The sequence below is a fragment of the Alosa pseudoharengus genome, unplaced genomic scaffold (assembly GCF_046254945.1).
Source record: "Alosa pseudoharengus isolate Yale_2024_CS ecotype anadromous, Long Island Sound unplaced genomic scaffold, YU_APseudo_1.1 YU_APseudo_1.1_scf_1, whole genome shotgun sequence".
Classification (NCBI taxonomy): Eukaryota; Metazoa; Chordata; class Actinopteri; order Clupeiformes; family Clupeidae; genus Alosa; species Alosa pseudoharengus.
In genome coordinates this window covers 47838388-47981299 of record NW_027468564.1, presented here as the reverse complement: position 1 = coordinate 47981299, position 142912 = coordinate 47838388, and the positions used below count along the sequence as shown (strand labels likewise).

At 40.7% G+C, this 142912-nt stretch overlaps 18 protein-coding genes, 3 long non-coding RNA genes and 1 pseudogene across 23 annotated transcripts in view; 13 read left to right on the top strand and 9 right to left on the bottom strand.

Annotated features, from left to right (window-relative positions):
* Positions 1-2961: 2961 nt before the first annotated feature.
* LOC143131186 (uncharacterized) lies at positions 2962-4012 on the top strand. Its single transcript, XR_012988051.1, has 3 exons — positions 2962-3038; positions 3548-3640; positions 3774-4012. It is a non-coding gene; the product is annotated as an uncharacterized LOC143131186 (long non-coding RNA).
* Positions 4013-20113: 16101 nt separating this feature from the next.
* Positions 20114-25397, top strand: LOC143130951 (uncharacterized). Of its 2 annotated transcripts, XR_012988017.1 has the most exons (8): positions 20114-21841; positions 22343-22493; positions 22643-22788; positions 22911-22988; positions 23092-23121; positions 23607-23709; positions 23864-24386; positions 25250-25397. XR_012988017.1 is itself a non-coding variant. In XM_076290277.1 (6 exons), exons 1-6 carry the CDS (start codon positions 22346-22348, stop codon positions 23992-23994), a joined length of 636 nt encoding a protein of 211 aa, XP_076146392.1. In that variant the 5' UTR covers positions 22041-22345; the 3' UTR covers positions 23995-25241. The 2 variants fall into 2 exon arrangements, 1 of the variants encoding a protein (XP_076146392.1); XM_076290277.1 differs by lacking the exons at positions 20114-21841; positions 25250-25397 and having other exon boundaries at positions 22041-22493; positions 23864-25241.
* Positions 25398-44993: 19596 nt separating this feature from the next.
* Positions 44994-48597, top strand: LOC143119294 (B-cell receptor CD22-like). Its single transcript, XM_076280690.1, has 6 exons — positions 44994-45060; positions 45878-45928; positions 46374-46670; positions 46768-46992; positions 47820-48077; positions 48482-48597. The coding sequence occupies exons 2-6, from the start codon at positions 45889-45891 to the stop codon at positions 48595-48597; spliced, it is 936 nt and encodes a 311-aa protein (XP_076136805.1). The 5' UTR covers positions 44994-45060; positions 45878-45888.
* Positions 48598-49367: 770 nt separating this feature from the next.
* LOC143131180 (uncharacterized) lies at positions 49368-50004 on the top strand. The gene is made up of 3 exons (XR_012988050.1): positions 49368-49448; positions 49684-49729; positions 49917-50004. It is a non-coding gene; the product is annotated as an uncharacterized LOC143131180 (long non-coding RNA).
* Positions 50005-52188: 2184 nt separating this feature from the next.
* On the top strand, positions 52189-53107 carry LOC143131175 (uncharacterized). The gene is made up of 3 exons (XR_012988049.1): positions 52189-52269; positions 52505-52550; positions 52742-53107. It is a non-coding gene; the product is annotated as an uncharacterized LOC143131175 (long non-coding RNA).
* A 13708-nt stretch (positions 53108-66815) lies between these two features.
* On the bottom strand, positions 66816-67250 carry LOC143131057 (histone H3). The gene has a single exon (XM_076290437.1). It carries the CDS (start codon positions 67241-67243, stop codon positions 66833-66835), a length of 411 nt encoding a protein of 136 aa, XP_076146552.1. The 5' UTR covers positions 67244-67250; the 3' UTR covers positions 66816-66832.
* A 959-nt stretch (positions 67251-68209) lies between these two features.
* LOC143131071 (histone H2A) lies at positions 68210-68609 on the bottom strand. Its single transcript, XM_076290462.1, has one exon. It carries the CDS (start codon positions 68605-68607, stop codon positions 68230-68232), a length of 378 nt encoding a protein of 125 aa, XP_076146577.1. The 5' UTR covers positions 68608-68609; the 3' UTR covers positions 68210-68229.
* A 1787-nt stretch (positions 68610-70396) lies between these two features.
* Positions 70397-71002, bottom strand: LOC143130967 (histone H1-like). The gene has a single exon (XM_076290302.1). The coding sequence runs from the start codon at positions 71000-71002 to the stop codon at positions 70397-70399; it is 606 nt and encodes a 201-aa protein (XP_076146417.1).
* Positions 71003-79611: 8609 nt separating this feature from the next.
* Positions 79612-79923, top strand: LOC143119287 (histone H4). The gene has a single exon (XM_076280678.1). The coding sequence runs from the start codon at positions 79612-79614 to the stop codon at positions 79921-79923; it is 312 nt and encodes a 103-aa protein (XP_076136793.1).
* Positions 79924-81033: 1110 nt separating this feature from the next.
* Positions 81034-81466, top strand: LOC143131082 (histone H2B-like). The gene has a single exon (XM_076290475.1). The coding sequence runs from the start codon at positions 81034-81036 to the stop codon at positions 81406-81408; it is 375 nt and encodes a 124-aa protein (XP_076146590.1). The 3' UTR covers positions 81409-81466.
* Positions 81467-82186: 720 nt separating this feature from the next.
* LOC143131036 (histone H3-like) lies at positions 82187-82622 on the bottom strand (annotated as a pseudogene).
* A 794-nt stretch (positions 82623-83416) lies between these two features.
* LOC143119279 (histone H2A) lies at positions 83417-83794 on the bottom strand. The gene has a single exon (XM_076280666.1). It carries the CDS (start codon positions 83792-83794, stop codon positions 83417-83419), a length of 378 nt encoding a protein of 125 aa, XP_076136781.1.
* A 1173-nt stretch (positions 83795-84967) lies between these two features.
* Positions 84968-85602, bottom strand: LOC143130958 (histone H1-like). Its single transcript, XM_076290292.1, has one exon. The coding sequence runs from the start codon at positions 85600-85602 to the stop codon at positions 84988-84990; it is 615 nt and encodes a 204-aa protein (XP_076146407.1). The 3' UTR covers positions 84968-84987.
* A 10468-nt stretch (positions 85603-96070) lies between these two features.
* LOC143131095 (histone H2B-like) lies at positions 96071-96471 on the top strand. The gene has a single exon (XM_076290496.1). The coding sequence runs from the start codon at positions 96074-96076 to the stop codon at positions 96446-96448; it is 375 nt and encodes a 124-aa protein (XP_076146611.1). The 5' UTR covers positions 96071-96073; the 3' UTR covers positions 96449-96471.
* Positions 96472-97702: 1231 nt separating this feature from the next.
* LOC143119269 (histone H2AX-like) lies at positions 97703-109369 on the top strand. The gene is made up of 2 exons (XM_076280653.1): positions 97703-98194; positions 108947-109369. The coding sequence occupies exons 1-2, from the start codon at positions 97821-97823 to the stop codon at positions 109326-109328; spliced, it is 756 nt and encodes a 251-aa protein (XP_076136768.1). The 5' UTR covers positions 97703-97820; the 3' UTR covers positions 109329-109369.
* LOC143131042 (histone H3) lies at positions 98897-99321 on the top strand. The gene has a single exon (XM_076290413.1). It carries the CDS (start codon positions 98897-98899, stop codon positions 99305-99307), a length of 411 nt encoding a protein of 136 aa, XP_076146528.1. The 3' UTR covers positions 99308-99321.
* LOC143131114 (histone H2B-like) lies at positions 99933-100323 on the bottom strand. Its single transcript, XM_076290515.1, has one exon. It carries the CDS (start codon positions 100321-100323, stop codon positions 99949-99951), a length of 375 nt encoding a protein of 124 aa, XP_076146630.1. The 3' UTR covers positions 99933-99948.
* LOC143130995 (histone H1-like) lies at positions 107494-108103 on the top strand. The gene has a single exon (XM_076290334.1). It carries the CDS (start codon positions 107498-107500, stop codon positions 108101-108103), a length of 606 nt encoding a protein of 201 aa, XP_076146449.1. The 5' UTR covers positions 107494-107497.
* An 856-nt stretch (positions 109370-110225) lies between the features above and the next one.
* On the top strand, positions 110226-110650 carry LOC143131064 (histone H3). Its single transcript, XM_076290450.1, has one exon. The coding sequence runs from the start codon at positions 110226-110228 to the stop codon at positions 110634-110636; it is 411 nt and encodes a 136-aa protein (XP_076146565.1). The 3' UTR covers positions 110637-110650.
* Positions 110651-111254: 604 nt separating this feature from the next.
* LOC143131104 (histone H2B-like) lies at positions 111255-111651 on the bottom strand. The gene has a single exon (XM_076290504.1). It carries the CDS (start codon positions 111643-111645, stop codon positions 111271-111273), a length of 375 nt encoding a protein of 124 aa, XP_076146619.1. The 5' UTR covers positions 111646-111651; the 3' UTR covers positions 111255-111270.
* A 1044-nt stretch (positions 111652-112695) lies between these two features.
* On the bottom strand, positions 112696-113007 carry LOC143119262 (histone H4). Its single transcript, XM_076280641.1, has one exon. It carries the CDS (start codon positions 113005-113007, stop codon positions 112696-112698), a length of 312 nt encoding a protein of 103 aa, XP_076136756.1.
* Positions 113008-141267: 28260 nt separating this feature from the next.
* Positions 141268-142912, top strand: part of LOC143130830 (Fc receptor-like protein 5) — a 9104-nt gene continuing 7459 nt past the window's right edge. For both annotated transcript variants that reach the window (XM_076290064.1, XM_076290056.1), the window contains exons 1-2: positions 141268-141277; positions 142608-142912. The exon at positions 142608-142912 is cut by the window's right edge and continues 34 nt beyond it. In XM_076290064.1, the coding sequence (XP_076146179.1) occupies positions 142760-142912 (153 nt within the window). In that variant the 5' untranslated portion in view covers positions 141268-141277; positions 142608-142759. The remainder of the gene's footprint in view (positions 141278-142607) is intronic.

Here is a 142912-nt window from a genome sequence, read left to right as displayed (position 1 = left end):
GCAGTACTCAAACAAATGGTTTTGCAGCACAATTATTGCCATACCGTACATCTCAGTTCAAATATGGTCTATTAATTATCATACAGATTTATACATATACAAATATGCATATTATGTAATTTCTCTATGCATTATAATGTAGCAAGAGTTACATTGATGGCCATCTACAAAGATAACTTTGTGCACCTATTAAGTACATTTTCAAACACTGTTATAGGTGTTCCAAGGAAACAGTGTTGGAGTGTGAGCTACTCCTCTACACGAGTCTGTGGTCTTAAAGGGGCATCAGTGGTCCTGCCCTGCACATATCAGTATCCATGGAAGGACACGTATCAGAGAGGAGAGTGGTATGAAGAGCAGAGAGGGAGAGTCAGAGAACACAGCAGCTATAAATATCCTGACTGCAGCCTGAACATAGACAACCTTTCAGATGAAGACTCTGGTGATTACCAGTTTCACTTTCAGACAAACCTACACAGCAGCTGGATAACTGGCAATTCTGCTGCTATACTCTCAGTCACAGGTACAGTAGTTATTAACATTTTTTTGGGGGGGAATGATATTCAAAGTTGAGTCATAAATGATCTCTAACCTTCCTCTCAGGTCTGCAGGTGAAAGTGGATCCTGTTACAGGGAATCAGAATCAGACTAAAGTGACCTGCAGGACCTCCTGCAGTTTGGGCCCTCAACGCCAGTATGTCTGGTACAAGAATGGACAGACTCTACAAGACAAAACCACAGCCTCCATACTACTGGACTCAACCAGACTTTCTGATGTGGCCCATTACTCCTGTGGTGTGAAAGGTCATGAGGGTCACCAATCCCCTGCAGTGTGTAAGTACAGATGAAATTCTAGTCCATTAAATTATGAAAGATTAAATGTCTTTTCATTTAACTGTCGTTTGTGAATATAAATATATGATTATTATATCTGACGAACACAATTAGGAATCAACAGAAGACTTTTTTACTTAGACTACTTGGATGTCATATACTACTTGGCTGTATCTCTCACAGCCATAATATGCATATATACATTGATACATATGGTGTTCTGATCCTCAAATTTCAAACCTGCAGGTGTTCCAGCTGAACAGTGTTGGGGTGTGACCTACTCATCTAACAGCCTCTGTGTATTGAAGGGTTCATCTGTGGATATTTCCTGCACTTACAAATATCCCAGAGATCAAAGTATCAACACAACATTTTGGTTTAACAATAGATTCTATAGCTATCAACTTGTAGACCTACGCTTGGATAAAGACTATCAAAACCACACAGAGTATCTTGAGATTGAAAGGAATAGTTGCACTCTGAGACTGAAAGACATCAGAGAGAGTCACTCTGGAGAATACGTCTTCAGGTGTTTAACAGAACGGGGAGACGATTACTCTGGGTTACCTGGAGTCAACATCACTGTTACAGGTAAGCAGGTGTACCATTTTGGCATTAGATTGTGAATCTCAAACATATCATTGTCTCTCAATTTAAAACATATATCCTCCAGTCAACTGTTGCAGGTAATGGTACTGAAATGTGTCTACACTGTACATTTAGAACTGTCTGTTTAATACTGTATATATTCCAGCTCTGCAGGTGTTCATACCTCCTGAAGCAGTGACAGAGGGAGAGAGAGTGACCCTCACATGTGATACCACCTGCATTCTAACCAACCTGACCTTCATCTGGTACATGAATGGACAGCCTGTGACCTATAAACGCACGACCAGAGACAACAAGCTGCATCTAAACCCAGTCAGCAGTGAGGATGCAGGCAATTACTCCTGTGCTGTTAGAGGACATGAGAGTTTCTCCTCAACTGCTGTCTTTCTCAATGTGAGATGTAAGTTAATACAGGTGACTATAAATGTGTACAGAACAACATTAACTGTAGTTCAAAACTCATTACAAATAAATATGTTCTATAAAAAACTGCTATGAACATTCTTACATATGACTGAAATGTCATTATTTGTCATGTTTGCATATGTTTTAACAGACTCACCACGGATCACCATCTCACTGTGGATCAGTCCAGGTGAAACAGAAGACGGCAGTTCAGTGACTCTGACCTGCAGCAGTGATGCCAACCCACCAGTGCACAACTACACCTGGTATATGAAGAATGGAACTGAAGCTCTTGTTAGGGGCACAGGGGAGAGTATCAGCTTCAATGTGACCTCTGATACCAGTGGACTTTACTACTGTGAGGCACAGAATGAAGTAGGCTCTCAGACCTCTAGTGAAGTTGCTGTTCCCCCTAAAGGTCAGAGTGGTTTAAAAGATATACAAACCAACTTTTTCAATCCAAAAGTAACACCATTTGGATGTTTCTGTTCGGACACAGTCCATTATTTTCCATGTCATTATTGTTTTATTGAAAAACCTTCCCTTTTCCCCAGACCCAGAAGCTGTTTCTATGACGCTGCTGGCTAGTATCACCATATTCATTCTTTCTCTGTTGCTGATACTTGGAATTGTGTGCTTGAGGTGAGAAATTGCCTTCCTCTACTTTTGTGCAAAAACAAAAGAAAAGAAAAAAAAAACTGCTCTTTTCTGAGTGAAAGGTTTTAGTATCTTTAGAAATCTGCGCTCAAACTTGACCTTTGACCCTTATTTGGAAATTACTGTACTCTGCCTTTGTATTATCTGCCAACAAATAAAGAGCCGTGCGCATGGCTAAACAAAGGCAGACTACCTTAACTGACCTTAACTAAACTTCAGCGCCCTAAACCAAAAGGAAAGATGAAGTTACTTCCTTTTGCCTTTGCACGGCATGGCAGTATGTTATCCATTTGTAGGTCTAAATTTTTTTATTTTTTTATTTGCTGCTTTTTTAATGAGATAGAACCTGCACACGTTTTAAAGATAAACACTAATTAAATTTTGTTTTATGAATTAAGTGAACATTTATTAAATTAAACTATCACAGACAATTAACAATATTATTCATGTACAGGAGAACTGGTCATTTCCATGGCTGTGTCGTCAGGAATCATCATAGCCGTGATTGTGGCTCTCCTGCTGGTGTCTCTCAGGTGAATGACTAACATTTGTTTAACTTTGAGGCACAGTTTTGTAGTGATGGAGGCATATGTCTAACAGGGCATAGAAGACCTTTATGTGTTTTGTACAGTCTTCCTTGTGCTGTATATTATATCTTTATAATTTAAGGTAACACAAAGTTACCTTAAAATAACTACACTACACTAACGCCCGACATTACTGTATGTAACTTAGTCGTAGGTTGGAGCATGACCCTTTTTGTTGACTCTAGACAGATTTGATTTCCCTGTAGCACTACATTAGTATACCAAAAAACTGGGTATACCTAGTGCTTTGAAAATTCACTTTGTGTTGCATTCTAGTATGATTAGTGCTGAGTTCAGTGTGGATTGGTCAGGCTGGTTGATTAAAATTAAAATTGTTGTTTTGTTGTTTTTCTCACTTCCAGGATGTATACAATGTTTGTATACAAATGAAGGTCATATGTTATCCTACTGATATCTATAATCATGCAGAATCTCCCTCTCTTAATCCTTTACAGGGGGTCCATTCTGATGTCCATGATGACACGTACACAGCTCCCAACCCCGGGACCACATCCTCTGAGTATGACATGCTGCAGGTACATGTACACGTAAGTGAAAAGCCTAGACAAACACAACCAAACAGTGTGTGTGTGTGTGTGTGTGTGTGTGTGTGTGTGTGTGTGTGTGTGCGCGTGTGTTTCTACCTAAATATTTAAGGCTTTATGTCTTCTGTGTTAACAGAATGTGAGGAGTGTGAGTGACACATGTGCGCCTCTTAAGGCAACAGCTCAGGACTCAGTGTATGAGAGTTTTTAAAGAAGAGAGACACCCCCTACAGAGATGGAGCTCAAAGATCTCAGGATGAAATGAGAACACCAGCCATGATTATCCATCTCTTACTTGCTGGTATTACAACCTGACTTTGTGAAGGGATGTCGTTATCAAAATGTCCCTTTTCCCCACCCTCCACAAATTTAACATGTACGGATTCTGTGAAGATAGTCGTAGCTAATTTACTGATATAGTCATCTACACAGTTTCTGTTTTCCTATGCTGTAACATGGTAGATTTACTTAAAGTATCAGGATAATGCTATAAGCTTGTGCAATGTTTATCTGTGACTTGTGATGAATAAGTGTGAATGAGATCAGGACGGTGAAGGCATGCTATACATCAACATCAAACAGCCATGTGGTAGAACTGAACTCAACCTACTCTAGTATGCTATGATCTCTATAATATTGTATTCAAACTGTAGATGTGATTTCAGTGAATATCTTATTTAAGTGAATATTGTATTAGGAGTGGCCATGGCTATAGTTGCAGCTTCACTATGCTTCGCAGTATAGGTGTGTAAATTGCTCTGTTTTTAAGGACACATTTAGATGCAGTCCCATGATACAGGGGTTGTGATGCGACCTGCTCACTCCCTGTGTTTTGGTGTTTCTCTTTTTTACTGAACTGATTGCCCTATACATCCTCTTCTACTTGGCATTCTAAAGCAGATAGTTCCAGTCTTTGATTGGCTGAATTCTGATTGAAGCCATTGTAAAACACTCCACATACACCTTCATACAACACGTTACAAAGTAGCAACTGAATTGCTGCATCTTTCTGCTAGAAGAATTAGTTCTAACTGTTCTAAAATCATTGTAATCTACAGTCTCTTGGGGTATATTGGACAAGTAACTAAGCCAACTGTGTGACTTTGTGATAAAGGCCTGCATTGTGCTGATATTTTCATATTCAGGTTTATTTGTGTTTCTTGCCTGAAGTTTGAAGTGTAACTGTGTGATAATGAGCTCTGATCTTACAGCATCTTATTTTATTTGTTGACTTGACTATATTCCTTATTCCATTTATTCATACTATTTTTATCTTCTGCTGTAGTTTGTAATTTGCAATGACTCATTTAGTCATAGTTAAAATGACTCATTTAGTCATGTAGTTAAAATGACTGATTTAGTTGTTCTAAGGTGCTCCACAATTATTCACGTTGACTCCATTACATTCTATATTACTGTTCCACGAGTTGATACAAAACCGTGCAGTACATATCCCAAAGGTCTGTGTGCTACTGAGCAGCAGAAGCCATTGTGGAATAGACACTGAGCATGTAGTGTGTGAATGATGGTACATGTATGCTACAAAACACCTGAATGAGTACGAGTATTAGTATTATAGCCTATAATGAAAGGGCATAGGACAAAGTTGTATTCTCTGCAGAGAAGGTTCGTCTGATCACAGCAAGTGTTAGCGGTCAGATAAATGTTTGTCTATCCGTCAGCTTTTTACTTTCCATAACTCACGTATTTCTGTTAGTTTCGCTGACTATTAATAACTGCTGTCTGCCGTCTGAAAAATATGTCAGTATAGACAGTTACTGGGGTTGACCACGACGTCATGGGTACATTTGGTTAAGAAGACAGAGCAAAACAAGAGGCCATTAGGTTACAAAAATACAGTATTTTATTTTGAACATAATATGGCTACTGCTTTTTTGTAGTTTATTTTGATACATTTAAAATGAGGAAATTAGGTATTCTATTTTAAAATTCACTCTGGTGTATTTTTGCCCATCCCTACAGTAGCTGCATCTCTCAGCTGTTCTAAAATCACTGGAACCTACAGCCTCTTGGGGTGTATTGGTTAAGTACAGCCCCTCTGCTCCTGAGTCCAGTAATGACAGATTCCAACTCTATGGCTCAGTGATAAAGGCCTGTATTATACTCATATTGTCATATTCAGATTTATTTGTGTTTCTTGCCTGTTTGAAGTGTAACTGTGTGATGATTAGGTCTTATTTTATAGCATCTTATTATATTTGTGTACTTCACTGTATTTGTCATTTAATTTCCTCATTCTACTTCTATTGTATTTTATTTTTCTAAAAATAATTGTCATAGTTACATCATGTTCATATTTGTTTTGTTTATGTTGAGAAATTCTATATCTTAATAAAATGAATGCTGTGTGCATGATTTGTATCAACAATTTGTCCTTTACTGAGTATGTGTACAGGACCTGATTTGAGTTCACACAAAGTTCACAGCAGACAGAACCTCGTCTGTGAGTGTATTTAGTCTTCCTATAATACAATGATTTCCCTGTAATCAGTAGTACTATCATCTACTAGTAATGGACATTATACATGTAAATATTCCTCAGAACAGCTGGAATTGGGAAAGTAGGAGAAATGTTTGTGGTGTTTTGTAGCTCCAACAGCATTTCTTAGTTAAAACAACACATGAACCTAATACTGATCAGCGGTTCATATTCTTGCCTCAAAATGGGCAACTGATTTCTTTGTGGACTAACATCTTCTGTGTGTATTTGGCTACATGCTACATGCTAACACATGATTTTGTCTTTTTCAAAACAGAAACAACAGCCATGACAGAAGTTCCAGTTACTTGAAAGGTTAAACTTATCTTATGGTCTCAAATGTGACAGACTAATTTAAGAGATTTTTACAATATTACCCACAATACTAATATGGACTCTGCCCAGGGAGGAAGTCTGCTGCTACCATCTTTCATGTGTACTTGTATAAATATGAACATACATGGCAGAAGATTCACATTCATAGTCATAGTCAAGAGAAACAAGAACAAAATAGTAAGGTTGAAAAGGTGTACAGCACGTGTGAAATCAGACATATTAAGACCTTAGGTAGGAATCAATTTCATTCAATAGAAAGGAGATAGGTAACACATGACTGCAGTCTGCATTTATATTCATATAACAAAGTTACTTTTCAGTTTGTTTTCTGTTGGTGTCATGTCTTCTGCACCACTAGTCAGCCTCACCACATGGGTAGAGTTCATCCTCCCAGTCCTCTTTAGGCCGCCTAGAGAACACTCTGTCCTTACAGAGAACAACTAGAGGTGTGACATGGATCTTAAGTTGGCTAAGCTCCATGTAGAGTAACTGCTACACTGCAAACAATACAAATCTCTTAATAGTTTAATTGTTTTGAATTCAGAATATGAATCATTTTATATAAATGTTAGGATTGATTTAGTTATTGAGGCTGGCCTGTGTGAGATTATTTGTCTTATTTCAAGATATTCCATCTTGTGTCATCCTACTCAGACAATACAACTATATTTGAGCGGATTTGATAGTAATACGAGCTAAATCATTTATAGAAAAGTAGGGGAGACAGGGGCTGGTTGGAACACTTTTCACTCTCGGCTATATTTCTCCATCTTACAATGCGTTGAAAATGTCAAATTGTGATTAACTGAAAGCTTGGGATCTCAGCTACAAAATGTATACATTCAATGTCAACAAATTATCCCTTGTTTTGAGTTATATATGATTAAAGTGGTGTTGTGCACGTGTGCCAACCTGCCCCATGCACGGGGTTGGTTGGCACATGTAGTCGGGGTTGGTTGGAACACCTATGTTATAGTCCTTTGCAGTACCCCTTTTGCTTTTGTTTGAAGTGCTCATCTATATCACTGCCTGTAGGGCTTTGCTGATGTCTTTCCTGTGCGTTTTTCTTCAGTAGGGCCCACCGTCAAGACCAATTTGGTCCCTACCGATTTTTTTTTACTTCAAATGTTTAAAAATGTCTGAAATGCTTCCAAATGTAAAACTATGTTCAGTAATTACAATAACAATGATAAAATAAAGATTGATGATGTTTTTATGTGTAAAATACAAAGTTTATAGATTTGTCACAAAATAGCCATAGGGAATGTATGTGCCAACCAACCCCAAAATCAGTGTGCCAACCTGCCCCGTCCACATTAGGTCAAACTTTTTTGCACAAATGCTGTTAGCCTGCTAATATCAGTCACCTCAGGTTTTCAAACTTCATTTTAAGATATAGATGGGTCCCCTAGCAATCAATTATAATTAATATTTTTTATATATCCCTATTACCCTTCTAGGATGTATTTAGTGGGAGGTGCATATTCTAAGTTTTGACACTACAAAATTAAAATGTTGTTCTCACCTAAAGGGTTAATGACCTGGAGACCAATTACATACTCAATAAGGCCGTCAGTTTAGTGTTGGAATTTTGTTGCAGCTCCCTCTAGTGGATATTAACAGTGTTTCAACCTGCCCCTGTTCCAACCAGCCCCGGTCTCCCCTATAGAACACACTGGCATGAGAAAGCTTTGGAAGAGTGAAACGTCAGCAACAACCACCTTCATGTCTGTAAAAACCCACAGCACAAAAAGGGAAGGACATAATCAGCATCGTTTTTCCATGTTCAAACCATCTGTTCAGTCTTTTTGTCAAAGTTGCCGTTATTGACGGACAACACCGTCACCTTTCCGTCAGAGGGTAGGTGCAGATCTGTTCATGTACAGTATGTTCATAACTATGATGGTTATGCTTTAGTTATTTTTAGATTGATTCTGATGTTTCACTCATTTTGTCATGAATTCCTGTTAGTGTGTTTCTTTCTGCACCAATATGAAGCTGTTCATTTTTGCAAAGACCTTCTCTGAACTTTGTATCCAATCTATATATGCAGGGCTCTACACTAACATTTTTTTTCAGGAGCACTTGTGCGCCCAAGTTAAAAAATTTAGGAGCACAGACAAAAATTTGGGCGCACAGTCAGTTCTGTACTTAACTTACACAAAATCTAACATTATACTGCAGCTAACAGTTAAACATGCCAGTGCACCAATTGCGAATATTAAGAATGTCTAAAATCCTTCCTGTAGCCTAAATGTTGTCAAAGATCAGTGCCTACTTTATTTTCAGTCTGTTCTATTTTCCTACATTTTGTTAATGTAAAATAATATAATACATTGCCATATTTGCATTTAGCCTGTATATCAAGTATCCTGCCAAATGTAGGCTTATTTATTTATTTGTGAATCCATCTGTAGCTAATCCAAATATGCCCATGGTGACCTATCTGACTGCATACTGCCTAATACTACTACTAAAACAGTCCATTTTCTCTTCCACAAAACCCAACATAGGCTAATCAAGGATATATGTTTTATACTTTTAGTTTTTATTTGAAATATCTGCATTGATGGGGGCAGTAGGCAAACGTTAGGCCTACTTTCGTTTTGCACTTCAGCTTGTATTCGGAGTAAACAAACAAGCATGCGTGGAAGCCTGGAGTTGTCAGTAGCGTTCTACCTTTGAATAAAATGGGAGTATTACGGGAGGCTACTTTTGTGCCGGTTCGCTACAGCTATATTTTGCATATTGCAGCCAATACGTCAACCGGGCTAAAAGGCAGGTTAGGTTACCTTTCCTGCTCTCACTGCATTCTCAGAATCTCATCCTGTTCCTCCTATATCCAATGAATTCGGTGGATAGAAGAACTAATTTCTTCAATCTTTGCATCTTGGCTGGCTAGTCTAACTTTCCGCTTTTTCTGAGCGCTCTTGGATTTGATAGAAGCGACTACTAGCGAGTCACAACGCGAAACTGCTAACGTTGATGGGAGGTGTCGTTTTTATGCTGCATTCGCGACGTGATTCTATGGTTTGCACCAGTAATGTTTCTCGATGTTGCGGTGTATTTTATTATATTGAATATTGAAGTCATTCGCACCAGTGCGCCTAAATATTTTTTTGCACTCGCACGCCATCATTTTTATCATTGAAATGGGCGCACTGTAGAGCCCTGTATATATGGATCCATTTATATTTTGAAGGACAACAAAAGAAGTATGTCCATTATTGGACTGTTGCAGAGCATGTTGCTTAATTCGAAAGAAAGGGAAAATATCAACTATTATGTAAACAATATGTTTCCTCTTATTCCTTGTATTTCATTGATAGCATGTTTCTGATACAGTAAATGGGTCCTGTTTTCAAGTCTTCTTTAAAGAAACTTTTTTCTCTTTCATTCATATTATTTTATTCTGTTTTATTGGTGACATCATAGCATGTGTCCTTTATGCTCCTATATGCAAGTAAGCTTTTCTGTATTGTTACTTAAGTCCAGTATGTAATTGCTTTCACTGTTTCTGATGTGAGTGCAAACATTACAGTGAACACTATAATTACTTCAGACAGAGAATGTCAAGGATAAGCTACTCTATAAGACCCTTTTAAATCTATTATCTTCACATTCTACTTTATTATCCTCAAATTCAACCTGAGAGTCTGAATAATGTGAGGGTGTTTTATTACAGAGGAAAGTATATGTATTTTAAAAGCATGCACCTGGTGACTGCAATACTTCTCCTGAGGCTGCCAGGTAAAGTGGACATAATCTAATACTCTCATGAAATGCTTGGGGGTGATATGTATTATTTTTGGAAGAATGTAGTGTTATTGTATCATGTCTGCTTGGTATTTAGAAAACACCACACACTGAGCATGTCCAATTGATACCTGATAAAAACATTGTTAAAAAAAAAACATTTCAAAACAATTTGCAATTGAATCTTTTGTTGACTCTTAAATCATCTTGACTGTGTTTCAGGTGTGCTGTGTGGACCCAGTGTGGCCTACTCCTCTACACGGGTCTGTGGTCTTAAAGGGGCATCAGTGGTCCTGCCCTGCACATATTACTATCCTTGGGGTCATATTTATCAGGGAGGAGAGTGGCAGAAGGAGAAGAGAGGGAGAGTCAGAGAACACAGCAACTCTAAATATCCTGACTGCAGCCTGAACATAGACAACCTTTCAGATGGTCACTTAGGTGTTTACAAGTTTCGGTTTTGGACAACCTTACACACGAGTTGGATAACAGGCAATTCTGCTGTTACACTCTCAGTCACAGGTAGTGATAACAAATACTCCCCCTCCCCCATTTCATAAGGGATTGATATTCAAAGTTGAGTCAATAATTGTTTCTAACCCTCTAACTCTCCTCTCAGACCTGCAGGTGAAGGAGGAGGCTGTTGTAGGGAATCAGAATCAGATTAAAGTGACCTGCAGCACCTCCTGCGACTTGGACTCTCACCTTCAGTATGTCTGGTACAAGAATGGACAGCCTCTACAAGACAAAACCACTCCCTCCATTCTACTGAACTCATTCAGACCATCTAAAGTAACCCGGTACTCCTGTGCTGTGAAAGGTCATGAGGGTCACCGCTCCCCTGCAGTGTGTGAGTGCAGATGATTCAAATCCATCACATTAGCAAGGAATCCATGTCTTTACATCTAATTCTGTTCTGAAACGTTACTGTAGTGTGTCAGTGATAATATCTTATATCATCTTAACCCATTCCATGTGCACACATGTGCATAAACAGATACACACGCACACACATACATTCACAGTAATCATACGTATGACACATACTCACACAGTAGACATATGTATGCATGCATGCACATGCACAAACACAGGCACATACGCAGGCACACACACAAGCACGCACACACACACACACACATACACACACACACACCCACACACATAAACATAAACATGTACACATGCACACAAGAATTTCTCAGAATTATGAACAGGAAAGATGGGGGTGGGGTTGTATAAAATTAATTTTACATGTAAAATCTATGAACTAATCATGTTTTGGTACTTGTTGTCTAGCAGATACCAGTGAGAATTGAGTGAGGATAATGCAATTTAGTGAGACAGTTAGAATCTTATAGGCCTTTCAGTGTGATTTATTTTTGTGGAAAAAATGTGCTGGACTGGGCAGCGGTCATATTTTGTACCGCTTTGCGGTACATCTAGTTTTATAACACCTTTAATCAAAGAGAACTTTTTTTACTTAGTTCACTTGATTAACAGATACTTTTGTCCAAAACAACGTACATTATATTTAACAAAGGACCAAACCAAACACACCAGAGAGGTCGTTCACCACTATACCTTCAGCAGCGATTACCAGAGAAACTGTATATATGTGCCCTGCTGTATATAATATGATATGCATGTATACACTGATACATACTGTACGGTGTTCTGATGCTCAAATTTCAAACCTGACTGCAGGTGCTCCAGCTGAACAGTGTTGGGGTGTGACCTACTCATCTAACAGCATCTGTGTATTGAAGGGTTCATCTGTGGATATTTCCTGCACTTACAAATATCCTAGAGATCAAAGTATCAACACAACATTCTGGTTTAACAACCAAACAAACAACCATCACCCTGAAGACCTACGTTTGCATAAAGACTATGAAAACCACACAGAGTATCTGGGGATTGAAAGGAACAGTTGTACCCTGAGACTGAAAGACATCAGAGAGAGTCACTCTGGAGAATACGGCTTCAGGTGTTCAACAGAACAGGGAGAGAGTTACTCTGGATTACCTGGAGTCAACATCACTGTTACAGGTAACTGCTGTTACTATTTCAGTACTGAAATGTGTCTACACTCAGTGTGTATAATACTGTACATCCTCCAGCTCTGCAGGTGTTCATACCTCCTGATGCAGTGACAGAGGGAGAGAGAGTGACCCTCACCTGTGATACCACCTGTAGACTGAGTAAAGACCCCACCTTCATCTGGTACAAGAATGGGCAGCCTGTGACCTATAAACACACCAGAGACAACAAGCTGCATCTAAACCCAGTCAGCAGTGAGGATGCAGGCAATTACTCCTGTGCTGTTAGAGGACATGAGAGTCTCTCCTCAACTGCAGTCTTTCTCAATGTGAGATGTAAGTCACTACAGCAACGTTAAAGAAACCATCGGTATTTTGACAGTCAACGGCGCATTTGAAGGAGTCTGCTTGCGAGACCGTATGGAACAGTCATTTCACTAAACCATGCTTTACTAAAACCTAGCATAGCCTTTACACATTTGCACTCGTCTATTATTTGAACTCATTGGCAAAGTGAAACTAACTTCACCATGGTGTCAGTCAACAACAAGACAGTTATACGCAGTAAGTTACTTGAAAACATAGGCTGAAAAAAGCAACACTTACCCTAATATTTTTCGAATGACTGAATAAAACAACGTTTATCCTGCAGAGTTGCTTATATTTCGTGATAGTGTATCTTCAGCTGTGCGCTCTCGCCTAATTACTAATAACCGTCATTACCAATTTGCAAATGCATTGTGAGATGTATTTCGTAATTTTTTAATTCTAATTATGTTTCCCATTGTAGCCTAATCGTGTAATTTAAAATGTTTTGCATGGATGTGCGCTGGTGCGTGTTCATGGAGGATAGAAGGATGTTGCGTTGTGCACCCACCAATATGACTGTTTAGCCTGGGTGTTCCCATGCTGCCTTGCGCGCGATTTGATTCACGCTGCTAAGGCAGCCTGGAGACCATGGAGCAAATTTTCGCCTGAGATAGGGAACGATCACAGAACAAGGGGGAAAGCAAGACGATGATGAGCTATGCACAAACGCATTTGATAGATATCCGTGGCACCCAATAAACGGATCTGGGCATTTTTTTCAAATACGAGAAAATTAACGTTTGGTTCCCAGACCACGTCTCATTGAGAAGTGGTGGCGCTAGCCAGGCTATTTAGAGTGGCGTAATGCGTTTTAGGTGGTGTACAATAACGATTTTTAGACAATACGCTAGGCCACTCCCTAAGTTGTTAATTAACATACACCTGGAACTTTGCGCCGGGTGGAAAACAAGTTTTACGCCATGCACCAGGGTGCAAAATAGGGACCTTAGTGTGGTTCAAAACTCATTGCAATATGTTCTAAAAAACTCCTACACATGACTGAAATGTCATTATTTGTCATTTTTGCTTTTGTTATTTATCCAAAGGAAACTAACACATGTGTTTTAACAGACTTACCAAGAATCACCATCTCACTGTCGATCAGTCCTGGTGAAACAGAAGAGGGCAGTTCAGTGACTCTGACCTGCAGCAGTGATGCCAACCCACCAGTGCACAACTACACCTGGTATATGAAGAATGGAACTGAATCTCTTGTTAGGGGCACAGGGGAGAGCATCAGCTTCAATGTGACCTCTGATACCAGAGGACTTTACTACTGTGAGGCACAGAATGAAGTAGGCTCTCAGACCTCTAGTGAAGTTGCTATTCCCCCTAAAGGTCAGTGTGATTTAAAACCAGTTATAACATGGTCTAGGTTGAAAAGGGTGTCGTTTAAAAAGTGATATACTACACCTATGAAGTAGATCTGGTAAAAAAAAAGTTTATTGCCGTTCCATATCAATGTTTATGAATGGTAACTATAACAACGATAGTAGGACGACGGTTGAGCCTGGAGGCAGGCTTTGCAACAATGGAATCAACTGTAAACAGCTAAAAAAACTAACAATTTTAGCTCTAAAACTCATTTAGTATTAGTAATTGATTTCATATTTATTTATTTCGTAAGTGACCATGGTATAAACGGGATAATGCCCTTCGATGCGCCCATTATCAGAAATAAATGGACATCGCGGAAGCAACCGTCCTCCGCTTCGAGTCGGACGGTTCACGCCTCCGCGTCGTCCATTTATTTCTGATAATGGACACCTTGTCGGGCATTATCCCTTACAGTGTCCCGCCGGCGGGATGGTTACCAACATGCAACATATTGGGTACTGAAATATTCACAAGAATCCATACAAATTGAATCTTCATATTGTACAGATGTATAGTCTATCTTATACATACTCATTGAACCAACAAAGTAAATGGAAAAATAGAGACTTTTTTGTAATTAGTACATATTTTGTGTAGTCAGTCTATATATCAGAACACATACAATCATACTGACATACAATCTAAATAGTCCACAAGAAACATCAAAGTGTTTTCATTTGAGACCAGGATTACGTTTCTACATAAAGGGGTTCATGTGCAGTTAGCATTTGATTGTCAGTATGCATTTTGGATAATAAAGTCCTATGGGGAGTTTCCATAGGCATTTTACAAAACGCATGAGCATACCGTGGCAAATAATGGTCTAAAGCACTCATATATTCATTCTATATTGATCTACTTTTGCACACAGCTTCACAAGACCTGGTGCTAGGGCTCAGTTGTGTTTCTAAGTCATATCAAGTAACCTAGAGGGCTGAAATGTGGTCAGTTCAGAGATGCTTGTAAAGAAAAAAATATATTCTAGACTATATTGTCAGTACATCCCACAGTTATTTTGACTGTTTCCTACGGAAACTACAGGTTCTCAGCTTTCTATAGAGGTCCAACATTTGATTGTAGGCCCCAAAAGAGGTTGGAACAATGCCCTCATAAATAGGCACAGTGCAATTTTAGGCAAAAACTTGAAATTTGTATTGGAATGTGGTTTTAAGACATTCAAACCAACTGTCTCAGTCTGCCAAAATGCATCCTAGGGTGTTGTGAATGTACCCGAGTCAAACTGTCGTTTAAAATACATGATCGTGTTAAAATCGCTATTTTTAAAACAGTAAGAAGGCTCGACACAACATGGAACTTTGATCGAAGTATCACCAATGTCTCTACACTTGAACTGGAGCATTGAGAACATTGTTTGTGTACACAGAGTTTACTAAAAGAAAGGTTTTGAACAACTCACTTGGTTTTTCTGCTCGTCGCCATCTTGCCAGTCAAGAAGTGAGTTGTCCAAAATCTTTCCATTTAATAAACTATGTGTACACAAACAATGTTCTCAAAGTTTCATGTTGTGTCAAGCTTTCTTAGTGTTTTAAAAATAGCGATTTTGACGCAATCACGTATCAAAAATAGTAGTGCCCCTAGGATTCCCATTCAAAAGGCCATTACACCCGAAAACGACAACGCGGACAAGCTTAAAAGTGCCACTTTGGACGTAATTATGCTTTTAAACAAAAGTTTGACTCATTCACAAAAACACCTAAAAACACCAACTAGGATGCATTTTGGTGAGAGTGCTTTAATTATTTTCCATGTAATTATTGTTTCATTTAAATCTTTTCCGTTTTTCCTCTATGAAGGCTCAGACGCTGTTAAGCTGCTGGTGGCTAGTATCACCATATTCATCATTCTTGCTCTGCTGCTGATACTTGGAATTGTAAACTTAAGGTAAATAATGTGAAATTGTCTTCCTCTGTTTTGTGCAAAAACAGACGTGTCATATATAGTACTGGGTATTTAAATATGTGTTGACTAAGTAAATGCATTCACTAAGGAAAAAAAAAAACATTTGTACTCTGAATTAATGACTTCATTATCTCTGAAATTGAACTTTGAAATTAACATAACTTGACGTCTAGTCTGTACCATCAACTTAAAATGCATATGGATATCTTATCAATGAAACAGGCAGAAGATCACAGCAGACAGAAGGTCCACAGATGCTAACATGCAGGTGAGGAACTCTGCACTCAAAGTTGTTTAGTCTGTCGTGCATATGAAGCATAAATGAGACATCTGAGTCTTTAATGTCCGCAGGAGTTACTTCTACATGTCACCATTGAGTCTTACTGCACCTTCACTTCTGCATCACTCATAATAACATGATGCTTTCTCTTCCCTGATCAGAGTGACGCTGGTCTCGTGTACAGCAACGTCACAGAAAGAGCCACGACCTCTGACCCCACACAGAGAGTGACCACACATGATCAAGACGACGTTCAGTACATAGATATATATAGAACACTAGATGTCTTACGGCGGCGTCCAGAACGTCCGCAGAGGTCGGCCATCTTACTACAGTCAAGCTTTCTGTCAGAATCTGTGGAACCTGAGGCAAACTGAGGTAAGGTCCGTGATCTGCACAAACATAAATACTCTTATCTCGCTGACATTTTGATGGATTTACAAACAGTTTGGTTTCTTAAAAACGTTATTAGCGTGGTTATAATCCTGGATGCCTGAAGATGTTAAAATCGCAGTTTTTCTCTTCTAAAAACGACTTAATCGTGCAGCTTAGTTGTGTATCGTGGCTAGGCTAGCTAGCACACAATCATTTTACATTGATGGGAGAGGCAGAATTGGTCTTTATTTTCAATATAACTGAAGCTGCTCATGGTTTTTATTTTCGGGTTGGTTTGTTAAAAACATCTTACATCATGATTTCTACAGGAAATTGCTGACATAAGATGCCAGACTTTTGTGCAGCCTATGGATGCGCTAATCGACGTTGTCTGGAAGTGAGAACCCGTGGGATTACCTTTCACCGGTAAGATATTAGCACATTATTATGATTTATTTTTAGGATAATCGTTAGTTACTTAACGTTAGTGGAAGTATGTTCTATACAGGTTATGTTACACAGGAACAGCGGGGTTATGACAATAGTATTAATATATTGTTGTTTTACTTCACACAAAAAGATGACCCAAATGAGCTCGACTGAGGAGATATTGGAAGTTGGGCGGATTTAGCTAACATATCTAGCAGCTCGCCCACTGTTTAATTACTGTCTTAATTTTTCCCGCATGTGAGCGATGGAGAATATGATCGCTATATTATTACGGACAGTAGAATAAAGGCTATAAGACTAACGTTAGTGTCACTGACATCGGAGTCGGAAAACTGGGTTGCGATTCAGTGTAAAGCCCGTCTCCTCCAAACTAAACATTAAGTGGCGTCTCTTCGGAGACGTCATTTTCTTGATCTGGCTGCCTGCCTGAGGTAATCGAATGATAGAGGAAGAGGCTGAAAGTTGCAACAAAGTACTGCGGCGGGAAACATTGGAAGTATGTAACTACTGTAATGAAAGCCTAGAACAACCATATATATGCCGCATTGGCTACTGGAAACAAGAAATGCGGCCACCATCTTGGACCGGTCATACTCCTCCTTGCAAAATAGCAGAAGACACCAGATGGCAGAGCACTCCCTTATCAAAAAATCCTTTAGGATTTTAATTTTTTCCAATAGGATTCTACAGGATTGTAAGAATCCTTTAGGATTTCTTGATATTCCAATAGGATTTGTATGTTCGTTGTTACAGTCCTATAGGATTACAAACTTGTCCAATAGGATTGTAAAATTCCAATAGGATTTTTAAATAAGATCAACATTTCTTATAGGATTTTTACCCTGTTAAGTCCTGTAAACTTCAGGTTGTCCTAAAGCTAATTCAATGCAATTAAAAAAAAACTTATGCAAAAGGGGTCCTCTTTATTTATTTATTTTTCTTTCTTTCTTTTTTTTCTCTATTCTACACTGCTAGTTCTGTTCTACGTTTTATGTCATATGCCCATTTTCCTAAATTAATAATATCTTGGAAAGTTCAGAAAGGATTTTAATTTTCAGACGGCCAACCCAGGCCAAACAGATTTTTGTGGTGATCTGAACACCTGGAATTTATTGCATCAGTGACCCTTGGGCAGAGCTAAGTCTGCACGCTCTGAGTGCTTTTCTAGTTTATTTATTATTAAAACAGTAGACTATTTCAAAGAATATCATGTTAAAACCTTATGCCTTTGGTTATAATGATTAAATGCTGCACGTGATTAGACCTAAGACAGTGGTTGAATTGAGATTAATTGTTCTCTGAATACAAACAGGCAGGTAAGTCATTTATATAGGACTACAGTAAAAAAATTAGAATATCCTTAAACTTTATAGAGGTGGGGGTCTGAGGGTAGCAGCATGTGGCTCGGGGAGGGGGAGCAGGAACAGGTGGTCCCTGATTTATTTATTTATTTATTTATTTATTTATTGGACTTTATTTATTGGATTTAAAGGGCTCCTTGGTCTGAAAAAGTTTGAGAAACACTGAGCTAGAACACAGACATAAAGACATAAAGACTTACACATGGTATGTCAAATGTATTCTATTTTTAAAAAGTTTCAATTATTGTATTTTACATTACAGTTTTTTGTATTTTACAGTTGTGAGGAAAGAGATATGGCACTGCATCAAATGCAGTTAGATCATACAATTTAGTTGAAGTGATACCTTTAACAAACAATCACACATATCCAAACATATCTATAAAGACTTATACACGTACAGCCTACATTTACTTAGACATACATACATACATACATACATACATAGGTCATATTATATTATGTGTAAAACAATAATCTATCTTAATCTATCTCTGTACCATTCGGTTGAAGTGATACATATACCTTTTTCTCAATTTTCATGAATACCACCTTACGGATTATGTCACTGTACTTTACAGCTACTCTCACTTGGGTTGGGCAGACTAATTTAAGATGGTTCACTCTTTCTGATACAAAATGGGCTGTTTCTGATCTAAAAAGCTGTATGAGAAAGACAGGTATGTTTTTATGTATGTTAATGATTGAAGTTATCACTCCAAGGTCTCCATTTCTCAACTCGACAGTACAGCTATTATGTTTATGCCCTTTTCCATATTCCTCTGTTGTAAATATTTTTCCCCTCAAAACTGCGCGATGGTAGTAATCACCAATTAGGTCGACATCTTGGGGTCCCCATATTGGAACTAACAAAGAGTGTTCTACTTCACCTATTTTTTTGTGTTGTGGACAACCCAACAAAACTATATCCTGCAACCTTACTGCTTTGGACCTCAAAGGATAGCCATCTATCCAATCATTGACTGTCTTATGTACTATATGGGTGATGTCGTCTGAACTGTTTGACTGCTCAAGTAAACTTGGCAAAGACTGAAGTAGGTTGAAGCGATACGCTATTTGATTTGGTATCGACTGTGTTCCATGGCATAACCTAGTTAGCTTTTGATTATGTCCTTCAAACACAAATGCTGAAGATGACCATAGTGGTCCATGTAACTCCACAGAACAAATAAGATGAGTTAATTGATGGACATTGTAGGACATATGGCACATTCCATAAGTTTCTGGGATCTGGTGAACAAATTTTTTAATATAACTTGAAGCACTGGCCAAATCTATTTCTGTGACTTTGTCTTTCAGAAGGAGAAATATTGTGTTAACTAACATTGACCAGTGTTTTAGATATTTGTTTGGCAAAATCATATGTAGAACTGGTAGGCTGTAAAAAAGCAACCAACTCCTGCATTCAGCGGCTTTCCATTTGTGTGCTACATGCACAGTGCGTGGCACTCTGGGCACATCAGAGGGTGGTGTAATGGGCAACAGTCTTTGATCAATCCTGTTTTTTGTTGTACCGATGTACCATGGTTCACTATGATATTTGCTGTTAAACCAAAGATCTAAAAACTGTTTTGTGACTCCAAGTAGCACACAGTGCATGTAATCGACTGTGAAGCTTTTGATCATATCAAAGCCGGTAGAAGTATGCAATAAGATTAAAGGTGACACAGACTTGACCCCAGGACATGGTTCACACCTTCATTAACTGCCTTCGCCCCACATTCAACAATATGCTTGTGACTTCTCATGTCAGCCTCAACATCAGGATATACCCTTGTATAACCCCTCCCTTTGGCCACAACCATTCCCTCATTCAGACAGTACCCACATCCATATGAGCCATTAAACTGATGGATACCTTGAACTGCACATTTTGCCACTGCATCGCAGGAACAAGTAATAGGGAAAACCTTGGAAATTTGAGAGATGCCAGTTTCAGGATGGACCCATTTAATGCCGTTTGCATTGGTGTCTTTTATGTCCTGGACAAACTGGTGCAAAAAGGTGGCCATATCAGGTTTGCCCTGTCCAAACCAGACTCCTGCCAGCAAAACATTCTTATAACGCACCTCAGGGGGCAGTTCATTGATAATACACCGAATGGGCCAGAGAGAATTGGATGAGGAGTTAAAAAGTGGAACACCGTCACAGTTCCACAATAAGGACACATCTCCTGGTTTGTAATCAGTTTTGCCCAGTATAGCATTTGTACAGTCACTAAGACCTTCTCTCTGTATGATGTCACGAATCTGATTGGCTAGTGAAAGACTTATAAAAAAGTTACCCTCTTTGAGATTGCCATTATTTGTTTCCTCACCACAGGTCAAGCAATTTGTGTTCTGTGTTGATAAATGTGCCCCACAACCTTGGCAAAAGAAATGTAATTTGATGGTGTCAGATGGGTCTTTAAGGAGCTGTTTGAATACATGCAGAGAATGTGGCAATATGTTATTTGCTGGTAAAAGGATGCTTAATAATTTCAGATGATCTTCAATTGCTGTTGCAGATAAACTGTGTCTTAGGGAAAAGGCTAGGATTAAGACAATAAATTGTGCCAATGTCACATCCGACCCTGGGTATAAAGGGGAATCCATAGACTTGTCTGTGTTGGAAAATCTGGGCAAATCACTTGCTAATTGATGATTTTCAAAAGTAGGAATGTCCAAAAGTATCTCTGAATTGTCTCTCTCTCCATTGTCCTCCGAATTGTCTATTTCTCCATTGTCCTCATCTGCATGCTCTGAACCCTCAACACACTCCTGGTTACAATGTCTCCATTTGGATGTCCTTGGAACCTCATCAAGCAAATCAGGGTCTAAAAATCTAAATATATGAATGGCACATGATACCATTTGATAACTGTAACTTTTATTTTGGAATGAGGAAACGTAAACAACAATGCCACCAGCTTTTCATAATTACCTTTTATATCTGCCTTTTTTTCGTGTAGGCATATTCATTTCTGTCTCCATTGGAAAACTACCAGGAGAAGAAATATTGTTGATTGTTTTTATGGTACAATATTTAGCTTGGTTACTGTCATTGCTCAGTGAGTCTATAGGCTAACATATAACTCCATACAGAACATAAGAGTAGGCCTAAATGTCATCTATAAAATGGTTGTTTATTTAAGGGCCTCTATAGGCTACAAAGTATAACTTTCTTTACGTTTGCAATGTTAATATTTGTAATAATACAAACTACTACTTGCTTTTAAAAACAATTTTAGTAGTAGGTCTATGCTCAGCTATAGCCACTTGGCACACCATTCATGGAATCCACTGAGCTACATAAAAAAGGGCTCACCCGCGTGAGGGCTGAGTGGAACACAGCGCAGGTATCGAGCTGGACTACGTCAAAAAGTAGCAGTTGGATTCCGCTTATCCGTCAAGAAGGGAGACAGGATAACAGTTGACAGTGAGTAACGTTAATGTCATCTATTTTAGATAATGTATCCTTATAGTGAAATTGGGACAGAAATACAGTCCTATAAAGGCTATTAAAAGTGATTCTCTGTTCATTTTTTTGTATTATGTTGTCGATGACGACGACGTTATTACTAGCTAGCACAGTTAGCCATCGCTAGCTAGTTACCAGTTACTGTCCCTATGTAAACAGTTGTACAGCTATCGTAAAAAAAAATACCATCAGCATCACTGTTGGTTAACAATCTAAACATTGTAAGTAGTTTAAGCCTAATACTGTCATATCTACCTGCGTGATGTGTTTGTTTCTTGTAGTTATTTGCAACAGTAACAATTGGCCTACTATGAAGCCATATCTATAAGTGTAACGTTAGATAACTACCGACAGCAACAATGTTGCAGTTGTGGAATGCACGCGTACCAAGTGAAACTGTTTCATTTGTAAGTATCATACAACGGCTCTTTATCCCTCTTCTACCCCTTCCATTTGCAGAAAATGTACATGTTAATTCAGTGGATCGAGGACCCCCCTACATGGGATGTACTACCACAAAATAAAGTTGTTAACGGCTTATGTGAAGTGGGCTACATATGTGACGTACAGTATCGGGATGAGACCAGCCCCGCTAAGATTATCCAGAAAGGTGTGTGAATTTCATCGATATGCCAGTGTTTTTTTCTTGTTTATGAAAGTGAAATTAACTGTACATGAATTAGTTCTCCATTGAAATGGTGGATTATGAAAGCAAATTTATTTTGTTGGTGAATGAAAAGTTTTAGTTTTTTCCATTAGGGAGCAGAACTAAATTAATGAAGGCCTTGGAAGCACTGGAGAGGGGGTGCAGAAATGCAGCTACTGGCACAGAAGAACGTGGCCGTGGTCTCAGAGAGAAACGCCCCCCAGCTCAGTTTTCACCTGCCAGCAGTGAGGAAGATGAGGTAAGTTATGAGGCCAATAGCCTCATAAATATGACCTTAATTGATGGATCTTCTGATCTAACTTCTGAGGGCAATGTTAAGTCTTTTTTTTTTTAAATGTTCAATCTTTTCTTATGCTGTAGGAGGACACAAATCCAAAACTAAAGGGGAAAAAGAATTTAACAAAGGCTCTGTCTCTGCAGTTTTTAAATGAATATGAAGTAAGTGAAGAGTTAACATTTGCTATTGTCTGTGCTCAGCTCAGAGTGTTGATAATGTCACATTTGGTTTGGTTTGGACTTATCTCTCTCCCTTGCTCCATAGGAGAGTGAGCCGGGATACTCCAGAGATGTGGTACGTTAATAACCTCATTTATCAGTACAGTTTATATATAAGAATACCTCTGTAAGTAAAGGTTGGAATTTACTTGCTGTTAGACCAAGCGTAAGCGTTTGCACCCTCCTGCGACCCGCGGTGTTCTGTGTATAGACTTGTTGCAGCATTACACAGTCAAATCGCACAATAGTGGAGGTCTCCACTTGGGGCAGATTTGGAAAATTCCTAGGGTTGTTGTCAATATTGCATCTTGCCGTCACTGTTTTTTTCATGCAATCACCCCCCACTTTCTTGTCAGTATCGCATCTTGCGGACATGTCATGCTTGCTTGCGACGACATGCGCAACCGAAACTCAAAACAACCACAGAATACCCATGGCAGCCATGCTGCGTACACAAATGCATTGTCTACAACAAGTAAATTCCAGCCTTTTATATGCTTCTGTGCACTGATGGAGATTTGCAACCTCTGGGATTTCTGAAAATTCTCTCTCTCTCCCCAGAACCCAGCAGCCGATAGCAGCATAGCTAACCAGCTTAATGAGATGCGATGTCTGCTTTTAGAGATGCGGGAGAAAATAATCAACCTGGAGCGTACTGTGAGAGGTATGTGTTTCTGTATTCTGAACATAGATAAACATAATGTCAATGCTGTTGTTTCTATTCTGTTCCTGTCTCGAAGTCAGGATTTTTTAGCCCAAAAGTATTACATAGCTCCTGAATTGTTACTGTTTGTTTTGTTTGTTTGTTTTTTATACAGATCAAATTACTCAGCCAGCGTCATCCACATTATCAAGATCACCCTTATTACCATCATCATCATCCCCATCACCACCCTCAAGAACAACATCATCAACATCACCACCCTCAAGAACAACATCATCAACATAACCACCCTCAAGAACAACATCATCAACATCACCACCCTCACCCTCACCAGTCCAGGTGAAAGTCACTTATGTTCCCAGAAGCCATTCAAAGAAAAGAAAAAGCATCATGCTTTTTGCAGCTTGATCATTTACACATAGTGCTTACTGACATTATTCTCTTTCTGTATTTTGGTAATTTTTAGATTCACATAGGCCCTACAGTGAAGATCACGGCCACCCAGTATGCCCACATCAAGTGGAGTGACCCTAGAAAGGCCACCAAGGACTTATTGATGGCAGTGTTTGGGAGGCAGGTCCTGGCCACACATTCTTATACGGGGAAGCTGTCTAATGCCTTTCTGGGAAGACAGCCCAAGCCCCAGCTCAATTCTGCAAAGACGTCGGACATACTAAGTGAGTATCTTGTTTGTGTTCCCATAGTTTCCAGTACAATGCAGTGCTCACACTAACCATTTCACTCCTTATAAGGCCTATTTTAGACTGCTATCAGTGCATAGCAGTTAATGTGTATTCACAGTGCGTGTGTGTGGTGTTCACACCAGAAACTGTGACCTGCATGAACCAGCTGCCAGCAGCATTATATTAGCAACAACATGTCAGATTTCATATCGTTTGTGTTATTGAATCGCAATCTTACACTCAATGGCGTTCTTGAATGTCATTATTGGTACTTAAAGTACAGCACTACGGAACTCTGTGCAAGTTCCTTGTTCCTGTGGCTGTACTTTGCGTACCAATAATCAGGGATGGATTACTGCACAGGCCTACCGGGCCCAGGCCCAGGGGCCCAAGGGGTCAGGGGGCCCTGAAGCCCAAGCCATTGCATGGAATAATTGATCATCAATATCAACACATCGGGATGTAGACTATGAATCTGATTGAATTAAAGTATTGGCCATCCCCAAAATGCACCAGAATACAGGAAATCACATCAAACAAATAAAAAAAAAAAAACACACACATATGCGAGAATTAGTGGGGGGCTCTTAATACATCTGGGCCCAGGGGCCCGAAAGTTCATAATCCGTCCATGCCAATAATGACATTCAAGAACGGCATCTCATGTAAGATTGCTTAATTGAAGAGCTCAATTTCAAAGAAATAACTGGGCTAAACGACAAATCACAAGGGGAAACAAGCTATAGTATCCATGTTTGCCTTGTGTCTGCTCCAGCCAGTGTATCACTGTATCTTCTAAAGATTTACAGTGTATTAATCTGTTCATGTGTTGCTCTTCTCTCCTATATGTTTTTCAGACTATATCACCAACAAATTTGGGGTGGACCCTGCCCTGGTCAAGCAAGCCATTTCACAGAAATGCGCTGATGAAGCAAAGTTGGCCAGAAGGCGCTCCAAGTGAACGCGTACACACACACACACACACACATGCTCACTCACACACACTCACATCTGATTTTTTTTAAAATGTATTGATATAATAAATGTTATTTACTTATGACCATCCATTTCATTTGTACTGTGCTTCGTTTCTTTTGCATAATGTCTATGGAGACCATGTGCATAAATCCATTAGGGAACTAGAAGTAAAAATCCAATAGGAATAAGTCCTATAGGAATAGAAATCCTATAGGAATAAAAATCCAATAGGAATAAATCCTATTGGAATAAGTCCTATAGGAATAGAAATCCTATAGGAATAAAAATCCAATAGGATATATCAAGTTCTGTGCTTTTAAAAAATCCAATAGGATTCCTGTAGGATTTGTTTGTTCCAAAATATGATAGAAATCCTTTAGGATTAGTCCTATCAGAATCCTATAGGATTTTTTGGTAAGGGCTGTGCAGCATATTCCTGCTCAAATCGGCGGACCATCGCAAACAGGGCTCGGGCGATTACTTTTCACAAGTAAGATTTAACATTACCATACTATTGGTTGTATTTTGGCAATAGAATATTACCAGAGTTGAGAAGGAGCAATCTTTGATATTACTGTATGAAAATCATAGCCAGCTAGCTAGGCTATGTTTTCTCAGTGTTCACCCGGCTAAACTAAGACTTGATAAGTCATATTCCATAACACTGACTTAGATTACAACTGACACAAGAATGCTATTGTAGATATAAATCAAATATTACTAGTGTAACATTGGCCAGCGAATTTTATACAAGTGGTATTCAGTGTTTTCCCTACAATGTATTCATCAGCGGCGCAGCGCCGCTCCTGGAAATCAAGCACCACTGCAAAAAAAAGTTGCCTAATTAAAAAAAAAAAAGACGCAAGTGAACACTCAGGAACAGCTGCCGTTCGTTCAGGTTTGATGTCAACAAATAATAGTAGGCTAACGTTGAAGGCGCAGTCAGGATTCCACAGGAGATCACGCCTGTTTGTGTTTATGTTTAAGTTTATTAGCAAAAAAAACCTAGCCTATATTATGTTAACCAAGGAACCAAATGAAACACGCCAGCGTGATAGCTCGCCCCTACCTTCAGTAGCCTATTCCCAGATAAATTCCACGCATTGTTTCGTTTTTGTTTGTGATACAGGTAATGCTTTCAAGCCGTGTTGCTAACATACCTAGGCTGTGAAACTATATTGGTGGGTTTAATTGAATTTGAGTAATAGGATATGCAACCATTTACATCTGAGAGTTTGTAATTCCTGTAGAGCTCACCAAAATTATAGATATGATACAAGACACTTATCTGCTATAATCCAAGATAGATTTTCTTCGAGTTTTTGAGCATTTATTTTACCAAATGACATGGGAAACATAATTAATTTCATCCACATATTCTTATGCACCATGCACAACAACGCTACTAAGTTAGCTTAAAACCGTGAGAATCAAGCAAGCCGTCACGGCATTAAAGTGACAGGAACTCAATTCGACTTGCACAGCACCAACACAGGAATACAAAACATATTTTGCCTTTTGTCTTAATTTAAAAAATAGGACAAATGTTATTATATAAATAAATGTCTTAACTTATGCACAGCACTGTATATTCTATGTAGTGAACTAGCCTACTGCTGTGTTTGTGTTACTAATACATTTGACTGGGTGGTAGTTTTGTGTAGTGTTTTATTCATGGCAGAGTAACTGATAGTTTAGCTCACTACAATTTCAAAGTAGCTTGCCCAACACTGTATTAGGCTATTCACATGTAATTTTTCCTCCTAACAAGAATACGATACCTCTCAAATCCCTTTTCATTTATTTATTTATTTATTTATTTTATATCTCCCCAGAACAACTACCTTGCTCAAGGACAACCACAAATGAACTAAACGGTCTCTCGTCCTCACACCCCTGGAACTGAGGAAGGTGCAGCTCTTCATTGCAGTACTGCAGGTCATCTGCTACACTGTGACTGAATATTTGATTTGATTTATGAGCTCCACCTTCATCACTGCATTTGCCACTCTGTGTCCCATTTTCCCATTGTCTGGATGACTCAGTCCTCTTTTATGGAGTCTACCCAGTTTCACTATGTACTGCCATCTTATTTGCCCACCTGCTGTCTGTAGCACTTTTTTCTCAGCCAAAGTGTGCCCAACCAATTTCAGTAAGATGGGAACATCCAAAAATGAAACACCAGTTGCGAAGGATCAGCTGGATGAGGGAAGTAAGGCCTCATGGCCTTTATGTCCAGACTGGCACCTAGAGCTTGAAGCATGTCCAAATCATAGAGCCAACTGCATGACAGGGCAGTCACAGTAATCTGTCTCACTGAGCCTGTGAAGACACTCTGATTATATTTGCTATTTACTGACTGGCTAAATGATTGATCAAGAAGTAGGCAACCGGAATCGCCCAGCTCTGGTTTAGAGACACCACCATGAGCACCATAGCAGCCCTGGCTTCATGTTCATCACACACCACATCATCGCCTAGATCCACATCCCCATGAAATTTTCCCTCTACATACATGTATTCGTCAAGATAAGATATGTCCATCTCATCTATCATCAGAGCACATATTGTAGGATTGCCTTCTTTTTTTGATCTTGGACATAAGATTTAAGAGCGGAAAATGTAGGTTTGGTGAAACCTGGACTAGAGGGGTTGCTATAAGACATTCTCATTGTGTCAGGGGTAGGTAATGGTAGACTGAAGCTTTCATGGACATAATCATATGTTTTGGCTGAATAAAAGTGTAATGAGAATGCAAAACATTGAAGATCCTCTGCTGTTTTGAATTTCTCTTCCACTAAAGTAGAACTCCAGTATGTATGCAATGCTTTCAGAAATTAGCCTTATGCTTCTGTATCTCTACACATGAACTCAAGCATTGAGAACATTGTTTGTGTAGACAGAGTATTGTAACAATTGATGTGACTTTTGTTCTCAGCCAAAGTGTACTCAAGCAATTTTAGCAAGGTGGGAACATACAAAATGACATGCACCAGTTGTCGAAATCATAGAACCAACTGCATGACGGTAACTTCTGTCTCACTGAGCCTGTGAAGACACTCCCTGATTCTTTACTGATTGCAATGAACGGGGCTGATCTTAGCAGTTTCTAAAATGTTTCTTAATTACTCTTTATTTAATCTCTTCATTGGGGCTGGAACCTTTCTGTGAACTGTAAATAACAGATGCTGTTGATGAACCCATTGACACTGTACTGTACAAGTGACAAGTCACCTTTTTGTGTTGAATTGATGAACTGTTACACTTACTATGCCAAACCAATGCCTGTTTTTCTATGGATCAGAAACAAACCTACACACTTGCACTTTACAATGTTTATGGAATTTTTCTAACCGATGCTGTTGTTATTGAACCCAGTTACACCATTTCCTTTACTTATGTCACACCGATGTCTGTTCATCAAACTTTATTTTTGATGGTACTGAACTGAAAATGTTAATGGAATTTTTCTGTCAACTGAACTACATTTAACTTATTAAAACTTGTATCAAACCCATTTTTGTCTATGCTGTCAAACATTATGGATTAGTTATGTTCCCAGATTTGATATTGGATGTCATCACTTAATGTCATGTATCAGAATATTCTATTACTGTTAAGCCAACTATGAATATTAAAATACACACAACCATGTTCCCTGTATCCAGCTCTTCTACTGGGAGAAACAACTTATTCAGAGTCAATTTACCCAAGTTTGTCATTAAAAGACATAGGCCTAGGAATAGCCTACCCCACTGCGGGTCCATGTCACTTTTGCGTCTGCCAAATACCTGTCTTTCACCTTGAACATACAATTACCCCGAAAATGTTGACAATAACTTATATATCTGGGTCAGGGGTGGAAACTTTTCAAAATATGCACTTTTTCCAGCCGCTTGATTAAATCCACCAGCCACTCAATAGTAAACCAATGGTATTTTTTTGTGTCTTATTTGAAATCTATCAGTCACTATTATTTTTAACCAGCATTTGGCTGGTGGCTAGTGCTAATTTCAATCCCTCCCTGATCTGGGTACATTTCTCACTTTTTTAAGGTTTCCCACAAACGGAGAAAGGAAAAGGAAGTGGGAAGTTGCCCTACGGAGGGATGGTTTTGTCGCTACTGACAGAACACTGCTCTGCAGTGACCACTTTCGGACTGACGACTTCGACAGGACGGGGCAGACTGTCCGACTTAAAAATGGTGTTGTGCCAACTATTTTTAACTTCCCTGCTCATCTACAAAGGGTATGTGTATATTTGACCAACAATAATTTAAGGTGTATAAGATTGATATATCAATAAAAAATATGTGATAAAATGTTACACTTTAGTTTTTTGTTTCTGCAAGTTGTAATGTGTTGTTTATTTCAGCACATTTTAGACACTCCAAAACGTCTTTACTTATGTTTATTCTAGTCGGAATCATCTAGAAGCACAGCCACTTCTAGAAGAGCGAATCCGATGGACCTAATGCCTGATGTTGTGAGTATTTGCATGTCGAACGTCACAAACTAATGAGAGCATCATAAGGCTTGTTATATTAAATCCTTTATCTTGTTGAAACCCAGAAAGGTCTATGACTGTGTTAGTAGTCTAAAAGCCAAATATTACTTGAGAAGTGAAGATTGAATTGTTGAAAAAGTAAGTTATTAATTTCGGTGGTGCTATTATTTATATATTTGTATATTTTGCCAAAACAGGGAGCCTCTGAAGAGAGGACATTGAGGTTCAAGGGGCAGCGCAAGCGGCAAGCCACTGACCACACATATTCATTGCCTGCTTCCCCAAAGGCTATAAAGGCCAAACTTGCAGAAGCCTCAGCAAGAGTGAGGGTACTGCAGCGGGAGAAGAGCAATGCCTTGAGGAGAGAAAAGAGGGCCAAGAACAACATGCAGGCTCTCCTGGAGGAACTGAAGGAGAGAAATCTTATTAACGAAGAGCTGAAGGACAAGCTTGAATGCTACTCAGGTAAAATATAAATATCACATTGAATTTTTTGTGTATTTTATATTCTTTGTTGCTTTCCTAGTTACTATTAAAAGGAGACCTACTGAATCATTTTTGCTAATTGAATTTCAGATCTTCCGGTTCATCTCCTGTCGAGGCAGGGCGTAGAGTACACTAAGGCCCAGAGAGATTTTGCCCTTACGCTCCATCTGCATGGTCCGAAGGCTTATCACTATCTGCGAGAGACTCTGCATATTCACCTGCCACATCCCAGTTCATTGCAAAGGTATTCTTCATGATGTCTGATTTAACACTGAATTACATTGAACACTACAGATAATATTATCATGAATGGCTTGGGTTAGTGGTTTAAATGGCTACGTGGTTAAATGTGTACTTTTTAATTATACAAGGTGGCTGAGTTCTCTTGATGCCAGAGCTGGTCTCAACAAAATGATGTTGGACATGCTGGAAAGACGGCGTCAGGAAGATGAGGACAAATACGGCTGTGTCACTCTGATGCTGGATGCCATGTCCATCAAGAGTCACGTTCAGCATGATCCTCAGACCCAAACAATGTTAGGATATGTGGACATGGGGGATCGGTTAAATGAGACAGACATAGCTTCCGAGGCGCTTGTGTTTATGGTAGTTGGGCTTCAGGGTTATTGGAAAGCTCCAATCGCTTATTATTTGACCAGGTCCCTCACACCAGAAACACAGAGAGTCTTAGTTGAACATGCAATAGAAGAGCTGCATCATCGGCAGATAAGGGTGGTATGCATGACGATGGATGGTCATGCATCAAATGTAAGTATGTGCACGCAACTTGGGTGCAATCTAAAAGCAGACCCCTGTGAGCCCCTGAAGACCCATTTCCCACATCCAGTAACCCATGACAAGGTTTTTGTCATGATGGATGCCTGCCACATGTTGAAGCTGACGCGCAATATGTTGCAGGTACATGCTCATTATTACTCATCTGCTGTGCTTGACTGTTCTGCTTTTTATACATGTTGATTGTGTTTACATAATTGTGTAGAACATGGTGCTTTACAGTTGATGTATGGAGTGAGAAAAAAATGTGATTCTGCAGGCATACAGCCCAATCAGAAGTGTAACTGGCAGTATCAATTGGAATTACATAGTTCAGCTGAACAATGTCCAAAAGAAAAGTGGACTACATGCTGCCAACCGAGTCACTGATAAGCATGTGAACTTTTCTAATCAGAAGATGAAGGTATGTTTGCATGAGGATTGATGTATAGAGGGTCACAATAGAAATGGACTCCAGGGCTTTATTGTGTTTTTATATTTTTTTGATGGTGTTTGTAGGTAGCACTACGGTGCCCTTAATTTCTCCTTATAAACTTAAGGTCTCCCTGGCTGCTCAGACTCTGAGTAATTCTGTAGCAGTGGCGCTCCGCACCTTGCAGGACGTGGGCTATGCAGAGTTCAAAGATTCTGAGGCTACTTCAGAATTTATCAAGGTAATGCAGCTTGGGATTTGCATCATTGACCTAACCCTATAACACACACCCTCCCTTTGTAGTTCATCTGTTGGTTGGCTACCACAAAACAGGTGTGGTTGTTAAATGTGAATTTCTCCAGGATTATCCTGTTTTCTTTTTCCTTTCTTTTTTTCATTTTTTTGGCATGGGGAATGATTAAATAATTATGACCCTCCTCAAATTCAACACTATGCAAGAACTTGATTAAAACGGTTTATACCTACCTCATACTTTACTCAAAAGCACCCTTATTGTCACCTCCTAGATTTACAGTTTTAAAGCACTGCAACAATTTAATTTTAAAACGCATCGCCACAGAGGAAATGGGATGGAAATGGAAACTTTGCCTCATACTTGGGTGTTTACTATCTGATACCTGTTGACACTAAGTTATAGTGATGATTTACATGCTATCAGTTAATTAAGATATTTGTTTATAGATAACAGACAGGCTGTTTGACATCCTGAACAGTCGCAATCCCAGAGCCAAAGGGTTCAAAGCCCCCCTTGGTTCTAGGAATTGGGCAAGCACCAGGGAGTTCTTGGTAAAAGCCAGGGAGTTTTTGCTCTCTTTGAAGATGGAGGATGGCAAACCCCTTCATCGAACAAAGAGGTCTTTTAAAATAGTGACTGTTCAATTAGTGATGCACTGACACCATTTGTAGTCACCAATACCCAGTATTCCTAATTCCTAATTAAATTAATTAATTACAAGTAGTGAATTCACAAATCATTAAATTATCTAAGAGATTATTAAATTAGAGTATTACCTTAGATAATTAAATTATCTAAGGTAATACTCTACCGGTTTCAGTGCATCCCTCAAGTCCATGAAATAAGTTCTGTTCTCTTGTTTATCTACTATCTTCTGCATCAAGTTCAGATGCTCTGTCCTCATGTCTGCATTGAGTTCATAAGATGCTCTTTCCTGTGAGATGTTCTGTCCTTTCTGCATCGAGTTCATTAGATGCTCTTTTCAGTCTGCGTCAAGTTCATAAAGTGGTACGTATTATATATTATTCATATGATACTATCTTGCTCCAATGTGTTTGCTGTCTGCAGCTTTGTCTGTGTTCCAATTCTTGTATTCAGTTTTTTTTCTCCCCAGATGCCTGTGTCAAAATGGTATGTATTGCATGGTCTGCATGTTATGTTATGAATTAATTCAAGAAGGTTTAAAATTGTTTTAAAGGTGAATTTGTGTCTGCCCTGAGAAGTGAGTGCTGCTCTGGGAGCATTCACTATTTTCATCCTATACTGTTAGTTTGCATCCCTGCTTTCTTGTGTCCTGTTTTGGCAGAATCATCATAGTAATACAATATTTGCTTTTGAAGGTTCCTCTCTGTCCTGGGCTTCGTCATCAACATTGACACGTTGATGTCGATGGTCCCTGTGTTACTTGAAGGCCAGCGTTATGTCCTGACCTACAGATTCAGCCAGGATCACTTGGAGCTTCTCTTTAACTCCATCAGAGCATCTGGTAGGGTTCATAATTTATATTTACCAAATGCTTTTATGGTTGTCGGCCCATTTATATGTGTATGGGTGTGTGTGTGTGTGTATATATATATGTATGTCTGTGTATATATATATATATATCCCCTATACTGTATATACTGTGTATGTATGTATATATATATATTTGTTTGTGTTTTCTGAAGACATACACATTTCATGCAAGTGTCACAAACTGACAAACTGAGTATCTAAAAAAAATGTCTCTATTTGACCTGTTTGCAGAATTCATCACCACTGATACAGTCTGAATTGTTTGATAATCTTGTGTTTTTTTAAGGCGGCTGGAATAACAACCCCAATGCCAGACAGTTTAAGTATATATTTAGGAAGCTGATGGCCCGGTGTGGAGTTGTGAGTAGCAGAGGCAATGTTACAGCACAGGATGACACAGAGTCAGCCACCATCGACATCTCTACAAGCCTGTCAGCTGTAGATGTGTCCTCTGCAGCAGGAGGAGAAGATCTTCCCTCTCCGTTTGCAGACATTCCGGCCCTAGTCCATGATCACAGTTATCTTCCCGTCCGCTTCAATGGTCTTGTGGACAATGCTCTTGTGTACATTTCAGGTAAAGGCTGACTGAAAGTTGATTTTGCCTGTAACCAATAGTGCCAATAGTCAAATCCGTGGGAAAACAACGATGACGATAGTCATAAAAAGAGAAATGTCTTCATTTATATTCATGCTTATTCATTTATAGATTATTGATGATTATTATTATTATAAGATTATTGATGATTATTATTATTTTAGGATTTGTTGTGCGACGGGCTCTGAAGAAGCTGTCATGTGATGTCTGCCGTGCCAGCCTGGTGACCGACGCTGCATCTGCCATCAAGGACCAGAGCTATCACCTGCTGTGTCTAAGAAACAATGGAGGCCTGGTGATTCCATCAGGGGGAATAGTTAGGGTCGTCAGGGCAGCAGAGTGGGTAATTCGCCAGGCCTCAGACAGTTGCAGACGATCACGGCCTATCCAACTGCTGGAGATCACGTACATTGTACGGAAGAGGATTGGGTCGGAGGATGTGTTTGAGCTCGGGGAGCACATTAGGGACACTCAGTATGGCATAGACAGCCACCACCATAGGCTGTTGACATTAGTTGTGTCCTTGTTTTTTAAGCTAAGGCTGCACCACATCGCTAAGATGACTACACTTAGCTTACAGAGCAACAACATGCGACAGAAACTCAACAAAACAGTCCTTTTCAAAGGGCATTAGCCCAATGTGAGTTTCTGTTGGGTCTTCCCGTGAGGCTGGACACTGGGTTTCAGCGCCCCTCACCCCCACCCATGTTGTATGGAATGGTTTGTATGCATCTTGGATAGTTTTATTAGACTTTGTTCTGTAATTAGTTATTGTGAATTTAGTGTGATCCTCTACAGTGTTTTGGAGAAATCGTCAGCAAGGTATGGTATGTATGTAATAAGGTTATTAGTTGTGTAATGGTGATGCCGTGGATGGTGGTAGTATAGTTGTTGTTTTGGAATGAATATGTAGATAGTTTTATTAGACTTTGTTCTGTAATATGTGATCCTCTATAGTGTTCGTGTTGTTTGGGAGTAATCTACTGTATGTTTCTATGTGCTCTTAATAACTAATGTTTTGTGTGCATGTACCCGTGGAGTTTGTACGTTTTTTGTCAGCTTCATGTCTGTGATATTTGTGTCTTTGTCTGCTTCGTGTTTAACAAAACTTTGCCAAAAACACACAAAAAAAAATGTTACTAAGAGGAATGTTTGACTATGATAATCTTGTAGTTGTTCATTGTGCTTTGGCCTTTACAAAGCTATTGTGAATTAGTATCTTAAGTGTAAGTATGTGTTCTTAATTATTAATGTTTTTGTGTGCATGTCTTTGTGATGTTTGTCTTTGTCAGTTCCATGTTTACCTAAATGTTTGCAAAAGAAATAAGCTAATAATATTGTCTCTTGTCTTGTCTCGTCTTCTCGCTCAAAGATCTGTACCTTGCCGTGGTGAGCGAGCTTCTCAACTAAACAGGTCCTGTCTTGTGTTTGTGTAGTGTACTTATTAATACTAACCATCATGACTTATAGTAATACTAATCCACTCTATTTCTCTTTCTTCCCCTCTTACCTCACTTGTGAGGTCAACCTTTACCAGTCCTCAGCCATCCTTGTATTTGATGTCCCACTGACTCTCATCGCACCTGAAATCCCATCCCTACAACTACCCTACCATCTCTTGTTGCTGTCCCCTTGCCCGGACTTCCTGGCCCGCACAGCCTAGCGACCCACAACCTGGCTCTACTTGACAATTCCTAATCCCTATGGACAATTTATCTCCTACACTGGACTCAGACATGAGAATCTCGCCATGGCAAAAATATTTTTTTTCTTCATGTGTGGCCCTAATACTCCGTCGTACATGTGTAATGTTTTGGCGCCCTCTGAGTAAAATTTAATTGAAATCTATGTTTGTGAATTGATGTGTATGGTTGAGAGTTTTTGTTGAAAATTAGCTTGTCATTTGAAGGGTGTGCTTCTGTGTGCGCCTATGTCTCTATCTGTGTCTAACACTCTCGCAAACATACACTCACTCTGGCATAAAAAGAAGAATTGTTTAATTTCCACTGAGCTTGTGGAGATGATGCGTCACCTGAACTCCGATGGCTGCTGAGGCTGAACTGGCTGTGGGCCCAGCTGGATGAGAACCATATTTTTTAAAGGATCATCATGCTTCTGTAACACCTTTGTTCAAACATTCTGATTTTAGGAAATCTTCAAAAATATTTGAAAAGTACCTTTATAATATCTAATGAAGTAAATATTTGTAAACAATGTGTTTCAGACTGGTTTACTACCATTTCATGTAAATAGGGGTCTAGTGGTAAAATAAGAGGTGGGTAAACTATTAATTCTGTGATCGCAGTAAGGTTGACTGTGTAATGCGCTTGTTTAAAAAAGACATTCAGAACAGAGTTGATGCTGAAGGTTACTGTTTAATGTTTACACCAATACTAATACTAGTGGTACTTCATACAGTGCATTTTGTGATTATGCTATATTACGAGGTGCATTAGATTTATTGAGAGGTGGGTAAACTATTTCTGAAATTTCAGAGGTGGGTAAAACTTCACTTATGTTTAGCCTCCACTAAAAATATATTCATTCAAAATTGGAAATATGGACATGTATGGTTATTTGTCTCAAGGCCTCAATTATTCATAAGTATGCAGTGTTATAAATGCATGGTGTACAGGGTGGGGATTTCAACATGCAGCCTTATTTTGTGAATATTGTAATCTACATATTTTAGAACATTATTCTATTTTTTTTAGGACATAACATGATTATTCATAAGTATACAGTGTCATAACTACATCTCTGACATTTATAACGAACCAATCCGTTTAAAAAATGGTTGAAAATTGAGCAAGTTACGGTTATTTAAAAAGTACACTTACCCCTACCAACACAATGTTATGGGGAGTGAGCTGCCTGTAGCAAGATGGCCGCCGTGTGCGGACGTTCGACTCCGTTGGCCAGCGACGCGGACGAGACATCTAGTGTTCTATATATATCTATGGTTCAGTATGCCAGCGTTCAGATCAATCGCTCCAAAAGACAGGAAGTGCCTCTATACTCTGATGTCCAGATGCCTCAAACTTCTGTACAGGATGGCGACGTTGCCTACGCTTCAGTCCAGTTCCAGAGTGCTGCAACCAGGTGGGACTTTTCTCAGCTTCTCACAGACATTCACAGACATTTCAAACACTAACCTGTATCCAGCATTCAGTCATTCCAAACACCAACCTGTACGCATCCGAGCACATTTACCGATACCATACACCGGTTGCTCAGCACTGACAGATAGTGATGATGTGTAAGCATTCTTAACACTCTATAAATGCTCACTGAACAGCCACCGCTCACATGTCATGCAGAAGATGTGTTGCTGCTTTCAGTCTGAATCCAAAATCATTTCTTTGATTGAAGTTGTAAAGGACGTGTTGTGTGCTGTTGTGTGTTTGCAGAGCTGAGGATGACAGTGTGATCTACAGTACAGCCCACAAACCCTGACCGGCCTGGAAACAGCAGACCAGAAATACCCTCAGGTTATCAGAGCTGTCCATTGGAGCAGAGACGTCAAATACTTAGACCAAAGACACACTTAATCAGTATTTCTGATGTGGTAAAAATGGAAATATTTACAAACATTTATCTTTTCTATATTGTTATAATGCCTATACTAATATTGGGATATGTTGTCAATGAATGAGTATACTGTATGTGATGATTGATGTAGTATCTTTGTTGACCATAGATGGCCTCTTAACTCATTGAATGCCAAGCTGTTTTCGGAAGCTTTGTCCTAGAGTGCCAGCAATCTAGACCATTGTTGATGATTTTGTACAGCCACAGCATATTCTCTGTTATAGCTATGAACACATACAATGGCTCGTTTAAAAGGTGAGACTTTAAGCTCTCAGTGGGTGCAAACCATGTATTCCTACACGCCTCTGTTCCTGAGAAATCCCAAGCTAAACAGTGGCTAGTTTTCATCAAAATCGCTGTTTTTTTCTAGAAATGGAGATATAACGTCTTTCATGAAATATGAAGTGTTGCCTGTAAACTTTCCGGGAAGTGATCAGCGAGACCTGGCGAGACTGCCACCTAGTGATAGACCCACGAAAATGGCCTGGTTTTGAGTTGACGTGCATGCGTCACTGATTCGACCCAAAGCGGCAACCGAGTTATGATAAAATGTCCAGATAAAATGTCCAGATTGTGCGTTTTCATGAGTTTTCGATCGTCATATATTTAATTTCCATTCATCACAGAGTTCCCAAAATCACATATAAGGTGTGTTAGAGTGTCTAGTTTCGTAATTTAAAAAAAAAAGCTAAAAACGTAATATTATGTTTTTGGCACTCAACGCATGGCACTCAATGAGTTAAACATTTAGCACTCTCAGGTACACACAGGCCTGGACTAGGGGCCATCCACCTCCTCTGCACTGGTCATGTCATCAACCACAGGGAAGGTTTAGTTCTGCATGTGATGTTTTGTATTTAAATTATGTATCACATCTTTTGGGTTTTGTTTTATTTGATAATGTGTGACATTTGCAGTAGCCTAGAAATCTATACGCGCCCCTAGCGGAAATTACATTTGCTGCCAGGGCTAGCCTAGCAACTCTCCGTTGGCTTGTGAGCTCCAGAAATCGAAACTTAATCAGGCCATTGAAATCGAGTATAGAGTCGTTAGGTGGGCTTAACATAATGATTGATGGCAGTTGCAACGGTTTGGCTTGAATTCCCTGCTACTTGAAATCAAATAAGATGGATGTTGCTGCTGGCGAACAGTGACACGAGTTAAGCTTTTATTATGTTGGCAAACGTTTGAACTAGCCAACTAGCTCCGCTGGTGGGAAACGCATGGGACTCATAGCGCTGCCGCTGCCGCTGTCCTATTGCGTGCAGAGGGAATTTGAAAGACAACTGATTATCCCGCCCCTCGGACTGAGCACTGCGAACGGTGAGTGCCCAGACCCTACATTTTAATGTGGGTCTGGCTCGCCAGGCTACATTTGCAGTGCTGTAGTATAAAAATGGGGTTTTCTATTAAATGTTAAAGTGGTAGTCTTCAAGCTGATATTTGTTTCATTTTTTGATCATATCTATATGTTAATAAAAATGGATGTTGTGTGAAACTAACATTGACTTTTTCGTCCTTTATTATTGTAAACGGTTTGGGCCTTTGTTTACACTGTCTGATGTCACCCAGGGTGCCTGGCAGAGAGAAAATACTTTGTGTGTGTTACAGGGAAGGTTGAGGATGTGTGTGTGTGTGTGTGTGTTTGTGTGTTTGTGTGTTTGTTTGTGTGTGCATGTGCGCGTGTGTTTGTGTGTGTGTGAGTTTTTGGGCACAAAGTGCGCACCTTTTTTATCGGTGTTGAGCAGTGATTTAGACGGTGGTGTGGAGCCACCTGGAAATATGTGTTTGGCTTTCGCCGAAGATTGTTTTTGGCTTGGAAATTAGCTAATGAAAATCTATGTGAAGCGCAAACAAAAATGAAGCAACGGTACGATCTTAAGGCAGAGGTAAGAGTGTTCAGCCCTGGTGACCAAGTGGTTACGCTGCTGCCAATTCCGGGTTCTGCATTAGGGGCAAAATACACTGGCGAGACAACTATGTTGTGAGAGCAACTATGTGGTGCCCACTCCTGAGCGGAGGAGGAAAACACAACGTTGTCATGTCAACCTACTCAAACCGTATTATTCCTCACCATTGCAGGTGGTGGGTGATGAGACTACTGATAGACCTGTGGGACTGGCTATTGGGGAGGGCGTACCCGATGCTTCTCAGATGGCAGTGTCGCTACCTGATGTGAGTCGTTACTGGATGTGAGTCGCACATGCTCAGATAAACGGTTTACGGCATAACGCCAAGGGATCCGGCTGCAAGCATGGTGGGCCCGTCTGTTTCATGCTGACATTTGTGAAATCCATAAAATAATAAACTTTTTTGTTTCAAAAACGTATTGGCTACCTATGATTGTTTGATTGCTAATGTTAGCTCAAAACGCCATTCAAGTGTTTGATTGCTAACTTGTAACGTGAATGATCTTCGTTATGGTCCATTTTTATTGTATTGACATTACAGAAGTTTCTCGTTAGCAAGCCCTTGTAGGCTACTTCAGCCTCTAATCTAGAACTGACATGAAATTGTGATGCCTTACGCTAAATAATAAATTACTGCTATGTAATGTGCCTATGTCATTATTGGCTAACTCGGAAGCAGAGGCAGGAGCAGAATGACAATTTAGATGTTCTTTTAACATATACGTCGCAAAGTGACGCATGCGCGGCTCACATCGGGTAGCGAGAGGCAGCTGGGGATGGGGTGTGGGGTCCAGGCGATGCGGTTTTGCAGGCTCGGCTAAATCATTCGGACACTTTAGCCAGCTAAGCTTGGACAGCCTTTCGGGGCATTTGAATGGGGTGCGACATGATCAGTTAAAGTCTTTACTTGGAGTTTTCGTCTTTATTTTCTGACACACCAACCTTATCAAGCGTACCAATCTTATCAACACGACATTGACATGGGGGACGCCAAATCCATTCGACAGAGATTTTATCGTGTTGCTCTAGACAAATGAAAAAGCTTGGATGCCAGTGTGCAATATCTTCTTGATAATGGCCTAGCAAGACCATGGCACTCGAGCTGGGCATTGCCATGCTTACTTGTTAAAAAAACGGACAACACATCTAGGTTTTGTACGGATTATAGAAAGGTGAATGTGGTGACAAAGGCTGACTCCTTTCCATTACCACGCATCGAGGATTGTGTGGATCAGGTTGGTAGTGCTCGGTATGTTAGTAAGTTTGATTTATTAAAAGGGTATTATCAGGTACCACTGGTTTGTATTCTTACAAACATGAGTTTTGGGCTGCGTAATGCCCCCTGTACATTCCAACGCCTCATGAACCGTGTTGTTGCAGGGTTGGATGGGTGTGCAGTCTACATAGACGATGTGGTTTGTTATGCAGACACCTGGGAAATAGGGAAGGCCCTTTTATGATCCACACTACCTCTTACAAAATAGGCCTACTCCAACGTCCATCTAGCTCTTGTGAAGTATGAACTTCTACAACACTGCCTACAATTGTCAGCAGTCAGTAACAGCATAATGTGACTTAACCCATTTACTCCTAAAATGCCTGCTAAAAACGCCTATAGAATCCTATGGCATTCTAGACTAAATAACCTTATTTCCTGAGGGGTTTCTGAAAACATACTAAAAATTGTCAACGTCTTACAAAATGTAATATCTAAGCCTCTGTAGCACCTAGAAACATGAAATAAAAAGCATGCTGCGCTACGCAGCATCCAGCGGGAGGGTCAATGTTGCGCTACGCAGCATCCAGCGGGAGGGTTAATGTTGCGTCATGCAGCATCCAGCGCGAATGGGTTAATGGCCTGTGTGATTGATACCATATAGGCTATGGTATGGTATTCTCTCCGATATAATAAATACAACACATTGGGTTTGGCAAGAAATTTGGAAATACTACTTTCACACAAGTGATGGCACCCCTGCATGGAGACAGAAGATTGTCCGTTTTGCTTTTAAGGATTTCATCTGCAATGGGAAAAAATGGAACGACATGTAGGCTATGCTTACTTTAGTGCTGGACTTGGACTCGACTTGATCAATAGGGACTCGACTTGGACTCGACGTGGATCAATAGTGACTCGACTCGGACTTGACTCGGATGAGTAGGACTCAACTCGGACTTGACTTGGAATTTTTTTTTAATGACTTGAACACTGGGGACTCGAACCTGGACTCGGACTCGAGGCATAGTGACTGGACTACAACACTGATATGTTCACTGTTCGAGAAGTTGGTGGCAATGACTATTGGTCATTGACAAGTTTCCTTCGCCAACTACTAAAAAGGAAGTGATGCGTTTCCTAGGTATGATTGGGTTTTATTAAAATGTTGGTTGTAATTTTTCAACCGTTGTTGCCCCACTTACCAATCTATTAAAAGGGTCAGTGAAGTTTGTGTGGTCCGCTGATTGTCAGTGTACCTTTGAAAATGCAAAGCTTTTATTGAGTTCTGCACCTGTCCTGGCTGCACCCAATTTAGACCAGCCTTTTCAGCTTCAAGTGGATGTGAGTCAGGTGGGGGCTGGCGCCGTTCTCATACAAAAACACGAACAAGAAATTGAGCGACCAGTAGCCTATGTTATTTCTAAATACAGTATATACTAAAATATATACTAAAATGTAATCGTCATCAGTTAAATTATTCGACGATCGAAAAGAAGGCTTCAGCTTTGATCTGCTCAAACATTTCCAGGTATACAGTATGTGGGGGTGGCTTACATCCCGTTGTGGTTTATTCAGACCACAATCCCCTCACATTCCTCCAATCATTACAAAACTGGGTTGTAACAGTTTTGTGTCCACACGGATGAATGAGTGCACGAGTGAGTGAATGTGTGTATGGGTATTCCAGTGTGATTGGGTTTAGTTTAATATTTGCTTTGTATTCATTTGTTATACTTTGGTGATTGGGAGTGTTTAGCATTATGGATCCAGAGTCCAGCTATCATGGGCCTCTGTCTTTTGGGGGGGGAGTGATTTCACGCCTGGGTCTGCCGTGCTGAGTGTGCCTCTCCCTTGCTTGGCCCTGCGTTGGTAATCTGGCCTGCATTGTCTACTGCTACTGAACTGTGTCACCTTTCGTGGAGCTGTTGCAGTGGGCCGTGCCGGGCTAATTGGTGGGCTGATGAGAGGGTGTTTCAAATCATCACCTTCCAGTCCACTCTCTCTCTCTTTCTGCTGCTCCGGCCTGACGAGAGTCTGGCTGCGGTCCTCGCTCCTTGCCTTTGCTTCACACTTACACATGCTGATATGCACGACACTTTTGGTTGGTTTCCCACTTACTGACTTCTACAAATCCTTCGTTAATAAACCAGCATCTTCTTTAAACATTCAGTGTGGTCTCCCCTATGTCAGCTCTACTTTGAGCCAAGTGGTCCTGACACTGTACACTACCATGCACACACACGCGCTCATGAACACACGCAAACACACACACACACACACACATAAACAAACACACACACACACACAGGTATGCACACACTCACACACACACACATAAACACACACATACACACACACACACACACACACGCACACACATGCACAGACAGACACACACACATACACACACACACACACACATAAACACTCACAAACACACACATGCACACACACACACACACAAAAAACACACCATAAACACACACACAGTAGACATGTACTGTAGGCATACGTACGCACGCACACACATGCACACACACAAGCACGCATGCACACTCACGCGCATACACCCACACAGGCACGTACACACAGATAAACACAAACACGTACATGCACGCATGCACAAACACACCCACGTGCACACACACGCACGCACACCCCATTACCCCCCCCCCACACACACACACACACACTCACAAGCGAAAACACACACACAGAGAAGCACACATTAAGCAAACGCACAGTCGCACACATGGACACACTTATTTACATACAGAAAAGTTGCAAGAGTAGGGGATGGAGTAGATGGAGACAAAGTGTGATTTATTTCTGCAGAGAGAGAGAATGTGCAGGACTGAGCAGTGGTCATGTTTTCTAGTTATAATAAATTATTCATTAAAAGAGTATTAGTATTACAGCCTATAATGAATGTACAGTACACAAAAGGCAAAGTTGTATTCTCTGCAGAGATGGTTCGTCTGAACACAAGAAGTGTTTCCTTTGCGTTTGTTTCCTGAAAAAAAAACTCTGTTTTTCTGTTAGTTTTGCTGACTATGAATAACTGTTGTTTGCCGTCTGAAAAATATGGCAGTATAGACAGTTACTGTCGGTTGACCACAACTTCATGGCTACATTTGGTTTACAAGAAGACTAAGCAAACCAAGAGGTCATTAGGCCAAGAGGACATTAGGAAATGTTCCATTATAAACCCCAAGAACACTTGACTCATGTCCAAGGCCACTGCTAACCCCCCCCCCCCCAAAAAAAATAAAAAAAATAATAATAAATAAAATAAAATAAATAAAAATGTTAAATGGTCCGGTGGCATTTGATACATTGATACTTATAATATATCATATTCACTGATCATAGCATTACAATACAGTCTATAAAAACCTACACTGGTATTCAACAATTTTAATCAAGTCTATTGGGAGTTTGATCTCTTCACATAGACAACATCAATAGAGTAGCTCCTGAGCAACTATAGCCTAGCAGCTTTGAATAATGTAAAGGTGACACCTGTTAAACTCACCTCAGCTTAACATTCACTGAGGGTAAATAAATGAAAGCTGAAAACCCATGACAGGAGGGGACATGAAACTAGCTGTCAGAGCTACGTGACTACACAGACTATGTGACAGTATGCACAAAATGAAAGCAGTCATAGGACCACAGCCTTCCTCTGTGTGTGTGTGTGTGTGTGTGTGTGTGTGTGTGTGTGTGTGTGTGTGTGTACATGCAGATACTATGTGACCGCATGCACACATTTAAATTACAGTAGACATAGAACCACAGCCTTCCTATTTGTGTGGATATAGGCTGGACTAGTACACTGAAATCTTTTCACACAGATTTACAGAGTTCAATATATAATCCTCACCACATTAACATTAACATTAATCCTAGTTGACTTGCAAGGGCCATTCTCATCAGAGCAACTCAGTACACGCAAATCGACAAAACACAAAAAACTTGAGAAAATATCTTCCTCAATTTCACAACAAAAAAGTTCATAACCTACCTACTGTATAAGCCTGCAGGCAGACTAAACCATTTTGCAATTTAGCAAGGGGTGAGTGTGATCTAAGACAGTCTTCACTATTTTGTTATATACAAAATTCAGTCAATCAACCAAGTTATTCAGAAAATACACTTTACAAATTAACTTTACACTTTGTCTTACATTCATTATGACATTTAATTTGGAAATGAAACAATTCAGGAAAAAATAAAATATATTCCAGACTTTGCAAAGGCCCTCTTCCCCCTTGAGGCCCTAGTAATCAGTTCCATGTTATGGTGTTGTGTTTAAAGCTCTACAATCAACGGCTACTCTTGTCTCAGCGTGTCTCCTTGGATCAAGATTTTTTCCAGAGTGCTAATTGGTCTTGTACTGAACGGTGTGAGTTTTTTTCCCCACCACAACCATTACAAAGTTTCAACTATGTCTATTTTCAGCTGTATGTCTAATTTCAGCTATGTCTAATTTCAGCTATGTCTAATTTGCTGTATGTCTCTGCTAGAATAATTCACTGTTCTAAAATCACTGGAACCTACAGCCTTTTGGGGTGTATTGGTTAAGAACAGCCACTCTGCTCCTGAGCCCAGTAATGACAGATTCCAACTCTATGGCTCAGTGATAAACGCCTGTATTATACTCATATTGTCATATTCAGTATTATTTGTGTTTCTTGCCTATTTGAAGTGTAACTGTGATAATGAGGTCCTTTTTATAGCATCTTATGCTATTTGTGTACTTGACTGTTGGTTTATCTGTATTTGTCATTTTATTTCTTCAATATCGTTTTCTGTATTCTGTTATGTTTCTCTGACCCCTTGCATGAGAGTTCTCAGTGGCCCTCTCCCATTCTCATCAAGCCATCGCTCAGTTTGCTTCTTGATAGGTATCTGACCAATGGCAGTGTGTGGAAATGAATTTTGATTTAAATTACAATTGGGAAATATCGATTACAATTTGGAAAATTATAGGGGCCGTATGTTTTGGTGGTTTCTTTACAGTTATTTTATCTTGTTTCTAATGTTCTGTGGACTGGACACGTCCTAGTCTCCACTGCACTCTCAATGTACCAATATCTGGGTTTCTTTTCTCATCTTAAAATGTGATATATTTACTAAAAAGCATCAACAACAATTTTTCAAGTTTTCTACTTGCCATGAATTCCACATGTCATATTCACCAGCGTGTGTTATTGTTGCAGGGAAGGTGATAATGTGCATGTTGGTGGTATTATTTCTCCTAAGTCTGCCAGGTAAAGTAAAAAACAACCCCACTCACTATGCAAGGGATGATGTATTGTCTGCCGGTCATTATTAAGTTCCGACTAGGTGAAGAGTTTTTCCCCCCGATAATGTCTGCTGGTCATTATTGGAAAACAGGTCCCGACAGGGCGAAGATTTATTTGGTATTTTTTCGATAATGACTGGTGGACAACACATTATGCTACTTAATACAAGGCTTATTACAAACTGTAAGGATTCTGAAGAGCTGTATAAGAAGACATTTTAAATATTACACAGTCGTATAACAGAAACACAGCACAGCATAGGAACTCAACATTGACAAAGAGCAACTTCATATCATGAAAGCAACATTTTCCTAATTTTAGAAAAATCTTCATTTAGTTTCATGCCATCCTTATCAGTGTAATGTGTTGGACTGAATGATGTTTTTTGTTGGTTTTGACTGTGATTCAGCTGTGCAGGGCGGAGGGAGTGTGACATACTCCACCACTAGAGTCTGTGGTCTTAAAGGAGCATCAGTGGTCCTGCCCTGCAAATATGACTATTCTTTGGTTGGTCACTATATCGAAGGAGAGTGGTATGAACAGAGAAGTGGGAGAGTCAGAAGACACAACCCTCCTGATTATGACTGCAGTCTGAAAATAGACAAACTGTCAGATGATCACTCTGGTGTTTATCAGTTTCGGTTTTACACAACCCTAGACAGGAGCTGGATAACAGGCAGATCTGGTGTTGCACTTTCAATCACAGGTAATGTACAACTGATTAAATATCATGAGGCAGTTGTGACTCATTCGTTTATTTTGTAACAGTATAAATCTTAATGACCTCCATCCTCTCCTCTCAGACCTGCAGGTGAAGGAGGAGGCTGTTGTAGGGAATCAGAATCAGACTAAAGTGACCTGCAGCACCTCCTGCAGTTTGGGCTCTCAATATGTCTGGTACAAGAATGGACAGCCTCTACAAGATGAAACCACAGCCTCCATACTACTGGACTCAACCAGACCCTCTGAGGAGGGAAGTTACTCCTGTGCTGTGAGAGGTTATGAGGGTCACCGCTCCCCCACAGTGTGTGAGTGCAGATGATTCAAATCCATCACATTACCAAGGAATCCATGCCTTTACATCTAATTCTGTTCTGAAACGCATCACTGTAGTTTGTGAGTGTTAATATACTTCAAGAACATTCCATGAATATTTCATGTTCTGAAAAACACATATAGGAATCAAAGACCACTTTCTTTTTACTTAGTTCTCTTTCAGCCGAGTTCACTTGATTAACAGATACTTTTGTCCAAAACAACGTACGTTATATGTCAACAAAGGACCAAACCAAAAACACCAGAGGTTGTTCACCCCTATACCTTCAGCAGCCATTCCCAGAGAAACTGTATATATGTGCCCTGCAGTATATAATATGATATGCATGTATACACTGATACATGGTTCTGATGCTCAAATTCCAAACCTGACTGCAGGTGCTCCAGCTGAACAGTGTTGGGGTGTGACCTACTCATCTAACAGCATCTGTGTACTGAAGGGTTCATCTGTGGATATTTCCTGCACTTACAAATATCCCAGAGATCAAAACATCACCACAACATTCTGGTTTAACAATCAAAAAACAAGCAATCACCCTATAGACCTACATTTGGATAAAGAATACCAAAACCACACAGAGCATATTAGGATTGAAAGGAATAGTTGCACTCTGAGACTGAAAGACATCAGAGAGAGTCACTTTGGAGAATATGCCTTCAGGTTCTTAACAAAACAGGGAGAAAGTTACTCTGGGTTACCTGGAGTCAACATCACTGTTACAGGTAACTGCTTTTACTATTTTGGTACTGAAATGTGTCTACACTCAGAACTGTCTGTATAATACTGTACATCCTCCAGCTCTGCAGGTGTTCATACCTCCTGAAGCAGTGACAGAGGGAGAGAGAGTGACCCTCACCTGTGATACTACCTGTAGACTGAGTAAAGACCCCATCTTCATCTGGTACAAGAATGGACAGCCTGTGACCTATGAACACACAACCCGAGACAACAAGCTGCATCTAAACTCAGTCAGCATTGAGGATGCAGGCAGTTACTCCTGTTCTGTCAGAGGACATGAGAGTCTCTCTTCAAATAATGTCTTTCTCAATGTGAGATGTAAGTGAACATGTCTGCATTTCTATTTAACTTCCTTATAATGTTATTGTTCTAAAGAAAATTATCTAGCATAAACGACTGTGAGTGATGGATATTGTAAACTGTTGTGGCACAAAATCTCACCAAACTGATCTAACAGACCTTCTAATCTAAACATTATTGTTTCCCATGCCTTCTTTTGTTAAAACTGTAAACAATTCAATTTTATTCATCAAAAGGGAACTATAACCTGGCTCCACTTTTAGCAGACAAGCCAACACATGTCTCAGTTTCCATCAGTCCCTCTGATGGAATAAAGGAGGGGACTTCAGTGACTCTGACCTGCAGCAGTGATGCCAAACCACCAACACACACCTACACCTGGTACATGAAGAGTGGAGCTGAATCTCTTGTTAGGGGCACAGGGGAGAGCATCAGCTTCAATGTGACCTCTGATACCAGTGGACTTTACCACTGTGAGGCACAGAATGAAGTAGGCTCTCGGAACTCTACTGGAGTTGCTGTTCCTTCTAAAGGTTAGACACATTGAAGAGCCATTGTTGCTTGATTGACTTAAGTATCAGTCTTTTGTTAAATATGATGAGTCATCTCAGGTTACATCTACACTGTTTTGTGTTTCGTTTTATAAATACGTTCTCCATCCACTCAGCGTGTTTTCAATCCTTGAATCTTGTCTGCACGTGACACCAGGAGTATGTGTGTGTGTTTATGTGTGTGTGTGTGTTTGTGTGTGTGTGTGTGTGTGGGGGGGGGGGGGCTCCTGAAGCCCAGTTAACGTGACCATTTGCACAAATCACATGACCATTTGTGCAATTATCAGCAATATACTATGTGTAATATAACTGCAGGTACTACCAAAGACAACAAGGCTACTAAGCTTGTATTTTCCTCTGCATAGTGCAGTCACAGCTGTCAGGTTAGTAGTGGAAGTCAAAGTGAGTCTTGGAGACTCAAGAAACATTGGAATGTCAAGGTCCAATCAGTAAGGGCACATTGGGTTTCCCCGTCGTCATTTTCAATTGTTTGCAGATTCACTGTCCCCATGAAAACGCAAAGCCTGTGTTTTCAAATGAATTTGGGGCAGACAGCATTTTCAAATGGATCTGTTTCAGGAGCTCAGAAATGTGGATGATAGGTAAAAATGAACCGTTTCAGACTCAAAACAAAACGGCTGTGTGAAAGTAGTCTCACATATTGAAGAACCATTGTTGCTTGATTGACTTTTGTTAAGTACCAGTATGATGAATGTTATCATGATTATGATCATTAAAAACAGCATGTTTCTGTGCCAGGGGGACTTGTCATTTCCATGGCTGTCACATCAGGAATCATCATAGCTGTGATTCTTGCTCTCATGCTGGTGTTTGTCAGGTAAAAGGCTGAAGTTTGTCTACATCTCGGGCATACAGTTTTGTAGTAGCGGAAGTACAAAATACCAGGACATAACAGTTATTTATGTGTAGAATATGTGCTTCTTTATACTGTATAAACCTTTTCTATTAAATATCAAAGATACTAAAGTGTGGTTAGTAGTAAATTCTGTGGAGATTATTCGTTATAGGCCTACTTGTGAAATTAAAATTATAGTTCCTTATTTTCAATTCAGGAGGTATACGATGGCAAGGAAAAGGGAAAATACCACAATAAAACAGGTATTCAGAATCTATTGCATTCTTAAAGGGAACTTTTATATGTGGAATCTTTGAAGTAGACAAATGAAGAATTGATTTATTACTGTAATACTATTTGACTGCTCAGTGATAGCACTGCTATATACAAAATGATTTTCTGTGTGTGTGTGTGTGTGTGTGTGTGTGTGTGTGTGTGTTGTGTTATCAGAGTTTGAGGAGTGTGAGTGACACATACATGCCTCTCCAGAGTAGAGCTCAGGCCTCAGTGTATGAGACTCTGCAGAAAGAGACACCCCCTACAGAGATGGAGCTCAAGAGATACTTTTGTCCAAAACAACGTACGTTATATGTCAACAAAGGACCAAACCAAAAACACCAGAGGTTGTTCACCCCTATACCTTCAGCAGCCATTCCCAGAGAAACTGTATATATGTGCCCTGCAGTATATAATATGATATGCATGTATACACTGATACATGGTTCTGATGCTCAAATTCCAAACCTGACTGCAGGTGCTCCAGCTGAACAGTGTTGGGGTGTGACCTACTCATCTAACAGCATCTGTGTACTGAAGGGTTCATCTGTGGATATTTCCTGCACTTACAAATATCCCAGAGATCAAAACATCACCACAACATTCTGGTTTAACAATCAAAAAACAAGCAATCACCCTATAGACCTACATTTGGATAAAGAATACCAAAACCACACAGAGCATATTAGGATTGAAAGGAATAGTTGCACTCTGAGACTGAAAGACATCAGAGAGAGTCACTTTGGAGAATATGCCTTCAGGTTCTTAACAAAACAGGGAGAAAGTTACTCTGGGTTACCTGGAGTCAACATCACTGTTACAGGTAACTGCTTTTACTATTTTGGTACTGAAATGTGTCTACACTCAGAACTGTCTGTATAATACTGTACATCCTCCAGCTCTGCAGGTGTTCATACCTCCTGAAGCAGTGACAGAGGGAGAGAGAGTGACCCTCACCTGTGATACTACCTGTAGACTGAGTAAAGACCCCATCTTCATCTGGTACAAGAATGGACAGCCTGTGACCTATGAACACACAACCCGAGACAACAAGCTGCATCTAAACCCAGTCAGCATTGAGGATGCAGGCAGTTACTCCTGTTCTGTTAGAGGACATGAGAGTCTCTCTTCAAATAATGTCTTTCTCAATGTGAGATGTAAGTGAACATGTCTGCATTTCTATTTAACTTCCTTATAATGTTATTGTTCTAAAGAAAATTATCTAGCATAAACGACTGTGAGTGATGGATATTGTAAACTGTTGTGGCACAAAATCTCACCAAACTGATCTAACAGACCTTCTAATCTAAACATTATTGTTTCCCATGCCTTCTTTTGTTAAAACTGTAAACAATTCAATTTTATTCATCAAAAGGGAACTATAACCTGGCTCCACTTTTAGCAGACAAGCCAACACATGTCTCACTCTGATGGAATAAAGGAGGGGACTTCAGTGACTCTGACCTGCAGCAGTGATGCCAACCCACCAACACACACCTACACCTGGTACATGAAGAGTGGAGCTGAATCTCTTGTTAGGGGCACAGGGGAGAGCATCAGCTTCAATGTGACCTCTGATACCAGTGGACTTTACCACTGTGAGGCACAGAATGAAGTAGGCTCTCGGAACTCTACTGGAGTTGCTGTTCCTTCTAAAGGTTAGACACATTGAAGAGCCATTGTTGCTTGATTGACTTAAGTATCAGTCTTTTGTTAAATATGATGAGTCATCTCAGGTTACATCTACACTGTTTTGTGTTTCGTTTTATAAATACGTTCTCCATCCACTCAGCGTGTTTTCAATCCTTGAATCTTGTCTGCACGTGACACCAGGAGTATGTGTGTGTGTTTATGTGTGTGTGTGTGTGTGTGTGTGTGTGTTTGTGTGTGTGTGTGTGGGGGGGGGGGGGGGGCTCCTGAAACCCAGTTAACGTGACCATTTGCACAAATCACATGACCATTTGTGCAATTATCAGCAATATACTATGTGTAATATAACTGCAGGTACTACCAAAGACAACAAGGCTACTAAGCTTGTATTTTCCTCTGCATAGTGCAGTCACAGCAGTCAGGTTAGTAGTGGAAGTCAAAGTGAGTCTTGGAGACTCAAGAAACATTGGAATGTCAAGGTCCAATCAGTAAGGGCACATTGGGTTTCCCCGTCGTCATTTTCAATTGTTTGCAGATTCACTGTCCCCATGAAAACGCAAAGCCTGTGTTTTCAAATGAATTTGGGGCAGACAGCATTTTCAAATGGATCTGTTTCAGGAGCTCAGAAATGTGGATGATAGGTAAAAATGAACCGTTTCAGACTCAAAACAAAACGGCTGTGTGAAAGTAGTCTCACATATTGAAGAACCATTGTTGCTTGATTGACTTTTGTTAAGTACCAGTATGATGAATGTTATCATGATTATGATCATTAAAAACAGCATGTTTCTGTGCCAGGGGGACTTGTCATTTCCATGGCTGTCACATCAGGAATCATCATAGCTGTGATTCTTGCTCTCATGCTGGTGTTTGTCAGGTAAAAGGCTGAAGTTTGTCTACATCTCGGGCATACAGTTTTGTAGTAGCGGAAGTACAAAATACCAGGACATAACAGTTATTTATGTGTAGAATATGTGCTTCTTTATACTGTATAAACCTTTTCTATTAAATATCAAAGATACTAAAGTGTGGTTAGTAGTAAATTCTGTGGAGATTATTCGTTATAGGCCTACTTGTGAAATTAAAATTATAGTTCCTTATTTTCAATTCAGGAGGTATACGATGGCAAGGAAAAGGGAAAATACCACAATAAAACAGGTATTCAGAATCTATTGCATTCTTAAAGGGAACTTTTATATGTGGAATCTTTGAAGTAGACAAATGAAGAATTGATTTATTACTGTAATACTATTTGACTGCTCAGTGATAGCACTGCTATATACAAAATGATTTTCTGTGTGTGTGTGTGTGTGTGTGTGTGTGTGTGTGTGTGTGTGTTGTGTTATCAGAGTTTGAGGAGTGTGAGTGACACATACATGCCTCTCCAGAGTAGAGCTCAGGCCTCAGTGTATGAGACTCTGCAGAAAGAGACACCCCCTACAGAGATGGAGCTCAAGGATCTCAGGATAAAATGACAACACCATCCATGAGTCTCCATGACTCTCTGACTTGTTGGTCTGACGTGTCCCTTCTTCCCAACCTTTAACTTTCTCTCAGAGTGAATGTTTCTTAAGTAACCACGGTCATTTATTTAATAATTTAGTAATTTACACAATCGTTGATTTCTTATTCTTTAGCATGGTAGACTTACGGTTATAATAAATTATTAATTAAAAGAGTAGCATGGAAGACTTACGGTATAGGGATAATGCTAGTTAGCCAGTGCAATCTTTGACTTCTGATGCAATCAGTGCCGGCGCTCCGCACACGCACATCACGCACTGCGCGTAGGGCACCAAGTGCCTGGGGGGGGGCACCAAAAAATCTGGGTCGTGAAAAATCACCACAATAGGCTACTAGTATTAGTAACAAATAAAGTTGTCAATGCGGTCATTTCCAAGAGGTTCATACTAAGCCAAGGGCGACATCTGTTGGTGAAACTGCATTCAGATAAAAAAACTAAGAAATTCTGAATGGTTTTTATTCCTTTGGTGGTGGTGGTTGGTTGGGGTGTGTGTGTGGGGGGGGGGGGGGGGGGGGGGCACCACCAAGCATTTGTGCTTAGGGCACCCAAATGGCTAGCGCCGGCCCTGATTAGTGATATCTAAGTGTGAATGTGTCAGGACTGTGAAGGCATGATGGCTTCAGGACCAGAAGCCCACATGAGAGAACTGAACTCAACACACTCTATTATGCTGTGATCTGTGTACTACTGTATTGCTATCACTAGTGATGACTGAGACTGGAGTAGCAGCCTCACTGTACTTCTGTTCTGCAATTGTGGAAGTTCCCTTACAAACAATAACTGTTATGGGACAGTTGTATTGCAGTGCAATGCAGTTTTGTGTCCAAAATATTATGTTTCCTGCATATGAATCCCACATTTGATACTCTTGAAGTAATGCAATTGTTTTTTGCATGGGTTGTGCCATTTTGAAATGATATCTTTAGATGCAGTGCCATGACGCACCAGCTGTGATGTGAATGGTTCACTCTCTGCTTTATGCTGCTTTCTCACTTTCTCACTGTTCTGAACGCCCTCTTCTGCATCCTATACTTATCTGTATACTCTGGTCTTGTGACCAGTAATAGGAAATATCAACATACTGTAGGCTTACTGAAAAAGTGTGTTTTGTGCTGATATTTGTAAAACTGTAAGTTTTATTTGTGTTTCTTGGCTGATGTTTGAAGTATACCAGTGTGATAACCAGGTTTTCTTCTTTTTATTTATTTGGGTAAATAAATCTATTTACTTTAACAAAAGAAATATATATTTCAAAGTGAAAGGTATGTTGGTATTTATTTATCTTATATTGATCATTTCCATGTCTAAATAAACTGAACGCTGTGCTGTGCATAATTTGCATCAGATATTTGTCTCCTATTGAGGGGTCATGGGCCTTTTTGTTTAAAGACCTGATTGCTGAGAAGGCAGAACCTCTGCTGTGAGTGGGTGTCCTTCTTGCTCCTTCCCCACAGAGCCGTATATAGAGAGAAGCCGTTTCCCAAAGTCAAGGAAGCATACTCAACGGCCGCCTTTTCAAGGGCGCCACGTCATCAAACTCCACCGAGCACTGTTCCATGTCAACAATACTCCGAAATTCGCACCCTTCATTCTGAGAATTTTCAAGGATGCATCTGTGGATCCTCGGGTGAACAAAAATACCCATAATCCTCTGCAATGACATGCATTGGAGCAGCGCCTACTGAAGCGTGCAGTTAAAAATGGAAGCACACTGGCGGAACTGCGGTGACTTGCACGTCCGCACTAGTGAGTCTGTTCCAAAGTAGAGTCCAAGAACGCTAGGGAGGCCTCTAGCCTCAACTTCGTAGAACCAGAGACTTTCTAATGTGGAGACACAGCACTCAAAAAATCCTTCATAGAAATGCATGACTTTTCGTTTGTAACGCCAATATGGCAGTTTCTACACATTTCCCACCCCTTCCTCGGCAAAACGTCGACATGTGAATACATTGAGCCAAAAATGTGGTGTGTTGTGCAGACATCGTGCCAATCGTGTGTTGTCAACTCGCCGCTGGAGCAAGGTTGGTGTCGTGAAGCCTTGTGCACGCGCATTTCTGCCGAATAGGATGCCCGATGAGTGCCCAAAAATCATTGCAATATGGCCGCCGAGTGGAGGGACTTGCCTAAAAGGACTTTGGTAGAACCCAACTCCCAAGGAAGCATTTTATCAATGAAGCATGCTCGCCTTTGGGAAACAGCCAGAGTTTTATGGCGCCATTTAGCCACCTTAATTATGAAAGCGCATAATGAATGAAAACGAGTGCAGATACAGAAATCGAGAGCGTAATACAGAAACTGAGGAGTGAAACCTAATCTCGTGGTAAATAAAACCGTTATCACATGTGTAACAATTATGCTTGAGAGCACAAAAATTACGTTCACATTGGACAGCTCTTCAAATCTGTGTTCTGCTCGATCTCACCAGATAATTTTTTGCTCTCGCTTTGGAACTTTCTATGCTCCACGTAGAGTTTGCATAATTAGGTCAGCTAAATCAGGGGTTCCCAAACTTTTCCACGACAAGGCCCCCCAAATACCAATAGGTTCTGGCCAAGGACCCCCTTGATGTGTTATTAAACCCATCGACAATACTACTGCAAATGTAAAAATACATTAAGCTAATTCTAATAATTATTTGAGCCACAAGCACTTCGTGATGGAACATACATTGTGTAAAAATTGCATTTGGGGCTTTCTGCTATATGAGAGTTATCACTCTACTATTATTCCCAGTCATTATCATGGAAAATATAATGTTCAGATATGCAGCAAATTATTATAATAGCACTGTATAACAACCCTCATAGTAATAGGTATATTTTAGATTTTTCAAATGTATTTGTTGCTTTTATTTTTCCTTCCAACTTGCTGAGGCCCCCCTGGCACCCCCTCGCGGCCCCCACTTTGAAAACCACTGAGCTAAATGACGCCATAGAGTTTGGCCAACTCAAATCATGGGTCAGATGACTCTACATATATGCTATGTTTAACCCTCTTGTTGTGTTTGCGGTCAAATGTGAGACAATTCTTTTCTCTCAAAAATATTGGTTTAGGATTTTGGACATAGGGCCTTTTTTCCAAGTTAGATATTTATCAGTAGAGACCGTTTTCAACACGTTTCATCCATTCCTTCTAGTTGCAGAGTTTGCCGTTGCTAGGCTAGCGCATGACTCTGACTTACAAAATGCAGCTTAACTAGCGTTGCTGTCTGTGATAGCATCTGTAGGACAGTTAAACTCTGCATTTTGAAATGCTGACAATTGCTAAATGCTGAATGATCATGTGATATGTTTGAATGGTCAAAGTGATTCATGCTTCTGGTGTCCTCCACTGACCATGGGTGTCCCGTAATAAAGACGAGTTTCCGTAATTTGCAAACGTGCGTGTGGACAAAGATCAAAATGAAAATGGAATAGGATGTGGGCTAAACCAAGACACGTCTCCATCACAGCAGGGTTCCACTGAGACTTTGGTCACTTCCTCCTTCAATACAATGTGTTTTACCCCGGGGATCAGGATTTGGAGGGCTAGGTCCAGGCTGTTAGCGACAGGAGTTCGTAATAATCGTAATATCATTTTGCATTTGCATAATCGTAATATCATATTGCATTTGTAAGATGTTACAAAATGGCCTGATGTGGTCAAATTTTCTGTCCATACTAAACTTTTGCTGAGTTGTGGAAGTGGTTTAGATTTAAAATGAAACACGCAATTTGTGGATAAACATTAGCCTACGTTTCTCTTCGTCATATGATGATTCACACAGCATGCTGAGCTTTTTCAGCCCTGGTTGTAAATCATACATCCCATCTAAACTGTCAGGTTCCTGTTTCTACTGAACCAATATGCGTTTTTATCTCTCTTCTTTTTTTTTCACACTTCAGGCCGTAAGATAAGCATATCCTTTCAAACTAAAAGATAAAATGTTAACATTGTGGGTGTTGTAAGTAAAGGTAAAAATTCCGTCTATCAGAAGTTCAACATTATATAAGCAACAACCTGACGTGACATGGTGTAGAACAACCTCCCAACATGCCCAGAACCATGACGTGACATGGTTTAAAACCCAAACAATGACATTTTAGATTTTTTGACCCTTTTGAAACAAAGCGCACATTGTGAAATTACCGCTTATGTAACTGTGACAGCTATAGGCCTTCGTGTGAGACAGGTCTGTGGCATGTATAGGCCTTGTGGACAAAAAGCTTTATTCAGCTTTATTCACTGGGAGGGTGTTACTTACATGCAGTCAAGTCTCACACAATGGGTGTGAGAAACACACATTTCAACCAGTTCATACGCTCACATGCCACACACAGAAAAATTATGAGAAATCAAGGTATCCCATATCTAATTAATGGACGAGGTGCAGGTGTACAAGTAGATTTTTCAAAGGGTTCATAAGTATCTAACCACTCAGCAGTCAATCAAAAAATAGCATTTTTTGTAAAATTCCAAAATAGGTGATTACACTCCCTACAACCACGTTATGCCTATATCAATGTGCACACAAAGGGTGCTGACAAGTGCTGAGCGCACTATTTAGTAAATTGAGAGCACAATCTAGTAAAATGAGAGCACAATTTAATAAAATGAGCACATCATTTAGTAAATTGAATGCATGTTTTATGCACACACAAAAACATATCTTGCAGTGACACCTTGGGGGTTCTGTACTTGCCTGTGATCAAAATGATAATGAGAACAGACTGTGAGGAAATATAGATAGATTTGTGGTAAAATATTATTGTTAGATTTAGTCTAACTAATCTGATCTTTCTGTGCAATTATGCAAAAGTATAGATGTGAGAAATGCAACTCTTTCTGTTCACATTCTACGCTATAGGTTATTCCCATATGACTTTTTTTGTGAACATGACATAAAATATCCTATTATCAAATAACGCCAATTAACTAATTTTGTTTATACTTTTGAAAATTCAACAGCCAAAACTAGAGAGAAAATTAACTTTGAATCTACATGGAATTTGATACAGTCCTCCGTCTCCACACTTATTCTTCTCGATGGAATATCTCACAAACTCTTTACTGAACATATGACAAACCATATATCAAAATAATGAACTGCCGTTCATCAAAATGATTCTGGAAACGTTATGTTAAGGTCAAAAACTGTTAAGGGTGCCTTTCTTCTACTTTATATACAGTATGTAGTACTTCACCTTTTTAATGCTGACCACAATCTTTTCAATGACTATTTCTGCAATCAACCGCAAGCGTCAAACAGAAACAAAGTCGCCCCCACAGAGACGTGGTTGCAGCGCTGTTCGAGTCCTGCATATGACGTGGACAGTGTGGCTGCCGAAGTGAACATGGACACGCAACGCTGTTCTGCAGACGTTAAGAAGGCAAATATGCCATTATTCAGACGTTGGCAGACATGTCTTCATGAGAAGGTAGGGGCATATATGTCTTTAAGAGGACTTCATTTTAAATGTGTATATATTCTTATTTTATGTTCACTTTTGATGTTTCAGATTTTTTTGTTTGTAACCTGTGTTAGCATGTTTGCCTATTCTGTACAGTTTGAGTTACCTAGTGTTGTTATGGAACATGTCTTCTCCAAACCTAATCATCATTTATCAGTGAAACATACCATTAACAGAGTAGAATTCCAGTCAGCCACAGGTTTAGATCAAGCAAAAAAACAACTGCAGTTATTAGACAACAAATGCAGTGAAATTTATCTGAAGTAGTATAATGCAGTTTCATGTCCAAATTACTGTTCTGCAGTAATATGCAGTGCAATGTAGTTGCAGTGCAAATTTGTCATGTCCACACTGTAACAAGATTCCTTGATTTTCACAGCATCACTGCTGTTTTTGGGGAAAATGTGTACTGTATTTGTGAATACAGTATGTTGCTGTGGTTTCGCTATGAATTATGGTCAAAAATGGTCAAACTACAGTAATAAAAATTTGCTGCGAATCATAACACAGTAATAAATCTGACTCCTCCCTCACTTGTCAGCTTTTTGAAAATTTTGAAAAAACATGGCGGAAAATCAGTTGGGGTTTTCTGTTTTCTTTTTGCACATAAATACAAAGTTAAGCTCCCAGATAGCAAGGTGACATTGATATTATGTTGATTTTCCATCCAAATCATAATTTTGAAAAGATATTGAAAAGTCATGGATTTATGGTTTACTGGGAAATTTTGACGTGGTGATGATTGAAACGTGCACCGCGCGACGACGTTTGAACTGTCCGGTGGGAGATCATTTTTGAGCAACAGTTCAGTCAGTCAGACCAACGGTGTTCAGCACTCTGACAAGTTCGCAGCTCCACCTTAATGGTAAGCAAGCATTTATTTATGTAACGTTAATGTTTCATTGTGAAAGTGTACTACATTAAATTCGGGCATGTGTACAGTCTATGTACGTTGTACTGTCTAACTTACAACTCATCCATGCTTGTTGGATCAACTAAGTAAGTAGCAGCTAACGTTAGGCTAGCTATCATAGTTGCTGTTGCTGTGACGGTGGCATTAACGTATGTTACTGTCACAAATGTTAGGCTGAAGATGATGTGCTGCTGGTTAACGTTAACGTGGAGGTTTAGCTGACTTATGTAACGTTAACTCCCCGTAATCATGTACGGTTTTGTGAGTTTAATAGGCGAACTTTAGCAATATTGATATACAGTGTTGGGAGTAATGCGTTACAAAAGTAATGTAATTACTGTAATATATTGCTGTTTGCGGTAACGCGGTAATGTAAGGCATTACAAAAAAAGAATTTGGTAATATTTACTCGGTACAAACTTCAGTAACGCGCGTTACAATGCAGTTTAACCCAAAATTAAGCGCTTGTTTTGTTTTGATACATATTCGCAAACACCACGCGAGAACAACAGAGTAGAAAAAATCCGCGCAAAATAGTAGCCTAGAACGTTATCTCCTGATACTGGTTGAATATGACTGTGGCTGCAGCAGACTCGCAGGCGGACTCTATTTGCGGGATGGACATAAGCCTACGCTCATTATTTTCAGCTTGTCAGAGACAAGGCTATGAAGAACATAATAGTTAGTGCACTTTGTGTGCGAAACCGACAGATTTCTCAGCTCGCGAAATAGCACAAGTAAATTAATGAAACATCTAAAGTAGTGCCACGCTAATCTTTTTGATTCTTGATAAAACACAAACTATGCTGTTGTGCATGTCAGCTTTGTGCTGTGAACTTAAATTAAGGGATAGAAATGCAGAAAAAGATTGTGTAGCCTGGCAGTGCCACCGCTCCCACCACGCGCATCACGCACTTTGCGTTGGGCACCAAAGGACAGAGGGGGCACCCAAATGTAACCAATGAATAGTAGCTTTACTGCAAACTGCGTTTCACTCTTCATCAATAACGTTTACAATGTCAAAATGCACTAACACGATGTTACATGCAAGTTTGTGTTCTCTCAATCACCACGTAGTACTAGAATTGGTGGGTCTTCAATTATTCGTTTTCCAAGCATTTAGGCTACATTCGCAAAACGAAATGTGAAGCAACATGTCATTGCATACTTCCATTTCCAAAGCAATGAAGGTTGCTTAAAACAACTTAACATTGTGCATATTATTGTTAATATTGTGCTATCAATGTAACTCAAACAAATAAGGCTTGTAAACAAGAGCTGGCAAAAGGGCATTATGACAACGTAAAGATCGATCAATGCTCTTAAAGTGACAGTGCACCATTTATAAGTAAAACAGCATTTCTTCAGAAATTAATGTTTAAAAATACACAGTAATGGTCTGTAAATAATAGGCCTTTTATTTTACTTTAGGTGTTTGAGTTATCATTTAAATGTCACTCACTCAAAGCCACTCACTTAGGCGCACCGAAATGGCCAGCAGGCCACCATCTTGACATGTCTTTATTAAAGGAACCATATGTAAAAATTGTATTTCAATTAATCATAAAATTGCCCTGATATGTCACTAGACATTAAGAAATCATGTTCATTTCAAATACTTATATCACTGACAACAGTAATCTGGCCAGGATATTGTCATTTAAAAAGTGAAGTTGCAGCCCTCAAATGATGTTGATGTTGTCATGTTGTGTTTTGGCCTAATGCGCCACCCTCCACCTATCTACTAATCACAAAGTCAGTAGTGTTTCGTCATCCGGTTGCCAACTCTGCCAGTCAGAGGGGAGGGGAAGGGGATACACCGCTCTACAGTAATTTGAAAGTGATTGTAGTACCCGTTTTGGCCACAATCTTATATGGTTCCTTTAAGCGTTGATTTACAATATAGTAGGCTCTCTATTGATTTTAATGAGTAGGCCTTGGCCTTAAAGTTACAGTATTTCTATCACAATTTACCAGACTTTGACCTTTTGTCGGTTTTTAACCAAATTCTGACTATGATTGTTCCTTGTATTGCATTATGAGCACTGCGCCTATTGCATACTGTTGCCTTAAGCCTAGCTCAGTCATTATGCTATACCAGATCTCCCTCCATTGGAAGAGCAAGCTGCATTGAGCATAATAAACTGCATTTAGAATGGCAAATCCATATTTCTAGATATTTTGGTGAAAGTAACTTAAAAGTAATGCAATAGTAGTGTAATGCCTTACAATTCAGAGACAGTAATATTATAATGTAACAAATTACTTTGAAATGACAGTAATAAGTAATGCATAGTACATTACGATTTTGAAGTAACTTGCCCAACACTGTTGATATAAGTTAACTTTAAGTCACATCTGACTATCATTAACCGTTGTTCGGACGAACAGCGCGAATGGCTGTTGCTGCAAGCAAACATCATCAATGAGCTCACCCAGCTGGCTAACGTTAAATATACCTTGCGAAACTGAGTTATGCTAACACCATCTTCAGCCTGGCATTTTGACAGTAAACACAAAAAACATACAGTATATATATATAAATGATTATTCTAAAGTTTCACTTGTAAGTAGCCTTCAGTTTCAGTTGAACATTGTTATCTAACACTATTTATCTTTTCTTCTATTTCTGCTAGGTGCTGCTTCACTCTGCTACTGGTGGTGGATCAGGCTGACTGCAACCGTTGGTCTAACGTTAGGATGCAGCACACGAGAATTTCTAAACGGAAAAAAGTGAATAAATGTACTTGCTTTTCAAACTGATAACAAGTTGTCAATGGTTATTTATGCAAGTTTGTGTAGCCTAAACCATACCTAGGCCTAGCCAAATTTATCCTGGCTGTAGATAAAGCAGGATATGAATTTCCCAAAATTACTGTATATAATATTACAGCACTGGTATTACTACTGTACTTAGTTACAGTATGATCGATCCATAAGTACTGTGATTAAAAATACGGTAGACAATTCAATGCTGTATACATTACAGCACTGGTAGTACTACTGTAGTTTGCATTTACAGTATCAGGCATAGGTACTGTGATTTCATATACAGTAGGTGTACTGTAGAGTGAAATACAGCAACTTGCTGGTTATTTGCTGCCAGCAAGTTGCTGTAAATTTTACGTTAAACTTTTTACAGTGCAAATTACTGCTTTCCTGCCAGGAATTCCTCAAAAACAGCAGTTTTGAAATGATACAACTTTCATGCGATGGTGTAATTCACACCACACTACTAATTTCACTATTGCCAGGCATTACTGTTCAGTTTCCTAGTAAGGAAAGAAAGGAAGCTCTCTGTTGGGTTGGTACTCTCTTGTGAGAGATACTGTTACTTTCCTGTGTGGAAAAGAAAACCTTATCTGTGTTCACACGAGTTGTATAAGTTCAGGCAGAAGCTGAAGGAGCCCTATGACAGCTGGCCAGGTCACCATAGGCTGGAGGGAATATAAAAGTATAAAAGCATATAAAAGTCACAAACAAGTGTTATTTCAATATTGTGGAGGGGGAGCCTATGCATGTTTTGTTGTCAGCTCCTCAGGGATGGATTACTGCACGGGCCTACCGGGCCCAGGCCCAGGGGCCCAAGGGGTCAGGGGGCCCTGAAGCCCAAGCCTTTGCATGGAATCATTCCTCAATATCAACAAATCAGGATGTAGGCTATGAGTCTGATTGAGTTTAGTATTGGCCATCCCCAAAATGCACCAGAATACAGGAAATCACAGCAAAGAAATTAATTTTTTTCTGGGGGAGGACCCCCAAATCCCCCCTCCCACATATTTGACAATTAGTGGGGGGCCCTTAATACATCTGGGCCCAGGGGCCCGAAAGTTCATAATCCGCCCATGCAGCTCCTAAGAGTGTCAGTAAACTAAATGAATGTAAATATTAAAATTATGCAAATCTTTTGAAGCCTCACTGCTGAAATTTGAGCCAAATTGATTATCAAAGTGCCAACTGAGGGGTCTCTGGGGCCAAAGGGTAAATTTCAAGGCCCCTGCTGTTTTTAGGGAAGATTATCCACTCTACTCCTCCTACTACTAATACTACAGTTTTTATTTACAACTGTTTACACATATTTTCAAAACTCTGTGTCTATTTTTCAAAACTCCACACACAAAACCCACAATTGCTCACACAAAATGCAAAATGCCTCAAATCTCCAGCAAAATGACACACAACATTCAAAATGTCATAAACACATCTTTAAAGCAAACATTTGCCTCACATTACAAACACATTTTTGCCATAATATGACATTTTGTATACATCAACACTGTTGCTCAAAACGTAACGCTCTTCTGTCTTTCATCGGCTTTATGTATTTCCATACAAGAGTGAAAGTTACGGTATCTGTATAGAGAGAAGTTGAAATACACAGTAAAAATAGTGATTTTTACCAAATAATTTGCTGTTGCGAATACAGTATGTTAAAGCCAACAAAAACAAAGCAAAGCAAAATACAATGTTCTGAAAAAGCTGATTTTCGATAGACTATCAAATTACTTTTTTTTTTTTTTTTTTTTTTGGGGGGGGGGGGGGGTGTGTGTGTATACATAGGTCTATAGAAAAATGTAGGCTATTGAGCTAATGGTAACTTGGGGAGACACAGAAATATAGTAATATCTATTCATAGGCCTAAGGCAATGATTGGATGGTGTTCCTTAAAGTAATGAGTGTTTACACATGAAGAGAGAGAGTGAAGTACTGGTAATGTAGTGTGGCATTTTGATGGGTTGTGTTTGAAAAACTAAATCAAGTTACTTCATGTTAGATGTTTGTGTGTTAATGTAAGTAGAAAACTGTGTGTGGTGTTTTGCAAAATGAGATTACTGTATGGTTTTGCAGATTTGGTGTGGGGTTATAATGTTTGGAAAACATGTTTAGAAAAATGTGTGACAAGCATAGATTTAGTGTGTAAGCAGTTGAAAAAAACTGTTATAACAGGGACAAAAACAATATTCCGGTATCTTATCTGCGTGGGCCCCTCAAAACATACTGTTTGCAGTTGCAGTTAGTAAATGTGACTGTCCTTTGAAACATAAGTGTGAAGTGTGATAAAAATTTAAATAAATAAAAAAAACAGTCGTGTAAAGTATCAATGCCGGTCCTTCTTTGTTTCGTTGTGAAGTTGGGTGGGTGGAGTTCAATGTGGGCGTTTTTGGTGACGTTTATTCACTTAAATGCCCAATAGTATCTCCGTTCAGAAAAAGGAGGGAGAGTTGGAGGAGGGACCGTAAAGGGGCAGTGCGTCATAGTTCTCACCAACGTCCTCTCTGTTTAAACTAGTACAAGTTATGAGAGACAAGTCTTTCACATTCGTCTTTGAGTCAGACGCAAGAAGTTAAAAATATGTCAGGCAGAGGCAAAGGAGGCAAAGGTCTTGGAAAAGGAGGCGCAAAGCGTCACCGCAAAGTTCTTCGTGATAACATCCAGGGTATCACCAAACCTGCAATTAGACGTCTGGCTCGCCGTGGAGGTGTGAAGCGTATCTCTGGTCTCATCTACGAGGAAACCCGAGGTGTCTTGAAGGTTTTCCTGGAGAACGTAATTCGTGACGCCGTCACTTACACTGAGCATGCCAAGAGAAAGACCGTGACCGCTATGGACGTGGTTTATGCTCTTAAACGTCAGGGTCGTACTCTGTACGGTTTTGGTGGGTAAAGATACGATGTCTCCTTCGACTAAATATAAAGGCTCTTTTAAGAGCCACCCAATTCCTTGTGAAAGATAATATTCCTGTTTGTATAGGTTGATGTTAATTATAAACGCACTCCTGGAATTCAGTTTCGATGGCAATTTTTATGTGAGACTAGGCCTTTGCAATCTAATGGAAAGCTTAAAATGCGTGGCCTACGTGTGAACTACGTATTCACATGCTATTTTGTAGGCCTATGTGACAATTTCTTAATGACTTCTCAAACAGCATCCGACGCCATGAGCGTAAAATTAGGGTTAATACTCTACCAAATATTAAACAAACAAACAAAACACATGTATGCTGGTTCTAAGCCGAATAGTCCTACCCCATAAATCAATTAGACCTTTTATTGTTTAAGTTATTACATGCACATGTGTTGCCATAACATTTTTTTATGATCATTCAAGCAAATATACATTTGGCCTCACAGACAGGGACGTCAGAATGTAGCAATGTAAATCGAAGGAGTGTTTCCTATATTTTACTCCTCTATATTGTTTTGCACAGTGCTGTAAAAGCGTGTTTTCTTCATACTGTGAAAACGTGTCAACATTTTGCAATGCCAACAGTTCATTAAAGAACCATTTTACAGTTATATCGCACACACGTTAATGGTGATTCGAGAAGTGCACCAAAGTGATTGAGAAAAACTGCAATCATGAATTACAACGCTAAATGTAAAAACTATTTGCCATACATTTATTCACAAGAAAAGTGCGGGAAAAGAACAGCAGGTCGTAAACCTTCTCTCACTGACTCCCCCCTTCGATACAAAATGACCAACCGTGTCTACGTATTTGGTTTCGGAGGGAAATTACAAGCCATTCTGGTCGTGGGTGTTTGAGGTGTCGTAGTCCTCTAGTTGCATAGAGCCTGGCATATATACCAGGTAACTTCAATCTAAGTGCAGACATTTGGTTTTCTTATAGTCGAGGAATCAAGATGCCAGACCCAGCTAAACCTGCCCCAAAGAAAGGCTCCAAGGAAGCCGTGATAAAAGCAGCCGGCAAAGGAGGCAAAAAACTCCAGTCCAGGAAAGAGAGCTACGCTATGTACGTATACAAAGTCTTGAAGCAGGTCCACCCTGACACCGGTATCTCTTCCAAGGCCATGGGCATTATGAACTCCTTCGTAAACGACATCTTCGAACGCATCGCTGGAGAAGCCTCCCGCTTGGCTCACTACAACAAGCGCTCCACTATCTCTCCCAGGGAGATCCAGACTGTAGTGCGTCTGCTTCTGCCCGGTGAGCTGGCCAAGCAAGCTGTGTCCGAGGGAACGAAGGCCGTCACCAAGTAAAACCGAATTTGAAACACGGTCTCCAATCTCAAAGGCTCTTTTAAGAGCAACCCACATGTTCTTTAAAAAAAATGTAATCCCAATATAATTATATTTATCTGCAGATAAACGGCTGAAGGCAAATACCAATTAATGTATTGCTATTTTGAGGATCTAGTCTACTGATCAGGATATATGGGACTTCGGGATATAAAGTCTATTTAATAATTGCAAGCCAAGACACGGTATTCATTTAATGGTTGCGTTACAACCCAAAAAGCCTGGCAAGGGACATTTTGTCAGGAAATGGATGAGAAACCCTGACGTCGATATATGCCTGCAAAAAAACGAAACTTTTACAGGCGTCAATGAAACAGGGCTGTGTTGGTGTTGTGGTATCTGATCTAATCAGAACTGTCTGAAACATGACACCAGTGTTACGACACCACGCGACTACACTTGAATCTGTGATTGTGTAATGTTTCTGCAGGCAGTTTGGAAAATAGCTTTTCTGAATGTTTAGGTGGCTCTTAAAAGAGCCTTTTGAGTTATCGGGTCCTGATTCGGGTTAATTTAAGCACGCTCCCCACGGATACGACGAGCCAGCTGGATGTCTTTGGGCATGATGGTGACCCTCTTAGCGTGGATGGCGCACAGGTTAGTGTCCTCGAACAGACCGACCAGATAAGCCTCGCTAGCCTCCTGAAGAGCCATGACAGCAGAGCTCTGGAAGCGCAGATCAGTCTTGAAGTCCTGAGCAATTTCTCTCACCAGACGCTGGAAAGGCAGCTTGCGGATCAGCAGCTCAGTGGACTTCTGGTAACGACGGATCTCTCTCAAAGCCACGGTACCAGGCCTGTATCGGTGAGGCTTCTTCACTCCACCGGTTGCTGGTGCGCTTTTACGCGCAGCCTTGGTGGCGAGCTGCTTCCTCGGAGCCTTACCTCCGGTAGATTTGCGGGCTGTCTGCTTGGTTCTTGCCATTACTACTTATTCTTCGGGTTTGAAGAGTATGAACACGTTTGCCGAACGTGGATATATAAGGCCTACGACCGCAGCCCGCCCCCTGTTTACGTCAGGTTTTTTAGTCTCTGCTGATTGGTCTTCCAAGTTCCCTCCGAGTGGCGCCTGAAATTCAAAATACAAAGCCCACTCCCTAAAGGCCTCTATCATTGCTTTGATTCACTATTCACAGAACATTTTCAATACAAATTCGAATGAAAAGAAATTCACTTAAACAATCCATCAGTCAGTGCATATACCCTGTTGTAGAAACAAACACAACAAACAATAACTTGTTAGCTAGCATGTATAAGCATACATTATTACCTAAGCTTGTCTGTATTTGCTAAATGTAGGCCTTCAAATACGCCAAAACTACCATGAATATGTAATATAATTGGAAAAAAAAATGCGTCTGAAAGACTGCATCATGTTGGTTAACTACGAGGTCCCAAGATCATCCCGCAGCCCTGCATTAACTAAGAACTTGCATTTATCATCTCACTACTTCCTTCTTTCATGCTTGTGTATGTGCGTACACCTATGGAAGATGGGTGACAATGTATGTGTGGGTTGGATATATTATTGTTTTTACATTTATTTAAAGTTATTTATTGAATGCACCGTTAAGACTGCTAACCAATTTCGTTTTACCCTCCGCAATGACAACGGAATTCTGATTCTGGTCTTGAATGATTAATTGCAGTTGATTAATTAAAAGGAAGGAAAAATAAAAACTAAGTAAACTGGACTAGGAGTTACCTTAGTAGCTGGCATTTAGGAGAGCGAAGGCCAAATATTGATCGAATAAAATGGGTTAGATTTCCTAATTACTTTTCACATGTGTACATGAAGAAATGTTATGATCGTACAGATATCATGTCAAAGACAACTTGGAAATCACTTTTTACGGTATTTGGGTGGCTCTTAAAAGAGCCTTTGTTTCAGGGGCTTTAGAGCTAGCAGATTTATTTGGACTTCTCTGTTTTCTTGGGCAACAGCACAGCCTGGATGTTAGGCAGGACACCACCCTGAGCGATGGTCACACCGCCGAGCAGCTTGTTTAACTCCTCGTCGTTACGCACAGCCAGCTGCAGATGGCGGGGAATGATACGGGTCTTTTTGTTGTCACGGGCAGCGTTGCCGGCCAACTCCAGGATCTCAGCAGTCAAGTACTCGAGCACGGCAGCCAAGTACACTGGTGCACCAGCGCCGACACGCTGAGCGTAGTTGCCTTTGCGCAGCAGCCTGTGCACACGGCCGACGGGGAACTGCAGTCCAGCTCTGGATGAACGAGTCTTGGCCTTTGCTCTGGCCTTGCCGCCGGTTTTACCTCTGCCGCTCATTTTTGTAGGTGTTTAGATTTCGTCTAATGACTCAAATGCTCGATTACGGCCAGTCATATCTTAATATCACATAGCAGCTCGGGGCTACTCAGTGCCCCAGTGGCTGAGAACAGAATGCTGAGAGCCAATCAACGTGTAGCTCGCTGCAGGACATCGACTTGAGTTCTATTTGGCGCGTATTCCCATTCGCATTCCTACCTCCCTTTCAGTGTATCAGCTCAAAACACGTAATGCATAACACAGTAGAGAAGTAATATCCCAGTTGGTTTAAGTCACAGCAAAGTTTTCAGAGGTTCACTTTAATGGTCATAGTATATCAACAAAGCTTCGCGTGGTAACTTATAATGTAGCAAACTGTTTCAGCTTTTGGATACTTTGTGATACACTGTACATTGTTACAATGTAACAAATTGAAGTGGTTGTGTGTTGCAACATTTTGGATACTTTGTATTGTTTGGGAGCAACTGCTTTATGAGCAAGAGGGCATTATGAGTTATAAGTTACAGTTTTTTCTGAATGCTTAAACACATTTTTTGTAACTATGGCTTTTTTTGCAAAACTCTACACACAAATGGCAAAACCACTCACTGAGTTCGCAAAACTAAATGCACAAACACTGCTTTGCACTCAGTTTGCCATTTTGTAACACACACTTTGCACAACTGTAGGCACAATGGCTTTTATTTACACTATTTTGCCAACTCTCTGGCACACTTTCTCATGTGAAAACTGTTTTAGATAATTAGTTCACCTTGCAATCAGCCTAAGCACTATAAATAAGCCACAGGTAATGTACAATGGGTACAATGGAGTGAGCAGGAAGAGTGAGAAGAGAAAGAAATAGCCCTTTTACAGACAAAAAAACAGTCTACATGTGGGGATATTGTCATGTCAGGCCTGGATACGTCATTCCAGAATATATTTTTCCCGGTGCCTAGGACAAGGACATTGCATGTGATGTAGACAGAATTTTGAGAGAGACGACCCGATGTAGACTGATTTGTTTTGTCTCAGTGAAATGCTATTTTGTGTTTTGACTTGGAAAAACACACTTGTGTTTGTTTTGATGTGTGCAAATAAACTCTACAGTAATACTTGAAGTTTGGATCCCTGTATGTTTACAGAACTATGTGAAAAGTATGACCTCAAACTGACATAGTCTACCTTGTGCACAGAGAAAGCAAAAGCCAGATGTGTTTTTTATTCATACCATCAGTGTGTTGTTGGCACATTGTGTGCTTACTATTGTGATGGCTTGTGTTTACTGTTAGATACGAAAACACAATTTTTACGAAGGTGTGAAGAGTTAAGCAAGGTGTGTTAGCTTTTGCAAGAGAACTACAATGTTTTGCTGATTGGGTGAGAGGTTTTGCCATTTGTGTGTAGAGTTTAGCAAAAAAAGCCATAGTTACAAAAAATATGCTTAAGCAATCAGAAAAAACTGTAATCGATTAGAAGCAACTGATGCATGAGCAAAGGGGCATGTTTTATGATAACGCAATTATCATGAAATTCATGATCCATTAGTTCATTACCCATACTGTTAATTGCCACTCTCTGTTTAAATTTCCCTCTGGGACAGTGGATATTGGACTAATTCATTTGGTCAATCAAATCACGCAGTGGGAGATTTGTAAAATTTATAGAAAGCTAATCGGTCGTTGTGAACGTACACACTCAAAGCGAGTATGTTTATATACGAGCAAGCACTGCTGGAATAAACGCATTCAAAGAACTTTTGGGTGGCTCTTAAAAGAGCCTTTTTGTAAACGTGTTGAAAACGCAACATTTACTTCTTCTTGGGTGCAGCCTTTTTGGGTTTAGCAGCTTTAGGCTTGGCCGCCTTGGGTTTTGCTGCCTTGGCTTTCTTGGGGCTCTTTGCTGCCTTCTTGGGTGCAGCGGGCTTCTTAGTCTTCTTCGGGGTCTTCGTTGCCTTTTTCGGCGTGGCGGGCTTCTTGGCTGCTTTCTTCGGAGACTTTTTGGCGGCCGCCGGCTTCTTGGCTGCTGCCTTCTTGGGCTTCTTAGCCGCAGCAGGCTTCTTCGGTGCTGGCTTCTTGGCTTTAGGAGCTGCCTTCTTTGCAGGCTTCTTTTCCACCGCCTTGTTCAGCTTGAAGGAGCCGGAGGCACCAGTTCCCTTGGTCTGGACCAGAGTTCCCTTGGTGACCAAACTCTTGATGGCCACCTTGACACGAGCATTGTTCTTTTCCACATCGTACCCACCAGCCGCCAAAGCCTTCTTCAGCGCAGCCAGAGAAACTCCCTTCTTCTCTTTGGAGGCAGAGATAGCCTTGACGACGAGCTCGCCTACACTTGGTCCAGTTTTCTTGGGTCGGGGCGTCTTCTTCTTGGGGGCCTTTGCTGGGGCCGCAGCGGAGGCTGGAGCAGCTTCTGCCATTATATGTTTTCCGCTCAATCAACTTCTGAGACCTGACAGAATGTATAACGATGGGAGCCGGTGGGCTGGTTTTAAAATAAGCATGACAACCATTAAGACTCAGCATATTGAGAGCTCTTCCGGGTTGTCTGTGACGATATCACTTGTGTTTTCTACAAGCACTTTTTGTAACAAATATGAGTAGCGATACGACATTTATCAACAAGACGATGTCTGTGCCCAGCCTACACTTTAAAGTGAATATATGGGGTCATATGTGTATAAGTATTTGCAACGAACTGGGAACTTTGACGTCTAGATGGAGAGGTTGAAGTCAGTCTTGTTTTTGTGAGGAAAACGTGTACATAATGATAGTAAAACCGTGCAATGCATCAACAAAAAAGTGGCACAGACCAAGAGATGAGCCTCAGTAACACACAAAAGCAGTGACAATGTCGTTTTTGCCAATGTGTACTTTACAAACGGGAGCTTTTTGGACAAAGCGAAACACAGTTGACAACAGCGAAGCACAGTTGACACAGTGACTGAGGCGATTCTTTGAACCATCTGCTGTTAGTGATAGCAGGGGCATTGCACAATTGCATTTTCCTTGTGGATTATAAGTAGGCCTAGGTAATCTATTTAGATTTTAGGTAACATCTTGTACTAACTTGTTGAAATATCATTGTTCCTCCTCTCTATGAGAAAGCAACTTTGGGTTGGATGACCTGAATGTTTTTTTCTCCATATTTATAGTTGCCATTAAAATAACAGCCTTTAGATAAAGCCTTTGATTTTTATGTAATTGCACAACTTGTTACAGTTTTTTTCTGATTGCTTAAGCACATTTTTTGTAACTAGGGCTTTTTTTTTGCAAAACTCTACACACAAATAGGAAAACCTTTCAACCAATCAGCAAAACATTGTAGTTCTCTTGCAAAAGCTAACACACCTTGCTTAACTCTTCACATCTTCGGAAAAATTGTGTTTTTGTATCAAACAGTAAACACAAGCCATCACAAAAATAAGCACATAATGTGCCAACTACACACTGATGGTATGAATAAAAAACACATCTGGCTTTTGCTTTCTCTGTGCACAAGGTAGACTATGTCAGTTTGAGGTCATACTTTTGTCATAGTTCTGTAAACATACAGGGATCCAAGCTTCAAGTATTGGTGTTTATTTACACACATCAAAACAAACACAAGTATGTTTTTCCAAGTCAAAACACAAAATAGCAATTTCACTGAGACAAAACAAATCAGTCTACATCGGGTCGTCTCTCTCAAAGTTCCGTCTACATCACATGCAATGTCCTAGTCCAAGGCACCAGGAAAAATATATTCTGGAATGACGTATCCAGGCCTGACACGACAATGTCCCCACATGTAGACTGTTTTTTTGTCTGTAAAAGGGCTATTTCTTTCTCTTCTCACTCTTCCTGCTCACTCCATTGTACCCATTGTACATTACCTGTGGCTCATTTATAGTGCTTAGGCTGATTGCAAAGTGAACTAATTATCTAAAACAGTTTTCACATAAGAAAGTGTGCCAGAGAGTTGGCAAAATAGTGTAAATAATAGCCATTGTGCCTACAGTTGTGCAAAGTGTGTGTTACAAAACTGCAAACTGAGTGCAAAGCAGTGTTTGTGCTTTTAGTTTTGCGAACTCAGTGAGTGGTTATGCTATAAGTATTAATAGTTTTAGAAATTGTGCTATAAGAATCACAGTTGTGTTTAAGCATTCAGAAAAAACTGTAAGCATTCAGAAAAAAAAAAAATAATAAAGGGGAAATCCGGCTATACATTTCCGTTTCTCGATGTCACCGAATACTGACGGTACGGAAAAAAACCTAAAACAATCGGTTTACCTACAGTAGCTGGAGCAAAGTCACCACGTGATTGGCTCAATGTATTCACATGTCGACGTTTTGCCGAGGAAGGGGTGGGATATGTGTAGACAACTGCCATATTGGCGTTACAAACTAGCCCCATGCATTTCTATGGAGGATTGTTTGAGTGCCGTGTCTCCTCATTAGAAAGTATCTGGCTGGAGTTGCTGCAGCCAGCAGATAAAGTAGCCAGGCAGCTACAGCGCTACACTCTGAGGGCATGGACATGGCATGGGGGCTCAGGAACATGCCCCCAGAGTGTAGCCCTCGACAGTGGAAGGCAGGTGGAAGTGCTACATCAGCTAACCAAACCAAACCAAATCAGCATTCTATTATGTGTCCAAAACATAATGTCATCAAGAAACGTAATCATCTGTCAGTGCAGTGGATTTGAAATAGTGTGTTTACCACAGTTTACAATACAGTGAAGAGTTAGTGGAATGTTGTACTGTATATCCAATCCAGGAAATGAAACACTATGTTTTGCACTGTACATAAATGTTGCTCCATGTTCTGACTATGAATGAGCATCAAACCTCAAACATCAAAATTGCTCTCAAGACTCCCCCATAGTTGCATAGCGTAATACACTTTTATTATACTGTCGTGAATAAAAATTGTGCTTTTCGTAATGCAATGTCAATAGACACACCATTATCACTATTAAAAGTCAGTGTGACATCAAATCTATTTTGAATGTTATTTTAAGGTACAAAAACTACATAATTTTCCTTTGATGCTGTCATTATGTCCTCACTGTAAATATATGGGTGTTGATGTACCTGTTGTGTCTGAAACAGGACCCATGCCCGTAACACCCTGGCGGCATTCCTGGCTTCCCATCCTGACCTTATCAAGATAGTGGTGGACAGGTTTTTGAGCCAACAAGATACATGTGGACAGGTTTGCCCCTCACAGAGACCAAGTCACTGTAAAGGACGTTATCAACAAATGCCACACACTGAACACACATGAACACTAAACATTTTTGTTTTATATGTATCTATCAAAGTGAAAATGTATCAGTTATTATTATTAAATCTGAGAGAATACAGAGGGGAAATGTCTTGATAAAGTGTTTGTTTGTTTTTTGCATTCAAATTTGCATTAAAGTAAACATCCAAGTCAGAAGAATGTGATAATCAGTTATGAACTACAAAGAAATCTTTCATTTTTTATATGAGGTGCAGTCAAAGAGCGTACAGATTTATATCTGACCGCCATCTCAATCTAGCCGCTGATCCAATTACTGTAAGAAGAAATTCTGGCAAAGGATCGCCCAGCCCACCGGCATTCCAGCAAACTGCCAGCGAGACCAAGCTCCTTCTGCTCCAATTCCAACTTTACTCTCAAGAAGCCCCACACTCCACACCCCAAGCAACAGTACAGTATTCCAACATCTTTCCATATCTTTTCTTTTTCCTCTTCCTGAAACAAAATAAAAAATGAAGAAAAAACACAAGTGCATGTGTTTGCCTCTATTGTCTCAACATTGCAGGTAATACACTTTATAATCATAAGCTTTACAGTATAAGTCCTATTGGTCCAAAACAGTTCAGGGCATTTGCACTTTCCTCAGTATCAGACTGTCAGTGGTAAAGTTTTTTTTTTTACAGTGTGACATATTGGAACATTACTCTCGGGGTTCCCCTACAGTTGCGTAAGTGGAGGCTTGGGGTGGCCGGTACAGGCGGCGTCACGAAGCTGGCGGAGATCCTGAAGACACGTAGGCTGGAAGCGTCCAGAGACCATCCAACACCAGCAACAAAGTAGCTGATCCACTTCATTGGAGAGCAATCAGTAAAAAGCATATGAATGAATGTAGTCTATCTACAATACTGAAATGTTACTCTTCAGTTTGTTTTCTGTTGCTGTGGTCGTGTCTCCTGCACCATTAGTCACCACATAGGTCAAGAGGTCATCTGGCCCTAGAGACACAGCCAGTGGTAGAGATACAGATGATAAATTGGATCAAGTGCCACAAGTAATGACAACACTGCAAGGGCCATCGCCATATTGGAAAAACATGCAGTGCAAAAAGAGAAGTGTTTCCTCAACTTGTCATTTCCACATTCACACGTTCAGTCACTCGTCAAAGATGCTGTTATTCAGACATTGACAGACTCTTCATGAGAAGGTAGGTAGGGGAATATTTGTTTTTAAGAGGCCTTATTGTATAACAAATAAACATTAACACTTGATGTTTTTGTTTGTTTATGCTTTGCTGTACAGTTTCTGATTCTTGTTGTTGCGTCTTCTCCAAACATAATGACCATTTATCAGTGAGCCATGGGAACAGAATAGAATTCCAATCCATTGGTTTAGTCCATTGAATATATAGGGCTACCATTACTTAAACAATATAGCACGAGTGAGAGTGGGATTGGTCATGGATATTCCCACGGGAGTTGTTCGGCCGTACCCACGAGGCTGGAGGCAAAATAATGCATTTCTGCTGTACAGTACAATGTAGTTGCAATGCACTCATTTTTTGGTTCAAATTACTGATTTCCTGTAGCCTGGGTTTTTTTCCCACACATACCTTTAAGATCTTAAATGTATTTCCAAAATGGTAACTTGAGTCACTATGATTGAATTGTTGTTTGTTTGTTTGTTGCAATCAACCCTTTCAGCTGTGCAGTGTGGAGCGAGTGTGACCTATACTCCACCACTAGAGTCTGTGGTCTTACAGTTTTTTTCTGAATGCTTAAACACAACCGTGATTCTTATAGCACAATTTCTAAAACTATTACAGTTTTTTCTGAATGCTTAAACACATTTTTTGTAACTATGTCTTTTTTTGCAAAACTCTACACACACATGGCAAAACCACTCACTGAGTTCGCAAAACTAAAAGCACAAACACTGCTTTGTCCGCCATTGTGCCTACAGTTGTGCAAAGTGTGTGTTACAAAATTGCAAACTGAGTGCAAAGCAGTGTTTGTGCTTTTAGTTCTGCGAACTCAGTGAGTGGTTTTGCCATTTGTGTGTAGAGTTTTGCAAAAAAAGCCATAGTTACAAAAAATGTGTTTAAGCATTCAGAAAAAACTGTATTTACACTATTTTGCCAACTCTCTGGCACACTTTCTCATGTGAAAACTGTTTTAGATAATTAGTTCACTTTGCAATCAGCCTAAGCACTATAAATAAGCCACAGGTAATTGACTGACTGATAGCAGTTCACCTAGCTCTTCAAGAAAAACTTTAGCTGAATGTTTTGGAGGCCTGTAAATTGTCAGTAATAAAATCTGAGGAGAAGACTTAATGCGTGCACACAGATATTCAAATGAAGTAAAGTCACCGAATGACGACTGATTGCACTGAAAAAACGTCTTGAAAATTGTGGCTATCCCCCACCTCTTTTATTTGCTCTGGTAGCACTCAAAAAGAGTTGATTCAATGAGAGTAGCACTGTTCGCTTTATCTAACCATGTCTCAGTTAAAAGTAAAAAATCAAGGTTGTGTGTGCAAATTAGATCATTAATTAAGAATGATTTGTTTGAAAGAGATCTTATATTTAGGAGTGCTAGTTTTGCTGTAAGTGTTGGGGAAATATGATCCATGGGGGAACTCTGAGGTTGATGTGGTACGGGTAGGAGATTGGACTGGTTTAACCTATAAGCTCGATGCATTTGTGTTCTATTTCTTGTCAATACAGGAATAGAGAATGTCATGGGCTTACTGGGTCCCGGCATGTTCTCAAAACTACTGTCAATACCATTTATATTGCAGGGACCCTGAGAATATCATGCAATACAGTCATCATATAATTGTCCCCTGCTGCTGCCATCAGTATTTTCCACTGCACATTCCATGCTATATGCCGGCTGAGAAAATGAACTAGGGGTTGCTGCTGCTTAAGAGATCCTTCTAAACCGGGAGGGTGAGGGGGTGGAGGTGCCCTTCGCTTCTTTGGTGCTAAAGATCGATCTTGGGCTAGTAAAACCTTTTAGGTCATTTTAGGCAAGTCCCTCCACTCGGCGGCCATATGGCAACGCTTTTTGGGCACTCGTCGGGCATCCTATTCAGCAGAAATGCGCGTGCGCAAGACTTCACGACACCAATCTTGCTCCAGCGGCGAGATCACAACACATGATTGGCACAATGTCTTCACAACACACCATATGATTGGCTTAATGTATTCACATCACACCACATGATTGGCTCAATGTATTCACATGTCAACGTTTTGCCGAGGAAGGGGTGGGATATGTAGACAACTGTCATATTGGCGTGACAAACTAGCCCCATGCATTTCTATGGAGTATTTTTTGAGTGCTGTGTCTCTACATTAGAAAGTCTCTGGTAAAACTGTGCATGGCTACTGGTAGCAGTCTCTCCATTCTTGCAGGGAACATCATGTGCTTGGGTGGGGATGGTGATAGGTATTTAGGGGATTCTGTGGGATGATGGGGTAGGGATGGTGATGGGAGATTAGGGAGGTTTGTGTGGCCTGGGGAGTTTGATTGGGTGGGGACGTGATTGGGTGTGGGTGGTGATGGGAAATCAAGGAGGTTGGGGTTGAAAATTGATCCAGAGTCTCCATCTGCCTGCTGAGGTTCTGAGAAGTTTGTTGCAGACGCTCCGCTTTCAGCAGGTATTCCAGTAGTGTATTCCATCGTGACATTATCGTGGTATCGTGACATTTTTAATTTCAGGGTATTGCGATACTTTTGTAGTATCGGTGTACCGTGCAACACTAGACGAGAGTGAGATAAGTGGAAGAGGATTCTTCAAAAAATGAGGGTAACTTAGAAACAACATGAGAGTGAAAGCGAGTGTGATAGTGAGTAGGCCTGTGTGAGTAAATGTAAAGACTGCAGGACAACAGGAAATTCTTTTGTTAGGTTAGAAAAATTGTAGCATGTAAGTGAGTGAGTGAGAGTAGCATACGTGTGTGTCTGTGTGTGTCTCTTGCTGTGTCTGTCTTTGCATCTGTGTGTTTAATTTTCAGATATAACCTCCGGAGTATATCTGGGGCTTTGTCAACCACCATAGCAACCAACATGATTACCGAAATACCATGTTATTTTGCATTGTAACCACCATATGTACCATAGCAATACCCTAGCAACCATTCTAATTACCCTATCACCATCCTAGCAACCGTGCAAATTACCTTGCAACTACCTAACAACCACCACTCTAATCTCACCTTACCAACTACCATAGCAACCAACATGATTACACTAGCAACCAGCATAGCAACCGCTTTATTTATGCGTTTTGGCTTATTGGATGTTGCGTTAATGCATAACTTTTGATCCGTGTGCCCAATTTTAAAAAATGAGGTACTGTTGCAATTATTTGGGCAAACTGCACCTGATCAAGCCCACTCTTGCAGTTCCTCTAACAATAACCGTTACAGGTAAAAACACTTTTTCACCAAATTTTAACCATGAGCATCATTTCACAAAAAAGACCCATTTCTGACTGTAAGGGGTGCTTTAATAAGAAAATTTACGTTTTTGCTCATATTTCCAGAACCGTATGAATTTCTTGACTACTTATTCTTTCCACTTGTTCCTTTAGAGTTCCCACATCGAATGCATCTAGCCACACAATATTCCATCATTCACATGTTTCTGCCATATTCAAAACACAAAAGTGAAACTAATCTATCCTTTCCTAAACCCATGGTCCAATTCCCACGAAATTCTGTACAATTCACCTTCAAAGTCTAACAGATTGGCTTTTCCTATTTTATAGTTATGCATAGATTCACTTTTGATGCATGGCCTATAATGTTTGTATTGCCTATATCATTTCTTATAAAGGTCCGATCCTATTCAAACTTGTTAAGCACAATCAATCCCAAAGTCCTTTTAGGCAAGTCCCTCCACTCAGCGGCCATATTGCAATGCTTTTTGGGCACTTATCGGGCATCTATTTCGGCAGAAATCCGCGTGCCAAGGCTTCACGACACTAATGTTGCTCCAGCGGTGAGATCACAACATATGATGGCACGATTTTTTCACAACACACCACATGATTGACTCAATGTATTCACAACACAACACATGATTGGCTCAATGTATTCACATGTCGACTATTTTTCCGAGGTAGGGGTTGGGTATGTGTAGACAACTGCCATATTGGCGTTACAAACTAACCCCATGCATTTCAGTGGAGGATTTTTTGAGTGCTGTGTCTCCTCATTAGAAAGTCTCTGTCAATACTATATTCTCTGGAAGCACATCAAATGTTGTACAATTTGGTCCATAGAGGGCACTATAGCCTCCACCTTCATTCTGCTAAAGGGAACTTCTTGCCATTTGCCTTAGACCCCGCTTGAGGATATATTTTATTATTTACTTTTTCATTAACATGTTAAGGCCATCATCAGGCAGAAAAAAACATTATTCTTGTATAGTTTTTTCCCCCCTTATAGAAACAAATAAAAATTGTCAATATGACCCGGAGACCACAGAAGGATTATGTATTATGTTAAAAAAAAACACTTGTGCAAAGTAACAATGTCATTCCACTTGTGCAAAGTAACAATGTCGTTCCTACTTTGTTTCGTTGTAAAGTGGGGTGAAGCTCAGATGTGGGCGTTTGTTGGTGACGTATATTCGCCTAAATGCCCGCGCACACTCCATTCATAAAAAGGAGGGAGAGTGAAGGGGCAGTGCTTAGTAGTTTTCAACAAGGTCCTCTCTGTGTAAATGAATGTGAGTTGCGAGACGTAGTTTCTTCACATTCGTGCAACTCTCAGTCGCAAGAAGTTTGAAAGATGTCCGGCAGAGGTAAAGGAGGCAAAGGTCTTGGAAAAGGAGGCGCAAAGCGTCACCGTAAAGTTCTTCGTGATAACATCCAGGGGATCACCAAGCCTGCAATCAGGCGTCTGGCCCGCCGTGGTGGTGTGAAGCGTATCTCTGGTCTCATCTACGAGGAGACCCGTGGTGTTCTGAAGGTTTTCCTGGAGAACGTGATTCGTGATGCCGTCACCTACACCGAGCACGCCAAGAGAAAGACCGTGACCGCCATGGACGTCGTCTATGCTCTGAAACGCCAGGGTCGTACACTTTACGGTTTTGGTGGTTAAAGATCAGATTTCTCCCTCGACTTGTACACAACGGCTCTTTTAAGAGCCACCCAGTTCCTCTTAAAAAGGTTGTGTTCCTGTGTGTATTGGGTTATCTTAATTATGGAAAGGTTATACATAAACCACTGCCATGCAGTTGCCTGAGAACGACACAGTACGATTTGAGAGACTGGGGCATTTCCATCTGAGACGCTTATAATGCAGCCTTCATCCCGTGGTAGTCAAGGGAAAGCCAAGTGTTCATATGAAAACAACCAAGAAGTGCCAGAACAATTGCTATAATACTCTCTCATGTGTGTATAAAGTGCGACCCATGACTGCGCTATAGAACAACGTCAGGTAAGTCTAAACTTAGGGTTCACAAATGATCAAACGAAATCCTCTGCAGAAACAAAACAGCGAAAATGCATGCTGAAAAGTCTCGTGTGCCATTAAAGTCTTAAACAAGTTGGTGTCATAACTAGTTTTCAGAATCTGTCAAGCAAACATTTGGCTTGACAGACTGGAGCCTCAGGATGTATGAAGATTTACTTTTACAGTAAAGCAGTGTTTCTCATATTTTACTGTAAATTTGTCATTTCCATTTGCACAATGCTGTATGTAGCCTAGAAGCCACAGTGCAGTAAAGAAGACCCCCCCCCCCTTTTTGCAGTTTTGTTGATTAACTAATACATTGTTAATCATAATTCGAGGAATGGCCCAAGGGGACTGAGAAAAACTAATACATTGTTAATCATAATTCGAGGAATGGCCCAAGGGGACTGAGAAAAACTGTAATTGTTATTTGTAACGCTTAATGATTTTTTGGCACTTGGTATTTGCCATACATTTCGAAGGATTCCTGTCATTCAGAAGAAAAGTGAGGGAAAGGAAACAAAAGGATGTGGTGTACTGTAAACCGATTATCTGTGGGTGGTGCTAACCTTCTCGACACCGCCCCCTTCGATTCAAAACGACCAACCGTGTGGGTATTTGGTTTCGGAGGGAATTGACAGAGAATTTGGCCGTGGGTGTTTAAATGACGCAGTCCTCTATTTGCATACAACTTGAGACATATACCGGGTAATTTGAGAGCCGTCAGATTATCGAACATACAATCGAGATATCAACATGCCTGATCCAGCCAAGCCTGCCCCAAAGAAGGGCTCCAAGAAAGCCGTGACAAAGACCGCCGGCAAGAGTGGCAAGAAGCGCAGAAAGAGCAGGAAGGAGAGCTACGCCATCTACGTGTACAAAGTCTTGAAGCAGGTCCATCCTGACACCGGTATCTCTTCCAAGGCTATGGGCATTATGAACTCCTTCGTGAACGACATCTTTGAGCGCATTGCTGGAGAGGCTTCTCGCTTGGCTCACTACAACAAGCGCTCCACCATCTCTTCCAGGGAGATCCAGACCGCAGTGCGTCTGCTTCTGCCCGGTGAGCTGGCCAAGCACGCCGTGTCCGAGGGAACCAAGGCCGTCACCAAGTATACCAGCTCCAAGTAAAGCCGGATTTTGAACGCGCTTTAATCCAAAGGCTCTTTTAAGAGCCACCCACGTTCTCTTTGAAAAGTAATTCCAATATAAACAGACTACACTGCATTCATTTGCATTTATGTCCATGTCTATATTTTGCGTCATCCTCCAAACGGCCGTCAAGGGACAGAATGGACTCCTCGTGTGGTTTGGAGAGAAACGCCACGATAGTGGGAGAAACATTGACCAGGCCAGGATAATGTTCCAGCGAATGAGCACAACTAAGACCGGGTATACAGGGGCGAATAGGACAAGTTAACTAAAAGCTATGAATCCTGCAGCTGTGTTGTGCTGGTCTCATTTGTGTAGTTGTTGTAGCCTACTATACTAACCGGTGTTGAATGTCAAGAATAAATAAAGTCGACCTGACATTTAAACTCGAAATTTCGGGAATGAAGTTGAATGTCAGTATGTCGAGTTTGTGGCCCCGTCGTAGAGGAGCCCTGTCTCTCTGGGCAGAAGTCCGAAACTTATATTCGTGTAAAAAGGGACATGACTACACTCTCGGAAGATCCCTCACACAATGTAGATTGTTTAACTTGCTAGTATTGAGCTCTCTTGCACGTGTTGGCATTACATTTAGCGATCAATACGCGACACCTACTCATTAGAAAATACCGAACCATGTAAATAATAGAATAGTAAGGCTAAACAAACAAGAACCAATTTTAACCAAGACATATGGAAACCAGCTTTTTTTTATGTTTGGGTGGCTCTTAAAAGAGCCTTTGAATTTTTAGTTCTTGACCTCAAATCACTTAAGCACGCTCCCCACGGATACGACGAGCCAGCTGGATGTCCTTGGGCATGATGGTGACCCTCTTAGCGTGGATGGCGCACAAGTTAGTGTCCTCAAACAGACCGACGAGGTAAGCCTCGCTAGCCTCCTGAAGAGCCATGACAGCAGAGCTCTGGAAGCGCAGATCTGTCTTGAAATCCTGAGCGATTTCCCTGACCAGACGCTGGAAGGGCAGCTTGCGGATCGATCAGCAGCTCAGTGGATTTCTGGTAACGACGGATTTCTCTCAGAGCCACGGTGCCAGGCCTGTAACGGTGAGGCTTTTTCACGCCGCCGGTGGCAGGTGCGCTTTTACGCGCAGCCTTGGTGGCGAGCTGCTTCCTCGGAGCCTTGCCTCCGGTAGATTTGCGGGCAGTTTGCTTTGTTCTGGCCATTGCTCCGTATTCTTCGGAATTGAACAGTATGAACACAACGGCAGAACTTGGGTATATAAGGCCTACGGTCTCAGCCTGCCCCCTGTCTACGTCAGGTTGTTGGTCTCCGCTGATTGGTCATCTGAGTGCCGCCTGAAATTCAAAATACAAAGCCCACCCTCGTAATGGCCTACATCAATTGTGTTGATTGACTATTCATAAAACCTCTTCAATTTAAATGACAAATAAAAGAAATATACTGAAACATTCCATCGGTCAGTGCATATAGCCTGTTATAGAAACAAACACATCAATCAATTAACCTGTTAGTCGTCAAGTCCAAACACAAATATGACCTAAGGTAGCTTGTATTTGCTACGTTAAAGCCTAGCAGTAACTGCTTGTTTATGAACCCAAACTACCATTGATGTGCCTTGCTTTTTATACATCATTGAGGGAATACGTTACAAGACTGCGTTTCACCTGCAATCACCTTGAACTATAAGGGCTCAGGAATATCTCGCAGCCTTTCATGATTAACTAAGAGTCCGGAATGATAAATGAAAGGAGAACAGTTTACATTCTTCTACCAGACTTATTTGTCTTATCAGTTACTTAATGCCCGACATTTTATTGGGGTAAGAGTGGTCAAGTATTGACAGGAAAAGGAGTGTCTACTCATTTTTTATTTTTATTTGGGTGAATAAATATTTTTGACGTTACAGAAAACAAGTTAACGCGAAGGTAGCTTGGAATTATTATTTTTTATGGTTATTTGGGTGGCTCTTAAAAGAGCCTTTGTTTCTGAGACTTAGAAGGAGCAGGTTTACTTGGACTTCTCAGTCTTCTTGGGCAGCAGCACAGCCTGGATGTTGGGCAGCACACCACCCTGAGCTATGGTCACTCCACCGAGCAGCTTGTTCAACTCCTCGTCATTACGCACAGCCAGCTGCAGATGGCGGGGAATGATACGAGTCTTCTTGTTGTCACGGGCAGCGTTGCCGGCCAACTCCAGGATCTCAGCAGTCAGGTACTCGAGCACAGCAGCCAAGTAGACCGGTGCACCAGCGCCGACACGCTGAGCATAGTTGCCTTTACGCAGCAGCCTATGCACACGGCCCACGGGGAACTGAAGTCCAGCCCTGGACGAACGAGTCTTGGCCTTTGCTCTGGCCTTGCCGCCGGTTTTGCCTCTACCGCTCATTTTTCAGTAGGTATTGAGAGTTCGTCTGAATACTCAAATGCTGAGTGGTGGAAAGGCATGTCTTATTATACCACACCAGCGCGGTGCTACTCCGTGCCTCAGTGGATGAGAACAAAATGGTGAGAGCCAATCAACGTGTAGTTCGTTGCGTGACATCACTTTAAAATCTATTTGGCGCGCATAACACTTCCACCTTCCTTTTAGCCCAGCAGCTCATTCACAAATAAAGTTAACGCATGGCATAGTAGAGAAGTAATATCCTAGGTAAAGTTTCCAGAGGTTCAACTTAATACCCAGTAAACCAACGAGGCTTCCTGAGATACACATTTGGCACTGGTACTGGCTATTCCAATGTAACAAGCTGAAATTGTTGTATTGCAAGGTTTTGGATACTCTGTTTCATCTTTGGTTGCACCTGTTGCATTAGATAGAAGTAAGGTTGTGTTACCGTAATACATTACCTAATATGTATTTTAAAATTGCATACACAACCCATTAGGCATAGGGGTAAGATGAGCCACTCCTTTTTCTAGGAAACCGTAAACACATCGTATCATGTGGCACCATTTTACGGAAGAGGGAATCATTCCTTACAATCTGTGGAAAGGTACAGCACATGGCAAATGTGGTAAAAAAACGTGTAAAATATTCGTTTTGCTCTCCAAGTGGTTTCCATTCATGTCCGGAGTTAGGGTTATTTAGAGAAAACGTGAATAGAACATTCAGATGCATTACCCCTCAATGGGTGCCCTCGTAATCTATGATGTGAGGGCTACACAAAATCATGAATGTTACCGTGGCTTGTTGTGAGAAGCATTTTCTTTCAAAATGGTGGTTGCGGGGTTAGATGGGCCACCCAGGCTGGGGTAAGTTGAGCTAACTAGTACTTGTATTGTATTAGTGAATTGCCTACACACTAGGCTACTTCATATCACTCGCTTTGGTTTATATGTCCCTGTCGGATAACTTCTACCCTCATTCATTTCCCTACCCTTCATCATCCATGACGCAGTAGGGGTTTTGTGAGCTATAGTGAACAAATGCAGGAGCTGAGTATGATTGTGTATTCGCAAACAGAATTCGTTCTGCCTACCAGCAGGCACTGACGGAATAAATGCATTCAGAGAGCATTTGGGTGGCTCTTAAAAGAGCCTTTTAGTACACATGGTGAATAAGACAGAATGCGCAAACATTTACTTCTTCTTGGGTGCAGCCTTTTTGGGTTTGGCAGCTTTAGGCTTAGCCACCTTGGGTTTCGCTGCCTTTGCTTTCTTGGGGCTCTTCGCTGCCTTCTTGGGGGCAGCGGGCTTCTTGGCTTTCTTCGGGCTCTTCGTTGCCTTTTTCGGCGTGGCGGGCTTCTTGACTGCTTTCTTTGGAGACTTTTTGGCGGCCGCAGGCTTCTTGGCTGCTGCCTTCTTGGGCTTCTTTGCCGCGGCAGGTTTCTTCGCTGCAGGCTTCTTGGCTTTAGGAGCTACCTTCTTTACCGGCTTCTTCTTTTCCACTGCCTGTTTCTTGTTCAGCTTGAACGAGCCGGACGCGCCGGTCCCTTTAGTCTGGACCAGAGTTCCCTTGGTGACCAAACTCTTGATGGCCAGTTTGACGCGAGCGTTGTTCTTCTCCACATCGTACCCACCAGCCGCCAGTGCTTTCTTCAGTGCAGCCAGAGAGACTCCTTTCTTCTCTTTGGAAGCAGAGATGGCCTTGACGACGAGCTCGCCCACACTTGGGCCAGTTGTCTTGGGTCGGGGCGCCTTCTTCTTGGGGGACTTTGCTGGGGCAGCCGCGGGGGCTGGAGCAGTTTCTGCCATTGTATCGTTTAGGTTTCACGCACAGACTACTCGGGAGATCTGAGAGAATGAATGACTGCCAAAGCCGGTGGGCAGGACTTAAAATGAACATGAGAACCATTTAGACTCAGCAGAGTGAGAGCTGTCCCGGCCTTTCTGTGGCGAAGAGATCACTTGTGTTTTCTTCACACACTTCTTTGTAAGAAATATGAGTAACGACTCGACATTTACCAACAAGACGATGTCTGTTGTGAAGAGCACAGCCTGCACGTTAAAAAGAATATATGGGGGCTTATGGTCGCCCTTTATCACTTTTGCAACAAACTGAGAACGTCGGACATCTAGGTGGAGATGTTGCAGTCAGTCTTAGTTTTGTGAGGAAAACATGCAGACAATCATAGTAAAACCGTGCAATACGTCGACAAAGAAGTGCCTTAGACCAAAACATGAGTCTCTATCACAGCTTTTACGTGTTACAATGTGTTTTTTGCGAATGTGTACTTTCCAATCGGGAGCTTTATGGACACTGCGAAACACAATCCACAAACACGAAACACACGCATACATACCACATAGGTCTAAATATTATATGACCAATTTATGGGAAACATAGCCTACGTGATGTGGCAATATTTGTTAATTTTGCTTATGCAGACATATGACCAAGACTGAATTACAATAGAATAGCCTATATGTTTCTAACACACTGGCTTAGACTATTCGTTGGACTGCCAATATGCCGTGTTGTGGGGAGCACATTATAGCCTACAGTTGCGTTTTGCCTGTTTATTACGAGTAGGTAATATATTCATCGGGTTTAGATAACATCTTGTACCATCTCTCCTGGACTCAAAGTAACTCGTTCATTACCGAAGAACTACTGATACAATGACAACTTTGGTCATTTTGCTATATCATTGTCGTGTTTTTTAAAGCGTAGGCCTATCAGTCGTCCCTTAAATATGTTGTTTCACTTCTTAACACATTTCTTATATTGAAAAGATATTTCTTGTAATTTCTGATATTTCTTATATTATGCTGATAACATATTAAAAAGTGATGTTTTCGTAAGAGATTGACTGCAGGAAATAACTGGTTCAGGGGTAGGGTGATCAATGATTAACCCTCCTGTTGTATTAGCAGTCATATTTTCTCTCAAAAATATTGTTACAGTTTTTTTCTGATTGCTTTAGCACATTTTTTTGTAACTATGGCTTTTTTGCCAAACTCTACACACAAATAGGAAAACCTTTCACCCAATCAGCAAAACATTGTAGTTCTCTTGCAAAAGCTAACACACATTGCTTAACTCTTCACACCTTCGTAAAAATGGTGATTTCGTATCAAACAGTAAACACAAGCCATCACAATAATAAGCACAGAATTTGCCAACTACACACTGATGGTATGAATTAAAAACACATCTGACTTTTGCTTTCTCTGTGCACAAGGTAGACTATGTCCTAGTCCAAGGCATCGGGGAAAATATCTGGAATGCCGTATCCAGGCCTGACATGACAATATCCCCACATGTAGACTGATTTTTTTGGCCTGTAAAGGGCTATTTCTTACTCTTCTTACCCTTCCTCTTCCCCCTCCCCATCCTCCTCTTGCTCCTTCTTGTCCTCTTCCTCTAACTTCACCTCCTTGTCCTTCTCTCCCTCTCACTTCTTCACCTCCGCATTCTCTTCCTCCTCTTCTTCCTCCTACTTCTTTACCTCCACGTCCTATTCTTCAGCCTCCTCTAATTCTTACTTTTCTCACTCTTCCTGCTCCCTCTATTGTACCCATTGTACATTACCTGTGGCTTATTTATAGTGCAGGCTGATTGCAAAGTGAACTAATTATCACATGAGAAAGTGTGCCAGAGAGTTGGCAAAATAGTGAAAATAATAGCCATACATGTGTATAGATTTGCTAAGAGTGTGTTGATCATTTGGAAATTGAGTGTAAAGCATGAGTTGTGTTTACAGTTGTAAACTGTAGAGTGCTGTGCAGTGAATTGTGCCTACAGTTGTGCAAAGTGTGTGTTACAAAATTGCAAACTGTGTGCAAAGCAGTGTTTGTGCTTTTAGTTTTGCGAACTCAGTGAGTGGTTTTGCTATAAGTATTAATAGTTTTAGGAATTGTGCTATAAGAATCACAGTTGTGTTTAAGCATTCAGAAAAAAACTGTAAAACGCACACACAAACACACCCTCACTCCCCCTCTTTGCTTCTATGCCAGCGCCCACTGGAACCTTTCTCCAATTAATCTTTACATTTCTGACTTGTATGAGCTCAGGTCAGTGAGGCCTGCAGGCCATACATAGCAAATGGTAGCAAAAAGTACAAAACTGTTTATATTCAATAGAATACAAGTTTATTCAAAGATCACAACATTAGATGATAAAATACGTGTTACGATGGGTTTTTAACAAACTAGATGTACCGCAGAGCGGTACAAAATATGACCGCCGCCCAGTCAGGCACATTTTTTCCACAAAAATAAATCACGCTGAAAGGCCTATATGATTCTAACTGTATCATTAAATTGCATTATCCACACTCAATTCTGACTGATATCTGCTAGACAACAAGTACCAAAACATGATTAGTTCATAGATTTCACATGTAAAATTCATTTTATACAATCCCACCTCCATCTTGCCTGTTCATAATTCTAAGAAATTCTTGAATTGTGTGCATGTACATGTTTATGTTATGTCTGTGTGTGTGTGTGTGTGTGTGTGTGTGTGTGTGCGTGCTTGTGTGTGTGCCTGCATATGTGCCTGTGCATGCAAGCGTACATATGTCTACTGTGCGAGTATGTGTCATACGTATGATTACTGTGAATGTATGTGTGTGTGTATCTGTTTGTGCACATGGGTGCACATGAAATGGGTTAACATGACCCCTGGAGGCAAACGTACGGAAAAAAATGGTCATCCTAGTCCCTACGGTTCTCAAGATATTCACAGAGAACTGTGTCTGCCCTACCCTCCTTTCGGGGGTCCAGTCCAGCGGGGGGGCTACAGATCAAAACGAAAAACGACGGTTCCATGCTATCCATGTGGGGTTACATGCCCACCAAGTTTTGTGTACCCCGGTCTTTCAGTGTCCCGGGAATCCTTGTTGGTGTACGTCACTAAATGTACACATACATTATTTTATTGTAAGGCCCCCCATGAACGAAAGTACACAAAACTTGCCATGCATTCGGAGGGTGTCATAATGATCCTACACTTTTAATTTCGTGCAGTTTTGACCTTGTCAGCCAGAGATATTGTGATGAAAACACCTAATTTTTTTATTTTTTCTTTTTAATTTTTAACTAGGTGGCGCTATACATGAAATAAGTGGTAATGGGATGGGTTGACATGCCCCCTTAAGACCAACATACATAAAAAGGTGGACCTCCTAGGCCTTACGGTTCTCGAGATATTCACAGAAAACTGTCTCCGGCCACCTACAGGCCAGTTGGTGTATAGTAACATAAATTAATTTATTGTGTGGCCCCCCATGAACGGAATTCCACGAAACTTGGTGTGTATACAGAGGGTGTCATAATGATCCTACACTTCCAATTTTGTGCAGTTTTGACTATGTTAGGTCACAGATACCTGCGATTACAACACCTCATTTTTACTTTTTTGTGTTTAACTAGGTGGCGCTATACATGAAATGAGTGGTTATGGAATGGGTTGACATGGCCCCTTGAGATCAACATACAAAAAAAAAGGTCCTCCTAAACCCTACGGTTCTCGAGATATTCACAGAAAACTGTGTCTGCCCTACCCTCCTTTCGGGGTGTCCAGTCCAGCGGGGGGGGGGGGGGGGGGGCTACAGATCAATACGAAAAATGATGGTTCCATGCTATCCATGTGGGGTTACATGCCCACCAAGTTTCGTGTACCCCGGTCTTTCAGTGTCCCGGGAATTATTGACGGAAATTTGGAAAATCTGACTAAACCTATATGACCGCCGCTTCGCTGCGCAGCGGTCATAATTATAATGCGGCAGTGGTTTTTGAACAGGGAACACAAAACTAGTAGGCCTAAACATAAAAACTAACACAACAGCAGGGCTAAGCATTTCAGGCAAATTGTCAGACAGTATTGGTGAAAATGCAGTGTTAGGCCATAGATATATAAATGTTCAAATAACTTTGATTGTACAGAATGTCCCCACACTTCCCTGTCTTTTGTCATCTTTCCTCACTTTTAGACAGTACTTTTTAGAGCTACTCTGAAAACAATAAAAATTACTCCACTCCACTCCACTCCACACATCCACTCCAATCACTGACAGTCAGTTTTGCAAGTTTCAGGCAAGGTCTAGGCTACTTTATTTCAACAACATGAAATGTATAGTATGCTTCGGATTAACCGAATCTCATTTATTGTTATGTTTAGCTGTCCGTTATACAATTGTAGTGTGTGTGTGTGTGTGTGTGTATTGTTGTGTCTTTCTTTACATCTGTGTGTCTCATTGTGTCTTTGGGTCAATTTGACCCAAACATCTTGTTAAGGATGTAAATGTGTAGGGGTATGTTGGCATGTCTACCAAATTATTTATTCATTTTGTCATTATCAAGTTAAGGCCATAAAGTATCAGTCAGAAGAAAAAAACAACATTACACACACACACAAGGGTTAAGTGTGCCTGTCCTGTGTTGAGTTGTGATAAACAAAACAAAAAAAAACAACAGCTGTCCAAAGTATCAATGTCGGTCCTACTTTTCTTCTTGGTTACTTTGTGAAACTCAGAAGTGGGCGTTTTTGGTGACGTATATGAAAGCTGTAAGCTTGGGGCAGCCGCGCTTCGGACTTGTAACCGAAGGGTTGCCGTTTTGAACCCCGACCAGTAGGAATCGGCTGAAGGGCCCTTGAGCAAGGCACCTAACCCTTCACTGACCTGAAACTGGTGTGTGCACAACCTCTATCAATGTAAATACAAAAAAAGTAAAAATAAATAATAAAAAATCAGGTTGTCACATTAATACCATCAACTCAGTTAAGGCTAGAAGCCAATTATTATGACACTATCATTTCTTATTTAAAATGTTAAAAATTGAAAATGTCCTTGTTTGAGGTATATTGTCAAGTTACCATAGCACTGACATATTTCACAGGTCAGAGAACATAGACAAATTTAAAGTCTAGAAAAAAAAAAAAACGTATAACAGAAACTTACTTACTTACTGCCCGTTTTGCCTCCTGCCACGTAGGGCAACAACAAAGGTTCTCCACTCTGGTTGGTTCTGGGCTGTTTTCTGGACACCTTCCCATGTCAGGTTCATAGATTTCATTTCCTCTTCTACTGTGCACCGCCAGGTGTTCTTGGGTCGTCTTCTCTTTCTTCTTCCTTCAGGTATCCAGCGAAGGGCAATTCTTGGGATGCTGTCCTGCTCTCTTCTCAGAACATGTCCAAGCCAGTTCCAGCGCCTCTTTGTTATAATACTATCCATGCTGTCTTGTTAGCATCTAGTCAGTAGATCTTCTTGGATATCTTATTGGGCCAAAAATTTCGACATATCCTTTGTAGACTTTTTGTGTCGAAGACTCACAGTTGACACAGGTCGTTTCATCCTCCAGCATTCTGCTCAATACAGGAGGGAGGATAGCACACAACTCTGATATATCCTCAGTTTTGTCTTTGTTCTATATTGCTGTGACTTCCATATGTTGTTCATCATTCTGAACGCATTCCTGGCTTTATTGATTCTGTTTTTTATGTCATTGTGTGCACCCCCATCAAATCTTACAGTACTGCCAAGGTAGGTAAACTCCTTTGTTGTTGTTAGAACTTCTCCGTACACAAGGATTGGTGGTGGATCTGAGACGTTTATAGTGCCATCACCTCCGATTTCCTCTGATTAATTTTCAGGCCAACTTGCTGTGCAAAGCAGCCGAGACGTGATGTCTTCTCTTGCATGTGTTGGTGAGTGAGTGAGACTAGAGCTAAATCGTCAACAAAATCCAGGTCTTCTAACATTGAGAAGAGGGTCCATCTTATGCCTCTTCCTTTTTCTTCTGTTGTGAGACGCATCACCCAGTCTATAACGATGTTAAAGATCAGTGCTGACATCACACATCCTTGTCTGACTCTTGATGAGGTCGACTATGTGCTGTGGTGTGGGATTCCATACATCCTTAAGATGTTCCAGAGGCCTTCACGGTGTATGCTATCGAATGCCTTTTCAAAGTCAACAAAATTAGATGTATAATTGCCTCTGCCATTCTGTGCATTGCTCTATAATATTCTGCAGTGCAAATATCTGGTCAATGCATCCCCTTCCCTTACAGAAACCTGCCTGTTCATTCCTGAGCTTCTCATCCACGGCCTCTGTAAGACGTTGCACAATGATTTTTGTATTTGGTATTGATAGGAGTGTGATCCCGCGCCAGTTGTTACAATCTCTTAAATTGCCCTTTTTTGGTATCTTTATGATAACTCCTTTCAGCGGTCCTTCCAGAGTGGTTGGAGTATTTTGGCGGTTAAATCTGGATCTGTTTTGAAGAGCTCTGCATTTCAGGTTATCTTGGCCTAGGGCTTTTCCATTTTTTAGGGACTTAATGGCTGAGACCATTTCAGCTTTTGTTGGAGGTTCTATGCCATATGTCCAGGTCATTCTCTGCATGCTGAACATCAGGTTCTAATGTGGGTGCTGGTCTGTTTAGAACTTCCTTAAAGTCCTCTGCCCAACAGGCTTCTTGCTGTGACTCATTTCTCAGTAGTTGCCCATTTTTCTCTACTATTGGTGTCTCAGTTGTTTGTTTGTGTTTGCCACTCACTATTTTGGTGATCTTATAACTTTCCCTTGTTCCCTTTCCGAGCTGCCTCTTCTGCTTGTCTTGCAAGATCTTCTAGATATGCACGCTTGTCAGCTCTGGCTTTCCTTCGCACTGCTTTGTTGGTCTCTTACAGTTTTTTCTGAATGCTTAAACACATTTTTTGTAACTATGGCTTTTTTTGCAAAACTCTACACACAAATGGCAAAACCACTCACTGAGTTCGCAAAACTAAAAGCACAAACACTGCTTTGCACTCAGTTTGCAATTTTGTAACACACACTTTGCACAACTGTAGGCACAATGGCTATTATTTACACTATTTTGTCAACTCTCTGGCACACTTTCTCATGTGAAAACTGTTTTAGATAATTAGTTCACTTTGCAATCAGCCTAAGCACTATAAATAAGCCACAGGTAATGTACAATGGGTACAATGGAGTGAGCAGGAAGAGTGAGAAGAGAAAGAAATAGCCCTTTTACAGACAAAAAAACAGTCTACATGTGGGGATATTGTCATGTCAGGCCTGGATACGTCATTCCAGAATATATTTTTCCCGGTGCCTTGGACTAGGACATTGCATGTGATGTAGACAGAATTTTGAGAGAGACGACCCGATGTAGACTGATTTGTGTTGTCTCAGTGAAATGCTATTTTGTGTTTTGACTTGGAAAAACACACTTGTGTTTGTTTTGATGTGTGTAAATAAACATTACAGTTTTTTCTGAATGCTTAAACACATTTTTTGTAACTATGGCTTTTTTTGCAAAACTCTACACACAAATGGCAAAACCACTCACTGAGTTCGCAAAACTAAAAGCACAAACACTGCTTTGCACTCCGTTTGCAATTTTGTAACATACACTTTGCACAACTGTAGGCACAATGGCTATTATTTACACTATTTTGCCAACCCTCTGGCACACTTTCTCATGTGAAAACTGTTTTAGATAATTAGTTCACTTTGCAATCAGCCTAAGCACTATAAATAAGCCACAGGTAATGTACAATGGGTACAATGGAGTGAGCAGGAAGAGTGAGAAGAGAAAGAAATAGGCCTTTTACAGACAAAAAAACAGTCTACATGTGGGGATATTGTCATGTCAGGCCTGGATACGTCATTCCAGAATATATTTTTCCCGGTGCCTTGGACTAGGACATTGCATGTGATGTAGACAGAATTTTGAGAGAGACGACCCGATGTAGACTGATTTGTTTTGTCTCAGTGAAATGCTATTTTGTGTTTTGACTTGGAAAAACACACTTGTGTGTAAAAACAGTAAACACTAATACTTGAAGTTTGGATCCCTGTATGTTTACAGAACTATGACAAAAGTATGACCTCAAACTGACATAGTCTACCTTGTGCACAGAGAAAGCAAAAGCCAGATGTGTTTTTTATTCATACCATCAGTGTGTTGTTGGCACATTGTGTGCTTACTATTGTGATGGCTTGTGTTTACTGTTAGATACGAAAACACAATTTTTACGAAGGTGTGAAGAGTTAAGAAAGGTGTGTTAGCTTTTGCAAGAGAACTACAATGTTTTGCTGATTGGGTGAGAGGTTTTGCCATTTGTGTGTAGAGTTTTGCAAAAAAAGCCATAGTTACAAAAAATGTGCTTAAGCAATCAGAAAAAACTGTAATACTTATAGCAAAACCACTCACTGAGTTCGCAAAACTAAAAGCACAAACACTGCTTTGCACTCAGTTTGCAATTTTGTAACACACACTTTGCACAACTGTAGGCACAATTCACTGCACAGCACTCTTTTTGCGGAACTGTAAACACAACTCACTGCTTTACACTCAATTTCCAAATGATCAACACACTCCTGGCAAATCATACACATGTATGGCTATTATTTACACTATTTTGCCAAATCTCTGGCACACTTTCTCATGTGAAAACTGTTTTAGATAATTAGTTCACTTTTCAATCAGCCTAAGCACTATAAATAAGCCACAGGTAATGTACAATGGGTACAATGGAGGAAGTGAGAAAAGTAAGAATTAGAGGAGGCTGAAGAATAGGACGTGGATGTGAAGAAGTAGGAGGAAGAAAAGGAGGAAGAGGATGCAGAGGTGAAGAAGTGAGAGGGAGAGGATGACAAGGACAAGGAGGTGAAGTTAGAGGAAGAGGACAAGGAGGAGCAAGAGGAGGACAAGGAGGGGGAAGAGGAAGGGTAAGAAGAGAAGGAAATAGACAGGCAAACAAATCAGTCTACATGTGGGGATATTGTCATGTCAGGCCTGGATACGTCATTCCAGAATATATTTTTCCTGGTGCCTTGGACTAGGACATTGCATGTGATGTAGACGGAACTTTGAGAGAGACGACCCGATGTAGACTGATTTGTTTTGTCTCAGTGAAATTGCTATTTTGTGTTTTGACTTGAAAAAAAACACACTTGTGTTTGTTTTGATGTGTGTAAATAAACACCAATACTTGAAGCTTGGATCCCTGTATGTTTACAGAACTATGACAAAAGTATGACTTCAAACTGACATAGTCTACCTTGTGCACAGAGAAGGCAAAAGCCAGATGTGTGTTTTATTCATACCATCAGTGTGTAGTTGGCACATTGTGTGCTTACTATTGTGATGGCTTGTGTTTACTGTTTGATACGAAAACACCATTTTTCCAAAGGTGTGAAGAGTTAAGCAAGGTGTGTTAGCTTTTGCAAGAGAACTACAATGTTTTGCTGATTTGGTGAAAGGTTTTCCTATTTGTGTGTAGAGTTTTGCAAAAAATGTGCTTAAGCAATCAGAAAAAAATGTAATATGGTCTTTGGTGCTCTTGTTGGATGTATGATTATAGGCAGAGACTTTCTAATGCGGAGACACAGCAGTCAGCACTCAAAAAATCCCCTATAGAAATGCATGGGGTTAGTTGTCTACATAACACCCCTTCCGCGGCAAAACGTCGACATGTGAATACATTGAGCCAATCATGTGGTGTGTTGTGAAGTCATTGTGCCAATCATGTGTTGTGATGTAGCCGGTGGAGCAAGAATGGTGTCGTGAAACCTTGCGCATGCGCATTTCTGCCTAAATAGATGCCAGATGAGTGCCCAAAAAGCGTTGCAATATGGCCGCCGAGTGGAGGGACTTGCCTAAAAGGACTTTGATTGTGCCTACAGTTGTGCAAAGTGTGTGTTACAAAATTGCAAACTGAGTGCTAAGCAGTTTTTGTGCTTTTAGTTTTGCGAACACAGTGAGTGGTTTTGCTATAAGTATGAATAGTTTTAGAAATTGTGCTGTAAGAATCACGGTTGTGTTTAAGCATTCAGAAAAAAAAACTGTAAAACGTTGTGGCCGACCACTGAGGATCTGTGCGCCCATCTAGTAATATTGGCAAACGGGATGTATCTGCTCATCATGATGGTATTGTATTGATAAATTAATTTCTGCATGTCGTTGGTATTTGCTGTTCCACCTACCTTGAAATACTGTTATGAAGAATTCGAGTTGCACGAGGTTTTTTAGCAAACCTCTGAAACATTCTCACCTGCTCCCCAAAGTCTCTGGGTATGCTACGTACTGACGATTTGTGGGTGGTGCTATCGTGGGCCGTTCGTTTCTGAATAGGGGCGTGGTGTGTGTGGGAGGAATGACTGATCAGAGACTTTCGTTCATCATTTGCATAGAGTGTTGTATTTAAGCGGGGCACCAAAAACGTTATTTACATTGAACAGAGATCACTTCTCTATTTGCGTCATGCCTGAACCCGCAAAGCCAGCGCCCAAGAAAGGCTCCAAGAAAGCAGTGACGAAGACTGCTGGAAAAGGAGGCAAGAAACGCAGAAAGTCCAGGAAGGAGAGTTATGCCATCTACGTGTACAAGGTCCTGAAGCAGGTCCACCCCGACACCGGTATCTCTTCCAAGGCCATGGGCATCATGAACTCCTTCGTGAATGACATCTTTGAGCGCATTGGTGGAGAGGCCTCCCGTTTGGCTCATTACAACAAACGTTCTACCATCACTTCCAGGGAGATCCAGACCGCCGTGCGTCTGCTTCTGCCCGGCGAGCTTGCAAAGCACGCCGTCTCCGAAGGAACAAAGGCCGTCACCAAGTACACAAGCTCCAAGTAAAGCTTTTTCTTAACGTCTTATAAACCAACGGCTCTTTTAAGAGCCACCCACATCCTCTGAAAAGTAATTCCAGAACAATTGAATTATTTGAATTTAATATTTTCGTTTCTTATATTAACGTCATTAATGTAAATCAGCAATCGGATCAGATCCTTAATAGACCTCTGAAGTTCGCCTACAAAAAAGCAGCCATCTTTGACATCCGGTATCTGGCGATTTTTCCTATGGGAAAATAACATGGGGATTTTGAATTATCGCACCTGTTAAACTCTAGCGGGGAAGAAAAAGTCTGAAATGCAGACGTTTTCCTGAACACACTTTTGTCCTCTGCCTTCGAGTGGATACTGTGATCTCGGGTACGTCAAGGCGGGACACTTAGATTTTTGCTACCCCAGAGCTAACCTGCAATGCAACTTGCCATAGGTAGTTAGCTTCAATTAACAATCGGATCTCCTTATATGGGCAAAGATGGCCGTTTTGGTTCTTTTTTGTAGGCGAACTTCAGAGGTCTATGCGTAAAAAAATGCATTGAGTCATGAACTCCTTTGTCTGCATTCAACCGTACATCATGAAGGTTAAGAAGTCCGCTGTATCCATGAATACAGCAAAGAGCCCAAAGAACGCCAAAGCAGCGACACTACCTTAAAGTTGTCAAATCCAAGAAGTAAATGTTTTGGTCGATTTTACCATGTTTACAAAATGACTTCATAGCCACCCAACGTTCTTTTAATGCATTTATTCCAATAGTGACCTCTAGGCTAACACATTATGTCTGTGCATACACATTCACGCCCACATAGACTGATTTGCTCTCCATAAACTCATACTGCATGAAAAGCCAATGGATCATGAATTACATTTTAAAATATATTGTATTGGATAGATTACTACGTTGTCATAAATATGCCCTCTTATCCATAGCAGCAGTTATTCTGATCAACGTTTCGTTTCCAAACATTATACAAAGTATCCAAAATCTTGCAACACAACCATTTCAGTTTGCTACATTGTAGCAGTGTTCGGAAAACTATGTGTGAGTCACCACAGGAAGCTTGGTTTATTATGACTATAAAAAAGAACCCCTTATCCGGAAACTTTGCTGTAACTTAAATTGTGATATTAATGTAGTATTTCTCTACTATGCCATGCGTGTCTATTGATTGGAGACAATGCACTGATAGGGAGAAGTGCTACGCGCCAAATTGAATTCAGATTCACGTCCCGCAACTAACTACACCTTGATTGGCTCTCACCATTGTATTGTCAGCCAATTGTGGCACTGAGTAACCCGCGCTGGTGTGGAATAATACGACATGCCTGACCTTAAGTGAGCATTTGATATCCAGACGAATTCTCAACATCTACTGTAAACATGAGCGGCAGAGGCAAAACCGGCGGCAAGGCCAGAGCTAAGGCCAAGACTCGTTCATCCAGGGCTGGACTTCAGTTCCCCGTCGGCCGTGTGCACAGGCTGCTACGTAAAGGCAACTATGCTCAGCGCGTTGGCGCTGGTGCACCGGTCTACTTGGCTGCTGTACTCGAGTATTTGACAGCTGAGATCCTGGAGTTGGCCGGCAACGCTGCCCGTGACAACAAGAAGACACGTATCATTCCCCGCCACCTGCAGCTGGCTGTGCGTAATGACGAGGAGTTGAACAAACTACTCGGCGGAGTGACCATCGCTCAGGGTGGTGTGCTGCCTAATATCCAGGCTGTTCTGCTGCCCAAGAAGACTGAGAAGTCTAAGTAAACCTGTCCCTACAAGTCTCCCAAACAAAGGCTCTTTTAAGAGCCACCCAAATACCGATAAAAAAGAAATTCCAAGTTGTTTAGGTATTCGACATATTTTCTGTAATCCGTGCTCGCCCTAAGCCAGTTGCTTTGTGGTGCTCAATTTGTGCTCAATGTATTCACATGTCGACGTTTGCCGAGGAAGGGGTGGGATGTGTAGACAACGGCGTTACAAACTAACCCATGCATTTCTATGGAGGATTTTGAGTGCTTTGTCTCATTAGAAAGACTCTGCTTTTATATAAAAAAACAAGGCATGTCATGTGTAAGCTTGTGTTTTCTTGTTTAAAATCACAGTTATTTGTAGGACTTAATTTAGCAAATACAAGCTACCTTAGGTCATTATTTGTTCGTACATGCCAGCTAATAAGGTATTGTTTGTTGTGACTGTTTTTATACCAGGCTATAACCACTGGCCGATGTAATGGTTAAGTGCATTATTTTATTTTACATTTTATATTGATTCGGTTTTTCTAAATACTATGATACAGGATATTGGGCGGACTTTGCATTTTGAATTTCAGGCGCCACTCGGAATGAACCAATGAAGACCAATCAGCGGTGACCACCAAGCTGACGTACTCAGGCTGAGTAGGCCATATATATCACAGATCCGCAGAAGTGTTCATTCTCTTCAATTCCGAAGAATACGTCGCAATGGCAAGAACCAAGCAGACAGCTCGCAAATCTACCGGAGGTAAGGCTCCGAGGAAGCAGCTCGCCACTAAGGCTGCGCGTAAAAGTGCACCCGCAACCGGTGGCGTGAAGAAGCCTCACCGTTACAGGCCTGGTACCGTGGCTCTGAGAGAGATCCGTCGTTACCAGAAGTCTACTGAGCTGTTGATCCGCAAGCTGCCCTTCCAGCGTCTGGTCAGAGAAATCGCTCAGGACTTCAAGACTGATCTACGCTTCCAGAGCTCTGCTGTCATGGCTCTTCAGGAGGCTAGCGAGGCTTATCTGGTCGGTCTGTTCGAGGACACTAACCTGTGCGCCATCCACGCTAAGAGGGTCACCATCATGCCCAAGGACATCCAGCTGGCTCGTCGTATCCGTGGGGAGCGTGCTTAAAACTGATTTGAAGTCAAGATGTGATCATTTAAAGGCTCTTTTAAGAGCCACTCAAATATGAAAAAAGGCTATGTTCCAAAACTGATTTGGTATTGTCTGATAACTAATATCTAGGTGATAAGATGTAATGCAAGCAGCCTCAATAATTAGGTAATATTAACAGATTAGACAGACACCGCTCAGCCACAAATGATTGGTTGGAAGTTTCGGCTCCGAATAAGACTAGGTAAATGACACTAGCACAACCTCGCTGAGATCTTGTTTGACGAAGTGTCATGCTTTTTGTTACCTTATTCCATCAAAATCCCTCATAGCCGTTTTAGTGCCGTTTTCGTCTGGAACATGGTCAATGTGTCTCCCAATATGATGTTGATGTTGTGCTGTTGTCTAGGAATCGACAACGTTTCAAGTCTTGTTTCATGTCATTTTAGCATAACGCAGCCGTAACAAGTATGGACAAATAGCATATTAAAGGTCCTAAGTGTACAGTAATAAAAGTAGCAGTAACTTACTTTACAGAATAAGTGTAGGTAAATTAAAGTAGAGCAGTGATTCGTATTTACATTGGAAGTTTCTTTTCAAAGAGAATGTGAGTGGCTCTTAAAAGAGCCTTTGAATTGGAGCCGGTTTCTATTTCGGCTTTACTTGGAGCTGGTGTACTTGGTGACGGCCTTGGTTCCCTCGGACACGGCGTGCTTAGCCAACTCACCGGGCAAAAGCAGACGCACAGCGGTCTGGATCTCCCTGGAGGAGATGGTGGACCGCTTGTTGTAGTGAGCCAAGCGGGAGGCTTCTCCAGCGATGCGCTCGAAAATGTCGTTTACGAAGGAGTTCATAATGCCCATGGCCTTGGAAGAGATACCGGTATCAGGATGGACCTGTTTCAGAACCTTGTACACGTAGATGGCGTAACTTTCCTTCCTGGACTTTCTGCGTTTCTTTCCTCCTTTAGCGGCCGTCTTGGTCACGGCTTTCTTGGACCCCTTCTTTGGGGCAGGCTTAGCTGGATCAGGCATGATGATTTTCTGAGTACGAAATATCAAAAGTATGACTTTGTTTTTTAGTTACCTGGTGTATATACCAAGTTATATGTAAATAGAGGACTGCGTCATTTACACACTCACGAGCAGAATGCCCTGTCATTTCCCTCCCAAACTAAATACCCAGACACGATTGGTCATTTTGTATGGAAGGGGGCGGTCATTAATGAAAAGGTTAGCACCTCCCACAGATCATCGGTTTACACCACCTTCTTGTGTTTCCTTTCCCGCACTTTTCTACCGTAGGAAGGTAATCCTTCGAAATCTATGCCACATAGTTTTACTTTTAACATTATAATTCATTATTAGTTTTCCTGGTTCTTTACTCGAATCATGATAAAATGTGCACAGCAAAACTCTGTAACGATTGCCCTGTATTGTATACTGTTGGTACTGCCATTCTTACAGTATAAAGGAAACAAAGGCTTTTACAGCATTCTGCAAAGGGAAAATGACAAATTTGCAGTAAAACATAGGAAACACCACTGTAAGCCAAATTTACTGTAAAAGTAAATATTTCTAGCCTGTACACCCTGGCGTTCCTGTCTGTCAGGCTACATATACGCTTAGCAGATTATGAAAACTAGCTAAGACAATTAGTTTAACACTTTTGCATGTAACGATTCAAGTGATGAAAGAAGGCTTTTTGTGTTACGTAGGTAGGACTATTCAACATTTAGGCCTATATTGTTGTTTTGTTTATATTTGCCAGACGATTTTGTTGTGAAGCCTAATAACAATGGGGTCATTCATGGCGTCGCACCTGCACATATGTTATGATAGCAAGCGTTCTGGCATTTCTTTGTTTTTGACTTTAATATGAACACATGGATCTTGGCAACAAACCATTGGATGCAGACAATGCGAAGAGCCTCATATGATCGCAGTGCCCTACAGCCCAAATCCTGTAGCAGTCTGTCATTGTATGGACGTGGGGCATTATTAGTAAGTTCATAATAAAAATTACTCTAGATGGAATATATCATTTTATAAGGAATTGGGCGGCTCTTAAAAGAGCCTTTTGGGTATAAATCGATGAAGAGATCTGATGTTTAACCACCAAAACCGTACAGAGTACGACCCTGGCGTTTCAGAGCATAGACGACGTCCATAGCGGTTACGGTCTTTCTTTTAGCGTGCTCGGTGTAGGTGACAGCATCACGAATCACGTTCTCCAGGAAAACCTTCAACACGCCACGGGTCTCTTCGTAGATGAGACCAGAGATACGTTTTACACCACCACGGCGAGCCAAACGCCTGATTGCAGGCTTGGTGATACCCTGGATGTTATCACGAAGAACTTTGCGATGACGCTTAGCGCCTCCCTTTCCAAGACCTTTACCTCCTTTACCTCTGCCAGACATCGTTCTGTGTTCAAGTTACAGAATTATGAAGAAATATTGGATCGCAACTCGCATTTACTACCAAAGAGAGGACGTTGGTGAAAACTACGAAGCACTGCCCCCTTCACTGCCCCTCCCTTCTTCGCGCACACCTCCAAGTATTAGGCTAACTAGATGTACCGCAGAGCGGTACAAAATACGACCGCCGCCCAGTCCAGCACATTTTTTTCACAAAAAGAAATCACGCTGAAAGGCCTATATGATTCTAACTGTCTCACTAAATTGCATTATCCACACTCAATTCTCACTGGTTTCTGCTAGACAACAAGTACCAAAACATTATTAGTTCATAGATTTCACATGTAAAATAAATTTTATACAACCCCACCTCCATCTTGCCTGTTCATAATTCTGAGAAATTCTTGATTGTTTGTGTTATGTTTATGTTATGTGTGTGTGTGTGTGTGCCTGCGTATGTGTGTGTGTGTGTGTATCTGTTTGTGCACATGTGTGCACATGAAATGGGTTAACATGACCCCTGGAGGCAAACATACGGAAAAAATGGTCATCCTAGGCCCTATAGTTCTCAAGATATTCACAGAGAACTGTGTCTGCCCTACCCTCCTTTTGGGGGGTCCAGTCCAGCGGGGGGGGGGGGGGGAGTCTACAGATCAAAACGAAAAATGACGGTTCCATGCTATCCATGTGGGGGTACATGCCCACCAAGTTTTGTGTACCCCGGTCTTTCAGTGTCCCGGGAATCCTTGTTGGTGTACGTCACTAAATGTACACATAAATTATTTTATTGTAAGGCCCCCCATGAACGAAAGTACACAAAACTTGGCATGCATTCGGAGGGTGTCATACTGATCCTACACTTTTAATTTCGTGCAGTTTTGACCTTGTCAGCCAGAGATATTGTGATGAAAACACCTAATGTTTTGCTTTTTAATTTTTAACTAGGTGGCGCTATACATGAAATAAGTGGTAATGGGATGGGTTGACATGCCCCCTTAAGACCAACATACATAAAAAAGGTGGACCTCCTATGCCCTACGGTTCTCGAGATATTCACAGAAAACTGTCTCCGGCCACCTACAGGCCAGTTGGTGTATAGTAACATAAATTAATTTATTGTGTGGCCCCCCATGAACGGAATTCCACGAAACTTCCAATTTCGTCCAGTTTTGACTATGTTAGGTCACAGATACCTGCGATTACAACACCTAATTTTTACTTTTTTATGTTTAACTAGGTGGCGCTATACATGAAATGAGTGGTAATGGAATGGGTTGACATGGCCTTTTGAAATCAACATACACAAAAAAAATGGTCCTCCTAAACCCTACGGTTTTCGAGATATTCACAGAAAACTGTGTCTGCCCTACCCTCCTTCCAGCGGGGGGGCTACAGATCAAAACGAAAAACGATGGTTCCATGCTATCCATGTGGGGTTACATGCCCACCAAGTTTCGTGTACCCCGGTCTTTCAGTGTCCTGGGAATCATTGGCGGTCATAATAAACGTAAAAAAACCGCCCACATCCGACCTTTAGCCTCATCTCACAACAAAACAAAGAACCGACAAGAACCGATATCAATACGTTGCCGAAATTGCTACTTTTTTAGATACATAGATAGATAGATAGATAGATACATAGGTAGATACATAGATAGATTCAAGGTCTCAGTAGCATACAGACATCAGACATCACACACAACATACCATAAAAAGTATGACAAAAATACTAAATCAAAGATCCAATTGAATGTACTTATGGATGTATAAGCATGAGGTGCTTGCAGTGACAGGGCAGGGACTGTGATTCAGTAAGCAGGTGCTCTATGAGAGTATGAGAGAGGTGCTCTATAAGGTGTTCTATGAGAGTGTGTGTCATGGTTGTGGTGCAAATAAGTCCAACAGTGGAAGGATAAAGTCTAGAGACTATCATTAAAAAATATGGATAATATAGAATATTTTATCACAATTCCACATGTTTCAATGGATAGGCGCACTTCATAACTGCAATTGAAAACAATTTGCCAGTCAAGTTCCCTATACCTGCCTTGGAAAGATCATCCAGAATTCCAGATAAATCTATTTGTTGCAAACTAAATAGCAGACTTGGTGTCCTTGATGATGCACTCATTCTAAACACAGACAAGTTGTAGGACATGTTTTGTCCATTATTTCAAGAATCAGTGAGAAACAATAGCGTCCAACCATATCTGTCTTTATGTTGCTACAACGTTTGTTTTTGTAAAATACTGTGTAATCCCCATAAGAAATATAAAAAAAAAATGTTCAAACACACATAGTGGACGGTAAGCACATAATAATCGTTTGTTGATCAAATTTTACTTTATTTTACTTTACAAAGGAGATTTATTTGCAAACGCATAATGGTGGATATACCCCCAACCTCATCTACACAATTGATTAAATTGATTAATCAATATTTTCTCAACTAATCATTTTTTATATCATAATGTCCCGTGTGACAGGACTGAAGGTGGTGTGACAGAATTGACTTTGAACTGACTATGAACTTTGAATTGACTATGAACTTTTCTTTATACAGGGAAACCTATGGCTGTAGCCTATGGCATGCATTCAAAGCATTGTGCATGCAATAAAGGTAATGCAAAGTTGAAATCATATTTATTTGTCAGGCTATGTCACAGTGTTATCAGACCCTGTCACATCGGGAGGTGATAGGGCTGTTACTCCTACAACAACAGCCATATGGCATTGTTTTGTTAGGAGAATGAAGCCATATCTTCTATTAGGAGGTTTACCACTTACTCTGATGGTGCATTCATGGCACCTGGGAATGACAAGGACCGCCCCCGTGATTACTTTGTTTTTCCCACAGCAAGTGTTCATGTACTTTGCCGTCGGAATGTGTGACAAACACGGATGCCACAACAAAGGTTAAAACATACGCTCACTAATCCTAAATAAATAACTGTATTTGCTTAAAATGAAAGATATGCAGCTTTCAAGTGACAAAAACGGCAAATTCCCAACTTCACATTAAAACTGTTGGACATGGAAGGCCACATGGACTACAAACGAACTACAACGTGACGACAAAAGTGATGACGAGCCCCTAACTGGGCAACTCTGTTAGCAAAATCTAGCCCCAGTTTCCGACTTCTGACTCACACATGAGGTGAGGTGAATGATGCGGAATGATGACGTTTTCACTGGGAAAAAGGTTTTTCCGATGCCCATGAACGCTAGGTAAGTTAACTTACTCAGGAACCACGTAATTGGAATACCCTCCATGTCAGGTCCTGAGACATGTGTACTCCCAGATATTTAAAACCACTAAGTCTCTATACCTGTTTTGCATCAATCAAGAGATGGGTGTGAAGTCTGCTGCAACCTCATTTTGAAGTCCACAATTAGCCCCTTGGTTTTGTTAACATTCAGCTGCAGACAGTTTGCCTCATACCAGGCAATCAGCTTCTGCACATTCTCCAAGAAGGCAGTCTTATCGTTGTTGGAGATGAGGTCTGGAACTGCTGTACCATCGGCAAACCTAACTTAGAAGTGAAGCTGTGAGAATACACACTGTCATAGGGATCATAAGAGCTGGGTTTACACTGTATCTGAGTCATCTGATCCAGAGACTTTCTAATGAGGAGACACAGCACTCAAAAATCCTCCATAGAAATGCATGGGGTTAGTTTGTAACGCCAATATGGCCGTTGTCTACACATATCCCACCCCTTCCTCGCCAAAACGTCAACATGTGTATACGTTGAGCCAATCATGTGGTGTGATGTGACTACATTGAGCCAATTATGTGCTGTGTTGTGCAGACATCGTGCCAATCATGTGTTGTGAACTCGCCGCTGGAGCACTGTTGGTGTCGTGAAGCCTTGCGCACGCGCATTTCTGCCGAATAGAATGCCCGATGAGTACCCAAAAAGCGTTGCAATATGGCCGCTGAGTGAAGGGACTTGCCTAAAAGGACTTTGTCTGATCCCCCAGTGTGAAGTTTAAATAACATAATGTGTTAATGAGCAAAGGATTTTAATTCTTCTCAGAATTGATTTGACAACAGAGTAGATTTTTAACACTAAGAAAAAAATATATGCAGAGTTACTTAATTTGCAGTGCTGATTTTAAAGACTATACAAGGTACACAAATATTAATTATTTACTCTATTTAGAGTTTGTTGGACTGTTATATTTCAACACTTCACTTTTACACTAATTTGGAGTAGGACCAAATCATGGACCGATTATGAACTTTTGGGCCCCTGGGCCCAGATGTATTAAGGGCCCCCCATTAATTGTCGCATATGTGGGAGGGGGGGGTTTGGGGGTCCTCCCCCAGAATTCTTTTCATTTGTTTGATGTGATTTCCTGTAAACTGGTGCATTTTGGGGATGGCCAATAAATTCAATCAGATTCATAGCCTATATCCTGATTTGTTGATATTGAGGCAATGATTCCATGCAAAGACTTGGGCTTCAGGGCCCCCTGACCCCTTGGGCCCCTGGGCCTGGGCCCGGTATAGGCCCATGCAGTAATCCATCCCTGGACCTAATACACTCTGCGATAGTATTACAGTTTTTCTCAGTCGCTTTGGTGCTTTTCTCAGTTTTCTTAGTTCAACCTCCACAACATTTAGTCATTTGTGCACATCATAGTAGCAATTTTTCCTTCCTCTGAACAAATTGCAAATGCTTTTGAACATGTATCAGTTGCTTTGTCATGTCAGTCAAAATGAACTATACTTATGGATGCTGAATAGCAATAAAACTAATAGTCTTGACTTCATTGCTTGAGTCATTACATACAAAATTGGTGACAAATTCTGTCACAATGCTGTAGAATTGCAAAGAGCATATAGTAAAACTGTGAAACGTACATATTCAGTGTCTTGTACTCACTTACTCCCCTAACTACAGCAATTTGTAACTTTACTGTAGTTTTCAAATGGCTGTACAAGTACTGTATAGTGTTGTCTGGAGCATTTTCAGGCAGTGTCACTGAGTTCTAACCTTTTTTTGCATGGTAAAACACTGAGAGCACTTCTCATTTTGATGACACTGGCAGTTTCATTGACACTTTTGAGGAATGGACTATCCATTTTGAGCAAGTGACGTGCTTTTGCAGGTTATCCACTAGGTTTTGCAGTTTGGACTAATTGTTTTGAGAAAGGCACTAACAGCTGTGCAAATGTTAATAGTGATGTGAGAAAAGCACCAAAGCGACAGAAAAAAACTGTAAATTAAGGTGTTACTTTACTGTGGCCAACTGTATGGTATAGCCGTGTGGTGCACGTTTATCAACTGTGTTTCGCGGTGTCCAAAAAGCTCCCCTGTGTAAAGTACACCTTTGCAAAAACGACATTGTCACTGCTTTTACACGTTACCGAGACTCTCTCTTGGTTTGTGCCACTTTTTTGTTGATGCTTTGCACGGTTTTATTATCATTATGTGCATGTTTTTCTCACAAGACCAAGACTGAGTGCAACATTTCCACCTAGACATCAAAAGTTCCCAGTTCGTTGCAAAAGGGATAAAGGGCAACCATAACACCCCATATATTCATTTTAAAGTGTAGGCTGTGCTCTTCACAACAGACATCGTCTTATTGGCAAATAAGAACACAAGTGAGAACAAGAAAAAAAACACAAGTGATTTCTTCACCACATGCCGGGAGAGCTCTCAGTCTGCTGAGTCTAAATGGTTCTCATGCTTATTTTAAGTCCAGCCCACCGACTCGTTCGACATTCATGCTCTCAGCTCTCTCGAGAAGTTGTTGCGGAAAATCTAAACGATACAATGGCAGAAGATGCTCCAGTCCCCGCTGCGGCCCCAGCAAAGGCCCCCAAGAAGAAGGCTCCCCGACCCAAGAAAACTGGTCCTAGTGTGGGCGAGCTCGTCGTCAAGGCTATATCTGCCTCTAAAGAGAAGAAGGGAGTTTCTCTGGCTGCGCTGAAGAAGGCTTTGGCGGCTGGTGGATACGATGTGGAAAAGAACAACGCTCGTGTCAAGGTGGCCATCAAGAGTTTGGTCACCAAGGGAACTCTGGTCCAGACCAAGGGAACTGGTGCCTCCGGCTCCTTCAAGCTGAACAAGGCGGTGGAAAAGAAGCCTGCAAAGAAGGCAGCTCCTAAAGCCAAGAAGCCAGCAGCGAAGAAACCCGCCGCTGCTAAGAAGCCTAAGAAGGCAGCAGCTAAGAAGCCGGCGGCCGCTAAAAAGTCTCCGAAGAAAGCAGCCAAGAAGCCCGCCACGCCGAAAAAGGCAACGAAGAGCCCGAAGAAGGCTAAGAAGCCCGCTGCACCCAAGAAGGCAGCAAAGAGCCCCAAGAAAGCAAAGGCAGCGAAACCCAAGGCGGCAAAGCCTAAAGCTGCCAAGCCCAAAAAGGCTGCACCCAAGAAGAAGTAAATGTTGCGTTTTCAACAAGTTTATAAAACGGCTCTTTTAAGAGCCACCCAAAAGTTATTTGAATGGGTTTATTCCAATAGTGCCTGCTGGTATATAAACATACTCGCTTTGAGTGTGTACATTTACACACCGACTGGTTTGCTCTCTACCTTTGACAAATTTCCTACTGCGTGATTGACCAAATAAATTATCAAAAAACTCACTAGTCCAGAGGGAAGTTTAAACGGTGGTAATAAACAGTATGTGGGTAATTAACTAATCATGAATTCAAACTTAAAATACATTTAATTTAATTATTACGTTATCATAAAACATGCCATTTTGCTCATACAACAGTTGCGTTTAATGAATTAATAACTCATGCCCTCTTGCTCATAAAGCAGTTGCTCTCAAACAATACAACACAAAGTATCCAAAAAGTTGCAACACACAACCTTCAGTTTGTTACATTGTACCAATGTTCACTGTATCACAAAGTATCCGAAAGCTGAAACACACAGTTTACTACTGTAACAGTTACCACGCGAAGCTTTATTGATTTACTATGACCATTAAAGTGAAAACCTAACTGTAACTTAAACTGGGAGATTACTGGATCTACTGTGACATGCGTTACTTTTTTGTGATTGTGCTGCTGATGCACTGAAATGGAGATGGGACTTCAATACGCGCCAAATAGAACCGAAGATGATGTCCCGCAGCGAGCTACACATTGATTGGCTCTCAGCATTGTGTTCTCAGCCACTGGGGCACTAAGTACCCCTGCGCTGATGAGGGATAATAGGGCATGCCTGGCCATAACTGAGCATTTGAGTGTTCAGACGAACTCTAAACACCTACTACAAACATGAGCGGCAGAGGCAAAACCGGCGGCAAGGCCAGAGCTAAGGCCAAGACACGTTCATCCAGGGCTGGATTGCAGTTCCCCGTCGGCCGTGTGCACAGGCTGCTGCGCAAAGGCAACTACGCTCAGCGTGTCGGCGCTGGTGCACCGGTCTACTTGGCTGCTGTGCTCGAGTACCTGACGGCTGAGATCCTGGAGTTGGCCGGTAACGCTGCCCGTGACAACAAGAAGACCCGTATCATTCCCCGCCATCTGCAGCTGGCTGTGCGTAACGACGAGGAGTTGAACAAACTGCTCGGCGGAGTGACCATCGCTCAGGGTGGTGTGCTGCCTAACATCCAGGCTGTTCTGCTGCCCAAGAAGACGGAGAAGTCCAAGTAGATCATCTCAAGTCTCCAAAACAAAGGCTCTTTTAAGAGCCACCTACATGCCTTGAAAAGAAAATTCCAACTTGCCTTTGTTATCATTTTTGTTATGTCAAAAAATGTTTCTTCACGTAAAAAGCAATTGAAGAACAAGATATCTTCTACTAGAGATCAATATTTGGCCACTCTAAAATGTCAGTCGCTAAGTAACTTTTGATCCAGCAGACTTCTTAAGATGATGGATAAAATATATTTGTTAGTGTTTTTTTCTTTTTTTCTTTTCAATTTAATGGCTTAAGACCAGAATGAATCGGCACCCAACCCACAAAGGCACACGTGCACGTCCACATGCACGAACATGAACAGGAAGTACTGCATTATACACATTCTTAGTTTATCATCCGAGTCTGTGGGATGTTTTTGGGGCCTCGTCATTTGGATGCATTATTTCAATAAAAAACAAAACATGAATGGTAGTTTGCTTTATTCCCATTTAAACACGCATATCTTTAAAGGCCTAAATTTAGCAAATAAAGGCTGGAATGTTTAAGTGCATTTCTTTAAATTCGAATTGATATTGAAATAATTGTATTCATCATTGTGAACATAATTTGTGTTTGTTCATGTTAGCTAACAAGTTATTTGTTTGTTTTTTCTACATCAGGTTATATGCACTGGCGGATATAATGTTTAAGTACATTTCTTTAAATTCGAATTGATATGGAAAATATATTGTGAATAGAACAAACGTAATGATAGAGGCTTTTTAGGGGATGACCTTTGCATTTTTCAGGAAGACCAATCAGCGGAGACCAATAACCTGACGTACAGGGGGCAGGATGCGACCTTAGGCCTTATATACCCACGTTCTGCAGTTGTGTTACTAATCTTCAATCTCGAAGAATACGTCGCAATGGCAAGAACCAAGCAGACAGCTCGCAAATCTACCGGCGGTAAGGCTCCGAGGAAGCAGCTCGCCACCAAGGCTGCACGTAAGAGCGCACCCGCAACCGGTGGCGTGAAGAAGCCTCACCGTTACAGGCCTGGTACCGTGGCTCTGAGAGAGATCCGTCGTTATCAGAAGTCTACTGAGCTGTTGATCCGCAAGCTGCCCTTCCAGCGTCTGGTCAGAGAAATCGCTCAGGACTTCAAGACTGATCTGCGCTTCCAGAGCTCTGCTGTCATGGCTCTTCAGGAGGCTAGCGAGGCTTATCTGGTCGGTCTGTTCGAGGACACTAACCTGTGCGCCATCCACGCTAAGAGGGTCACCATCATGCCCAAGGACATCCAGCTGGCTCGTCGTATCCGTGGGGAGCGTGCTTAAAACTGATTTGAAGTCAAGATGTGATCATTTAAAGGCTCTTTTAAGAGCCACTCAAATATGAAAAAAGGCTATGTTCCAAAACTGATTTGGTATTGTCTGATAACTAATATCTAGGTGATAAGATGTAATGCAAGCAGCCTCAATAATTAGGTAATATTAACAGATTAGACAGACACCGCTCAGCCACAAATGATTGGTTGGAAGTTTCGGCTCCGAATAAGACTAGGTAAATGACACTAGCACAACCTCGCTGAGATCTTGTTTGACGAAGTGTCATGCTTTTTGTTACCTTATTCCATCAAAATCCCTCAGCCGTTTTAGTGCCGTTTTCGTCTGGAACATGGCCAATATGATGTTGTGCTGTTGTCTAGGAATCGACAACGTTTCAAGTCTTGTCATTTTAGCATAACGCAGCCGTAACAAGTATGGACAAATGGCATATTAAAGGTCCTAAGTGTAGAGTAATAAAAGTAGCGGTAACTTAGAATAAAAAAAAATCCCTTACTTTACAGAATAAGTGTAGGTAAATTAAAGTAGAGCAGTGATTCGTATTTACATTGGAAGTTTCTTTTCAAAGAGAATGTGAGTGGCTCTTAAAAGAGCCTTTGAATTGGAGCAGGTTTCAATTTCGGCTTTACTTGGAGCTGGTATACTTGGTGACGGCCTTGGTTCCCTCGGACACAGCGTGCTTAGCCAACTCACCGGGCAAAAGCAGACGCACAGCGGTCTGGATCTCCCTGGAGGAGATGGTGGACCGCTTGTTGTAGTGAGCCAAGCGGGAGGCTTCTCCAGCAATGCGCTCGAAAATGTCGTTTACGAAGGAGTTCATAATGCCCATGGCCTTGGAAGAGATACCGGTATCAGGATGGACCTGTTTCAGAACCTTGTACACGTAGATGGCATAACTTTCCTTTCTGGACTTTCTGCGTTTCTTGCCTCCTTTAGCGGTCGTCTTGGTCACGGCTTTCTTGGACCCCTTCTTTGGGGCAGGCTTAGCTGGATCAGGCATGATGATTTTTCAAATACGAAATATCAAAAGTATGACTTTGTTTTCTAGTTACCTGGTATATATACCAAGTTATATGTAAATAGAGGACTGCGTCATTTACACACTCACGAGCAGAATGCTCTGTCATTTCCCTCCCAAACTAAATACCCAGACACGATTGGTCATTTTGTATGGAAGGGGGCGGTCATTATGAAAAGGTTAGCACCTCCCACAGATCATCGGTTTACACCACCTTCTTGTGTTTCCTTTCCCGCACTTTTCTACCGTAGGAAGGTAATCCTTCGAAATCTATGCCAAATAGTTTTACTTTTAACATTATAATTCATTATTAGTTTTCCTGGGGCTTTACTCGAATCATGATAAAATGTGCACAGCAAAACTCTACTGTAATGATTGCCCTGTGTTGGTACTGCCATTCTTACAGTATAAAGGAAACAAAGGCTTTTACATCATTCTGCAAAGGGACAATGACAAATTTGCAGTAAAACATAGGAAACACCACTGTAAGCCAAATTTACTGTAAAAGTAAATATGTCTAGCCTGTACACCCTGACGTTCCTGTCTGTCAGGCCACATATGTATATATGCTTAGCAGATTATGAAAACTAGTTACGATTCAAGCGATGAAAGAAGGCCTTTTGTGTTATGTAGGTAGGACTATTCAACATGTAGGCCTATATGGTTTTGTTTGATATTTGCCAGACGACTTTGTTGTGAAGCCTAATAACAATGGGGTCATTCTGTAGCGCATTCATGGCGTCGCACCTGCACATAGGTTAGGATAGCAAGCGTGCTGCGTTCATTTCTTTGTTTTTGACTTTAATATCAACAATGGTTCTTGGCTACAAACCATTGGATGTAGACAACACGAAGATCCTCATATGATCGCAGTGCCCTACAGCCCAAATCCTGTAGCAATGTGACATTGTATGGAAGTGCATTCATAGTAAGTTCATAGTACATTACCCTAAATGGAATATATCATTTTATAAGGAATTGGGCGGCTCTTAAAAGAGCCTTTGGGTATAAGTCGATGAAGAGATCTGATCTTTAACCACCAAAACCGTACAGAGTACGACCCTGGCGTTTCAGAGCATAGACGACGTCCATAGCTGTTACGGTCTTTCTTTTAGCGTGCTCGGTGTAGGTGACAGCATCACGAATCACGTTCTCCAGGAAAACCTTCAACACGCCACGGGTCTCTTCGTAGATGAGACCAGAGATACGTTTTACACCACCACGGCGAGCCAAACGCCTGATTGCCGGCTTGGTGATACCCTGGATGTTATCACGAAGCACTTTGCGATGACGCTTAGCGCCTCCCTTACCAAGACCTTTACCTCCTTTACCTCTGCCAGACATCGTTCTGTGTTCAAGTTATAGAATTATGAAGAAATATTGGATCGCAACTCGAATTTAGTACCAAAGAGAGGACGTTGGTGAAAACTACGAAACACTGCCCCTCCCTTCTTCGCCCACCCCTCCAAGTATTAGGCTAATAAACGTAAAAAAACGCCCACATCCGACCTTTAGCCTCATCTCACAACGAAACAAAGTAGAACCGATATCAATACATTGCAGAAATTGCTACTTTTTTAGGTAGATAGATAGATATATTCAAGGTCTCAGTAGCATACAGACATCAGACATCACACTAAACATACCATAAAAAGTATGACAAAAAATACTAAATCAGAGATCCACATGAATGTACTTATGGATGTATAAGCATGAGGTGCTTGCAACAAAGTCCTTTTAGGCAAGTCAGAAACAGAAATGCAAATTTCTTGAAACACTTTTAATGTAATGAATGAGAACATTTCGAAGCTTTGGCATTGTGTTGAACGTTGTAGGCATTCTTTTCACTAGTCCCTGGCTGCTATAATTTATGCAAACAACCAGATGTCGCTGTGTTTTCCTTGTCTTCCATGTTTAGAAGCTTCGGCACATTACTCGGCACATTAGGGAAACTAGTGCAGTGCCCGTTCAAACATGCCATTCCTGAAGAAAACCCGTAGCTCAATTACATGCCCACAGGTATGCCTGCTTTAAAAATAGAATGATAGGGAAACATCATTCCAGCTAAGCATTCAATAATGAATACTGAATATTATAATATATTAGCCTATAATTAATGTGGCCTCTAATGCATGTGTAATAAATTTAGGCATGGCTGCATGTGACATTTCTACAGATCAGAATGACATAAGCCTAACAATTGTTTTGAGTTAAGGCTAAATGTGTATAGCTTACTGCAGGCATGCAAACTCCTCACCTTTCGGCGAAATTCGCCGTTTTGAATCCAAAATGACTGACGTGGTTTGTGCAGAACCGATGAGAAAATATTTAGGGGGGGGTCAACGTGAGCTGAGTTTACTATTGTGCAGACGCAAACACATCTTGGTGTTGCCAGAGCGCCATTAAAAATTTCAGCAACGAATGTTAGGCTATGTGCGTTTACTAAACATCAGTCGAAGGTTGTTGCTGCAGAGGCAACGTGAACAGAACGATCGCGCAGGTAGCCTATAGCAAAGTCCTTTTAGGCAAGTCCCTCCACTCGGCGGCCATATACCAACGTTTTATGGGAACTCATCGGGCACAGTCTTTGGGTCGAACTGCGCGTGCGCAAGGCTTCACGACACCAATCTTGCTCCAGCGGCGAGATCACAACACATGATTGGCACAATATCTTCACAACACACCATATGATTGGCTCAATGTATTCACATGTCGACGTTTTGCCGAGGAAGGGGTGGGATATATGTAGACAACGGCCATATTGGCGTGACAAACTAGCCCCATGCATTTCTATTGAGGATTTTTTGAGTGCTGTGTCTCCTCATTAGAAAGTCTCTGCCTATAGCCTCCTTTTGTGAGCGCAGATAGGCCTAGATGCGTCTGAAATGTCAGCTGGAATGTGAGCACGGCGAGGAGAGGTGCCTAGAGATGTCACAGGTGGGCAAGTTGAAACTTTCAACTTCTGTTAGCAAAAGACGTTGAGATTAGTGTAGCAACGTAGCATTGGCGGTTTTGTTTTGATGTTGTTAAAGTTAGCGATATGAGACAAAAATATAGACACAACGAGTTAATTTGATGAATAGGTCACGTGCTGTACTTGGTCTAGATCGGCAAAAGGTGAAGCAAATACACAGACCTTATCAGTATAGCAAAGGCTAATGCGAATAACCTAAAGAGTTAAATGTCTCCTAAACTGGGCTGTACAAAACGTTTAACTATTTAATCATTCACATTTAACTCATTAACATTAGCCTTTGCTATACTGATCTTGATCAGAAACAAAAATCAGTGTTGATTGAAATGTCTTTAAGAAACGTTCAGTGACCTGATCTGAAGTAGCCTGTGCCTATAGGGTAGGCTACAGTTTAACATTTAGTGTGAACACTATTCACACAACACAACTTTATTGGTTGGTTAAACAAACTAACTAGCACAATGCCACAATCTGTAAGTAACCTAGGGTGCAGGATAACACTTGTTATGAAATAATGTGCCCTCCACAACACACCCACCCCCCTCTCCCCCAACATTATAAATCAATTGCACCATATTGATATGTAGCATAGTAATGTTATACACTATTTGAAAGCTTGGACACTTGGGAATCCATATATGATCTACTTTTGCACACGGCTTCACAAGACCTGGTCTAGACACAAAAATGCCCATTCCATAGGAAGTTAAAACATTTCAAATCGATTTTACAAATTAGTCTAGTCTACCCTATTTTATATAATGTTAGTCTGAAATAGTGTGTCTCAAGCAAGTTTCACCTGGTTTGGTTCAACAAATATTCAAACTTATCATCTTTATTCTAATACTATGCCTACTATGTCTTCATGTCCAATAGGCCTGAAATCTTCAGAAATGTCTGAACTTCAGGCACAGAGAAAAAAGAAAGAAAGAAAACTCATGTAGATTGCTTAGGAGGAGAGGAGGGCCATGCTGAAGCATGCTGCCAAACAGTTTAACTGGCCCCTCACACTTAAGGAGAAATAGGAGAAGAAGACACTTTTTTTATATTCACTTATTTTTATCATACATATGATATTTTTGGCCACAACACATTTTTTAGTGATTTTATAGTTTGTCTTCTTTGTAAATCTCTGGTTTTGGGCCATTTCATACTCCGTGGAAGCTATGCACTATTGTCACTTCGCGTGCTCTTCTCACCTTTTTCACCCCTGACCAGTTTGCATGCCTGTTACTGAATAACTTCCTAATGCTATTCGAAGCGTCAGTTTATTGCACATACTTTTATTTTGAGTGGTCACTACATACCCGTGCTTGATGGCGTGATACGTCGCTCAGTCTGCAACTTTGTCTAACATTGGCTATGTGGCATTAGTCTATCGCTCGTTTCAATTTGGGACCTTGCAGCCGGAATTGACGTTTGTTTAGTCAAAGTCTCAAGTCCAAAGTAGCCTGGGCTATTCGAAGCGTCAGTCCATTTTTTCTATTTTTTCCTTAATCTCATACTCTTTCTTCTTCCAATTATTTTCTGCACTTTTTTGATCACTAAAAAAAAAAATCCTAAAATCTTTATTTTATTCCTTTTCAATAACATTTATTGGAAATTTCCTTTCAGGTCGACCAATCCATACAGCTTCTGTTTTAGCATCATTTAATTTAGCTTCTGATACCTCTTCATATTTTTTAAAATGTTTGTTTATTATGTCCATTTCATTTTGAGATGTAACTAGGACAGTCAGATCATCAGCATAGGCCAATATCTTAATTTTGTTTTGCGGATTTAAATTCACCCCATTTAACCGGGTATCCTGCTTAATGTTTCTTATTAGAGGGCTGATTGCAATTATATACAAAGCTGCACTAAGTGGGCATCCTTGTTTCACTCCTCTATTAACTAGAAAGGGGTCTGTTAAGTCACCGTTCATTTTAGCTTGTACTACTGATGTATGGTACAGAAGTTTAATGAGACTAATAAAACTCTCAGGAAGACCAAACCACTCTAACACTTTCCACACGTATTCTCTTGATATAAAGTCAAATGCCTTTTTTTGGTCTAAACCCACAATATAAAAACCTATGATTGATCTCCCATCGCAAAGTTCTCTCAGGGTGCTTAGATTATCCCATATATTACGGCCCTTAATTGCACAGGTTTGTTCTTTTTCAATTTCTTGTAATAAGGGTTCAAGCCTTTTCATTAATATTTTCACAAAAATCTTGTAGTCAACATTCATAATTGTTAAATGCCTATAATTGTTAATATCTGACTTGTCCCCTTTCTTATACAGGAGGGACATAGTGCCATGGTAGAAAGATTGGTGAAAATGTCCTGATTCGATACCTTCGTTGAAGACTTTCCTGAGGATTTCTGCCAGTGTGGAAATAGACATTTGGTAAAATTCTAACGGAAACCCATCAGGTCCAGGAGTCTTACCTTTATTCAGGCAGTTGATTGCATTTTCTACCTCGCCAGAAGATATCGGATTTGCAAGTTGCTCCTGCAGATGGTTTTTCATGATGGTTCTACTTCCTAAAAAGTTATTAATTAGGGATCGACCAATATATCGGCCAGCCGATATATCGGGCCGATATTTGGGTTTTTTACGTGTATCAGCATCGGCCGATAAGCGGCTGCGTTCGCCGATAGTTTTTCCCCCGCATTATTTACATACAGGCGTCCACAGGCAGGTCTGTGTTGCTGGAGACGCTGCAATTCACGTGCAGACTGCCCCTCCCCCAAGAGCAGAGAGCTGAAAGCCTGCTCTTCAAGACAACAGTAAACTTTAAACTTTCAAAGCATCTTAACTGTTTGACTTAGCTGAAATATTGCCATACACTTTAAAGGTGGAAGCAAGTTTGTGGGTCCAAATGGAAAATGCGAATGATATAGGTAGCCTACTTTATTTAATGCTTAATGCCTCGTTTATAAAACTGCTTGCCATTTGCCATTGTATTTAGGTAGCTGCAAATAGCTAAGTTGTGGGCTAGGCTATCCATATGCATGCGGTAGCTAGCTGTTACAAACACTGATCATATGTAATGCCAACGTTGTTCCGTGGTATTTGTGGGAGTTTTATTCAGCGACCACCTGGCTGAGTGTTGGACGCGTGTGGTGTGTCTCCCTCCCTGAATGCCCCTCTTCTATAAAACTGCTTGCCATTGTATTTAGGGAGCTGCAAATAGCTAAGTTGTAGGCTATCCGTATGCATGGGGTAGCGGTGGTCAATCATATGATTACAGTAAGTAATGCAGACGTTGTTCCGAAGTATTTTGTGGGAGTTTTATTCAGCGACCATCTGTGTCATCGAGTTTTGGACGCGTGGTGTGTGTGTCTCCCTTCGAGCGGGCGGAGTTGCCATCGCAGTGATATCAGAGCTTTAATAATGAGAGACGTGTTATATGTAGTTGAATATTAATTCGTGTTGTTTAGAGCCGTTTGCTAATGTTATCATTATCAATCCAGTTCAATGGTGGTTCGTCAGCTACCAAACAGAAGTTTGTGTGTGCGTCTGGTCTCACTCAGTGGGACACACGCATCACAGCGATATGAGAGTGCTGCGCTACCTGAAGGAGAGATTTTAAAACTGAGAGATATGTTTTTATACCTTTTGACGTTGATGCCGTTTAGAACAGAAACATTTGACACCACGTTATTTTCCTCTGCTGATTTATGTTCTGTGGTTGACAAATCTGGCAGCTTTTTTTAGAAAAATATAGACATAGAAAAATTGAAACCATGCAGTCTTAAATTACAAATCAAGCACTTTATTTCAATAGCTAATTTTCAGGCTTATTGTTTTCTTAAATTATTTAAATGTGTTGACAAAGGACATTTTGTGATGACCTGAATTATGTCTTATAATATGTCAGCAAGCAATGCATCATCAAGGCTGTCTTGTAAGATGTTGATGAAAGCATTTTGCACAGTTAACCATTCAGTGCACCCATCCATAAGTTTAATGTTGCTGTTTTAAATTGAGACTTATAACATTTGTTATCATCATTTGTGTAATTATGTGTCATTTGTATAATGTAAATTTAGGGAGCAAAATAAAAGCAGTATCGGCTCCAAATATCGGCTCAAGAAAATCGGCAGCCTGTATCGGTCATCGGCTTAGGCTGATGGAAAAAAATCGGTATCGGTATCGGCACTAAAAAATCCATATCGGTCGATCCCTATTATTAATTTCATCTCTGTTGATGGTAATTGAGCTGTACATGTTTTCTGGCTGGGCCTTTGTTTTAGATTTGATTTCTTCAATTAGACATAACCATTTGCGTTTTGATTTTTTCAATCCAGGTTTCCTCTTTTTAAAACTATCCAATAAAGAATGAATGGTTGGTGTAGATTCATAGACGTGACCACTGTAAAGTTTCAAGTTCGTATTTGATTCTTCATTGAATACATCCAATTTCTCCCTTAGTTGTTCCAGTTCATGTTCATTGTCCTTGGCTAGTTTTAGTTCAATATATTTTCTTGTTAGGCCTCAATATTGACTTTCTTTTTCTTGGTTTAAAGCTTTACACTTGGAACAAAAAAAATTCGTAGACGAGTTTTGACTGATTCCCAAAAACTACATTCTGATTTCCAGAGAGGACGTAAGTTTTCCAGGTTTTGAAATTCCTTCTGAAGAGCATCGATAACTGAATATTCCTTTAAGTATCGAGTATTCAACCTCCATAATCTCTGAGAGTTACGTTTCTCAATTTCACATTGGGTGATCACAGCTAAATGATCCGAATCTACGATATATTTTGTCTCATAAGATTTAATAAAAACTTGGCTTGACACATAGATTCTGTCGATCCGAGTTTTAGTATTCAAATCTATTCTTGTGTAACCTACCTAAGTAGGATGAAGTACTCGGAAACAATCTCTCAGGTTCAGGCTTTTACATATATCTCGGAGGATTTTCCCTTTTGTTAACTTAAAAGGTTTGTTAGCTATTCTGTCCTTTTCTTCAGTCACTGCTTTAAAGTCACCACACACGAAAACATTATAGCCATACAAAGTGTTTGCAGTTTTCTAAAGATCGAAAAAATGTTATGCCTATCAGGTGGAGTATATATATTAATCACTCAATTTGTTTTTACCTTTGAAAAACAAATCGACTAAGAAGTCTCCCTGGAATTATTTGTCTCACTTTTAAAATAACAATATTCTTTGATTTTAAAAGAATTCCTACACCGTCCGCTTTGTCGTCGCCATAGGAAATGATGCAATGTCCATGTGACCATTGTTTGCATATCTCGAATGTCTTCGTCATTAGTTATTCTTAATTCTTGTAAACACGAAATGTCAATGTTTTGTTGCTTGAGTAATTGCATCTTCTTTTTCATGTTTTCTACCGACTTAACTCCACGTACATTGTAGGATAATAAAAACATTGAAGAAAAAAAGCCAATAAAGTTTTAGTTAGACTTTTTTAGTGATGGTGTGAGGGATAATTGTCTCTTCTTTGCTTTATCGGAGGTCCTCGAGTCATTTGGTGGGCTTATTTGTAAAAAAGGGAACTCTGTATCATAAACTTGTTCTTGTGGGCTTTTTGTAGGTGCACTCTTTTCTTTCTCCTGTCCCTGTTGAACTACGTTCACCTGATTGTCCTTTGCCAAAGAAGTCTCCAGGTCAATAAGATCACTACTCTCCGATTCTTCCTCAGATTCGTCCTCCTCAGGTTCATCCTCCTCAGATTCCTCTGTAGATTCACCTTCACTCTCGGATTCATTGGATTCCTCCTCGACATTATCAGCCCCAAAACTCGACTCACTAGCACTTTCAAAGTTTTCTTCCTGTAACGCTTGTTCTCCCTGGTTCTCATTAGTTTCGTTTTCTGGTTGATTTTCATTAGGCCCATCTGTCTCAGTTGGTTGTGGTGGACAAGGCGCCGGGTTTGGCTTAGGCTTTTTGATACGATTAACATATGATTTAGGGCACTTGAAGTACGTGTGGTTTTTCTCGCCGCACAAAGTGCAAGTGCTTTCACGGACGCAACTGGTAGCTTTATGCCCGCACTGACCGCATCTCCAGCATTTAACTGTTGGACATTCCTTATACTGATGTTCAGTGGAGTTACAGGTGAAACACCTTTTGACTTCACCATTATAAAAGATCCGCCCATAGTGTGGACCTAAGGAGATCGATGTAGGTAGCTCGGATTGCACTCCGAATTGCGTCTTTTTTAGTTGTACTTTGTACCTTCGTACTCCATACCAGATTCCATATTTATCAACAGGTTTTTCGAATAAAGTAACCGAAGAACAGTATCGATGTAAGAAAACTTCTGCATCAGCGTCGAAGATTCTCCCAGTCCAGAATTTTACTGATTTTTGAAACTTGTTAGGTCTAAACACGGACTAACCCGCCGGTTTTACTTCTGCCGCTCATGTTTGTAGTAAATGTTTAGAGTTCATCTGAATACCCCTTCTTAGGTGCAGGCTGCAGGCAGCTGGATCAGTCATGATGATTTCTCGATTGTGTCAAACCGAAAGTGTTTATCTAGGAGCAGTTACTTCGTATTTATACAAAGTTCTATGTAAATAGAGGACTGCGTTACCTCACACACCCACTACCTAAATGCCCTGTAATTTCCCTTCGAAACCAAATTCCCAGACACGGTTGGTCATTTTGTATTTAAGGGGGCAGTCTTTGAGAAAAGGTTATTAGCCTACCACCGACATATCATCAGTTTGCACCACCTTCTTTCTTTTGTTTCCTTTCCCGCACTTTTCTCCTGAAAGGAGGGAATCCTTGGAAACTACGGTGCTAGTTCCATAGGTGACAGCAATGCAACTTTTTGGATGCCGGCTGTCGTAAAACCCCAAAGAGGATCAAGAAGAAGAAGAAGAACCCCATGCATTTCTATGGAGGATTTTTTGAGTGCTGTGTCAGAGACTTTCTAATGAGGAGACACAGCACTCAAAAAATCCTGAAAAATAGAAATGCATGGGGTTAGTTTGTAACTTTGTCTACACATATCCCACCCCTTCCTCGGCAAAACGTCAAAGTGTGTTGTGAAGACATTGTGCCAATCATGTGTTGTGAACTCGCCGCTGGAGCAAGGTTGGTGCCGTGAAGCCTTGCGCACACGCATTTCTGCCGAAATGGAGGCCCGATGAGAGCCCAAAAAGCGTTGCAAAATGGCCGCCGAGTGGAGGAACTTGCCTAACTCGGCTGCCATATAGAGCATCACAGTCCCGCCCACAGCCGAAATGCGGTTAGGTGCCGGAAGTAACATTCCCATTCATTTGTCCCATTGACGTTTTGGAAAAATCCGTATCTAAAGAGTTTTACAGCATGTCTTAGGCTAACCAGCTACGGCATAACTCATAAGCGTACAACATATCATTTCGAGTGAAAAAACGAAGAGAAAATCCCAAAAAAGTCAAAGGTACAAGACTGTGTACATATTTTCATTTCCGAGCGAAGGAACTACTCATCCCATAAACCACCGTGCCTCACTGAATAATATATAAGCCAGGACGAAACGGCGCGAATTGCTTATTTGAACGACTTCCAACCGGCGACAGCACGAGAACCCTTTCCTCCAAACAGTAATTTTTATATAGTGAATGTGCAGTTAATAGCAGTTATCATATAAATAATAGTGTTTTGATGTTGAATTTTATATTTATCATCGTGTATTTGATATTGTGTGTGAAAGCGGTTAACGTTAACGTTAGCAACATGGTGCAGTGCTTTGTACCTGACTGTCATCGCTGCTCAGTCGGGCTGATGCATGGACTGGTGCATGGTCTGTTCTTGGACCACCATATTCAGTTTATTAACTTGCCGTGAAATATTACACATGTTCATTAACTCATTGAGTGCCAAAAACGTAATATTAAGTTTTTCCTTCCCATGCGTTGAGTGCCAAAAACGTAATATTACGTTTTTAGCTTTTTTTTTTTAATTACGAAACTAGACACTCTAACACACCTTATATGTGATTTTGGAAACTCTGTGATGAATGGAAATGAAATATATGACGATCGTGAAACTCATGAAAACACACAATCTGGACATTTTATCTGGACATTTTATCATAACTCGGTTGCCGCTTTGGGTCGAATCAGTGACGCATGCACGTCAGGTCAAAACCAGGCCATTTTCATGGGTCTATCACTAGGTGGCAGTCTCGCCAGGTCTCGCTGATCACTTCTCGTAAAGTTTACACAAGTAAGTAACAGGCAACACTTCATATTTCATGAAAGACGTTATATCTCCATTTCTAGAAAAAAACAGCGATTTTGATGAAAACTAGCCACTGTTTAGCTTGGGATTTCTCAGGAACAGAGGCGTGTAGAAATACACGGTTTGCACCCACCGAGAGCTTAAAGTCTCACCTTTTAATCGAGCTATTGTATGTGTTCATAGCTATAACACAGAATATGCTGTGGTTGTACAAAAATCATCAACAATGGTCTAGATTGCTGGCACTCTAGGACAAAGCTCCCGAAAACAGCTTGGCATTCAATGAGTTAAATGCACGAAGAAGTATTCCCTAGTTAACGATTGATATGAATCATACAGTATGAAGGCTACAGTAGCCTAGCTAATGTTAACTAGCAGCATTAACGTTACCAAACTCCCTGCGAAACTCACCACAACTTTGTAGGTCTTGTTGTCCCTCATGCTGGCCCTTACAAAACCCACAAGCTGACTGTCGGACACGCAACAGTCAATAATGTGACCCGATTTAAAGTGGCTTTCACCCCTTTGGACACTCACTAAAACATAATATATTTCATACCTGTGTTGCAGCATGTAGGCTAATGTTAGCTGCATTATGTAATGACATGCAATGTCGGAAATGCTAAAGGTTAGCCTGTCGGCTACCTGAAAAGTTTGAGCGTTTAAACTAACATTTACATGGTCTATTTCAGTAGCGTGCGGTGACCATACATTTTGGTAGGGCAGAAAGCCTTGTCTGACTTTTTTTTAATAGCCTATCATTTTGGGCTACATATTACATATTTTACAGGACTTTGCTGTATGCTTAAAGGTGCCATGTGTAAGAATTGAGGTAAAAATATCCAAAAAATGAGCTACACGCATCAAAAGAATGAGAAGAAATAAGGGCGATGGTGTCATTAAAAAAATGACAAGGTATAGTGCTGCAGAGATATCAACCTGAATTAGCATGCTAAATTACTAGCCACAGCCCGACAGGTGTCATAATACCAGTTTCGGCCATTGGAGGCGGTATGCGGGCAACATAACCGCCAGCCAAACTGCAATTCACGTGTCTCGGTTGTTACTCTAGGGTAGACCAACTCACTTTCTGGAGGTATACTGCCCCATTTTTTATGGAATGTGGAGTATGAATTGATTTTTTGGCGGACATTACACATGGCACCTTTAAAGGAACCATATGTAAAAAATGTATTTCAATTAATCATAAAATTGCCCTGATATGTCACTAGACATTAAGAAATCATGTTCATTTTAAATACTTATATCATTGACAACAGTAGTCTGGCCAGGATATTGTCATTTAAAAAGTGAAGTTGCAGCCCTCAACTGATGTTGATGTTGTCGTGTTGTGTTTTGGCCTAATGCGCCACCCTCCACCTATCTACTAATCACAAAGTCAGTAGTGTTTCGTCATCCAGTTGCCAACTCTGCCAGTCAGAGGGGAGGGGAAGGGGATACACCGCTCTACAGTAATTTGAAAGTGATTGTAGTACCCGTTTTGGCCACAATCTTACATACGGTTGCTTTAAATCATGTCACAGTCAGAATTGGAGATTAGTAACCCATCAGTTAAGTTTGCACCGTTCTCATCACGTTAAACCAGCGGAGCATAGCAACGTTGCTATGGGTAAACAAAACTATTTTTTTGTGTTCTGTCTGGCCTACTAACTTTCTAATATTTTTAAGTAGTTGAAGTAGTTTTATAACTGCAACTCAAGACAGTTGGGTGTTATGGATAATTGTCTGACCACTCGCTGTAGAACTAGGCTATATTATAGGATATATAGCTCATTCTGAATGCATCAGCCTATGCCATACCTTTGAACACCGTTGCCTTCTCGTTTTTGCGCTGTCAGAAGATGCTATTAAATCCACTAGAAGCTAGCTACTAAACCAAGGAAGACACCAGGGTTAGCTAACGTATCTTCTAATTCTAACCTCTCAAATTGTTTTTTTTTTTTTTTTTTAACAGAAACTCAACACGGTTAACAGGTGCAACACTAGCTACTCGCCATTTCTGCATCTTGAAATGAAACGATAGGCCTAACTGGCGAAATAATTTGAGCAGTTCTAGAATATGACCATGGGGCAGACTACTTTACGACCATACAGGCGTCTTTTAGCGCGGATAGGATACATACAGTCGGCAACTAGTCATAATCGTGGTTTCCGCCCCCAGTTGCCGTGGTTACCGTGGCTGAAAAGCCCCCGAGGGGGGAAACATTCGTTTTGATTGCAATCTAATGGAGGTGCACTGGCTTGAGTACAGAAAGCACCTATAAAAATATTAAATCTTTTAGCAAACATCACTAAACGGCACAAACACATTTCAACTGAGAGTTATCTGTGTGTCAAGGAGGATAAGGGTAACATTAAGTTCCCTCATTTTTCTAATTCCAGTTAAACGGCCAGAACTGTCTCGAGTGTACTCATTGTAGAACTGCTTTCAATGGCCGGACTGTGTAGCTCGGTTTAGCAAGCTAACCCTTTTGCCTTAACATCACATACTCGTAAGTTGCATCTGAATTTATTCTCACATGAATGCACATTCCCTACAATGGCCGTGGGAATAGTTTTAACAAGTAATGTGTACCAGTTGGTTATGTTACACTGACGATATAAAGTTAGCCAGTTAGCAACCTAATGATGCTACCATTGAATATAGCTTCCAGAGAAATTTGTCGTCAACATTGGGCAATCGAGGGTGAATTAAGTTGTTAGCATACACTGGGCAGTTAAGTAAACACAATTCCTTCAAATTATTGTGTTCAGAAACAAGCAGAACTCCACCTAAATGTGACACGAATGCATAAAGTCTAACTGTTAGCGAGTTCGCCCATTGACTTCCATTGTGTGAGGTTAGCCTGCTTTCCCCCTCGTGGGGGGCGGTAACCTTTCCGAACGTCTTAACCGACTGTATGTATTGCAATCCTTATTGAAGCCGCCAGGGTTATGCAATAAATATTTGAGGAATGAGATCGTCGAGGTGCCCTGCCCCAACATTGCATGACACATTAAACTCAACGAGAAACGCCACCATCATCCAAAAGTTGATGTCAGGTAGTTCGCTGCCCCACCTGCCCATATGGACCGCACACTCCTGGTCTATTTGATAGTGTATTGGCCCTGACTAAGTTTGTGTGATGTATAAACCACAATTCTTGTTGATACAAGTACCAATATTCGTCAAGAAATAATCACATTAAGATTTTCGCCATAGGCAGTAAAAGACTCCGCCATCTTTGTCAATAATTTTGTTTGAGAAAGTTTCAAATTATGACCATAACGGCCTTTCCACCAATCAGAGGCATCACTGTGGGATTGTGGGATTGTTCAGGATTGTGGGTAATGAAGTACTTATCCAAGACATCACAAATAAAAGACATTTATCTCAAAACAAGGTTAGTGCCCCATGAACTTTTGGCGTCTACATGAGCATATACAATCGTTTATTACAGCCGTAGCTGGTTTTAAGTCTACCATGTGCAGTTACGTTTTTATGGCTTATACCCCAATTGTCAATGGAGAAATTGTATTGAATTCTTACTTCCGGCATCGGCTGTGGACGGGACTGTGATGCTCTATTGCAACGCTTTTGGGCACTCATCGGGCGTTGCAATATGGCCGCCGAGTGGAGGGAAGCAAAGTCCTTTTAGGCAAGTCTCTCCACTCTGCGGCCATATTGCAACGCTTTTTATGGTGCATAAAATTGATTTAGAATGTTGGGGGGAGGTGGGGAGGGGGGTAGGTGTGCCGTGGAAGGCACACTGTTCCATAAGCTGTCACATGACAAAATGAGTAAGAAATGTTTGCCTTAGTATGTATATATTTTTTTACTTATTCTAAAATGTGTATATTTTCTACATTCATTTATTCTGTCACTTTACTCACTTGCTTTACAACTTGCAAATTCAAAATGACAATAAATGCTGTATGATACTATTCATATTTTGTATTTCATACCTGTCATCAGGGTGCGATTTGTAGGGGGGGATGGTGAGGATTTCCCCCCCTCTGGTTTTCCTATCCCTACCTCTGCTAAATTATTTTTATCGACGGGGGGGACAACATTTATCCCCCTCTGCCCCTCATATTGATTAATGCTACTTCATATAAGTAAAGCGCTGCAACGTGAGAACAGTCTAGTAGGCTAGCCTACTTAATAATCTGACATCAGAAACGCACCGTCACCGTCAGCACTGATGCTGCTGACACAGTGGCTGCGTGATAACTTAATATGGCCTTGATCGTGCAGGACATTTCAGAATGTCGAGTGTGTAATCCATCATAAATGGCTAGGTTCAATGGAAAAGTTAGCTGGACAAATGAAAGAAAACGGGAAGGATTCAGTGAAGCATAATAATGTTTTAGAACCTTCAAAATTAGAAAACTGATGCAACTGAGATGGAGGACAACTGCACGTAGAGTAGAACGTAGGCCTATTGTCCGAAGGAACCTACATTAAATGAGGAGATATTTGCTGAATGTCACAAAAAGTGTTACAGAAATTGCTTGGCATCCCTTATTCAATGGCTCTCTACCGAAACACCTGTAGTTTGCGGAGGACGAACGAGAAAGCACTCGTTTGATAAATCAGCCAGTAGTAGACAAATAACTTTTAGAAATAATCTGTACTGCAAAAACGAATGTTGGTGGGTATTTAAACTATCTAGCGGGTGTTTTAACAGCTGCAAGAAATAGAAGCTTCATGGTCTTTATGTTCTGGTTCGTAAATTATTTTCATAAAACTTCAAGTTGCCCTATAACTTTACTCTCCAAACTCTTCACCGCACTCTAGGCAATTAACTGACAGTATATTTATTTTCTGTAGGCTACAATAAACACATTTATTTTTTCAACTTTTGCAATATTACGCACTTGGCTACTGAACGCAAATCAGCAGGAGAGAGACTGCACGTAGCCTACGCAGCGTGTAGCGCAATGTGTAGGCTATTTGGTTACCAACTAACACTGTTAGCCAATTCACTAACTTAAGAGTTCAGTGCCATCATATACAACGTTTTTTTACACAACAAATACAGAAAGGATGGAGGCAGCAAAAGTAGAGAAGTCATTTCAGATGGGGCAAGAACAAGGTGAATTTGTATGCTTGTCAAAACGTAGTCCTACCCTGCATTAGAGGAGCTGATCATCATACCAAGCACACTCGCTGTTTAAAGTCATACACCACGGTAAACTAAAACTAAAATGTTACAAAGGTGGCAAAAATAATATAGGGTATAATTAGCCATGACATTACTAGTCTATGAATCGTTCGTTCATTTAAAAACAAAAACAATTGTGGGGGGGGGGGGGGGGGGGTTACAAACTTATTAAAAATCATCCCCCCCTTCTGGTTTTTACACAAATCGCACCCTGCCTGTCATCATTATTCCTTTTGACTTGGATTATACGTGTTTGTTTTTATGAAATTATCTTCCTCTTTATTGCCATTAGTGATGTTCCTACTGAGGGATTGCACAGGATCAGTGAGAGCTAAGCCTAACACAGTGCAGACGAGACATGCAGAGCCTGAGTCAGTTCATGTGACCTACATAGCTAAGCTCCAGATCCACACCTGTATGGTCACTCATACAAGGTCTATAAACTGGCAGACTGGCTCCGCGTCTCATGTCTGACTGTCTGAATGTGATGTAAAATGTGAGCGTGAATGTCTTTGTGTCCTTACATCATCATCTTCTATCTACTCAATTCTGTGTCAAGGTTGCACATGTACAATCTTCACCGTTGGAAGTTAAAGGAAACTTTTCCCAGGTACGTCTGACACAACCAGTTGGTTTTAAATAGTCTGTTGGCTTTTAATATCTTTGATTCATTATTTGCCATTATAGCATTTTCTTTGTCTTTTACTGTTTAGTGTATATTACGCAAAGGTAGAGTACAGGGGCGTTGTGCAAACCATATTTTTGGGTAGGCACTGGGCTGAGCTGTATTTATTTATTTATTTAAAAAAAAAAAACCTTTTCAGATCAAAACCACACCCCGAACATAAATAATATAGGCTTATAAGATTTTTACAATTTCTTCATGGGCGCAACACATACTCAGCTGCTCATCCCGCAAGTGCATGTTCCTTACAAATGGCGCACCGTTTGAAAGGGAACTAAACAGGCTTTCCAACGGTATAAGATGTATTGCCTAAAAGCATTATTACCACAGAGGAATAATCTGCCACACACATTTCCTTACTTTTTGTGCTAAGTTTAGAAAACACCATGCAGCCACCACACAATCGACATGCAACAAACACGCGACGTTCATGCCACACCAGCCCTTAGGGCTACTGAAGACCCTACCACACCACAGTCAGATTTCCATTGTTATTCCTGACAAAGCCTATGAGCTGAAAGCACACAATTGTGATTAGGCAACCCTGGACTAATTTAAGGTAACAAACGAATTAATGTTTGTCAAATATGTATCCATAATCTCGATTTAGGGAGTCAATCTCCATCAAACCAATTCACCCTTGTAAGGTGTTCGGGTCTGTGGGACCCATTTTCAATGTTTGCTAAAATATAAATATGCTATTTATTATTTCTTCTAACTCAGACTCATTAGCCTTGGCTCGTTTTCTGTGAAGAACACAAAAAATAACTTATTTTCAGTGACTGCACATGGTACAACCCCCTACACATAACTATAACATAGGAGGTGTTTGGGTCTACTGTAATATTTGAGTGTAATAATTGTAGGTGCTATGTACCTTAACTGTGTCCTCCTCCTAACTGGGCCTGCTGTGTGTGTGTGTGTGTCTAGGAGGTGTTCGGATCTACTGTAATAATTAAGTGTAATAACTGTAGGTGGGCCTGCTGTGTGTGTGTGTGTGTGTGTCTGTGTGAGTGTGTCTGTGTGTCTGTGCACCTGTATGTGTGCGTGTCTGAGTATAGGCAATGTTGTCTGCTATTCCCACACGACGTTACAAAATTGTTACATTTCAAGCACTTTCACCTGTTCTGATCTAAGAAATAAGCACCAATAATGATAGAAAATCGTGTTTCTATTTTTGTACCTTTTTTATAATGGAATTTCCTCATTTTCTCACAAAAATAAATTACATAAATAAATAAATTACATAAATAATGTATATTTCATTGGTAATTGAGCTTAAGTAAACATACAATACAATATGATGTGTTTTTATTCATATCTTGCAATTATACTCGTATAAATATCATATGTAATCAGGATATGAACTAGGAAAAGGCCCCAAAAAAGCTGCAAGGAGCTGCTTGTCAGCGGGGAAACCTGAGACAGAAGAATAATACACAGTGTAGACGGGAAACATAACAAAAACATAAACAAAAAATACAGTACACTAAACCCCAGGTATCGCCGCAGTATCCAAAAGGAATTGTGTTTTAGTGTTTTGTTTTTTCCCCTTAATCAGGAGTTTATTTCTGGTGTTGTGTCTATGCAGGGGACTGCAGATAGTAACAAGTACACACAGACAAACATTGGATTGGTTTATAACCTGATAAACAGTACATACGTTTAGGAAAATATTCAGGTCGGCAAGCTTTAATATGCCTGAGCTCTCAAAGAGAAGACAAGTATGGTCTCTGAAATGTGACCAAAAGATGGTGCGAATGACTTTCTTATGAAGTGATTGTAATTTATAGAGATAACTTGGAAAGGTGTTATATTACACCAAATGATATTACAGTAAAGTAAATGTGGTTTGAATAAAGATCTGTACAGGGTGAGTAGTGCTGAGAAGGTAATCTCTTAACTTAAAAAATAGACCGAAGTACATAGATAATTTCTTGGTGAGTTGCTCAATATGATATTTAAAGTTTAAGTATTCATCAATGTAGACCCCCTGGAATTTTGTGTTTTTTTGTTTTGTTTTTTTTGTTAGTTTTAATTTTTACAAATTTAAAAGCCTAATAATGTGGTGGGTCCACCAGACCCGGGAACATTGGCTGTGTGACAAAAATATGAACACCTTACAAGGGATAAGGGGGCAAGAGCACTCTTAGGGGGTAAGGGGGATATATGGACACCTTACAAGGTTTAAGGGGGCAAGAGCACTCTGTTGTTACCTGCCCACTTCTCTTCATCGTGCTGTCTGCCTGCTTAGCTAAAGTCACCGTCTCGCTAAATCTCGCCTATTGAACAGAGACCAGCTGAGCCAACAGCAGTTCAGAACCAGCAGCAGCTCTCAAACAGCTGATTGCAGCTAGGGAGACCCGAGAGAGAAATGAGTGGATGACACGTTAACTGATAGCCTAAGCTAATAACAATGCGTTGGAAATAAACAATACATTCCTCATTGCCTGTAGTACAGCCCCTCTGTATCTACTGAGTTGGATAACCTGTGTGACCACCCAGATAGTGTTGCAGTATGCTGATCTTCATTAACATCATAGTGTTGTTATTGCTGTTTTAGTCTGAGTATTGGTATAGAGTGATGATTTTTAAAGTCATGTTCTCCTGTTCCATGTGCATCCTGTTCCATACCACATCTATCAGCAATTGATAAAGTAATGTGATATCAGCAGCATTGTCTCCTGATCCACAGTATATTGTCTTCACCATGATCATTATTTTGATGATGTGCATAATTACAGGTTGATGTAGACATGTACGTCTGTGGACCCCTTTTCGTTGCATTCCTTCTGTCTGCACCAGGTCTGGCAATCTATCTGTATTCTAGATTCTATATTCTATTATATACTGATGTCATAGATAAAAGCATGAGCTTCATGCAAATCCTCTTATATGATATATGATCTTTGGGTAAGGCTATTTGCACCCCTGGTACAATTAGCAGTGTATGCTATTCGTACCCTGGTGCAATAAAAAGTGAATTCTATTCGTACCCCGGTGCACACAGCAATGTGTTCTATTAGTACCCCGTCTGGTACAAATATCAATGTATGCTATTCGTACCCCGGTGCACACAGCAATGTGTCCTATTAGTACCCCGTCTGGTACAAATATCAATGTATGCTATTCGTACCCCGGTGCACACAGCAATGTGTTCTATTAGTACCTCGTCTGGTACAAATATCAATGTTTGCTATTCGTACCCCGGTGCACACAGCAATGTGTTCTATTAGTACCTCGTCTGGTACAAATATCAGTGTATGCTATTTGCACCCCTGTGCATTTAATCTGGCATATTGATCACACAATGTAATAATATATATATATTTTTTTTAAAAACAAGCAACATGTTTTTTTTGTTGTTACATAACTGAGTGTGAATAGCTGTGTAATAGACACTCTGAATAAGGTATGCTGTTTGCATCAATGTACAGTTAGAAGTGGATGCTATTCGTACCCAGGTGTTTATAGTACTGCATGCTATTTACACCCTGGTGCATGAACTAGCTAATTGTTGCAATCAAAACTTCCGTTTGAGAACCGATTTCTTGTTCAAATTGCGCGCCTTCTCTCCAGAGACGTTGGTACACATGCACACTCACTCCGCCAAAATGCATCACACAGGAATCAAACCCCGGTCTCCCGCGTGCCAGCCCTTGCTTGTGACCACTGCACTATCTGCTTCAATGAGAAATTGAGGTTTGCAGGTAAACTGAAAAAAAGTTTATAGGCCTGAACATCATATTCACGAAATTTCTGTTAGCTAACAAACTGACGGTTGAATGTGTTCACTGAACAAAGATTATGAAAATAAAACACAACTTTTTCATCTCAACTTTAATTTGAACAGATATTAGTGCTGAAACCGTTCAGAATTCTTCACTTTCTGCTGACGAAAAAACGAATGTCGGCCATGTTTTTTTGGGCACGCGAGCAACATGTTTTTGTTGTTATGTAACAGGGTGTGAATAGCCCAGTTGTGTGGCCAAGGCTATTCGTACCAGGGGTACGCATAGACACTCCGATGATCTTTTGAGCCCCCACCATCGACTTCAAGGTAGAGCTGCGTGGTAGGCGCTAGGGTTAGTGTTAGAAAATTAGAATTAAAATTTGTTTTGGTGAGTGGTTGTTTTGACCATTATGCACTGGCCAGTTGTCCCCGCCCCACTAATCCCATCTAAAAGTCAAATAAAATAAAATAAAAGTTAAAAAGAAGAGATAAAAGAGAGGAGCTGTAAAAAAGACACAGAGTGGTTTAAAACTTTAATTTAATTTTTCATTAAGACCTTGTGGGTGTAGTGTTTGAAGTTTTAAAATCCACAATCTCTCTGCTCTTTTCCTCTGTAAAATTGTCCAGCCTGGGTTCCCTTCAAGGCCACAGACCCTCAAATGTGTGATGTTGTGCGTCTGGAAGTGTGTGACGAGATAAGTGTTGAGTGTATTTTTGTGTATGTTGTGCAGGTGTTGTTTGAAGCGTATGCGTAGTGTATGTCCAGTTTCCCCGATGTACAACATGTGACAGTGAGTGCAGGTGATAACACTCACTCATGTAGATGTTGGCGTAGGAAGGTGCAAAGCGTTGACCCATGGCAGTCCCGTGTACTTGTAGGTAAACTTTATTGTCAAAGTTGAAATCATTGTGAGTGAGGCAGATTTCTAAAAGTTGCAGGAGGATGGTCTGTGAGGGTCTGGGTATTTTTGAAAGGTGTTTTGAACTGCTTGTAATCCGGCTGGGGTGTTGATATTGGTGTAAAGGCTATCTACGTCTAAAGTGAAGAGGTGAGTGTGGTGTGGGACTGCCATGGGTCGAAGCCTGGTGAGGAAGTGGTATGTATCCTTGAGGTAGGAGGGGTGTCTGTTGGAAAGGGGGTTGAGATAGGAGTCAATATAGATGGAAATGTTGTATGTGGTGCTGTTGCAGTCTGACACAATGGGACGACAAGGAGGAACCTGAGAGGGAATTGTCCAGGTGTGTGGGGGTTTGTGAATTTTGGGGAGGAGATAGAATTGACGTGGTCAGGGGTGGTCTGGTCCTTGTAAAAATATACTTTGTTTATGGTTAATGAAATGTTGTTGATAGAGTGAGGTGACTAACCGGCGGATTTCAGACTGTGCTGCAGGTTGGGTGGACTGTGCTATGGGTGAATAAAACTGGGTGTTGTTGAGCTGTCTGTGTGCTTCAGTGAGGTAGTGATGGGTGTCCATGATTACAATTTTGGAACCCTTGTCCGCCGGTTTGATGACTATAAATTTATTGTTTGTGAGTTGTGAAATGGCCTGTTTTTCTGCTGGTGTGAGGGTACTGGTGGTGGGGGGAGGGAGGTGCCTGAGAAAGGAATTGAGTGCCTGCCTGTCCCTGTGAATGTGCTTAACTAATTTCTTATCTAATTGTGAAGTGTGGGGTTCCCAAGTGGCGGGAAGAGTGAAAGGGGTGGGAGTGTAGGTGTCATCTGAGGAAAAGTGATGGAGTATTTTGAGGCGGCGGTGATAAAGGTGTAGGTCCCTCTGGAGTTCCTCCCGGTCAATCCGAGTGGTGTGTGGAATGAATGTAAGCCCCATATCCAACAGAGAGCGTTGTGGGGAAGTGGGTTGGAAAAGGGTGGAAAGGTTCATGATTAAATCATGAGGGAGTGTGGGAGTAGGTTGAACGTCATATTCACAAAATTTCTGTTAGCTAACAAACTGACGGTTGTATGTGTTCACTGAACAAAGATTATGAAAATAAAACACAACTTTTTCATCTCAACTTTCATTTGAACAGATATTAGTGCTGAAACCGTTCAGAATTCTTCACTTTCTGCTGACGAAAAAACAAATGTCGGCCATGTTTTTTTGGGCACGCGAGCAACATGTTTTTGTTGTTATGTAACAGGGTGTGAATAGCCCAGTTGTGTGGCCAAGGCTATTCGTACCAGGGGTACGAATAGACACTCCGATGATCTTTTGAGCCCCCACCATCGACTTCAAGGTAGAGCTGCGTGGTAGGCGCTAGGGTTAGTGTTAGAGTTAGGGTAACGGTTAGGGTTAGGCAAGACAGCGCTGCCTTGAAGTCGCCGGTAGCAGCGTTGCCTTGAAGTCCACAGTGGGGGCCTAAACCAGCTCCTCTCATATTTCTGTCTGTGGAATATGTGACTTGGCTCAGACCCATGTTCATATGCTGATTGTTGTTCACACCAATTGGGTTTCTATGTTACAACAATTTTAAAACTGTCCAGCCAAGCACCTATACTGCCCTGCTAGGCAGCCAATCCAGCATGAGTTTATTGAAGCAATAAGCCTCTACAAGCTGTAGGTTCGAGTGATTTTAGCACAGCAAAGGAGCATTGATAGGTGCCTAAACCTAAAGTGCCTAATCACAGGAAACTACAGACTCTAGTCTTTTTTTTACAATTGATTGCATGACAACAAGCAAAAGTGTACATGCGCAAGTCTCTAAGCCACTGCAAAGCAACATAAAACATGCAATTTCAGAAATTCTGCAACGGTCATAGGGAAACAGCATAGGTAAGGGCTAATGTCCACTCATCGTTATCAGAGAATAAATCCCAACAGGGAAACTGGTGCAGCAGAAAGAGAGACTAATGCTGTTTCTAAAACATAGATACAGTTTCTTAGCCTGGGTGCCAGCCGACCTTAGTCCCGTCCAGTTTCTGTGTGTCCGGGTGTAAATAGCATTGCTGGCTACCTACACCCAGGTACATGTCTCTTCTATGCTATGCTATGCTATGCTATGTACATCCAGATGTAAAAAGCCACCTAGACTATTCCCTCCATGTACAAATAGCATTGATTGAGAATTAATGTAGGAACAATGTTTCACATATGAGGAACAAAGCATTTAGTAATAGTTTACAAATGCTTAATAAATGCTTAATAGTGTGCAGTTATTATAAAGTGTTGCCACATTGAATGCTATTAACACCTGGGTACAAATAGCATTTGCTTTAACGTCCTCTTTGCAAATCCATATTATGCTGTACTGTGTGTTCTACACGTAGTTTTACCATGAACAGCATGTATGAAGTGATTTCAAAATATGTTTCAATTCTTTGATCCCTTGTTTTGATTCTTTTTATCAATAGTTTTAGGAGTAGTGAAAATTAATCAAAAATAAAATGTGAATTTACAAATGTCCATGTATTTTGTTTAGGTGTTTTAGGAAATAAGTATGGTGTGGAATACAGCTTAACAGAGATCTGTGCACCAGCTGGGTCTGCAGTGGATATTCCCTGCACATACACCTATCCAACAAAGGACACAGTTAAGAAAGCATTCTGGTTTACGAAATGGGAGGAAGACAAGGAACCTGAAGACTTGTTTCAGAGTGAAGACTATCGACATCGAGCTGAATATCGGGGGAATAAAGAGCATGATTGTACTCTAAGGATTAAAGATCTGAGAGATGCAGACCATGGGCTGAAATATAGATTTAGGTTCACAACAGATGATCCGGATGGGAAATATGCTGGCAATGAAGTGATTCTTTATGTGACAGGTAATTATCTTAATAACTGTAATCATATTAATCTGATTATAATCTCATGTCATGCATATGCAATGTCATGGTTAAACTCCATTATTAAAGGAATTATCCGGAGTAAAATGCACTTTAGATCAATTTACGGATGATTGGGAGTACATACGTTGAGTTGACATCAAAATCATGTCATTCGGATGTGTTTTGAGAAAGTTCGATTTTACCGTTTTTAGTCAAAACTCGTTAGCCTGGAAGTGACAAGGGCATGTCATTTCGCCGCTACAAAACGCTATTTTTATACCTCTTCTACAGTTCCAAACAACATTACACTTACGTGGTAGTGAGTAGAGGGTCCCTAAAGCCAAACCGAAGTATCCCAAGGTCTTTATGTGGTCGGATAGAGAGTCTAGAATGAATTTCATCAAGCCAGTACCCTAAAGCCAAACCGAAGTATCCCGAGGTCTTTACGTGGTCGGATAGAGAGTCCAGAATGAATTTCATCAAGCCAGTACGTTTCCGGAAATGTTGCTGCTGCAGCTAGCATCTTTAGGGAAAAGTCTGTAGGAGTCGATTGCATCACGTCGTTGCACGACATCACGTCACGTGACATTTCAAAATTCCAACCTGTTAGTAAGCTAGGGTTTGCTGTTGCATACAACTTCATTTCAATTTCGAAAGAAATACTGGACTATGTTTAAAAAAAAAAAAAAAAAAAACGGCGACGAAATTGTGAATTTCCTGAGCGTGTTACTCCACACTCGGCCATCGACTCCTACGGACTTTCCCCTATGCCAGCTGCAGCAGCAACATTTCCGGAAAGGTACTGGCTTGATGAAATTCATTCTGGACTCTCTATCCGACCACATAAAGACCTCGGGATACTTCGGTTTGGCTTTAGGGACCCTCTACTCACTACCACGTAAGTGGGTCATTCCACGCCAACTAGGGTGACCACCTGCTAATAATCCCAAGGGGGGACAAGGGGTATGTTTCTGAGGGACAATGTGGGACACTGCCTGGCGCGGCGGTGCCCCCACCTCACGGGCAGACTCACTGATAGTGGTTTACCCATTTCTAGCACATATCCACCGTACATGATATATTATGATGATAATGCCCTCCCCTAAACATGTGTAATTGCTGATGTATCATGAATAGGCCAACCAATGTGTCTTTTTTTTCTAAATAAAGATTCATAATACTTTGAACATTCAGTGAATTGACAGATGCACTTCCACTTACGATTTACTTTAGCTAGACCTATTTCATTTTATTTATTTCTCATTACAATTTATTCACTTTAAATAAATTATAATGTATAGAAGGAGCTGTAAAAAACGATAAGGGGGAGGAAGGATGGTGAATTTGCATGTTAGTAAAGGCAGGCGCAGGGAAAAAAAACTGTTCAGTGTTCTGGGTAGCCTAACATTTCAGCCACCACTTGGCATAAGGCTACCGCAGTGGATAACGTTAACGTTAGTGAAGGTAACGGTAAGGTTAAACCTCTTTCAAGTAGGCCTATGGCTAATGAAATCTCTGATAACATCAATCCACAGCAATGAAATGTATGCTTTGATTTGGTAATGATAGATAGAACAGGTAGATGTTTGGTAGCCTATTTGTAGGTCCTTAAACATCATTCAAACACTGCTCAAGTAGCTAAATTAAATGTGTGTAATTGGTCGCGTATGTAACTCTTCTCGACTTAAGCCTATACTTTGTTAAATTTAACATCCTCACAATTTAAATGAGAAAAAACCATGTTACCAAATTACCTACGATGGACCTTACACCTAGGGAGAGGGGGGTGTAATTTAAGTCATAACTTGTGTTACCAGAGCCCGTCTACAGCTTCTCTGGTTACGTTGAAACTATTCAATTTGGTGCAACCCGATACATTTTAGTAGCTCGTAAACTTCAACGTGCCAGTTTACGTTAGAACTGAGCTAAGATGGAACTTACGTGCAACCGGCTGCAGGATATAGAGCGACCAATTTTTTTTTGAGCATTGATTATGTATCCTGACGAGGGGCGCGTCTAGATTTCTAGGCTATTGATTAATGCGTGACACAGTCTCAATTTGCGGGACGCATGAATATGGCTTCAAACGCTGTGCGCGCACACGCTACGCGGGACGGGTGGTCACCCTAACGCCAACTCAGTCACCCATGTACATGACACCTCTCAGATTTTGCTGAAAAGCGGTGAAAATATGCTGTATGTTACCAAACTGAGGAATCTGAAGTTTCAGGTCAATATCTCAAATGGCCATCGGACCAAAGACAGATCCCCTGTTGGGTGCCATTCCAACATATCGTTTGTTGTGTCAGTGTGCCAGACATCTATGGACGTAGTGCTCGCCAATACAAACTTGACCAAAATGACCATGACAAAATGATGCCACTGCTTCCACAATTTCTTGGATAATACTTAAACACACTATTCCATTTAATTTTCAATTTAATTTTATTTGGAGTGACAGGGGCCAGGAAAACCTCCATTTTATTTGTAGTGTTCTTACACTATGTAACATTCTTGTTATTTAGTTTGAAAGTTTGATGGCGGGTCTCTTTCATGGGGGATAAGGGGTTAATCTGTGACAGTCTCAGTATTTAATTGTTTACCATCACTGAGCATAATACTAAGTTATTTCCACTATTTTCATGCTTTATCATCACTAAATTCTCCCTGATCTACATTCCAGACTTCTGGAAACAATGTCCAAAATGGTGCATTATGAAGAATAAAATTCATATTATGGAGCTTCATAGTCAACATTTTTATTTCATTAAAAGAAAGAAAAAATATGTATCTTTATCTGGTATAAATCCCATTAGGATCATCAAGTGCCCACATGGTCATTTGGGGGTCCAAATATGGGGTTCCAAAAAAGTCACATTTGCCGGAGAGGGTTTTTGGACCCCCATAAAACCCCCACCAGTGGTACCATAACCCTCAAATTAATTTTGTCAAAAGCAAAGTTCCCAAATATAACAAATAATCCTGCTTAGAATTAATATGATCATTAATCGTGGTGCTACGGCCACCCAAAAAGTGAAAAATCACACATGCCGTCAACATTTTTTAGGACTTTGGTGACCCACCTCTCACCTAAACAGTAAGGAATGTTGATTCTGCCTCCAGAATTGTGTAGTACAGGCTACAATGAACTACCACACCAGTTTCCAGCCTTCTACCAATATTAGAACAGACGTTATGGGCTTCCAAAAATGGCAAAGGATGAAATGTGAAATTCCAATGTGTCAATTAGGGCCGTAGCACCCGAATTTCAAATGGACGGCACGGGCAAACCGTTTGAGATATTGACCTGAAACTTCAGATTCCTTTGTTTGGTAACATAAGGCATATTTTCACCGCTTTTCAGCAAAATCTGAGGGGTACCATGTACATGATACCCCGATTTTGGCTGTTTTCACTTGGAATGACCCAAGTGTAATATTGTTTGGAACTGTAGAAGAGGTATAAAAATAGCGTTTTGTAGGCGAAATCACATGCCCTGGTCACTTCCAGGCTAACGAGTTTTGACTAAAAACGTAAAATCAAACTTTCTCAAAACACATCCGAATGACATGATTTTGATGTCAACTCAACATATGTTCTCCCAATCATCCGTAAATTGATCTAAAGTGCATTTTACTCCGGATAATTCCTTTAACTCATTTGACCTCTCATGACTTTCACCATGGGATATTGATTTTTTACCAGGATAAGAAGGTGACACTGGTTTATGTTATCATTGACTACCTTATTATAAGATTCAATAATCTGTTTAATACCGTATTTTCCGGACTATAAATCGCTCCGGAGTATAAGTCAAAAAATGTGTCATGAAGAGGAAAAAACATATAAATTACACTGGACTATAAGTCACATTTATTTAGAAATGTATTTCACAAAATCCAATCCATGTGGAGGCACAATCCAGCAGCAGAGCAAATGCTCGGGAGGCTACCTCTGAGAGCGAGAGAGAAAAAAAGTTGCGTTTTAAAAGAACGTGCAAACTTCGGATGATGCTATACTACAGAAGCTACCTTATTTTATAGACTGTTCACATGCCTTTCTTAACCAGTATTGACATTTAATCTGGAAAGGCAAGTTATTCAACTACGCTTTTTGCTCAGTGGTTAGAGCGTTCGACTCCCATGCCGGGGTTTGTTGAGGTGGCGGGTTCGAGGGCTGTGAGCAGCGGACGAATTACGACCTCTGTTACATTGGTGCCGTGACCCGGATCGGGAATGAGGTTTAGGGGGGTGAGTGTAACGGATGCCAGCTAGCTTAGCTGTGTGTGTGGAACGTTAGTAAACCTCACTCCCCGACGCCTTAAGAGTGCTGCTGGCATGCGAGCTAGTAGCCTGGGCTTTGAGCTCAACTGTCAGCACACTCGCCTCCCGACCTGAGGTGCTGCTGTTCGCAGGTTCGAGTCTGGGCATGTGCAGGGCTGAATCGCGCAGGTTCAACAGAACGCAGGTTACACTAGCATCATGCTAAAAAGTGACTAAGATTTCCGGTAATAAGCGAGCGAGTCCACAAGCAAGTTCTCAATCTCATTCCACAAGCCTTGCACCCTCTCGCGGCTGTAGACGATAATGTTTACTCCTTGTCGTTCATGTCAGTCAGTATGAATTAACATTTAAAAACATGTTACATAAGTATATATATTTTTATATATTAGTCGCGTCTGACTATAAGTCGCAGGACCAGCCAAACTATGAAAAAAAATTCAGCTGACCTCTCTATAAATATCTAAAATAGCAACATTTATTCAACCATCCAAATAAGAACTAGATATGACTTATTTAGTAGTATATGCAGTGTTGATATATGTGCACTAAAAAAAACAGTAAGCTCTCTGATCCTCATAGGTCTACTAAAGGTGAATAAAAATAGAGAGAATCGGAGAGTGACACTGACCTGCACCTCCACCTGCCCTCCGAACTCCAGCCCCACCTACATCTGGTACAGGAACAGACAACCTGTTGGTGCCAAATACACGACCAGCGGCAACACTCTGGTGATTAACCCAGTCAGTAACGATGACAGTGGACATTACTCCTGTGCTGTCAGAGGACATGAAGACCATCCCTCTCCACCAGTGTGTGAGTGCAATTACACTGATTTAGATCCAGAGGACCACGTGCCTGGAGTGTTTTTCATCTAGCTCCCATGTGGTAGATATAATTTATACCCAATTCAAAATGGTAACATTTACCATTGGTAACACCTGATGCATGAAATGGTGGTAGTAGCCTACTGTAAGCATTATGCAATAGTTATCTTCATCACAATGTTATTTTTCATTAGCAGTGGATGAAATGGTAATGTGAGGTTATGTGAATTTGTAAGGCCCATAGCTAATGTTTTACAGTGCATGGATTGATATACAAGCCTCTGTGATATGAAACACTGTTGTGTCAATAAGATGCAATGAATCTGAGATTCAAAAGCTTTTGCCTGCATGTTATAATGATTTATTGTGTTCTGATGGTAATTTTGATACCACAGATGAATGACCCAGTCAGACCAATAGTATGAAAAATCAGCAACAGAGTTTTATTTACAATGATGAGCATCAAGGGAGAGACAGCATGACTTCACCTAAAGATGCATCAGCTGCTCTAACTAGACAAGGAAATAGTTAGGGCTTAAGTATCCTTCCAGGCTGACGGGAGATGGCATTGGTCATCCCATCACGTGGACTACACTGAATCAGACTCTGATAAGTGGCAACCTGGCAATCCGGAGCAGATAGCTACTGACGCAGCCATGTAGAACAGTGAAACACTGCAAAGTCATAATATTCCCACTTATCTCTAAATACAGTCACACACAGTTATACACAGTTACATACGTTACATAGAATCATACTTGTAGTATCAAAGTGACCCATTAATGAGAAATGCAGAACATTAAACCACATATTGGAATATTGGACATAATGCAGAACATTAAACCACATATTGGAATATTGGACATAATGTTATTCCACTTTCTCTCAATTCTAACAAAAAGTATCAGAATACTAAATGGCAAGTAAGGCTAAAAAGGACTTTAATTGCTAATATGAATCAATAGCCAAAGCTTTTTACATAGACAATAGCTAAACTTATCGTGTATGAAACACTGTTAATTAACTAAGTGTGCTAGTTCACTACTAAATGGTGTCACCCATGTTAAACTAATTCCATGTTTAAGTAATTCAACATAATAACACACACACATGTCATGTCATATTACAGAAGAATAATCTGTTTTTTGCAAAACATTTAAGAAATATTACTGCACAAAACATCCTACTTCCAGCACACCCGGTTAACAAGAAGTAACAATAACAGAGTTATCTTACAATATTAATATACAGAAACTCATATTTTGTATTTTGAATACGTAATCCTGTTACATATTCCATTACTTCCCGACACTGTCCAGGTGTATCACATTGCTGGAGTGTGACATATACCCACCAGGAGATCTGTGTTGTGGAAGGTTCCTCTGTGGACATAACATGCTACTATTCTTACCCCAGTGGCTATGCTGTCACAACACCACTCTGGTTTTCCAGTTTGGGTTCTGGAGAGAGGATGGATTTTAGTGTGAAAAATACATATGGCAACCATGTGGAATATATTGGAAATAAAAACAATGACTGCAGCCTAAGGATAAAGGAACTTAGTTTGAATCACAAAGGAAAATATCACTTCAGATTTGAAACTAATGACACAACTGGGAGGTGG

Bases quoted from the DNA above. Each gene is read 5' to 3' on its own strand.
- LOC143130951 (XM_076290277.1), top strand. From the start codon at position 22,346: ATGTACATGTTAATTCAGTGGATCGAGGACCCCCCTACATGGGATGTA. The intron at 22,494-22,642 runs GTGTGTGAATTT...TTTTTCCATTAG, and splicing joins CGCTAAGATTATCCAGAAAG to GGAGCAGAACTAAATTAATG. The intron at 23,710-23,863 runs GTATGTGTTTCT...TTTTTTATACAG, and splicing joins CCTGGAGCGTACTGTGAGAG to ATCAAATTACTCAGCCAGCG.
- LOC143119294 (XM_076280690.1), top strand. From the start codon at position 45,889: ATGTGCATGTTGGTGGTATTATTTCTCCTAAGTCTGCCAG. The intron at 46,993-47,819 runs GTGAGTGCAGAT...TACATCCTCCAG, and splicing joins TCACCGCTCCCCCACAGTGT to CTCTGCAGGTGTTCATACCT. The intron at 48,078-48,481 runs GTAAGTGAACAT...TTAGGGGCACAG, and splicing joins TGTCTTTCTCAATGTGAGAT to GGGAGAGCATCAGCTTCAAT.
- LOC143131057 (XM_076290437.1), bottom strand. From the start codon at position 67,243: ATGGCAAGAACCAAGCAGACAGCCCGCAAATCTACCGGAGGTAAGGCT.
- LOC143131071 (XM_076290462.1), bottom strand. From the start codon at position 68,607: ATGAGCGGCAGAGGTAAAACCGGCGGCAAGGCCAGAGCAAAGGCCAAG.
- LOC143130967 (XM_076290302.1), bottom strand. From the start codon at position 71,002: ATGGCAGAAGCTGCTCCAGCCTCCGCTGCGGCCCCAGCAAAGGCCCCC.
- LOC143119287 (XM_076280678.1), top strand. From the start codon at position 79,612: ATGTCCGGCAGAGGTAAAGGAGGCAAAGGTCTTGGAAAAGGAGGCGCA.
- LOC143131082 (XM_076290475.1), top strand. From the start codon at position 81,034: ATGCCTGATCCAGCCAAGCCTGCCCCAAAGAAGGGCTCCAAGAAAGCC.
- LOC143119279 (XM_076280666.1), bottom strand. From the start codon at position 83,794: ATGAGCGGTAGAGGCAAAACCGGCGGCAAGGCCAGAGCAAAGGCCAAG.
- LOC143130958 (XM_076290292.1), bottom strand. From the start codon at position 85,602: ATGGCAGAAACTGCTCCAGCCCCCGCGGCTGCCCCAGCAAAGTCCCCC.
- LOC143131095 (XM_076290496.1), top strand. From the start codon at position 96,074: ATGCCTGAACCCGCAAAGCCAGCGCCCAAGAAAGGCTCCAAGAAAGCA.
- LOC143119269 (XM_076280653.1), top strand. From the start codon at position 97,821: ATGAGCGGCAGAGGCAAAACCGGCGGCAAGGCCAGAGCTAAGGCCAAG. The intron at 98,195-108,946 runs GTAAACCTGTCC...AACACCTACTAC, and splicing joins AAGAAGACTGAGAAGTCTAA to AAACATGAGCGGCAGAGGCA.
- LOC143131042 (XM_076290413.1), top strand. From the start codon at position 98,897: ATGGCAAGAACCAAGCAGACAGCTCGCAAATCTACCGGAGGTAAGGCT.
- LOC143131114 (XM_076290515.1), bottom strand. From the start codon at position 100,323: ATGCCTGATCCAGCTAAGCCTGCCCCAAAGAAGGGGTCCAAGAAAGCC.
- LOC143130995 (XM_076290334.1), top strand. From the start codon at position 107,498: ATGGCAGAAGATGCTCCAGTCCCCGCTGCGGCCCCAGCAAAGGCCCCC.
- LOC143131064 (XM_076290450.1), top strand. From the start codon at position 110,226: ATGGCAAGAACCAAGCAGACAGCTCGCAAATCTACCGGCGGTAAGGCT.
- LOC143131104 (XM_076290504.1), bottom strand. From the start codon at position 111,645: ATGCCTGATCCAGCTAAGCCTGCCCCAAAGAAGGGGTCCAAGAAAGCC.
- LOC143119262 (XM_076280641.1), bottom strand. From the start codon at position 113,007: ATGTCTGGCAGAGGTAAAGGAGGTAAAGGTCTTGGTAAGGGAGGCGCT.